Below are 144179 nucleotides of genomic sequence, written 5' to 3'. Positions count from 1 at the left end.
ATCACGACTAACACCAAGGAAATAGAAACAATTATTAGAAATTATTATCAACAACTATATGCCAATATACTGAACAATCTGAATGAAATGGAGGCCTTCCTGGAAACCTATAATCTGCCAAGACTGAAACAGGAAGAAATAGACAACCTGAATAGGCCAATAACCAGTAACGAGATTGAAGCAGTGATCACAAACCTCCCAAAAAACAAGAGTCCGGGTCCTGTTGGATTCCCTGTGGAATTCTACCAAACATTAAAAGAAGAAATAATACCTATTCTACTGAAGCTGTTTCAAAAAATAGAAACAGAAGGAAAACTTCCAAACTCATTCTATGAGGCCAGCATTACCTTAATCCCCAAACCAGGCAAAGACCCCGTCAAAAAAGAGAATTTCAGACCGATATTCCTGATGAATATGGATTCCAAAATCCTCAACAAAATCCTAGCTAATAGGATCCAACAATACATTAAAAGTATCATCCACCATGACCAAGTGGGATTTATCCCTGGGATGCAAGGGTGGTTCAACCTTTGCAAATCAATCAATGTGATAACACATTAATAAGAGGAGGGAGAAGAACCATATGGTCCTCTCAATTGATGCAGAAAAGGCATTTGACAACATACAACATCCTTTCCTGTTTAAAACTCTTCAGAGTATAGGAATAGAGGGAACATTCCTCAAGTTTATAAAATCCATCTATGAAAAACCCACAGCGAATATCATCCTCAATGGGGAAAAGCTGAGAGCCTTTCCCTTAAGATCAGGAACACTTCAAGGATGCCCACTCTCGCCACTATTGTTCAACATAGTACTAGAAGTCCTAACAACAGCAGTCAGACAACAAAAAGAAACAAAAGGTATTCAAATTGGCAAAGAAGAAGTCAAACTCTCTGTTTTCGCAGATGACATGATACTTTATGTGGAAAACCCAAAATACTCCACCCCCAAATTACTAGAACTCATGCAGCAATTCAGTAATGTGGCAGGATACAAAAATCAATGCACAGAAATCAGTTGCTTTCTTATACATTAACAACGCAACTGTAGAAGGAGAAATTAGAGGAACAATTCCATTTACAATAGCACCAAAAACCATAAGATACCTCGGAATAAACCTAACCAAAGAGGTAAAGGATCTATACTCTAGGAACTACAGAACACTCATGAAAGAAATTGAAGAAGACACAAAAAGATGGAAAAACATTCCATGCTCATGGATTGGAAGAATAAACATTGTTAAAATGTCTATGCTACCCAGAGCCATCTATACCTTCATTGCCATCCCGATCAAAATTCCAATGACATTTTTCAAAGTGCTGGAACAAACAATCCTAAAATTTGTATGGAATCAGGAAAGTCCCTGAATCGCCAAGGAAATGTTGAAAGAGAAAAACAAAGCTGGGGGCATCACGTTGCCCGATTTCAAGCTGTATTACAAAGCTCTGATCACCAAGACAGCATGGTACTGGCACACAAACAGATATATAAACCAATGGAACAGAAGAGAGAACCCAGATATGGACCCTCAACTCTGTGGTCAAATAATCTTCAACAAAGCAGTAAAAAATATGCAATGGAAAAAAGACAGTCTCTTCAATAAATGGTGCTGGGAAAATTGGACAGCCACATGCAGAAGAATGAAACTCGACCATTCTCTAACACCATACACAAAGATAAACTCAAAGTGGATGAAAGACCTCAATGTGAGACAGGAATCCATCAAAATCCTAGAGGAGAACATAGGCAGTAAACTCTGACATCGGCCACAGCAACTTCTTTCAAGATACAGCTCCAAAAGCTAGTGAAACAAAAGCAAAAATGAACTTTTGGGGCTTCATCAAGATAAAAGCTTCTGCACAGCAAAGGAAAGACTCAACAAAACAAAGAGGCAACCCACAGAATGGGAGAAGATATTTGCAAATGACACTACAGATAAAGGGCTGGTATCCAAGATCTATAAAGAACTTCTCAAACTCAACACCCAAAAAGCAAATAATCCAAGTCAAAAAGTGGGCAGAAGATATGAAAAGACACTTCTCTGAAGAAGACATACAAATGGCTAACAGACACATGAAAAAATGTTCATCACCATTAGCCATCAGGGAAATTCAAATTAAAACCACATTGAGATACCACCTTACACTAGTTAGAATGGCAAAAATGGACAGGGAAAGAAACAACAAATGTTGGAGAGATTGTGGAGAAAGGAGAACCCTCTTACACTGTTGGTGGGAATGCAAGTTGGTACAGCCACTTTGGAAAACAGTGTGGAGGTGCCTCAAAAATTTAAAAATAGAGCTACCCTATGACCCAGCAATTGCACTCCTGGGTATTTACCCCAAAGACACAGATGTAGTGAAAAGAAGCACCATATGCACCCCAATGTTCATAACAGCAATGTCTGCAATAAGCCAAACTGTGAAAAGAGCCGAAATGCCCTTCAACAGATGAATGGATAAAGAAGATGTGGTCCATATATACAATGGAATATTACTGAACCATCAGAAAGGATGAATACCCAACTTTTACATCAATGTGGATGGGACTGGAGGAGGTTATGCTAAGTAAAATAAGTCAAGCAGAGAAAGTCAATTATCATATGGTTTCACTTATGAAACAGACTATGAACTCTGAGAAACAAATAGGGTTTTAGAAGGGAGGGGGGATTGGTTAGCCTGGTGTTCGGTATTAAGGAGGGCACGTACTGCATGGAGCACTGGGTGTTATACAAAAACAATGGATCGTGGATCACCACATTGAAAACTAATGATATATTGTATGGTAACTAACATAACATAATAAAATTAAAAATAAAAATCATTCACCAAAGTCAAGTGAGATTTATTCCTGGGTTTCAAGGGTGGCTCAATATTCACAAATCAATCAATGTGGTACATCACATCAGTAAGATAAAGGATAAAACCATATGATCATTTCAATAGCATTTGACAAAGTACAACATCCATTCATGATAAAAATCCTCAACAAAGGAGGTTTAGAGGGAACATAAACATACGTTAACATAATAAAGGCCATCTATGAAAAACCAACAGGTAACATCATCCTCAATGGGGAAAAACTGAGAGCTTTTCCCCTAAGATCAGGAACAAGACAAGGATGCCCACTCTCACCACTTTTATTCAACATAGTACTGGAAGTTCTAGCCACAGCAATCAGACAACAAAAAGAAATAAAAGACGTTCAAATTGGTAAGGAAGAAGTAAAACTTTCCCTCTTTGCAGATGACCTGATGCTATATATAGAAAACCTGAAAGACTCCACAAAAAAACCTTCCAGAATAGATAAACTAATTCATTAAAGTCACAGGATACAAAATCACTATACGGAAATCTGTTGCATTTCTATACATCACTAATCATGAAGTAGCAGAAGAAGAAATTAAGGAATCAATCCATTCACAATTGCACCCAAAATAATAATATACATAGGAATAAGCCTAACCAAAGAAGCGAAAGATCTGTACTCTGAAAACTATAAAAATCTTGATGAAAGAAATTGAAGATAAAACAAAGAAATGGAAAGATACTTCATGCTCATGGAATTGAAGAACAAATATTATCAAAATGTCTATACTACCCAAAGCAATCTACACATTCAGTGCAATCCCTATCAAAATGCTGACAGCATTTTTCACAGAACTAAAATAAACAATCCTAAAATTGGTATGGAACCACAAAAGACCCTGAATAGCCACAGTAATCTTGAAAAAGAAAAACAAAGCTAGAGGCATCACAGTTCTTGACTTCAAGTTGTATTACAAAGCTGTAGTAATGCAATATGGTACTGGCACAAAAATAGACACACAGATCAATAGAACAGAATAGAAAATACAGAAATAAACCCATAATTATATGGTCAATTAATCTTCGACAAAGCAGGAAAGAATATCCAATGGGAAAAAGACAGTAGTCTCTTCAACAAATGGCGTTGGGAAAACTGGACAACAGCATGCAAAAGAATGATATTGGACCACTTTCTTAAACCATAAACAAAAATAAATACAAAAATGGATTAAAGACCTAAGTGTGAGGCAGGAAACCATAGACATTCTAGAAGAGAACAGAGGCAATAATTCATTTGACATCAGCCATAGCAACTTCTTTCTAGATATGTTTCCTGAGGCAAGGGAAACAAAAGCAAAAATAAACTATTGGGACTACATCAAAATAAAAGTCTTCTGCCCATCGAAGGAAACAATCAACAAAACTAAAAGGCAGCCTGCAGAATGGGGGAGGATATTTGTAAATGACATATAAAGAGTTAGTATCCAAAATATATAAAGGACTGATACAACTCAACACCCAAAAGCCAAATAATCCATTGATAAAATGGCAGAAGACATGGACAGACATTTCTCCAAAGAAGAAATACAGATGGCCAACAGATACATGAAAAGATGCTCATCATCACTGATCATCAGGGAAATACAAATCAAAACTACAATGAGATATCACCTCACACCTGTCAGAATGGTTAAAATCAACAACACAAGAAACAACAGGTGTTGGTGAAGATGTGGAGAAAAAGGAACCCTCTTGCACTATTGGTGGGAATGCAAACTGGTACAGCCACTCTGGAAAACATTATGGAGGTCCCTCAAAAAGTTAAAAATAGAACTACCCTGTAATCCAGTAATCACACTACTGCGTATTTTCACAAAAAATACAAAAACACTAATTCAAAAAATACACGTATCCCTATGTTTATAGCACCATTATTTACAATAGATAAGGTATAGAAGCAGCCCAAATATCCATTGATTGATAATGGATAAAGAAGATTTGGGGTAATATATATAAATATTATTGGAATATTATTGAGCCATAAAAAAGAATGAAATCTTGTCATTTGCAAGGATATGGATGGAGCTAGAGAGTATAATGCTGAATGAAATAAGTGAGTCAGAGAAAGACAAATACCACCTGATCTCACTCATGTGGAATTTAAGAACCAAAACAAACAAGCAAAGGGGAAAAAATAAGAGAGTAGGGAGAGAGAGAAAGCAAGAAACTGTCTCTTAATTATAGAAAACAACCTGAGGTGAGGGTAGTGGGGAATGGGTTAAGTAGATGATGAAGATGAATGAGTGTACTTGTCTTGATGGGCACTGGGTGATGTATGGAAGTGTTGAATTATTTTACCGTACACCTGAAACTAATATAACACTGTATGTTAAGTGACTGGAATTAAAATAAAAACTTAAAAAAAAGGAACACATAAAAATAAATATAATTTTATGATTATTTTCACTTAGCTCATCTACATTTGTTATAAATAATATTCCATAAAACTATTGATTTTATTTTCATTGTTTTTATTTATTGCTTGAATATTAATACTATTAACTTTGTGATATTTGCTGTGTCTGGTCAACTTGCTGAACATTAAATACATCTTATGGTCTTTGTAATTTAACCATTTCTTTTTTATTATTTAATTTCATCACCAAGGTAGAATATATTTGTTTCTTTATAATGATTGAATGCTATAATTCTATTTCCTTATTTCCAGAATAATGTCATGTAATATCGAGATAATATGAATTATAATACTTGGTGATTATGTGAATGCTTCTAATGTTTCACTATTTAGTTGTAATGTGTGATGGACACTTCTTTTCTCAGTTTATCAGTGCTCTGTGCAGGAGTTTATTCAATAACTTTTGAGAATGCTCTAAATTAATTTTGTGGTTTATTGAACTTTATGGAAATTGCAGTGGTGTATGTATTTGATTTTTTTAATATGCTAGCTGCTGCATGAAACAAAGCCCAACATTTCAGTTGGTTTATGCAATAGAGGTTTATATTTTACTCTTGCAGTAGTCCAATATGTTTTTCTTGTTCAGCAAGCAGTTTTTATCCACATGTGAATCAGGGATCCAGTATCCTTGAAACATATGCTTTTACCACTCACTAGGACCTCCTTTAACTGCAAGTGTGCTATATTGTTGCAGGTCACTTCAACTCCTATGCTTTTATATAAAGTTTTTTTTTCTTTTTGACAGAGAGAGACTGTGAGAGAGGGAACACAAACAGGGGGAGTCAGAGAGGGAGAAAAAGGCCCCCCTGCTGAGCAGGAAGCCCGATGCAGGATTCGATCCCAGGACCCTGGGATCATGACCTGAGTGGAAGGCAGATGCTTAACGACTGAGCCACCCAAGCGCCCTCAACTCCGTGCTTTTCAAGAGAACTATCACATAGTCCTACCCACATTCAAAGAAGTTGGGAATGAGGTAGAACTGGAAAATGCAGTCCCTGGATCGTCAATATCTTTTCAGCAGCAACTCTTTTTTGAGAAGTTGGAACATTAAATTACTTCTACAAGAGTGACTACCTGTAGTTGCTGAGACTACTTAGTTAAGCATCAAACTCATTCCTACCTTAATCCCTTTTTCAAACAGAACACAACACAGTGGTCCTCAAATACAATATTTACAACCACGGTTTCTCTGTTCTTTCTGTATTGATAATATTTTGTGAGGTTTTTAGTGCCAGAGCAAGGACAAAACTATTAAAGATACAGGGGCGCCTGGGTGGCTCAGTCGTTAAGTGTCTGCCTGCAGCTCAGGTTATGATCCCAGGGTCCTGGGATTGAGCCCCGCATTGGGCTCCCAGCTCCGCGGGAAGCCTGCTTCTCCCTCTCCCACTCCCCCTGCTTGTGTTCCCTCTCTTGCTGTGTCTCTCTCTGTCAAATAAATAAATAAAATCTTAAAAAAACTATTAAAATATAATAAATAGTTTTACCTAATATTAAATGCCGTTGATCTTGATAAAATATAACATACTTGGTTATTGATTAACATAATGCACTTATGTTATTTATTTTATATAAAGTACTAGTCCACCATCTGTGTTTATAAATTTTCATTAGGCTAAAATTCTAAAGTATTAAGATTTTTTATATAAAAAAATCACTAAGTGAAATAAGTGAGTCAGAGTCAGCTATTTCTTATAAACCAAAGTTTTGAATAAGTAAAATCACTTTGTATCATTTCAGTGGCTTTCTCTTGTAATAGACTAGGAAGATAACCCGTGTATATTTGCATATAGATGAACTAAATAATTTCAGACACCTCTATGAGTCTATTGTGAAGACAGAAGTAAAAATGAAGCAGTTAGACTGGCAGATTTATCTTTGAGGATTTAAGACCCACCACTCTAATATTTAAACAAAATAATGGTCTTCAAACTTGTGACACAATCACTTTACAGGGCTGTCAACAACAGGTGATCTGAAAAATATAGACATCGTTGAGATTTATAAATATAAAGTTTACTGGGGTGCTTGGGTGGCTCAGTTGTTAAGCATCTGCCTTCAGCTCGGGGTCCTGGGATTGAGCCCCCCATCAGGCTCTCTGCTCAGCGGGAAGCCTGCTTCTCCCTCTCCCACTCCCCCTGCTTGTGTTCCCTCTCTTGCTGTGTCTCTCTCTGACAAATAAATAAATAAAATCTTTTTTTAAAGGATTTTATTTATTTATTTGAGAGTGAGAGAGAACGAGAGAGAGAGAGAGAAAGCACAAGCAGGGGGGAGCGGCATGCAGAGGGAGAAGCAATCTCCTCGCTGAGCAAGGAGCCGGATGCGGGACTTGATCCCAGGACTCTGGGATCATGACCTGAGCTGAAGGCAGACGCTTAACCGACTGAGCCACCCAGGTGCCCTAAATTTTTTTTTTTTTTTAAAGAATGTAATGGGGACCTAGATGATTTGCTTCTCAAGAAAGAGCAAGGAAAATTATATATTTAAGTGACCACTCTGCACTAGAGGAAACTGAAACAAATACTTCAATGTCTTTCTTGGCTTAAAGTAATTGTAAGGATTTAGGAATTTTATAGAGTCTAATATCAATATTGAAAGACAGCAGAGGATAGAGAAATGAGGAAAGGTTATAGTAGTCAATGAAGTCATCATAAAGGATAGAATAGAAAAGTGGGTAAAATTTGCAAAGAAATGGGGAATTCTATGGATTTCACTTCTACAAAGATATAGATAAAGGAATAATCATGGTGTGTTGCCAGATTACTTTCTGTCTGAATTACTATTGTAAGGAAGGTAGAGGTCTGGAGGCAGTGGAAGATAACAGATCTGTAGAAGAGTGTCAGATTTTAAAAAGGCTTTTTTTTTGTATTTGAATTTTTATTCTGAAAATAACTAATATGTATTTTAATTGCATAAAATTGTGAAAAATATAAGTAACACAAGTAGTAATATAAAATCATTCATAGTCCCATCAGAAATAAATGTTCACATTAATTAATAGGTATCACTTCCTCATAGCACTTTATCTAATTATAAAATTGGAATCACACATTGTATGTGTGTGTGCATATGAATTACATAGTAACAACATTCATATATAACTAAGTATTTTTGAAATGACTAGCTTGGGGGGGAAATCGGAGGGGGAGATGAACCATGAGAGACTATGGACTCTGAGAAACAAACTGAGGGTTCTAGAGGGGAGAGGGTGGGGGGATGGGTTAGCCTGGTGATGGGTATTAAAGAGGGCACGTTCTGCATGGAGCACTGGGTGTTATGCACAAACAATGAATCATGGAACACTACATCAACAACTAATGATGCACTGTATGGTGATTAACATAACAAAATAAAATTTAAAAAAGTACAAATCAGTTGCCTGATAGCATCATATATTACAATACATATATTACACCAACATTGGTCAAGTTACCCAGAAATAAAAACTTGATGAATCACATTTTTTTACCTTTTCTTCATCTCCCTCTCTGTCTCTCTCATTCCTTCTCTCTCTCCTTCAATTTTTCCTCCCTACCACCCTCCCCCTTCTTTCCTTACTTTTCCATACAAATTAGTAGTTATTAGTTTTTTTAGTATGACCCTTCCAAAATTTAACTTGAAGATAAACTTAGAAGCCCAAGTGACATAAAAGGAAAGTCACCTGGCAGTGCACCCCACTCCACCACTCCTTCCTTTCTTTCCTTCTTTTATACCCTCCTTTCCTTCTTTCTCTCCTTCCTTCCTTTCCTCCTTCTTTTATATCCTCCCTCTTTCCTTACCCCCTCCCTTCCTTCCACAACTCCTCCCTTCCCTTCTTTCCTCCCTTTGTTCCTTCCTTCAAGCTATTACATATAATGTTAAAAGGATTATTCTCTAATTTATTTATTTGTCATTTATTTGAACAGTCTGTAAAAAATAATTATGCAAAACAACTTTCACTGCAGAGGAACTTAAGAAACGTAGAATGGCGGAGGCATATGGGATGAATTGAAGGAAGCAAGGGTTCAGAGTTAGGGACATAAACTGAGGTCTGAGTAAACCACAACTAGAGATAAATTTTGTCTTTGTTCTCCTCCTTTTTCCCTATGTAAACTTTCTCTCGCATTTTTTTCCCTCCTCATTTGATTTCAGGCTTTTAATTTTGTTGTTTTTGAGGCTAGGCAGATTTATTGAGACAGAAGAAGTTCCATTTAAAAAGTCAGTAAATGGCTTTTAGTATTTTTTTAAGATGAAACTAGGTACATCTACATAAAGAAAAGTACTATGATAAACTGCAATAAAAAAAAAAGGACTGGAGTTCTAAATGTGGTAGGGCAATTTCTGTGGATCACAGTATTCTTTACTTCCCAATATGCAGTCAAAATATAGAACTGAATCAGCTTCTGTTGTTGCTTGCTTTTTTAAAAAAAAAGATAGCATCTTCTATTACAATGAAACTTAGAACACTTCTTAGAACACTTAAAATGAATCATAAAGCCCTCCAACAGGAAATGAGTATGAAAAGATATCTTAAAATTATGAGAATAATTGCACTTTCACTAAATATTCACAAATACAGGTATGAAACATCTATTACCTAGACTCTGTGTCTCTAGTTCTGGCTATTAACTCTATTGAAACCTGTTTTAAGAGTAGAATACAAAATAATATTTGTAGAAGTGTTTTTTTCTGATGCCCATACACTTGTGATTTTTGTCAAGCTTAACAAAGCATCACGAGCTTGCAGGAATCTATATATAGAAGTTCCACAGCCCCCCCAAAAAAGAAATTCCACACCCAGATATATTGTATTTGTTGGATCAGTTATCTGTATCACTTTAATGTTATACCAATAATTAATTCTAAAATTTGAATAATTTTATGCAATTCTTTTAACCGAGATTATTGTTGGAAAATGCTTTATACAGCCATCCTCAATTCTTTGTCTTGCTCAACTTAATTTTCTATTTCTTTAGCTTCTATATCAAAGTATCAATTCAGGGAACCAAAATGAATATTCCATTTTGATCAAAAGACGTATGAATAGACAGGAGACTGGACAAATTATTAGTGTCCCTTCTTGTCTAAGGAATTGACATTTGGAAATATGAATAAGTAATCTTTATCTTAGTTTACATGTTGGATAGTGTTCTATACTGTCATTTTCCTGAGGCCTTGACACATTTATTTCCATTTGTAACTTTTGCTTTCACACACTTTCATTGTTTACCATTTTCCTCCTACATATTACAGGTAATACTAAGCTGTCTAGACACAAAAGATGCTCTTTCTTAGAACTTCCTCTTTCATCACTCCAGTATTTGATTCTCATACAATTTGCATTTATTTGAAAATCTATAGTGTAGAAAAACTTTATCTGAAAGCAGTTTTGTTAGCTTATGACAAGTTTTCAAGTCCAGCCTTATACTTTGTCCATTTATTTTTTTTAGTAGGGTGAAATCAGGACTTGGAGCAAATACATTTAAAATGTATTAGTACAATGAATTCATTTTTCAATTAGAAGAGCTCCTTGTTTTTTTTTCTTTTTAAATAAAAATTGTATATATATAAGGTATACAAAATGTTGATTATATATAATATATATATATAATATATATTATATATATTATTACCATGGTCAAGAAAATTAACATTTCACCTCCTCACATAGTTACCGGTTTTCTTGTGTGATGAGTGTACTTGAAATCTACCCCTGGGGCATATTTCCAGTGTTCAACACAATATTATTAAGTATAGTCATCAGACCTGTACACTAGATCTCTAGACTTATTTATCCTTCATAACTAGTAATTTGTACACTTTGACCAATATTCCCTACTACTTTTACATTCTCAGCTCCTAGTAACCGTTTCTATGAATTTGACTTTTTTTTTTTTTTACATTCCACATATATTTGAGATTATACAGCATTTGTTTTTCTCCATCTGGCTTTTTTCATTTATTTCACAGCATATGTCCTAGATGTTGTTGCAAATGGTAGGAGTTTCTTCTTTCTCATGTCTAAATAATATTTCATTGATATATGCATATCTTTAGGCAAGAAAAAGAAGAAGGCAAGGAAATAGGAAAGGAAGAAGTAAAATTCTCTCTGCTTGAAGAGATATGATATTACATATAGGAAAACCTAATGACTCCATCAAAAAACTGTTAGGACTAATAAATTCAGTAAAGTTGTAGTATATAAAATCAACATATGAAAATCGGTTGCATTTCTATACACTAAAAGCAAAATCTGAAAAAGAAAAAAGAAAACAATCCCATGTATAATAGCATCAAAAATAAGTAAAACACTTAGAAATAAATTTCACAAAGGGTGTAAAATATCTGTGCGTTGAAAACACTAAAACACTGAAGAAAGAAGTTGAAGAAGATAAAATAAATGGAAATATATCCCATGTTCATGGATTGAAAGACTTAATATTGTTAAAATGCCCATACTATCCAAAGCAATCTACAGAGTCAATGTAATCCTGACCAAAATTCCATTGGCATTTTTCACAGAAATAGAGAAGAAAATCTGAAAATTCATATGGAACTACAAAAGATCTCAAATAGCCAAGGCAATATGGAGAAACACACACACACACACACGCACACACACAGTTGGAGGTATCACACTATCTGATTTCAAAATATACTAGAAAGCTATAGAAATCAAAACAAGTAGCGTACAAGCAGACATACAGACCAATAGAATAGAATAGAGAGCCCAGAAATAAATCCATACATTTATGGTCAATTGATCTTTGACAAAGATATCAAGAACACACAATGGGGAAAGGACAGTCTCCTGAATAAATGATGTTGGCTAAAGCTGCTTTTTTCCTTTTCATTATATTTGTTTTATGTCAAAAATGTAAATCTTCCAAGGATATGATGCTATTTTAGCTGATTCTTCCATACAGTCCAATTTGTGTCACTAAATACTAAGAAGTATGATTCAGATATTTAGAGTAGCAAATCAGAGTTCACATTTCTGGTTTCCACTTCTAAATGTGTGACTTGGAAAGAAAGATTCACTTCATGTTTTATCAATATTTCCTATTATAATAGGGGCCCCTGCATGGCTCAGTCATTAAGCGTCTACCTTCAGCTCAGGTCATGATCCCAGGGTCCTGGAATGGAGCCCCACATCAGGCTCCCTGCTCGGTGGGAAGCCTGCTTCTCCCTCTCTCACTCCCCCTGCTGTGTTCCCTCTCTTGCTGTCTCTCTCTCTCTCTCTCTCTCTGTCAAAATAAATGAATAAAATATTTAAAAAGATATTTCCTATAACAGATTTTGAGAATAATGAACTTTTAAAGAGGGATATCATTACAATTATTACATTATATTTCAGACTCTGGTGGAAAAGTACCACCTATGAGTAATCAGATAGCCACTATTACCAAGAACGATACTTAAAAGTTGAACTTTTTTGCTAATATTCAGAGTCCCACTTTATTCCTTCAATTTGCACTATTTTCTACTAAACAAAAATTGTAAAACTACTTTTCTCAGTGCTTCCGGTTTACATAGTATATAATCTTGTTTCTTTATCAATTCAGTTAAACAAAAAGTATTGGGATCCTAATGTGTGCAATGCAGTGTTGGGTGTTTGGGACACAAAGATGAATAAGAAGGTGAAAAAAGAAATAAATAACAATATTCAGCCATAAACTCTCCTACTTCTACAGTTCCTGTCCCTGTCTCTTAACTTGACTCTGCACCCTCCCCTCTAAAACAATTTTTTTCTCTGCAACCAAATTTTTGTCACATCCTTTACTGGTTCAGATTACTTTCAGGATAAATTTCAAGTTTGTAGGCATGACTGTGTCGGGCTCTAGAGGGACACACCGCCTGTTTCTGTCTCCATCTTCATCTCATATTTGACACTTCACAATTTCCATGCAAAAATACCAAGGCTTATAATTTCCCGTTCACCCTGTTCTGTTTATGACTCTTTGCTCATGTTCTCTCTCCCTGAGAAACTCACTTTCTACCTCTTGTAGTATTTTTATTCTCCTGTTAGGTCAGGAGACTTCTATTCCAGGTATCCTTTGTTAATTCCCAGATTGAGATAGTACTTTTTTGCCTGTGGTCTCAAAGCACTCATGCATATATCCATCTTAGCATTAGTAACTGCATAGCAATTGTTTGCTGGTGTTTCTGCCTACCATTCTATACTTAAGCATCTTGAGGGCTGGAATCATTCCTTCCCCATTTCTTTTCTTTTCTTTTTTACTCCTGTCCTGTAGCTCAGTGGTTGGCAAACTGTTTCTAAAGGGACAGACAGTATGCAGCGTTTTAGGCTTGGTGGGCCACAAGATCTCTATCACAACCACTCAGACCTGCTGTTATAGATTCAAAGCCGTCATAAGCAATAAGCAAATGAATGAACATGGTTATATTCCAATAAAACTTTACTTACTGAAACAGGTTTCCTGGCCTTGAGGTGCTGACCTTTGCTATAGCATGGTGCTAATAATATAGTGCCAAATAAATGTTGAGTGATTTATTCCTGTGCTTAAATTCTAAATGGGTAGAATGCCTGGTATTCTGGTTCCCCCTGGAAGAGCCCTGTACTATAATATTCTGTTCCACTAGTGACTGTTGTCTTATTTAGAATCCCAGAGAAGTATGTGGTGCGCTTTTACTTGTTAATGGGTTTTCCTAATAATCTGTTGCCTGAGTGACCGTTTTCTCCTCCACATACCCTGTCTCTTTTTTGTTGACCCTCTGCCTATATGCTATGAAATCCCATTCCCTCTCTATTGCCAACATCCTACATTGCCAGTCACTTAGGAATGCTTGCATAACTTCTCTGAGCTCAGGATTATGAAACAGCTGAATCAGACACGGGCGTTTTCTCACCCAAAGTCATGTGCGTTAGGGGGAATTACAATCAGGGGTAAGGAATGGAAAAACATATTCCATTGACTCCAACAAGCAAGGAGTCTTTTTCCTCTAAAACGTCAATAATGTCACAGTCTAGGATTTATGACAGCTTGATGCTTTTAAAGACTGAACCCCGTCCTATATTGTTTGCATTCTCCTAAGCTAAGAGAATGTTATCCTTTTTGTCCTCATGCTCACAAGATAGCTGCAAAATATCTAGGCATCATACTCCCTTCCCAGATAGGAGGGAGGAGACAGAACACCAGCTTCTTTCCACTTACGTCATGGTCTATACTGCATGACCATTCCTAACTGAAATGCAAATTGGGAAATGCTGGTAGCACCATTCCAACTTCTATAACGGAAGACATCGGGACATGGCGTTAAACGGGTGTTGAGTGAAATTTCCTAAAATATGTGCCACATCACGATGGATTTTTTATTACATTTGCAAATAGATCTTAAATCCCCATCTTTGACCAAATAATTTTAAGAATTTTCTTAAGCATCATGAAATTTAATATTTAATGGTGAATTAGGGCTATTTTGTCATCATGTAATTTCAATATTAGGATTATTTTGTGTGCATGTTACCATTTTTTTAACCTAGTTCTTTCCCTCAGCATCTTCACCATAAGACCTCTTAACAAAGCAACAATTTTCTCTTATTTTGTCTAAATATTAGTATATTTTGTTATAAAATTATACATGGAGAAAGTATAAAATATGTTCTAATATTTTATATTTGAAGAGCTATTTGTATTTTCAAAGTACTTTAAAATCACTTATCCATTAATCTTCTTTGAGTATTATATTGACCCACTTTTTCTTTCATTATGAATAAAAGGCATTTAGTAGAGAACTACAGTAATTGAATTTTATAGTTATGGAGATGAAATATTTCGCATTCATTTTTCCATAGTGAGATCTCTGTGCCTTCATATCTAAAAATGCATACCTGAAGAAAATAATTTGGTTGTAATTCCACATTTCATAGACATATTGCATTAGACTCATCACTAAAGAATTGTCTCTTTTGTGGTAATAATTATTATTAATTATCAATATTTCAAAATAATGGGAATGAGTAATGAAATATATGTTATCACATAACTCTTTATTGAAAAATAACATGCTAGGAAGAAAGTAGAAGCTCAAGAACAAAGGGGAATTTTTTTCTCTTTTAGAGCTAGAATGCCATCTTTTCTGTGACTACAGATGTTTTAAGATTTCTGCCTTAGTGTTTTTATTTTTTGCTCTTCAGGGATGTATATTTACATAATTTAATGTTTAGAAAGGGTTTATTGAAGAATGAGATATAAATGCTAAGTAATATTACTTTACTTTCAAAAAAATTATTAAGGATACTTGAGATTTGCTATAAAAATCTCAGTCACAAATTATAATAAATCACTTAGCTAGTAAAAATGAAATTATATATTCAAGAGAGATTGTAAGTTTTCACATTGTTTCTGATAGCAACAAAGAGAGCATTACTTATTATAGTTTGCTTAAACTCCTAACCTTACAAATAGTATATGATTATATGTGATATATTCAGAGTTCCCCTTCCTTCAGAGGTAAGAGGTTAAAAAAAAAATCCCTCTTTTCGAATCTCTTCTCCTTTTTTCTTTCCAGTTTATCTTTTATTATAGAGTTAACCTGTGACATCCCAAAATTGAACTCTTGCCTAAATGAAAAGTAACCACTACAAATGAGGTCTCAGATTGTTCTTTTAGGTTATTACAATCAACTTTGATAGTGATAAGAGAATAAATATTGAAGAAAGACTTACTGTACTTAAAATCAGCCTCCACTGTTTTTATCTCTTTTCTTATCTTAATATAGTTTTATACTTACAGAAAATTGCACAAATAGCACAGAGTATTTCTGTATTTATTTCACCAGATTTCCCTTATGTTAGCATGTGGAAAAACCATGATACAATTATTCAAACTAAGAAATTAACATTCATATAATTCTATTATCTAAATTAAAGATGTAATTGGGATTTCTCCAGATATATTATTAATGTCTTTTTGTTGTTGTTCCAGAAGCCACTCAATGAACCCGCATTACACTTAATTGCTATTCTTAGACTTCCCATCTGTGGCAGTTTCTCAGTCTTTCATTCTCTTTAATAGCCTGACACGAGTATTGACCAGTTCTTTTTTTAGAATATCCCTTAGTTTGGGGGCGCCTGGGTGGCTCAGTTGGTTAAGCGACTGCCTTCGGCTCGGGTCATGATCCTGGAGTCCCGGGATCGAGTCCCACATTGGGCTCCCTGCTCAGCAGGGAGTCTGCTTCTCCCTCTGACCCTCTTCCCTCTCGTGCTCTCTATCTCTCATTCTCTCTCTCTCTCAAATAAATAAATAAAATCTTTTAAAAAAAAGACTATCCCTTAGTTTGAATTTGTCTAATATTTTCCCTTTTTATTGAGATAAAACTGACATATAATACTGTATAAGTTTAAGGTGTACAACCTGTTGATTTGATACAGTTATATATTACAGTGTGATTACCGCCATAGCATTAGCTAACACCTCTATCATGTCACATCACTTATAATTTCTCTTTTAATATCTAGTCTCTTAACAACTTTGGGGTATATAATACAGTACTGTTGAATGTAATAAAAATTCTGTGCATTGGAACTTCAGAACTTAATCATCTTTGAATAGAAAAAGACAAATATTGCAAGATAATCACTTATATGTAGAATCTAAACAAGCCGAACTTGTAGAAACAGAGAATAGAATGGTGGTTGTGGGGCTGGATGTGAGGGAATTGTAGAATTGTCTAATGTTTTCTTATGCTCACATTATACATTCTTTACCAAGACTGCCATAGAAGTGATGTGCTTTTCTCGTTGCATCATTTCTGGGGATGTACGATGTTAATATATCTTACTACTGGTAATGTTAACCTTCCTAACTTGGTTAAGGTTGTATCCGCCAGAAACTCTACTATAAAATTATTATTTCCCCCTTTTATCTCTAATAAATGTATTGGGAGAGATACTTTGAGATGATGCAAATATTCTCTTTTACTTTTACTCAGTACTTTTAGTATCCATCAGCGGGTCTTCCCTGCAGTAATTTTTATCAAGGAAGAACTGTTTTTCTTCTCCCCATTTCTTTATTCATTCAGGAACTTATTTACATCAGTGTGGACTCATGGATTTATATTTTATTCTAGAGGTTAAATTCCAGTATTGTTTTTTTGTTGGTTAGTTTTCCAGCTTTGGCTATAATTTATAGGCCCTGTTATCAAACAGAGCTTGGAAATAGATGTATGTATACTAACTTTTGTATACACACATATCTATTTATTTTTTAATCCATCTGGGTATATATTCTAAAACCATAAGTTCACATTGATACCTCCATTAAATGCAACATTATAGCATTCATTCAAGCCTTCCTCCTTTGAAACCTGACTCTCATGATATAAGATGTACTTACTTGTTCAATTGTAATATATAATTAACAGTTTCAGAATTTATCCTTATTCCAATGAGAAACAAATGTACACATCCTTAAATCGCTCTTAATAGAACATTTTATCTGGTATGTGCAGTTAATTTACTTTTGGTATTATGACTTCAAAACAATCAGAAAGCACTCATTAAATGTGTAGGGAAATAAAAGTGTTTTTTCTGTTGTTTTGCTGTTTTCAAATAATGCACTCTACTTTCAGAGCTAAAGTTTCATGTAAAGCTAATTGTATTCTTATGTGTTACACATCTTGATGTAAGTGCCATCTCTCCCCTATAGATTTTCCAGCAGAGAGAGGAAATGGGCCTCAAATATCTCATTGCATGACTCCTCTCCACATGCTGACTTAGCTACCAAGCTAGAGCAGATAGGCCCCTGAAGAATTTAAGTGAACTGCCACACTCATTCCATGGGAAAGTCTGGACAAATGAGCATACCTTTAGACTCTCAAGGACAATGGAGTATAGATGTACAAATTACTCCCATTATTATAATTGCACTACTAAGCCATATTGAATGACTGCAGTGAATTAGCATTACATTATAAAGGCTATCTTAGAAAGCATGTGAATAATCTATTACATTTTTATAGAATAAATGAAAATGAAAGAAATGGGTGATATTAAATTAAAAATGCAGTAGATGCATATATTTAAGAATTATATACTAATATCTAGATAGATGCTGACATGTTTTATTGATTTTTTGTTCATTTTGTATGAAAGATCAATTTTATGTCAATTCCTAAAAAAGAATAGTTGTTGGGACTTTTCTAGGCAAGACATAAATTAGTGAACATTTCCCACTTGGACAGTGTCTTTATAGCACATTTATCTTACTTGCTGATAAGACACTAGCTTTAAAATCTAGTTCTCAGGGATGCCTGGCTGGCTCAGTCAGTAGAGCATGCGACTCTTGATGGCAGGGTCATGAGTTTAAGCCCTACACTGAGTGTGGAGCCTACTTAAAAAAATAAATAAATAAAATCTAGTTTTCAGCCATATTTCTATTTGGTTGAAATTGCAGTTTTCTCACAGACAAGGGTATATAACAAGAAAATGAATGTACTGGGAGAAAGGCATAGATTCTCAAATATGTAAGATGAGATGGCAGAAATTAGTGACCAATTATAAAAATATTTGTTGTTTAGTCTCATAATATTTTGCTCCATTATTTTTGTACTCCAATATGTTTTAAGCACCATTGCCAATTCTCTTAAAACTGATAAAATAACAGAGGATAATTCACTTATCATTCAACTCTGACACACAAATAGTTCCTGAGAGTCTCAAAAATGGGAAAGAAAATATTATGAAATTCACTTTATTAATTTAGTTTCAGTCATGTGTGGAGAAACACAGAAATCATTACTTTTCTAAATCAGAAAAAATGATAACATAAGTTGTAATATTAACAGTATATTTGGTGATTAAAATCCTTGAAAAATAAGAGCAATTTTCCAGGTATTAAGGTATGTATATTTTGTTATTTAAAATTGTATTGATTTTTGTATAATTGTTAATTTAAATCATCCTAAATAGTCTTATCTAAATATTTTGGATTCAAAATAGGATATTAAAAACATAATCTCTACATTATTCCTCCTAATTTGTTTAAAAGTGTTTATTAAGTACCTACTCTGTGGCAGTTACTTTCTTTGGGAAGAGGTGGGGGTAAAGGAGGGAGTTTTCCCATCCCAGAATGTGGAATCCAGACACATGCCTCTAAGGTGGCTCTAAGCAACACCAGTCTATCAAGAAGGTTGCACAGCCAGAGGGAGTGTTTGCTGGCTGCAGTGAAGTGGGTAGTAAATACTTGAGTTTAGCAAAGGCCATCATATATGAGGCTACCCGCTTAAGCAGACAATGTCGGAGGGGGTGATAGACAAACACTAGAAGACCCCACTCATGCCATAAAGTACACTGGGGTCCTTTGGAGGTAAAGTTTTTGCAACAGAGGAAAGGTAAGCTCAGAAATGGCCAAAAACCAAGAAGAGGATTATAGGCAGATTTGGGGGAAGGATGGAGAGGGAGAAGCAGTACATATGAGAATGAAGACAAACACAGAATCTGAGGAAAGAAAAATTCTTCAAGTAGACAGTATCTAATTTATAGAGTTTCAGTTTGTATTGTTATTTCATGAAAAGTAATAAAAACAATTGCTAATACTTGTATAGCGCCTGCCCCGTATGACAGTGTTCTAAGCTGCAACTCACACTCACGGCAATTATATAGAAAATTAATAATTGTATCCCTATTTTATGACAGGGGTAGTTACACAAAAGGATTGAGTAACTTGTAAAATTCACATGATTAGCAAGTGGTTGAACTGGGATTCGAACCCTCATAGTCTGGCTCTAGTTTTTTTCTCTTTCCCACCGTGATGTAACACTTCTCAAATATTTAATAAAATGTTATCTTTTCCTCCTCGTAAGGAGAGATGGCCTAAACTTAATGATGTTCCCTCTATCAAAAGTGCTAAGGTAGTTAGTTTAAATCTAGCTGTGCTGATGTTATGAGGGATTTTTAATAGCTACAATCTTTGTTAGGAAAAATTTCCCAAAATCTATTTTCATGAGGTAAGTATGGATATATATTTATGACAGTGTTTTTTTTTTTTTTTCCTATTCTTTCCTTCTTTCCCTCCTTCTTTTATTCTTTCTTTCTTCTTTGGATAAGCTTTGCTTTTGGTTTTAACTATCCTTGTGATATTCTTCAAATAATATTAACAAGGAAAAATAAAAATGAGTCAGTGGTATAGTCATTCATTAAATTTATTTCTACTGGATGCCTCCAAAAAGGCTTTTATGTGTGTGGCAGATTTAAAATTCTGAATAGTTTACCAATAAACTCTCAAGGCCAGAGAAGGAGAGATCTGAAACTACTTCAGTTTGCTTGAAAGATGAAATTTAGTTTATTGAGTTCTGAATTGAGCCCATATTGATGCACAGTATTTGCCATAATTGCTACCTTTATTCTGATCTATTTAAAGGTCGGCCTAAATTTATTTCTCTTCTAAGTTATCCTCTTTTTGCTGTTCTTCTTGTGTGTGTGTATATATGTGTCCATGTTAACATTTAAAATTGATGGATTAAATCTCTTCTAAAGATTAGTGTACAAAACGTGACTATTCAAATACTAAGTCAGTTTGGAATGTATGATATTTGAGTCATTGAATTTCTGATTTTTAATTAAGAGACCAAGAATGTATTTTCTGCTTAGTTCATTCATTTTTATTTGCAGCCAAGCTCATGCCTAAGTCTTTGTCAATATCATTTACTAATAGTCTAGGTGATTCAAGTAAAAAGAATTATAATACAATTTTATATAAGAATTCACTCTTAAAATGAAACTTCTTCTCTCTGCTTGGTGTAGGCTAAATATTACCAAAATCCTTCCTACCAGATTGATTCTTCCCTGTATAGATGCAACAAAGACATGAGGAAAAAGACCTTCTTACAGGGCTGAGACATTTTGATCCACTTCAGCTGTGCTCACCTCACCTCATGGTTTAGAAAATCAATGACATATCAGCTTAGTAGTCAGTGATCCATGAGGTAATTGCACCTTCTAATATCTTCAGCATAAAGCTTCTGAAATGGGCAGAGCCAATGGCCAGAGGATAAAAACACATTGTTTTTTTTTTTTTCAATTCTGTGATCAAATTGAGAAATAATCATCCCAGCCTGTATTTCTGAAAGAAAAATAATATTGCCTCAGAGGTGTAAAGCTAGTATTAAACATACTTTTTATCATACTAAGATTATTATTCTTCTAAACAACTGGCTTTACTGTGCTGCAGATTGTATTTACCTGCAAAATTGTGTGTAGGCTTCCAAGCTAATTCATTAAAAAAGCACTATGGATTTCAGGGTGGAGAACTGGACACTTCATTTTGTGGTTAAATATGGTGGGAAATTATACGCATTGCTTTTGGTGTGCTGCTTAGAGACATCTTAACTAACTAGATAAGAATTCGTTAGGAAAGAGATGTGGGCTTAAGTAAATACTAAACAAATTGAGTATTAGCACACAGGGAGAAAGTAAGATTGATGATCTGACAAAACATTAATTAAAAGAAGGAGCATTGCCAAGATTTTCTTGTATAATTCAATTCCACATAATTCAAAGGCAAAATTAATTTACTGTTTCTTATTTGACAACAAAGAAAGACTTTTATATTGATTATTTTTTTAAATGTATACACACATGATATGGTAAAGCTCTGTAATCAGAAACATAGTTGTTTAACCTCAGAGGTTTGCATTTAAATTCCAGAATTCTACAGACACAACAGCATTTCATTGAAATGAAATGAGTTTCCACTTACTTCTGCAGGTTTCTAGGCATACATAAACATCAAATACCAATATCGGTATTAATTAAGGGAAATAACCCTAAAACATTTGGCAATTTTTACTTTGAGCAGTTGCCAATTTGCACAGCCCAACATATGCTGAATATTTTACATATAAGTGATTTATTACAAAATTTACCAATGATGACTAACACTATTTTTTAAAGTTTACTTGCCCAACAATCAGCAGTTTTAAAGATTCAATGTCATTATGTATTATAATGCTGAGTGTACTTACTAATTTAATCCTGAGAAGCTTCTTTAAACTTATTTCATGTCACTGTTATTTCAAAAATATGATTTCCTAATAATTTTCCTTTCTATTGAAGACTTCATGCAATTCTTGTTTGAAAATATTTTAGTCTTTTGTTTAATGAGATAGAGGGATATATTTTTGCTCCAAATGCATAATTAAATGTCTAGCATTGAAGTGATGCTGAAGTGAATACTCATCAGAATTCTAAACATATAGAAATAGAGGCCTGTTTGCAATTGAAGTCTTAATTTTCAGCAGTAAATGATTCTGAGATACTGGTTATATTAGTTCTGTATCGTTGATGTTACTTAGATGTAACATCTTGGCAAACCTTTGAACTTAAAATTTTCTACCCTGGGGATACTATTCCCAGAAAGACAATGTTTGAATAGAAAAAGGACTTGGAGAACCTAATATATTTAGCTCCACCAGAAATCAGAATGGAGACATAAACTAGGGTGCTATTACTTTATTAGGAAGTGTAATACCAGGGAGGCAGAAATAAGAGAAAAAGACCGAAGAAAGAAAGAAGGAGTCAAAATCAAGTCAGATGCTTAAGGAGTCAACCACTCGGAACCAAGTGCAAATGGTTGTGTGCTCTCAGGAGATTCTTCTGAAAGTCTGCAGAATTCTGGTTCCAAGGAAGTCCATCATAAGGCAGAGGAGGATGGAAGAGAAAGCATTCATCCACCAACTTTCCTGATCTAAACAGGGGAACATTTGCCCCCCCCACCACAGGGTGTTAACTCCATAGCACTTTTTATTTTTATTCTTTTCTCCACAGGCACAGACTCTAACCAGGCGCTGAGAAGTCACAAAGCTTCGGTGGCAAGAAGAAAGCTTTGGGACAAGAGTCAATGGAGAGATGCACCCTGGCGCCCAGACCAGGAAGGGTTCTGTGGGGCCTGCCTGAAGGTAGGAGAACCCATGCAGAGTTCGTCCGCTTACTAAAGGATTACTAAAGGAGAAAAAGTGACCAAAACTGGAGACAGGTGAGGCCAAGAGAAACTGAAGTGCCATATAAAAAGCATTTGAAACAAAACCAGACTTTTTATTCACACTTGAATTAAAATTTACAATTTAGGGTTGTTTTGTTAACCTGGGCATCTATACAAAAGTGTAGCACTAGCCATACATGTAACAATATCTGAGTGCAAATATTTATTTAACTAGAGAAGATAATGGTCTACCTTGCAGAATAGTTGTATACTTGACTAATAAGATATTTCTGAACTATTTGACATTTTAAGATTAAAGTGACATTAGATTTCATAATAAGCATAATGTTATAGACCATTCAAAATCAAAAATTTTGAATGGAGAAAATCTCTCACCTCTGCTTTTATAAAAGCAGTGGAGGAGTGGAGGGGGTGGGAGGGATGGGGTGGCTGGGTGATGGACACTGGGGGGGTATGTGCTATGGTGAGCACTGTGAATTGTGTAAGACTGATGAATCACAGACCTGTACCCCGAAACAAATAATATATTATATGTCAATAAAAAAAACTATTCCATAGATTTCACCATTTTGAATAAAAAAGTATTTTTTCCCTAGAATATAAAGAAAACTAATTTACTAGAAGACTACCATGTAATTCTCATATAATTCTCTTACTTGTGTTTCATTTGCCCTCTACATATTTTAAGTTCCATTTTCCACAAAGAAGAGGAAGGAAGCCCACTTAGGATCCCAAAATATGACCCCTCCACTCCAGCAACCCTCAGTTTGTTTCCTGAGATTAAGAGTCTCTTATGGTTTGTCACCCTCTCTGGTTTTGTCTTGTTTTATTGTTCCATCCCTTCCCCTATGATCCTGTCTTGTTTCTCAAATTCCTCATATCGGTGAGATCATATATAATTGTCTTTCTCTGATTGACTTATTTTGCATCTAGTATTTTAAATCAAATTTTTCTAGCCAGAGTCGCATTTTCCAAGATCTTAATGAGGGCCAGTTTTATTTGTCTTAAAAAGATATTTGTGACCCAAGGATTTCTGCTAAATATTAATTTCAAAACTCAAGAGGTAAGGATAGAACACACTATTGAAGCAAAACACGAACTTGGTAAGCTAATTTTGGGGCAAAGAAATTCTATAAATTTGAAAAGGAATTTAAACTTGCTAAATATCAATATTAGTAAATAATTTATATTATTTAAAAGTCTTCACATTGATTGGGGAAAAAAAAGATGACAAATTCAGGTCAAATCTCTATAAGACAGAACAAATAAATGGCTTCCTGGATGCTTATTGACCTTACTAGTTCATTTATATTTCTGTAGAATCTTAAAGGGAAGTTAAACCATACTACACTCATATGTATTTGAGTACCCTACTTGTGTAAGCAAACTACAAAAATAAGTTTATTTGACTCTAAAAAACACTAAATCTAGTAATTTGTCTACATTAAATTTCAAATATTATTTTAGATTTCTTAATTCCCAGACATCAACTTGCTATGTAAGAATCTTTTTTTTTAAAGATTTATTTATTTATTTGAGAGAGAGAGAGGGGGCAGGGGGAGGGGCAGAGAGAGAGAGAGTGTCTCCAGCAGAGGGCCCACTGAGCATGGAGCCTGACACAAGGGCCCAATGTGGTGGTTGTGGGGAGGGAATGGCAAGGGGGTGGCTACTGGGGCCCATAACCAACCAAGCCACCCAGGCGCCCCTGCTATGTAAGAATCTTTCAAACTTCAAGTCATTTAATAACCTTAATACAACAAAATGTAGCAATTCTTCAAAACTGATAAAATTGTATTTTTAAATTGCTTTTGATTTCATATAATTTCCCCTCAATTGAAAGATGTTTTGATGCACTTTCCAAACATGCCTTGAAGTACCTTATTGACTAAATATTTTATGAAATAGACTAATGCTGTATGAAGATAACTAATGACAAAATGGCAATCTGTACATTTTATAGAACTAGAGACCCCAAAATAAACTCTTCAAAGAAAACAATGATTAAAGAAAATGTATTATTTATTGGATTCTCCTCTCCAATTTGGTTAAAGTTTTATTTTAAACTGAAGATTTCAAATTGTCTTTTTTGAAAAAGAACAATAAAATTCAAGCAGATGTATGCTGCTGTATTAACAAGTCCACAAATGCTTAGTTTTCAACATGCTAAAGGAATAAACAAGAATCATCAATAAAGCCCAAGTGAAGACACTTGGCTTAATCTGGCAGTATGGCTAGTAGATACTTTGATTGGGGTATTATCTGATAGCTGAGAAAACCATCTTTTCTGAACACAACTCTATTGTACTGATGGTAATAATACAAATTCTGATGACACATTGTCTAAATTTGAGAATGCTATTTAAAGGCTACAGGCTCGGGCCCCTGGGTGGCTCAGATGGCTAAGCGTATGCCTTCGGCTCAGGTCATGATCCTGGAGTCCTGGAATCAAGTCCCGCATCGGGCTCCCTGCTCCCTGGGAGCCTGCTTCTCCCTCTGCCTTTCTCTCTCTCTGCCTCTCTCTCTGTCGCTCGTGAATAAATAAAAAAAAAATAAAGGCTACAGGCTTATGTGTTTTCATAAAACAAGTATAAACAAATGAAATGTATTTCTGGATCTTTTGAAGTCTAAAATTGAAAGCATTCAAAATATGTTAAGCAATCTGAATTATAACTCCTTTTGTAAAGCTTATAGTGCTTAAGGGAAAAAAATGTACCTGGATTCACAGCTAACATGAGATTTGCAATACAAAGTAAGTTAACATGGAAGCCAATGACATAAGCCCTAGGGTAATGGTACTTGCTGGAACAAAAGAATACTATATAATAATTCCAGAGAAGGACTCTGCAACTACACAGGAAGTACATTTCCTTGAAAATGATAACTTAAGTTATCGTGTCACTTCCCACAAGTATTTTTCATCAGATTGGGCACATTTCACATGTCATAACAGTATATGAAAAACAAAGATGTTCATCATTTAAATAATTTACTACTCTTCAATTTGAATAAAAAGAGCCTGAGAATTTTCTACTAGGTCTATGATTTCTCACACCTAAAATATAACCATTGGGCATTTGTTTTTAATTACCAACTCTACCACAAGCACATTTCTCATTAGCAAGAAATGAATCCTATCAAATCAGTATTAGAGTAATGACATTTAATCCTTTGCTAGAAATCTGGCTTTTTGAATTTGTTTTCAAAACATGATGCCCTCCTTAAATATGTGCTTAAGTTTATATTTCCACTAGTGTTATGATAAACCATTTTTACTGGATATATTGCTAAGGAGTTTGCTTGGTTAATTAAAGATTTTAGTGAGTACTGAAGGGTACAATTCTAGACTAAACAAATGATGCAAACAAATATAAAACTGTATAAACACCTTATATTGTATCTCTGCCACTTCCTCAACAACAGATGAAAAAGTAATAATTATTTCATCCTTTTTTCTCAGTAATTGCTCAATGAACTTGTTTACCTGTTTCAGGAGTAATACATCAATATATTACCTTCTTTTTTACTTATTTATCTTAAAACTCTATGTTTGTACCTCTTAATTCCTTGTACCAATTTCACCCATCTCCCAACCAATATACTATCAATTTTAATAATTTTTATTTGTATCTTAGCATATATTCTGGATATAAAGATCATTTTTATTTCTGCCTCTGACCAAATTCATTCTTTCAGCAACATTCTGCATAAAAGTGGTAGAATATGATATATTATATATACAACATTCATTAGCTCATTTAAATAAAACATTTAATAATATTTTGTGTAGTTTTTATTCTGCTGAAGGATTTATATTAAGGCTTAATATATAAACATAAACTTAAACATTAAGTTTAACTCACATAAACTTAAACATTAATAAGCCATATTATCATTGAAAAATGTGTTAACAGTACTTTGATAAATATATTTGTAAGCAAAACTGATTAGTTGCTTGTTGTGTAGGTGGTCAATAGCACAATGAGCCTAACTAAAAGTGCCAATCAAGACTTTATTTACTTACTGTGACAGCGCAAGCAAGAGGCAAAAGAGAAAACTTCAGCTTCCCAGCGATCAGGGGACATTCAGTGTAGATGGGGGAAAAATGAGGTCCATTTTTCAAGGCCTGCCCCAAAAGAGGTCTCTGCAAAATCTCAGCCAATTAGGCCCAAAGGAAGTGCCTGGGATAGAAATTCAAATGAATAGTGCTAGCCTAGGATTGCTAAGTCCTTGGCTGCAGCTCCATCTGGAAAACCACATACAATGACTGTACACCAAGGCCAGTGAGGTAAGGGCAGCTTCCCTTCAGGAGGCCTGCCTTGTATTGCTTATAGCTCAGCCTGAAAGATTGCATATAAGACTTTGGCTTAGAAATGGGCTTACTAAAGTTTTTTTGAATGACAAAGCATAATCCAGTTTATCCATAATATGAACAATTAAAAGTTAAAGTAACAAAGTTTTATGTTAACATTAAACTGTATTTTTTTTGACGGCTTGGCAATTTATAATCCATATAAAATTTCTGGTTTAGAAGGAACATTATTTATTATTATTATTATTAATTATTATTACTACCATTCGTATAGTTCAGAAAAATTTCACCTTATAAGTAGCAAATTTGTGAGGAAAATCCAGAAGCCCACTTCCCAGGTTTCTCTGCAGTTATCACATAAGCAAATGACGTATACTCCTCCAACTTGGGATTCACATTTTACTGACATGATAAAGAAAACTCCACTTTTGTCTTCTCTCATTATGGACAACTACATAAAGGAGAAAACTCTCCTTGTAAAAAAAGTAAAATATTGGTTAAAAAATAATAAAAACATAAATTTAAAATGAATTGTTGACTGGCAAGAAATTAAGAAAACCTCAAAAGCCAAAAGTCAATTCATAGTTGAAAAGAGATAGGCCTGTATTGCTATATTCTTCCCTCTTAGGACCGCTTTTGCTGCATCCCCAATGTTCTAGACTGTTGTGTTTTCATTTTCATTTACTGCCATGTATTTTTTTTTATTTCTTCTTTGATTTTCCAGTTGACTCATTTATTGTTTAGTAGCATGTTGTTTAACCTCAATGTATTTTCAGTCTTTCCAATTTTTTTCTTGTGGTTGACTTCTAGTTTCATAGCACTGTGTTGAGAAAAGGTGCAATCGTATGATTTCAGTCTTTTCATATTTGTTGAGGCCTGTTTTGTGACCTAATATGTGGTCTGTTCTAGAGAATGTCCCATGTGCACTTGAAAAGAATGTGTATTCTGCTGTTTTAGAATGGCATGTTCTGAATATATCTGTTGAGCCTGGCTGGTCCAATTACTGGGTTGTAGCATCAAGGGAACTCTCTTACACTGTTGGTGGGAATGCAAACTGGTGTAACCATTCTAGAAAACAGTATGGAGTTTCCTCAAAAAGTTAAAAATAGAACTACCCTACGACCCAGCAATTGTACTACTGGGTATTTACCCAAAGTATACAAAAATACTGATTTGAAGGGGCATATGCACCATGATGTTTATAGCAGCCTTATCAACAATAGCCAAATTATGGAAAGAGCCCAAATGTCCATCAACTGATGAATGGATAAAGAAGAAATGGGATGTATATATATACACATGTATATGAATATTACTCAGCAAAAAAAAGAATGAAATCTTGCCATTTGCAACAATGTAGATGGAGCTACAGAGTATTATGCTAAGTGAAATAAGTCACTCAGGGTGCTTAGGTGGCTCAGTTGGTTGAGCCTCTGACTCTTGGTTTTGTCTCAGGTCATGATCTCACCGGTCTTGAGATTGAGCCCTGCGCTGGGAGTCTGCTTGAAGATTCTATCCCTCTGCTCCTCCCCTCATTCACACGCATGCACTTACTCTCTCAAATAAATAAATAAATCTTTTTAAAAAAATAGGAAGAAGTCAGTCAAAGAAAGATAAATACCATATGATTTCACTCATGTGGAGTGTAAGAAACAAAACAAACAAGCAAAGGGAAAGAAAAAAGAGAGGCCAACCAAGAAACAAACTCTTAACTATAGAGAACAAACTGGTGGTTAGCAGAGGAAAGGAGGGTGGGGGGGGAGGTTTTAATAGAGGATGGGGATTAAGGAGTGCACTTGTGAGGAGCACTGAGTGTTGTGTGGAAGTGTTGCATCACTAAATTGTACAGCTGAAACTAATATTACACTGTATGTTAACTAACTGGAATTTAAATAAAAATTTAAAAAAAGAAAGAAAAGTTAAGAAAGAGTGAGAGGAAGAGAGGGAAGGAGGGAGGAAGGAACAAAGAAAGGAAGGAACAAAGAACGAAAGAAAAGAAAGATTCAAACCAGTTTTAGCTCTTTGGGTAATGACTGAAGTGAAATAAATTCTAGTTTCTCTCTCTCTATCACTCTCTCTCTTTCCTTCTCTCTTCTTCATTTTAGTAATTATTTAGGCATATGTTAAGTGTTCACAATTTTAGAATTTGTGTGATACTTTGGTTGTACCCTTGTATCATTTTCAAATGTCTTTCCTTTTAATAATGCTTCTAGACTTAAAGTCTACTTTGTCTGATTTTAGTATTCTACACCAGCTCTTCTTTGTTTACTGTTGGCCTAATAAACAATATTATTTAAAATTGTATTAGCAAATATCAAATATCTTGGAATAAGTAAAAATGGTAAGACCTCTACATAAAAACTAAGAAAGCATTGCTCAGGGAAATTAAAGAAGACCTTAAATAAATGGTGGAATCTATCATGTTCATGAAGTGTCAGATTCCCTATTATGAAGATGACAATTCTCCTCACATTAATATGTTATATATAGTATGTAATTTCAACATAATCTTTCTTTTTCTTTTTCAGTAACTGTTTATCAGATTATAAACTTCACATAGCCATGAAAAGACTACAACTTATCAAGAGAACCTGCTGGAGGACTTACACCACCATATAGTAAGACATATAAAACTATAATAAATTCTAATGTGGCATTTATTTAATTTACTTAATCAAAAGGAACTATATTAATATTCCATGAGTAAGGGCATGTAAATAGATTGGCACAAAACATTAAAGGCACTGAATGACTACTCTTTTAAAAAAAGTTTGTGCATAATATTCATGGCAAATGAGAAAATATTTAGTTTAGTGATATGATTTAACTGTTTCAAATATTGGTCTTGGGACAGTTTTATAAAACTACACGTGTTTTGTTTCATCAGGCATTCTACTTAGAAAATAAAATAATTGTAAATCAAATTCTGCAAAACAAGTTAGTAACGTAATGAATATATAGTGAACAAATAATATACCATAAATAAGGAATATCTATCAAGGAGTGAATTGATTCCTCAGCAAATAAACTGTTAATATAATTCATCAGTTAAGTTGATTAGTGGAAAATACCATGAAGCATCAGTATATGTTCTTGAAAGCACTGGTAAAATTCTATAGCCAATAACGTAAAAAACAAAGAAAGAAAGAAAACTGCAACAATATTAAAATATAAATACAATTTCTCAACCTAGTAAAAAGTACTTCTTCAAAACCTAGAGTTCACAAGGACCCATGGAATGAGGTGTAAATAATCTGTGTCTCACAGTATTAATTGCATATTCCTTTCTCCAAAGAAGGTGTTCTACATGTGCTGGACTAGAAGAATCAATGAGAGATATGAGCCTAGCACATCAGATTCTCTGCTAATGTTGCCCTTAATATTGCCCAGTTATGTTATTTATTTTTTTACTCATTTATTCTCACTAGTTCAGTGAATATTTATTAAAAACCTACTTTTTGCAATATATTTCATTAAATACGGGTGCAGCTAAAAGACAAAGCAGATATAGCACTTGCTTTCTCATACCTTTTAAAATTATATTACCAGGGTGCCTGGGTGGTTCAGTAGTTTAAGTGTCTGCCTTTGGCTCAGGTCATGATCCTGGAGTCCCTGGATCAAGCCCCATGTGGGGCTCCCTGCTCAGTGGGGAGTCTGCTTCTACCTCTCCCTCTGTGCCCCCCCACACCAGCTCTTGTTCTCTCTCTCTCTCGCTCACTATCTCTCTCAAATAAGTAAATAAAACCTTTAAAAATAAATAAAATAAAATTATATTACCTATATATTTGTATTTCATAACCACCTATTTATATCTATGTTATCCATATTCATATGCATTTTTATCAGAATTATCTGATAATTTTGATACTAGTGCATGTGTGTGTGTGTGTGTGTGTGTGTGTGTGTGTGTGTGTGTGTGTATAAGTAGATGGGGGCAATGGAAATAATTTAACTGAATTGACATACAAATCTAAAATTAAAATGTCCCATTCAAAGCCATAAATATAGGTGTTTATTTTTAAAAATTTTTCTGAATAATTATCCTCATATGTTTATAACTAATGAAATTCATTAAGTGAATATATGAAAACATGTTGTAAAACACAGTATGTCAAACTTATTTTGATAAATTTCATTTGAAACAAACACTTGTCTCTAAAATTGAATAAAATAATTCAGTATTTTCTCATCAAGACAATAAAGATAATATGTATGTTAAATTTAATGGTACTCTTATAATGTACAAAGTACAAAATATCTTAGGATGTATATTTATAATTATTGTTTTATTAAGCTGTCCCTTTGGGTGAATATTTTAACTTAATTTTGACCAAATTAAATGCCAGAGACAATATATTTCATATGTTACTACCTACTAAAATCATAATGCTGATTTATTGCTGTGATCTTCTATTTAAAGCATGAACAAGAACTATTAAACTCTCATTCCAGAAGGGAAATTTTTATTACTAACAGATGCATTCTCACTGCGGAGTCTCACGCTGCTGTGAAATAGGAGTCTTACTTCAAGCTGCATTTGTTCATTACGTGTGTGGGGCCAAGAGGTGGTTCCGCTCCGGGCCCAGGCTGGACCCCGGCTCCTGTTGTTGCCAGCTCCCTAGTGATTCTGCTCCCCTCGTCCTCAGGGATCTGCCCATTGTTACATTTCTTCCTGTGTAAGCACTGTTTTACCAGTATAGATGAGCACCCTCTCCTCCTTCCTACTTTGCTCTAATAAAATACCCATTTTTCACAAACAGGAGGACACTCATTTTTCCCACATCATTTTTCAAGTACCAAATCATGGCATTTCAAATTTTAAGTAAACAAAAAGTCCAATTTTTCATAGTGACAGCAACTGTATTGATGTATGAACCTGAAACACTAAATGACTTATTCCTGATGCTATTTGAAGAAGCCCCTCGTATTTCTAAAACATGTCAAAATGATTTGTTTTGGCATTGCATTATAGCCCTTGTTTATGTAAGTTCTTAATAGGCTATGTTTCATTATCTGGGGTATAGGTCCTTGTTATAAATTAGATTCCATCTACTAAAGTATCCTCATTTTAAGTTCAAAGGACAGATAATGCCATGTACTCCGTACTTTAAATCTTGTAAGCTTGCAGGCTGCCCAGTTGACCTACTGAAACCTTGGAAGCCGTAGAAACAATGACAAACATGAAACTTCTATTTTTTTTAACCGTTAGAGTGAGCTGCAATACAGGTGTCTAGACGATCTCCAAAATGGACAGAACCTGCTTTCTTGTCTGGATATCCCGAGAGAGAAAAAGAAGTGTCACAGCAATTGCCTTTTCATTTTGTTCCAGTCAAAGAACCATAGGGATGTGTTTTAAGAAGAAAGTACTTGTAGCCATCAACATAATGCTAGGCCCATCCCTGCACTGCCCTGTGTGAGTGGACAGTGATAAATGAAAAGGGCTGTAAAAAGCCAAGTGTTCACTTCACATCTGAGGTTTCTACCTTTCCAGAGTGATTTGCTAGGACCCCATGGCTTACAGGGTGCCAAAAAGTACTCTATTGTTTTTTCCCATGACTCTAGTGGAGTATAATGATAAAGTTCAGTGGTTAAAAGGTTAAGATCTAGAATTAGAATGCGAAATTGTGAAATCCATATTTACTCTGTTTAATCTTTGTGGGACTTGGGGGAGGGGCGACTTGAGCACTAATTTAATGTTTGTGTTGATGTAATTGACATACAATAACTGCACATATTTAAAGCATATACAATTTCTCATGCTTTGACATATTTAAACACGAGCGAATTCCATCACCAGCAATATAGTGAACATATTCATCACTCCCGAAGGTTTCTTTATGCTGCTTTGTAATTCCTCCACCAGCCCTTCTCTGCTGCTCTCCTATTGTTGTAGGCAACCACTGACCTGCTTTTTATTAATATAGATTGGTTTTTATTTTTTGAAATTTTATATAAATGGAATTATACAAGAAACAAAACATACACAAAAGATACAAATGTATGTATTTGGGGGGGGCTCTGACTTCTTTTACTAAACATAATTATTTCAAGAATTATTCTTGTTGTTTTATGTATTGTTTGTTCCTTTTATTGCTGAATAGGCTCCCATTCTGTGGTTAAGCCACAATTTGTTTATCTGTTCCCCTATTGATGAACATTTGGGTTGTTTCAAGTTATTAGCTCTATTACTAGTAGAGCTAGTATGAACATTCCAGTACAAACCTTCCCAACACCATACTTTTTTTTTTTTAAATGTTGGTTACATATCTAGGGTTAGAGTGGCTGGGTTATATGGTAGGTATATACTTAACTTTTTTAGAAGCTGCTAAATTGTTTTCCAAAGTGAATATAATATTTTATGTTACCATCGGAAAAGTCTGAGAGTTCCAGTTTCTCCACATCTTGCCAGCACTTGTATTGTGAGCTATTTAACTGTAGTCATTCTAACATGTGTAATGGAATGCCATTATGTTATTGTGCATTTCCCCAGGATTTTAGTGAAGTGTCTGTCCTAGATTTTGTCCATTTTTATTAGGTTGTCGCTGCTCGTATTAGATTTTAACATTATATATTCTAGATGTAAATCCATTATCAGATATATGCTTAGCAAATATTTTTCTCCCAGTTTATGTCTTGGCTTTTCATTCATTCAATAGTGTGTTTCAAAGAATTTTAATACTTGGATACATTACAATTTAGCATTTTTTTTAAAGATTTTATTTATTTATTTGACAGAGAGAGACACAGCGAGAGAGGGAACACAAGCAGGGAGAGTAGAAGAGGGAGAAGCAGGCTTCCCTCAAAGCAGGGAGCCCGATGTGGGGCTCGATCCCAGGACCCTGGGGTCATGACCTGAGCTGAAGGCAGACGCTTAACGACTGAGCCACCCAAGGGCCCCTACAATTTAGCATTTTTTATGGATCCCAGTTTTAGAGTCATTTCTTAGTGTCTTTCAAAGAGAATCTTAAAAATTTTGATAAATTACAATTCATTTTTTTTATGGATCCTGGTTTTAGAATCATATGTAAGAAGGGTTTGTCTAACCCAAACTTCTAGAATAGTATACATTTAGGTTTAATTTAAGTAAATGTTTGTAAATGTCATCAGGATTGATTTAAGTTAGCTATTTACATATGGATATTCACTTGTTTCAGTGCAATTTGTTGAAATATTATGCATTCTCCACTGAATTGGTTGGCGAACTTGGTTGAAAATCATAATCAGACAATTGTCAATACATGTCATGTATGTATGGGTCATACATGTCATGTATAAATGGGTCTACATTTAGAGACATTGATATAATTTGACTCTATGAAATACAATACTTTAGAATAAATTGTATAGTAAGTGAAGCTTATAATGTAGCTTCATACTAAGTTTTAAAGTTAGTTATTATTTATCCTCCCAATTTGTTCTTATTTCTTAAAGTTGTTTTGACTTTTTAAGGGCTTTTGCATTTCGATGTGAATTTCCTTTAAAAAAGAAACTGCTGGGATTGTGATTGGGATTGTATAGAATTAATAGATCAATTTTAATATCTGAAAGATACTGATCTTCAGACTCATAAACTGAATATATCTTTCCATTTATTTAGGTCTCCCAATTCCTCAGCAATGTTTTACAGTTTTCTGTGAATAGGTTTTATATATCCTTTGTCAGATCAATCCCTAAGTATTTTGACTTTTGTTGGTATCAAATCGTATTGATTTTTTAAAAAAATTGTATCTGACTTTTCTTGCTAGTATGTAGAAATAAAATTTTGTTTTCAGAAATCTTGCTAAACTCACTTATTCATTCTGGGCTTTTTTGTAGGACTCCATCAGATTTTCTACATAGATGATCATTTCATCTGTGCATAAAGATAATTTCACGTTTTCCTTTTCAATACACATGGCTTTTATTTATTTTTCTTGCTTTAAAAAAGTTTTGCACTTTCTTGAATTCCCAGGATAATGCTAAATAGAAGTGATGAGAGTGGGCATTCATGTCTTACTCTTGATTTTAGAAAGAAAGTATTCAGTTTTCCATAAGTAAGTACAAAATTAGCTGTACTTTCTTCATAGATGTCTTTATCAGATTAACAAAGTTTCCTTCTATTCCTGGTTTGCTGATAGTTTTATCAGGAATGATTATTGGATTTTATGAAACTCTTTCTGCAGGTATATTAGGGGATTTGTTATTTTTTTAATATTTTAGTCTGTTAATATGTTGAATTACATTAATTTATTGTTTTGTGTTAAACCAACTTTAAAATCCTGGGATAAACTCCACAAGCTTATAGCTTCACCCCTGTTATATATTATTGGACTTTAGGTACTAACATTTGTTTAGGATTTTCATCTAAGTTCATGAAGGATATTGGTTTGTAACATTTTTTCTTCTGCAATGTGTTTGCATGATTTTAATATCAGGATAATGTTGGCTCCATAGAATTCTTTAATTTTCTCAAAGAGCTTGGGCAGAAATAGTATTAATTTTTTCCTTAAATATTTGTTAGAAGTTACCAGTAAATCCATTTGAGCCTGGGGTTCTTTTTGTAGGATGGTTTCTAACTACAAATTTAATTGCTTTAAATTATATAGGTTATCTATGTATTAGTGAGTGAGCTTTGGTAATTTATTTCAAGGAGAATTTGACCATTTCATCTAAGCTGTCCAATTTACTAGCATAAAGTTGTTCGTAATTTTATCTTATTATTTTTTATTATCCGTATCTGTATAGTGATTTCAACACTCTCCTTCCTGGTTTTGTGACTATGTGTTTTCTCTCACTTTTCCCTAATGAGTCTGATTAGAGCAAGGATTAGCAAATGTTTTTCTATATAAAATCAGATAGTAAATATATTAGGCTGTGGCCCACATCAGGGCTCTGTTACGTTTCTCTTTTCTTTCCTCTTTTTTATTCTAAAAAATGCCTAACATAAAATCTGCCCTTTTAAAAAACCTTTAAGTGTGCAATACAGTATTATTAACATATGCACATTTTTGTAAGCAGATATCCAGTACTTTTTAATCTTTTCTGACTAAAACTCTATAGCCATTGAATAGCAGCTGTCTGTTTCCCCTCCCCCAGCCCCTGGAAACTACCATTTTATTTCTGCTTCTATAAGTTTGACTAAGTTAGGTACTTCATATAAGTGGAATTATGCAGTGTTAGTCCTTCTGTGATGGTTTATGTATTTCACTTAGCATAATATTCTCATGACTCATCCATGTTGTAGCATACAGCAGAAACTAATTAACAAGAAAGCAAAAACTCAAAAAATAGGCAAAGAACTTGAATAGACATTTCTGCAAAGAAGACATACAAATACTCAACAGGTGTAAGAATAGAAGCTTAACATTACTAATTATCAGGGAAATCATGATAATTATTAGTAAATCAAAATCATGATACCACTTTTCTCCTGTTAAGATGGCCATTATCAAAAAGATAGAAAATAACAGATGCTGTCTGGAGTATGGAGAAATTGAAACATTTGTGCACTGTTGGTAGGAATATAAAACTGGTAGGAATATAAAATACAACCATTTGGAAAACAGTTTGGAGGTTCTTCAAAAAAATTAAATTAAACTACCATGTAATCTAGCAATTCCTCATCTGAGTATCATTCAAAAGAATTAAAAACAGGATCTTGAAAGAGTTAGTAGCAGTCCCATGTTCATTGCGCATTGTCCACAATAGCCAAGAGGTAGAAACAACCAAAATGTCCATCAGTGGATAAATGGATAAATTGTGGTACATACATACAATGGGATATTATTCAACCTTAAAAAAGAAATAAATCCTTGGTTTTAGTTATTAACAACCATTAATGTTTTCTTTTTTTCATAGCCCAAAGACCATTCAAAAGTAGACTGAGGGCCAAATTTGGCCCCTAGCCATTATTTGCCAATTCGTGAGCTCAAGTTTTATTAATTTATTGATTTTCTCAAAGCATCACCTTTTATTTCATTGATTTTTCTTTATTTTTCTGCCTTTTCCAGTCCATTGATATTGACTCTGATCTTTCATATTCTCCTTTTTCACTTACTTTCAATTTAATTTTTTGTTACTTTTCTAGTTTCTTAATGTAGCAGCTGAATTTATTTCTAATAAGGGTACTTATTGACATATTATTCTTCCTAAGTGCTACTCTAGTGGCACCCCACATATTTGATAGACTGTGGAATATGGTCTACCTTCATAAATGTTCCATGCACACTTGAAAGAATATGTATTCTGCTGTTGTGTGGAAAGTTTTAAAGTGTCAGTTAGATCAAGTTGGTTGATAGTATTGCTCAAACCATCTATATCCCTGTTGACTTTCTGGCTACTTATTCTGTCAATTGGTGAGATGAGGTTTTGCATTGTTTAGGTACAATTACAGATTTGTCTATTACTTCTTGCAACTCTATCAGTTTTTGTTTCATGTGTTTTGAAACCCTGTTATTATGTGCATAATTATTTAAAATTGTACATTCTATTGATGAATTGATCCCTTTGTCATTAGAGCATGACCCTCTTTATCCCTTATAATGTTCTTTATTCTAAAATTTACTTTGTATAGTATCTATTTTGTATTTGTGTTTATGTATTAATATACTCTTTCCAGCTTTCCTTTGCTTTGTGTTGTATATCATTTCCATCCTTTTCCTTTGAACTTACTTGTGTTTTTCATTTTAAAGTTGATTTCTTATAAGCAGCATATAGCTGAGTCTTGCTTTTTAATCTAATCTGACACACTCTGCATTTTTTTAAAAGATTTTATTTATTTATTTGACAGAGAGAGACACAGCAAGAGAGGGAACACAAGCAGGGGGAGTGGGAGAGGGAGAAGCAGGCTTCCCGCTGAGCAGGGAGCCCGATGTGGGACTCGATCCCAGCACCCTGGGATCATGAGTGAGCCGAAGGCAGACGCTTAATGACTGAGCCACCCAGGCGCCCCCACACTCTGCATTTTAATTGCAATGTTTTGACCATTCATTTTTATTGTGTGATTAATCCGGGTGGTCTCAAATCTACCATCTTGTTATTGGTTTTTTATTTATCCCCTCTGTATTATGTTTTGTTCCCCTCTGCCTTCTTTTATATTGAGCATTTTTTTTATGCCTTACTGATTACAACTATTTGTTTTGTTATTTTAGTGGTTCCTTTAGAGATTATTTTATCCATCCTAAAGATCACTGTTTACCTTCAAGTGATATATACCACTTCATGTAAAGTATAGAAATCTTAAAATATACTCTCATTTCTCCACTAGCTGTCCTTCAAGTATTACTAATATATTTTACCCATATGTTGTAAACTCTCACAATACAATGCTATTTTTGTTTAAATAGTTACCTGTTTAAAAGATTTATATGATTTTTAAAAAGTCATATGTTTACAATTTGTTATTTATTCTTCACGGCTTTGTCTATACTCAAGTTTCCACCTTGTATTATTTTCCTTCTACCGGAGGGGCTCCCTTTAAGTTTTCTAATAGAGCAAATCTACTTGTAATCAATACTTTCAGGCATGTCTAGTACTCCCAAGGTTATTTTCTTTGAAGAAATTTTAAATCGTATTGTGTTTTAAACTTCAGTATTCATATGATTCTCATTAATATCCACTAATACAATTTATTTTTCTGTGATGCTCTTGGATCCTGTGATCCTGCTTAACTCGCTTATTAATTCTTGGAATATATAAACATAAATTTATATGTACATATAAATTCTGGGGATTTTCTGTATACAAACCTGCAAATTATATCATCTTTCTTTTTTCCCCATTTGGATGCCTTTTATTTCTTCTTGCCTTATTGTTTAGGTTAGAAATTCCAATAAACTTGTTGAAAAAGAATGGTAAGAAAGGAGATCTTTGCCTTGTTTCTAACTTTAAGAAAAAACACTCAGCATTTCATCATTAAGTACAATATTAACTATAGAGATTTTCTGGAGATATTCTTTATTAGATTGAAGAGGTATGCTATTCCTAGTGTGCTGAAATTCTTTTTTGTCATAAGTGGCTTTAGATTTTGTAAAATGCTTTTTATGTGTTAATTTATCACATTATTGGGTCATTTGATCAGTTTCTTTTGTAGCCTCTTGCTATTGTGGATTGCATTGATATTTTAGATTGCTAGATGTTGAACAAGTCTTCCATACCTTAATTCTACTTATCCTTGTTGTAAAATTAATTATTTTTATACATTTTTGGAATATTTTGTTAAGGATTTTTGTATCTAAGTTTATGAGAGATATTAGTCTGGAGGGTTTTTTGCCTTTTGGGTTTTTTTCCTTCTACTATCTTTGGCTGTCTTAATATTGGCTCTCTTTAATATTGATATAGAATTCTAGGTTGATAGTTTTTTTGTTTTGATTTGTTGTTGTTTGTTTTCAGTATTTGAGGATGTTGCTCAACAGTCTTTTTGTTTTCATTATTTCTGATGAAAAATCTGCTGTCATCTTTATGTTTGTTACTGCAACTTTTTCCTCCCTATGGATACTTTTAAGGTTATGTGCTTATTTCTGACTTTGAGCAATTTTTGAATATGGTATGCTTTGGTTTAGTGTTTTCATGTTTCTAGGGTTGGGTTCATTGACCTTCTTGAATCTGTATGTTTATTTTTGTCAGCAAATTTAGCAAATTTCTCAGCTGTTATTCTTCCAATATATTTCTTTCTCACCACTCTCTCTTCTCCTTTGGGAACTCCAATTACATGCATGTTAGACTGTTCACTGATGCTCTCTTCATTTTTAAAAAATTCTTTTTCCCTTCTGTGTTCCATATTTGATATCCTTATCCATATCCTACTATGTGTTCAAGTATCTTTCTTCTGTCATGTCTAATCTGCTGTTTATTTATATTCAGTATATGTTTCATCTCAGACATTGTACTTTCTATTTCTAAAAGTTCAGTGTGGATCTTTTTATATCTGCCTTAATCTCTACTTAACTGTGTAAACATGTTTAAATCAGTTATAGTAACTTTTTATGTCTATATTTTCTCATTTTATATTTGTGCTAGTTCTGGATTCGCTACAGTTGATTGATTTCAGCTTTGTAATGGGTCATTTTTTTCCTGCTTTTTCACATGCCTGGTAATATTTTATTGACTATGAGGCATTATGAATTTTAACCTTGCTGGGCCTTGGATATCTTTGTATTCCTGTAAAAATTTTTGAATTTTCTTAAGGGGCATAGTTAAGTTACTTAGAAACAGTGATATCCTTGGATCTTGATTTTAAGATTTGTTTAGTGGAGTCAAAGCAGCAGTTATTCTCTCTACTTAAGGAAACTGCTTTTAAGTAATATTCTTTGAATTATGAGTTTTCTACTCTGACTAGAAAACAACATCAGGTATAATTCCATCTAATCCATTCGATGGTCTTTCTCCAGCCTTAGTTTCTTCACACATATGCACTAATCAGGACACCTTTTGGACACCTTTTGCAGATCTTTGGAGTTATCTCTATGTGCAGCTCTCTTCTCCTGGTTCTGTCCTTCAAACACTAGTTGTCTTGGTCTCCCTGGACTCAGCTTTGTCTCTCTCGTTCTCTTTCTGGAATTCTGGGCTCTGCCTGGGTCCCCTTACCTGCATCACATTTGATGTAGTTTATCAAAGCCATAATCTCATGCAATTTTAGTGGCTACATCCTTTGTTTTCCATCTTCCAGAGATCGCTATCTTTTCCTGATGTCCACTGTCTTGAAAACCATCATTTCATACATTTTGTCTGTTTTCTGGTTGTTTCAGGGGGAAGACAAACCAAATCCCTATTATTCCATTTCTTGAAGCAGAAGTCCTTCTTCACTTCTTAAAACCTATGTGACCTTGTGCAACTCATAATCTCTCTTTCCAGAAAATGATAGTTTCTGTTTCACAGATATCATGAAACAATGCAAACAAGAATATTATATATTAAATCTATATTACATAGGGCATAGAATAAAATATAGGCTCAATACTTGATTTTATTATTTAATTATATCAGGAATTTGTAAAAAGTATTACTATTTCCTTTTATATAATATTAATAAAGTCTAAAAGTCAGAATTAAGAATTTTTTAGAATAATTAAAATAACTTAAACATCTTATGTTCTCATAAAGTTAGTATTTTTAAAAAGAAACTATGCTAAAAGTCTAGTAAATTTAATAAAACAACTGGAGGGCAATAAATATATAAGCTTAAAATGTTTGTAATTTTTGAGCAAGAAATTCTAATTTCAGGATACTTTCCTAAAGAAGTCATCAGAAATGAATCAAGATATATACTTGTGAAAGTATCAAGTGTTAATTGTAGTATAGTGTTTCTACATGTCACTAGTGTCTGATGTAGGAGTCTCTGTAAATAAATTATGACTCATACACTTTAGCCATTAAAAATCATATTCAATAACATGGAATTTCTGTTTTTTTATGCAGAAAGTGAAAAACAAGTTACAAATTTTAATATGGTAAAATTTGTCATTGTATGCCTGAATTTTTTACAAGTTGCATACTAAAATATTGTGATTATATCTGAATGGTCAAATTATGGTTTGTTTTCCCTTCATTTTGTATTCTCTATTTTGCAATATTTCACTAATTCATATATATTTTTCTGTAATGAGGAACTGAAAGTTAATTTTATGTAAGTGTAAAAATAGGACAACAGCAGTGTTCTTAATGAAAGTATTTTGACATCATACTGTATTTGATGATAAATCTCTACCCAGGGATATCCCTGACAAATTTTTTACTCTGATAAAATTATATTTTACAAATATAAAAAGTTGCCCTTAAAGAGAAGCAACTAGGTAAAATGCACAACTAGTTTTCCACTCTTCACATAAAAATGCTTTAAAATTTGGGGCACCTGGGTGGCACAGTCATTAAGTGCCTGCCTTCGGCTCAGGTCATGGTCCTAGGGTCCTGGGATCGAGCCCCGTATCGGGCTCCCTGCTTCTCCCTCCCCCACTCCCTCTGCTTATGTTCCCTCTCTCGCTGTGTCTCTGTCAAATAAATAAATAAAATCTTAAAAAAAATGCTTTATAATTTGAGTTACCGAAAACTGAGCAGATTCTTCAGATATGAAACAAATAATTTATTGATGTTTTATGAGAAATACTAAGGCTACTTGTTACATGACTGAGTGACAGCAACACACTCTAGAGTTGAAAGGCATAACATCACGTCATAGTCCTGGCTCTTACCTCCTAAATGACCCAAGCAAGGTCTTTAGCTTTACTCAGCCACTGCTTTCTCATTTGTACATATAAAATCTCTACTAATATAACAAACATATGATTTAGAGAATATTCTCAATACATCATAGATATTATTATTAAAGGGTTCAAATTGTCTTTGTCATATGCTTGAGTCAATATTTTTTAGACCATTTGTATTAGAATTGTCAGAGAAAAACAACCAATTTTATGTATATATGTATGTGTATATACATATATATGCATATATGTGAATATATATGTTTATTACACATTATATATATACAACTGGCTGTTACATAGAGAGAGAAGAAAAGAGAGAGAGAGAGGAGATTTGTGGTAAAGAATTTGGTTCACTTGATTGTGAGGACTAGCCAGTAAAATCTGAAATCTGTATGGCAGGCTGGAAATCCAGGATTTTTTTTTTTTTTTTTTTGGTAGTCTTGAGACAAAATTTCCTCCTTTCCGGGAAACTTCAGTTTTTACTCTTAAGACTGAACTAATTGGATTCATCTGATTGGATGAGGCACACCCACATTAGAAAGGCTGATCTCTTTTACTTTGACAGTTGATTGTAATTGTTAACCACATCTAGAAAATATCTTCACAACAACACTTAGATTGGTGTTTGAGTAAATAACTGGTGCTATGGTCAAGCCGAACTGATACATAAGAAACATCCCACCATTCCTTATAAAGCCATAGTCATTTCTGGAGGTTCTTTTGGAGAGGAAGAGGGCTGGAAGGGCAGTTACTATAATCTCTTTAAAAAATGAGCCCTTATTTTAAGTTCAAAACTCTTTTTAAATTTTCTCTTTTTTTTAAAGACTTTTTTTATTTATTCATTTATTTGAGAGAGAGAGAGAGCACATGACGAGGGGAGGGTCAGAGGGAGAAGCAGATTCCCCGCTAAGCAGGGAGCCCAATGCGGGACTCGATCCTGGGACTCCAGGATCATGACCCAAGCCGAAGGCAGTCGCTTAACCAACTGAGCCACCCAGGCACCCTAAATTTTCTCTTTAAAAAAGAGTTTTAGATTTAAGAAGTAATTAGAAATATAGAGTGTACATTTTCTAAAATGAGTTGGTTAAATACAATAATAAGTTTAAGTGAGAAAGTATTTCTAGAGAAGGAGACAGACAGAGCTTAGGGTCCAGGAAGACTAAGATAACTGGTATTTGAAGGAAAAAGAACCAAAGAGAAGAGAGCTGCACATAGAAAAACATGCAAAGTATAATAAACTATATTTAGTAATATTAATATTAGCTGACTTCTTGAATTCTTACCATATGGTGGGCTATATGATAGTATTTATGGAACTAAGATTTAGAGAACTAATGTAACTTGTGCAAAAATGCTACAGCTTCTGTGATCTTTCTAGGTTCCACCCATGCTTGTCCCACTGTGGTAGATAGTATTTTCCAAAAAATAGTAATAGCCATAATAATAGCTCTAGTCCCACATGCTTTTCATGAATATTGCCATTATCCCATAAAGGGGCAGATTTTCTTTCCTCTCCCTTTGAATCCAGATGGGCTTGTTCTCTGCTTATAACTAACAACTCTGCTGAAATGAGGCTGTGTGACTTCATAGGCAGAGTCATAAAAGGCAATGGAGCATCTTTTGCCTCACTCACTGGAATATTCATTCTTATGTCTTCAGCTGCCATATAAGCAATAAGACTGCCCTGATGCTGTTATGCTATGAATAAGTCCAAACTATCACTTCTGAGATACACATTGAGAAATCTTAGGGTAATATGAAGGTAGAGTAAGATTTCCAGCCAGCACCCCTAAGGTTTAAGTCACTATCTGACCGCACATAGCTGAGATATCTGGAGCCAGAACCACCCAAATGAGTCCTATCAAGAACTATGAAGAGTCCGAGATTTTACCCTACTTTCAAGCTAACAGGTTAGCCTCTGCTACAATTTCAAAGATGCTGGAAGAAAACAACATTTCTAAGAAAAAGACCAAGGACTTTATTACCCATGGCATAGTAAGCAGTAGAAGATGAACTTCACGTTGGCATCAGTTCATCTTATTTACCCAATGTGTAAATGAATGATAACGGAGGTGTCCAGACAGATGTTGCACACACCATAGTTTTGAGTCACAGGTGAGTAATCCAAACTTAGGTACTACCCTCCACCCCCCACCCCACTAGTCTTTTGAAGGGACTGCTAACAAACCTGCCCAACCTGCCCGGGGGGGGGGGGGCATTATCTTTATTGCCCTGATTAGGAAACACATGTGCCCTCTGTTTCAAAGGGAGACACTCTATCTATATTCCCAGGCTCATTGCTATACAAACACCCTTGGAAAAATGATATGAAACAAAGATGTCAATGCTTCTTGTTCAGAAGATGGGCAGAAATGCAAGAGACAAGGCGAACTGTCTCCAAACAAACTCTTCCAAATTTCTGACCCACAGATATGGTGAGAAATAAAATGAAATAAAATGTTGTTTTAAGCCCATAAATTTTGGATGGATTTGTAGGCTATAGTAAAAAAGGAAATACTATGTTTACATGTGGGGATCTTAGCAACTATAATTAATTAGCAACTATAATTAATATGGATAGCTTTATCAAAACAGTAGATATCAACTAACACCAAGGACCTGAAAGAATATAACATAAGTAGAGTTAACTTTTGAGGGTAAGATGGAACTAAAGAGATTTAAAAATTATTCAGAACCCAGAGCATATCCAAGGTAGAATATTACATTAGGATATCACAAGTAATATCCAAGTATAATGGACATGGGAAAAAGAGAAATCAAGTCAAATATGTTTCAGAAATCCAAAGCAAATTAATCAAATTGCACTCAACTATGGCTGCTATAGCGAATTATCACAGATTTGATGGTTTAAAAAAACATGAATTTATTCTATGATAGCTCTGGAAACCGGATGTCTAAAATCAGTATCACTAGGCTGAAATCAAGGGTTAACAAGACCAGGCTCCCTCCGAGGCTCTAGGGGAGAACCTATTTCTTGATTCTTCCAGCATCGGGTGACTGCTAACATTCTTTGGTTTGTGGCCTTATCGTTAAAATCTCTGCCTCACAGTTAAACAACCTTATCCTTTTGTTTTATATACCCCTCTCTCATAAGGATGCATGTGATGGCATTTACATCCATCTGGATAATCTCCCCATCTCAAGATTTTTACCTTAATCTTGTCTGCCTAGACCATTTTTCAATATAAAGCAATATTTACATATTCCAGGGATTAAGAACTGGTATCTTTGGGAGTCATTATTCTGCCCACTAAATGCAGCTATAGTCATTAATTATTACAATGAAAATGATGCAAAACAAACAATCAAAATCTCAACTACTGTATTTCAGCTAATTCCATCTGGATTCAGCTAGTTTAGAATGGTACTGGATATACGGCCTTCAGGTTTGCTCCCTTTGTCTACATAACAAATGGTGAGAACCCCCTGTCAGACTTCTTTCCCATACAGTCACAAAACACAACTGCTTGTGTTTATACCCAGGAAGGATACTTTTCTAGAAAAACTGAACTGTGCTATAGAAAAGACATATAGAATTAGCACTTTGGTGTCTCCACGGAAAAACCCAGCTCTTCAACCAATTATTGTGCATTAAGCCCACTGCTCACCAGTCCATATACACTATCTACACAGAGCTTCTAATATTTTAGAACTCTATTTTTAAAAATGAATAGGCACATTGGTGTAACAAATGTAGCACTCTGGTACAGTATGTTGGTAGTGGGCGGAGCTGTGCATGTGTGGGGATAGGTAGTATATGGAAACACTCTACTTTCTGTTCAATTTTGTTGTGAATCTAAGACTGCTCTAAAAATAAAGTTTATTAATTGAAAAAAGAATAGGTCTCCAAGAATCTCTAGTCATTTGAATAAAGATTTAATGCAAAAAAAATTAGGAAAGAAAGGAGATCAAATGCAATAAAGACAACCTAAAAACTATAATTATCCTTATAAAGATAAAACAAGACCCTGTGTCCATGGAAGTATAAATATTATTTTTAATAAGGAACAACTAGAAAGAGATAAGCTCATGGAAATTTAAAATAATGTAGTTAAGTTTGATAAAAATAAAAGTTTAGAAGATAAAGTAAAATAAAATTTTTACAAGGTAGAAGGAAGATAAATATAAAGACAGGGTCAATTTACAAAATTCAATATTTAACATAGTATTTCCAGAATGAGGGAATAGGCAAAAAATCTAGCAAAAGAATCTGGCAAAGAGGACATATTCCAATAAAGGACTTTTTTTTTTTTTTTAAGACCTATGAAGTGCCTCACAAAACAAATAGGAAAAAAAAAAGTCCTGATGGACTTAATTGAGTGCAATCCCAGGAATGGAGAAGTTAGAAAATATGTCTTGAGGATCATTGAAAGAGAGGGAAGAATAGTCTTAGATAATATGTCTAAATCTTTCTGAAGGGCTGGATGTTTCGTCCTGTTAAAGATATTTTCCCCTTGAACTTAGATGTGAACATATTCTTGGACAAAAACAACTTCTAACATCTAGGCTTCAAATGGCAAGGCAGCAGCTAACCATACTCTAATATAAAGTCTTCTCTGAGGAATGAAACCCCTTGATCCTTTAAGATAAAGGCCGTGGAAATCTTCCTGACAAGCTTGTGAAGGAGGGAACAAATTCTGTCTGAGAGGAGGACTTCTGTGTGATGCAAATCAGCATAGAGCGATATGGAGCAAACCACAAAGATGGTGTCACTGATACTAATAAATGGAACTCCATCATTCCTGAAGTACCTCAGTATCTCAAGCAACTAAGTATTCTTCCTTAGTGTCTTTCAAAACCTTCCCTTCCCACTGAATGAACACTAAGGAAAAGTGTATGTCACACTTGCCATAAAATATCACAGTCATAAAATATCATAAATGTCAATTTAATGATAAAAATTGCATACATACTATGTTGACCTGATAGATAACCAGAAAGCTCTCCTCTAGATTCTTACTTGTAGAGACATAAGAATAGCTATATTTTTTACAGACAAGATATAAATGGGTTTTTCCTTTTCCCTTGTGGATCTTTGTACACCTACTAACTGAAGGAGTCAAATAGGCAATAGAAATGGCACATTACAACCAAATCACACCATTTGTTATAAGAGTTCCAAATGTAGAGTATGTTCTCTGAAAAGGAGGTATATTAAAGCTGACAAACTGATGGTTACCAGAATAGAGGTTGGTGGGGGGATGGGTGAAATAGGTGATGGGACTTAAGGAGTACATTTGTTGTGATGAGCACTGGGTTCTTATGGAAGTGTTGCATCACTATATTGTACATCTGAAACTAATACTACACTGTATGTTAACTAACTGGAATTTAAATAAAAACTTAAAAAAATGAAAAATACTGTATATATGGTGATTACAGTTCATACTATTATATACTTGAAAGTTGAGAAAGTGTATGTTAAATATCACCAGAGGAAAGAAATAGTAATTATGTAAAGTGATGGAGGTGTTAGCTAACACTGTGGTAGCAATCATTTTGTGATAGATAAGTGTATCAAGTCCACATGTTATACATCTTAATCTTACACAATGTCATTTGTCAATTATATCTCAATAAAATTTAAAAAAATAATAAAACAATAAAGCCAACAACCTTAGTGTGAAAGATAAGCACAGTGGAGTGTTTATTCAATATTTTATTTATTCATTTACAATATTAATCTTCTTTGAGGTACCAGTCACTCTGCCAGGAACTGTGTTCTATGCTTTGTTCCACTTTCAAAAAATCAAAAAAGACCAAAATGTCTACAAATACTGCTGTGCTTTTTTTTGAACCCAAATGACAAAGTTTAGTGATCATTTGTTTTTTGAGAAAATGAAGGGCAAGTAGTTTTGAGTTTCAATAGACCTCTAATATCCACCAAAAGAAAAGTAACATACGATGAGTGAAGTCTTTAAATGAAGCCTTCAGATCATTTATATTGCATTTTTAGTGTGACTTTGAAAGTGAGGTGCCTTTTAAAAGGATTTTTTTTTTTTTATTCTTGCAAAGAAGAGAGGTAGTAGAAGACAATAACAGAGTGAGACTTACTGGATTTGGAAACTATAATAATATTACTTTTACTAGTTTACTTTTTTAGAATGAAAGACTCAAAAAGAAAATTAGTGTATTGGACTCTAACTTAGTTAATGCAAATGCACGGCCAAATTTCTTCTTCGAAATCTAACACAGTTTCTATTGAAGATACCATAAAACTTAGCAGGCAATACATACATTTAGATTCTAAGGTTATAATTTTCTTTCAAAGAAACTATAAACAGATTTTTTTTTCCTTTACAGAATTTAAAAAGGCAAATGAGTCAATGAGAGATTAAAGTAAGAAAACCATTTAATTAACTGGGGGAAATATACCTTAATTTTTCAAAAATTAGACTCTGGAATTCCATGTCAGTGTCAAATCAAGAACCCATAAATGACACTCTATATCACAATTTGAAGAGCATTTGCTTTTTTATAATCATTGTATGTATTCTCTTGAAAGAAGGAGAAAGAGAGTAATGGAACAAACTTCTTAATAATTTGATTTCCATTTGAGCCATTGGATTCACTATTTTCTCAGCATCTCTCCCTCTCTGTAGTGTATGTAAAAGAGCTGTCCTCAGTACACTGAAACAATAAGGGGTATTTGCACAATAATGTAAATAATATAAATGAACACAGAAGAAAAGATTTTGTGTAGTTACAGGTTGAGTTCTGATTTTATAATATTGTAAAGTTATGTACACACTTTAAACTATACATATTTTCTCTTTTTCTTGGGAAAAGAATTTTTTTTCTAAAAGATTTTGGGTTTTTTTTTTACTTAAGAATTGATTACAAAACTGTAAGAAAAACATATGTTCTATTTATATACATTTTCTTAGTTTCTTTTTTTTAAAAGATTTTATTTAAATAAATAAAAGAGAGAGACACAGCGAGAGAGGGAACACAAGCAGGGGGAGTGTGAGAGGGAGAAGCAGGCTTCCCACTGAGCAGAGAGCCTGATGTGGGACTCGATTCCAGGACCCTGGGATCATGACCTGAGCTGAAGGCAGACGCTTAACCGACTGAGCCATCCAAGCATCCCACATTTTCTTAGATTCTTAGTATTCTCTATAAAGTTAGGGATAACACCTTAAAAATTATTAGTAAGAATTATAGTTTCACTTTAAAAATATCTCTAACAAAATATGTAACACTTCAAATATACTTTTACTTCCACTAACATATTTGTGGAAAAGTAAAATAATTTCAAATGGAGATGATATATTACCAAACATAGACTTTTATTAATCTTACTTACCTAATAATCTAAACTGAATACTAGCAATTTGTATTGTTATATCAAAATGGCTATTAGTCTATTAATTTATTTATTCAATAATCATTAAAAACAAATTATGCTTACTAGCCCAGACACTAGGTAAAATATGGTCTCATATTTTGAAAAATTTATCAACTAGTAGGAAAGACAAAACTATATTTGGAGTTGACAATTACTATGGTAATTATAGTCATGTACTTATAAGAAAGAGGGGACATATGAGAATAAACACTAATAACTGTCTGAGTTTCTTTTTTTGCTGTCACCTAATATCAAAGGGATTACTTCTAATCAATTTGACTAAATGCTAATTTTTTCATCTAAACTGGATTTTTAGCAAGAAGAGCAGGAGAAGAATATAAATGAGGTCATCTATTATTAAAATCAGTTCTAGAAACTATTTCTCCAGAAACCAGAAACTCATTGCAATTGGATAATTTTGTATATTTTTTCAATGGCATTTTAAGGTCCAATCAAAATTATGTTCCTGTTTGATTTTCTAATGATTGACTTAGATTGAAATGAATAACAATATAATTTTTAAACTATAGATTATTTAACAACACTAAAATTGCAAAAATGTTTCTCCCTCTTTTCCCTCCACTTACTCTTCGCATTATCTTCATTTTTTTTCTTCTTCTCATTCTCCTTCCTCTTCTACTTCTTCTTTCCCTCTGAAGTGGCAAAGTATACATAAAAGGGACAAAGTGATGAGAAATTAGAGAGTTATTTTACAAGGAAAAGGTAGATGACCTAAAATTGCTATTACAGAGATCATCTTTTCCATGAATACTAAATAGTTGTTTTTCTGTGCTGGCTAGGGTTGAAAATTTCTTTTTTATTGCTATTTCACAAAATCACAGAAGTACGTATTTTTAAAGCTAGATTATCAGAAGTAACATAAGTCTTTCATTTTACAGATGAGAAAAGAAAGCCTCCCAAAATGTAAGTGACTTTCTCAATGTCAAAGTGAATCCCAGTGCTTCAGAAGTTACTTGTAGAAATCAAGATCTTTATTAAAAAGGATGTAGGAGACAAGGAAGCAAGTCCATGAATGCTTGGCAGATGATAAGTCCAGAATAGACCATTAGCATACCCAAATTCTGCTAACTGAACATTTATTTAAATAAGTTTTTGTGTATCTATATAGCAATGCATAAAAAAAATCGAATATTAAATAATTGAAATCACATTTTAAACCATTTGGAATTGTAGAAGCAAAATATTCACATGATCTGGTAAAATTTCTCTTTGAATGGCAAATGGTTCTTTTTCACTAATCTCATAGATTATAAATATGGATTGGGAAGAAAACATTTACTGAACTGGATCAACTTTATGTTTTAGACAATTTAAAAATCTAATCCCAAAGCTAATCATGTTCCTTTATACCTTCTTTTTTAGAGAAACGTTTATGGTGGCCGCTTTCCTGTTCAAAACAAAAACAAAAAGCTAAACTAAAAGCATTTACCTACTTCTATTTTCAGCAGTAGTTTTTGTTTTTGTTTTTGTTTTTACTTTCCAAGTAGGTCACCTCTGTTTCACCCAGTTTCTTTGCAACGCTCTTTCTCATAAAGTAGATTCTTACTATATTTCAATTTGCATGTTTTTCTAAGATTGAAAATAAGTAAGTGGTCAGGGCAGGAGCATAATAGAAATTTGCTAGAAAGGAGGGTCAGTGTGACTTACTAAGAGCACTTTTTCCATTCCCAAATCCTACTGATGCCATAGAGACCCTAAAAGCAAGTAATATCTTTTTACAGTTGCTAATCCAGCCTTTAGAAATAGGTTGAAAAATGCATATGACATGTCACCTTAGGCTCTAGTGGAACTTGAAGAAGCACACAGGCAGGATTCCCACAGAGATGAGCATCTCATGGCAGGTTGGCTAACATGACCTCAACACAGCTGATACCTCCCTTGTTTAACCCACACTGGTGTCATCATAACTTCAGCTTTGCAGTGCTAAAAAGATGGTGCATGATTAAAATAATGACAAATTCATCCCTTTCTTAAAGAGCTTCTCTCCCTCTTCTTCTGGTTTGATTGTTTGCAGATCCATTATACTGCTTCCCATTTTGAAGAATGAAAGTTTTAATGGCTTCTGTAGAGTAAGAACTATCAGAATGCAGGCAGAAGAGGAACGCACTTCATTCTTTTCTTTCAACTGTAAGAACATATTTGTATACGTAAGGGTGGATTTCAGGATCCAGTTTTGGATCCTGAAAATCATAAAACTTGGCAAACCTCTTTCAGAAAAAGAGACAAAAATTAAAAGTGTAATTGCAGAGGAAACAATATTTATATAGAATGGGAAAAAGGAAGCCTCGGAAGGGGCTCATGAAAGGAAGATTTGACAAAGTTTAATTTCATGAGCTTCCTGGTAAACCCACTTCTGTTTGGCAGATTATTTTGTCCTTTGGCAAAGTGCCACAAATAGTTAAGTATATTTTATCATATTGTTTTTTATTCTGGAACCCCTTAATTTAATGAAAGTATTCTTTTTTTTTTTAAGATTTCATTTATTTATTTGAGAGAGAGAGCAGGAGCGGAGGGAGAGGGAGAAGCAGACTCCCTGCGGAGCAGGGGCTCGATCCCAGGGTCCTGGGATCATGACCTGAGACGAAGGCATATGCTAAACCAACTGAGCCACCGAGGTGCTCCTGGAAGTATTCTTTTTTATCTTTAAGTTATCAGTGTTCTCAAATTTATTCATTTTATAATGGCCCCATGAGATACCAGAGAGCCTGGATCACTTTATTAAAACTCTCACACGCTTTTCACTCTAGAAAACATTTGAAATAGTAATTAATTTGAATAAAAAATGAAAAAACGCTAATGTACTTGTTTTATTAGACTTTTGTCAGGAAAGTATATACAGTTGTGCTAATAATATTCCAATGCATATACTTCCTTTTCATTTTTAGAATAAGTAGAAACTTAAAAATTATTTTCCTCCTTAGATATGTAGGCTTGTCTCACAGTCCTTAGCTGAACAAAATAAAGAATGCCTGCTTTTGTTTAAAAAGAAATCTAGAATACTTGACAGTTCCATGTTGCTCAAACCTGAAAGTATGATCAAGAACTTTCCTCCAGGTGCTGAAATATAGAATTCACCAAAAATCGAATTCAAAATTATTGATTATGTTGAGATTTTTTTTTGAAAGCAATCTCCACCTCCAAAGTGGGGCGCAAACTCACGACCCTGACTGAGATTAAGAATCACATGCTCTACTGACTGAGCCAGCCATGAGCCCCTGTTGAGATTTTGGTTGTGCAAAAATGAATCATACAATCAGGTCACTATGTAACAAGAATTGTCTCTACCACTACAACCCCAAAAGTTCCCTATTAAAAGGCAAAGGGATTAACCACTGTTAAAAAACTAAATCCCATGTTTTAAGGATAGATTCTTTTTTAAGCTACAGCCTTTCTCTTCACTGACTAGTCTCACCTCCCCAAAAGTAAATTATAAAATATTTCACACCATTTTAAAAGATATCAATATAATGAATATATCATCATACATATATTTTAGGCATTAAAATTTAGTTCCCAGATAGCTTTTAGATATTTGTATGGCAGGATTTTTTTTTCCTTCAAATGTAGTCAAATAATCACCTGCATCATAATTGCTAGATTGCTTGTTAAACTGCTGGTGCCAAGATCTGCTTCCTACCCAGGGACCTAGAATCTTTGAGAGTCAGTTCCATGTATCTACATTTTTTAAAAATAGGATGTCAGGGAATTCTTTTGCATACTGAAATTTATGAACCATCATAAGAACTATAATCTTGTTGCATTTTATTAGTAAACACTTAAAAATAATTATTTAGTGGTTTCTTACATTTGACTACAAATATTCAAAAGTGAAAGTAACTTTAGTTAAAAAACAAAACAAAACCAAACTTTACCAAACCTCCCTCTTCATATTTTTATATAGGTCTATTTGGCAGATAATTTTGTCCCTTGGCAAAAAGCCTTGAATAGTGAGTACATTTTATCATATTGTTTTAGTTCTTAACCCTTATTTAATGGAAACATTTAAAAAAAAAATCTTAAAGGTATTAATGTCCTCAAACTTATTTTATAATGCCCTATGAGATTCCAGAAAGCCTGAATTCTCTAAGATTCTTTATCACTTAGGAATTTTGATATGGAACTGAACAATTACATTATCTTACTTCATTTTTTCAGGAGTTGACAGATACTTACTTAACATAAATAATTCAAAAATTAGGAATACCTCATAACTCCTATCACAAAAGTATGATTAAGTTAATAATATTACCATAGGCAAGTTAGTGTCATGATTTCTAGACAAAGCAGAGGTAAGATGTGATTTTTGACACAGTCTGCCAAGTTTTGGAAACCTAAATTTACTATGAAATTTATGGGAAAAGTTGTTTTGATTAGTTTATATGAACCATTGGTTCATTTACCCAATGATAAGCCACAAAGTTATGTGTTAGAGTGCTATTTCAAAACTCTCTAGGCATGTTCAAAGCTACCATTAAATAATCATACATCATTAATATGTGATTCATAGAATTCAAGCAGAAATATATTTCCTTACCCATCCACATATTATTAATCCAGCCTTCTTCCCTGTTCCCAGTTTTTTCCTTGGCACTTTTAGAGTAAAATTAGATCAAAGATAAAAGTTCCTAAAGGTTATTCAATCACACATATACATAGATCTATAACATGGAGAGATCAGTGACCTCCAGATGGGTCTGTGGTTCACATCCAAAGAGTGAGAAGCGGCAATGTATGCTTTCTGACAGTTTTAGCCCAGTGTATTCTGTCCTATTCCAGACCCTGAACACCCTTCCTTGGCCAGAGTGACTGCTTCTAGAAAGTAATTTTGGATTGAATTAGAGCTTTCTGAGACAGACAAAATATACTTTACAGTAGGCAAATTGAATTTCTCTGGTTCAGTGACTTGCTGTGCCATAGCGCCTCTCAAGAAGACTTTCACATTATTGAGAGCTGGTAGATTTCCTTGTAAAATAGCCACAGGCTGCATGCACATACTACACAGCTGATTCTTTGTCTGCCATTTCTCTCAGAAATATTTCTATCTTTCTTTCACACACATACAAAACTATTTAAATGAATCATGCAAAGAAACGACATAAACTATTCTCTCTGTCTTTGAGAAGAGTATGTTTCAAGTGGTTACTAATTCATAAAGAGGTCTCGAAGGAAAGGCTTAATCCAGTACCTGGTATTGTGGAAATTCAAAATATCTTTAATGGAATGAAATGGGAGGATCATTCACTTATCTCGCATACAACTATGAATGGAGGATTGGAAATATTTGCAATGATTAGATTGGGGACACTATGTGGTACCAGCTGTTGGAGATACTATATTTATCCTAACAGTTTACAAAGAAATGAGTGTCTTCTTCTAATTTTCCCTTTGGGACCATCCCTAAAAATGATAGCCTGACTTAACTTACAAAAAAGATGTTATGTTACTTTCTAAATATTTTTGTTCAAATGAAGCCAGAAATTTCTATTGAGTTTTCAACATTTACAGGTATAAATAGAGGGTTCTTTGGTGGGGTGAGTATCAGAGGAATTGGCAGCACTCATGAGAAATAACTTCATACATTCAAAGTTTCAAAGTTGACTCAAGGATACTTTTATGATTAAAATATTATATATAATAATCTATATAAATATGAGTAATATTTATTAAAATAAATTTTCATAGACAGGCAAACTTTTTTTTATTCATTCTTAATTTTTTTTCCTTGATACTGCTTTATTTCTAAAACACCTCATCTTGCTGATTTTGGAGTCACATTACCCCAGAAGAAGTATGCCTACATACTTTTCTACATGGCATGAAGTGCCACAGTCTAATTTATATTGCTTTCTCCTACACACAATGTCATTTTATACATCTCAGGTAAAATTTCATGCTAGGAAAAAAAATGTCAGGGTCATTAGGCAATGAGGAACATTCATTCTGACGCAGGGGAGAGGATTGCATTTAACCAGAAAATGCAGAGTTCTCTGTGGTATTTCTTTGCTCAGAGGTCCCTTGGGCTTAGAGCCCTATGAACAGATGTGATCTCATGCCTGGTCTAAAGAGAACAGAGCCATGGGCGGAAACACCTCCCTCCATCAGTGAGGGAGCTTCTGCCAAAAGCATATTTCTCACCAGGAGGACCCTAAACTCATTGCCAAATTAGAATCTGCCTGGTGAGAAGTCACTGGGCATAAAATCTCCAGTGATTTGGTGCTTGTTCAGTGAGCAAACCAGAAAGCATATGTGAAGAATTCACGAAAGGGCCTGTGTGCATGTGCCGAAGCCACTGGGGGAGTCGGGCGGGGGGATCATGTTGGCTTCTCTTCTGAAAGCACTTTCTCAGCATATGGTATATTGTTAGAAACCTCTGGCAAAACTAGGATATCTAGAACATATGGGTTGGGAAGGTTGATATGTGCTTTTTCCTTATTGTGTTTGTCTCAGTACTTATGTTTGATTTTGTTTGGTTTCTACTTTTGTTTGGTTTCTACAAAACCATCTGGTTTCTACTTTTCTTTTTTTCTTTTAAAAGTATAAATAAGACATTAAGAAGAAATTTGAAAACAGACCATAATAATGCTTAATAGGTCTAGCAAGATTAAAAAGTGTTCTACGTATTAAAGGATTAAATAAAATAAGATTTATTATAGATACCTTTTAACCCTCACTTTAAAGAAGAAGTAACACAACATTCAGGACTTTGTCCTAAATTCGAAAGCGCTTTAGCGTACCTGCAAATTAAAAGCAATGTAAAGAATTTAACACAGATTTATGTATTGATGGGTTATATCACATAATGCCATGAACACATGTAAGCTACCTAGCTTGTCAGCATCTTAGATGCTATGTCAGAAAGAAGAGCTTGAACATTTTATTTTGTTTTGTTTTGTTTTGTTTTGTTTCAGCAGCTTTGAGGTCCCATGCACTGGCTAATTTCACAGCAAAAATTACGTTTTTACTGCTTTACATATTAATCAGGTATTTGGAACATCCCTGCTGAGAAATACCATCATAGCAACCACACCATTTTAATGGAGAAATGCAAAGACACCCTGGAGAATCAATTACAACGAAGGCCTGTGAAAAACTGTTTTGTTTTTCATTATTTTATGGGGTTAGGAGGACAACTGATGAGGTATAAGACCTGAAACATTTCCAGTACTTCACAGGGAAAACAGTAAAATTCAGTTGGATGAGAAGAGTTACTAGGTTGCAAATGTTGGTCTCTGTGACTGAACACTTGGAGACAGCTTGTGTATCATATGAAGCACCTCAGGTAATGGTAGGGATGCGTTGACTAAATTAGTTCAGTTCCACAAGTTTTCTTCAGAAAAAGATTGGTAAATACAATGCTGGGTGACATCAAGTTCAGAATTATGCCCAAGTAAGTTTTTATCAGAGCTAGTCTGAAGAAAGCCAGCAAATTATCAGAATGGGTCTGAAGAAAGTAATTTTAAAATTAGCTGCTAGATGTTACTAACCAGAAATCTGCAGTCTGTAGTTGAGAATCTTATTTTAATATTTTTTTAGTTGGGATGTATTTATCAGTACCTAACAAGACAGTGCAACCCTAACGATATCAATGAAACCTATTCCTGGAAATGTTTCCCATAAATGCAACTCACTTCAAGTAATAAAAGAAAAGAATGAGATACGAAGTGTTTTCTGAAGCAATTTTGCAAGACTAAATGCAAGAGAGCTTTTAATCATGTCTCAACTTACATTTTCAGCCCTGTCTCCCAGAAATTCTTCTTCTGTCACCTACTCTTTAATAGCATATAAATGATTTCTGCTCCTGATCCCCACTTTAAACTTTCTGCTCAAAGCAAAGCAGACTTCCTTTCCCTTATTTTCACTTGCCCAGAGCATGTTCAGCTTTCATGGCTGGTCCTCCTTTTTCCTTAAAGCATTGCCTAATCCTCCCAGCTGGAAGTAATTGGCAAAGGGCAGTTTGTGCTGTAACAGCAATTTGTAAAGCTCTCAAAATACTTAGCAGGTTCTGTTTTGTATTATAGATAGGTCTGTACCTCTCTTCAATTCAACTAGACTCTAAGCTCCTTGAGGATAAAGATCACATTGCATTCATTGCTCCTAATATGAAACACAGTATCTTAAACTTAGTAGGTGTTTAGTATAAGATTGTGTTAATTAGCTAGGTTAATGATCCACTGAAAACTGCATCAAAAAGCATTGTTCCACTTCAATTTACATATTTAAGAACACTTTCTTCAGAGAATTCACAGAATTTAGAGATGTTTTAATTTGTGGCTAAATCATATGTGAAAACTGACTAAAATGGCAGAACTTTTTCCTCAAAATATCTGTCTTGTCAGGTGAATGAAAGTGTGTATAAAAAGTATCAAATAGAGCAATTCCCTTTGGGCAGAATGCATTGTTCACTGATACAGAAACATTATTATTGTATAAAGTGAATCACAAAAATTAACATTTAATTTTTATCATACTCCTTCAAAATAAAGTGAAAACTAAAATGATGTGGGTAGAAAAAAACCACTAATCCAAACTCTGACTGAATTACAAATCTGGGACTCATAAATAATTTCTTAGCATAGTTGAGAGCCACATTTCGATGGTAGCTGTAATTATAGATGATAGGTGTATCATCTATAATTTATAAATAATATCATCATTTACATAACAGTGATGAAGTTTATTACTTTAAGACTTAGAAGAGGTGATATGATGCCTTTTGATTTTTGAAAGCTATATTATAACTATTACATCTTTTTATAAATTGATTTATAGATTACTTTGTAATATATCATTAATTCTGTGTGGGATGTTACAGTATAAATTCTTCATCATTTATTACAAATTCCTAGATATTTGACATTTAATATATGCAGGAATATACCTCTGGAAATCCTGAAGCCCAAGTTCTCAGGGGCTAGAACACCAGGAAGATTTACCCTAAGTGACTGACCTTTATTCTATCCTCCCATAAGCTTAGGAATGTGTTGGTTTTGACACCTCTTAGTTGGGGCAATAGGCTGGCACAAACATATCCAGAGACTTCGGAATATTCTGATGAATATGAACAAATTCCCGCTACTCCTCTGGGCCCCCCACACCACCTATGCTTTTTGAAAGAATCTGAAAAGTGTCAGCTGCAGCAGGACATCTCCGTGACAGCTTGAAAGATAAGGAGGCTTTCTTCCCTCCATGGAGGATAGTGTCATTGAGTCTCTTGCTTTGTATGATTATCTTCATGCATTTACATTTATGTACATATACATATATAGTTATATATGGTTATATATATATCTTTATATATATGTGACTATATATTTATATATAAAGTATATAGTAAAATTTTACATGTTCTCTAGTATATATAGCACTATTGTTCTTTTTTTTAGCACTGTGGTTCTTTTGATTTATTTTTACACATTCTCATAATTATTTAATTGGAATAAATTCTTAGATTTGGAGTAGGGATGTGAATAGAGGGTGGGTGAAGGGGTATGTTTGCACTGGTTTTTATTCTATAGATCTTATTGTTTGAATTTATGATTTTATTGAGTATGCCTTCTGTAATATTTTAAACATAGTTTGAACAAAATTATTTTTCTCTGTATTTTTGGATTTCTGTTTTCCTCTTTCTTACTCTTGTGATTTTGTGTCTTCCCTCTTGTTTATGTCAAATACATTTAAAATTTTTTTTCAATATATAAACGATATATTTTTGTGGGATTTCAATATATAAACGATATATTTTTGAGCTATAGCTCATTGGTCGACTTGTTGGCATACTCTTGGAGATATATCAGAAACTAATTGCTATTCTGGTTTTACAGAGAGGGACCTCAGGAATGTTCTTGGATCAGTCTATATTTTCACCAAGATTCTGAAGCTGATGGATCAGAACATTGTTCCTCTTTGAATTTAGTGTTCACAAGTCTCTACCCTTTGGGAATCTTGGTGAGTCTTTGGTAAGCCATTCTATTAAGTACCTTTGTCCATAGTCATTTGTAAAAACTGTTTTTAATTTTGTTTAATGTAGCAATTCCTAAATTCACCCTCATTATTCCCTACATTTTATCATTTTGGATTTATTTTACTATTATTTTTCTAGATTTTTGTCAAATCGATTACTTTATCTTTTTAACATAGCTTATTCAAAGAAAGTACCTTAGTTATAAAATTTCCTGGCAGTTATAAATTTCCCCCTTTTCATTAATTTTATATTTAATATTCTTATTTTAATCATTTCCTAAATATTCTTTTAGCTACCATTTGATTTTTTTCCTTGATCCAGGCAAATTAGATGAGTTGTTCTCAAAGATTTCCCTTAGTTTGTTTATCCCTTTGTATTATTATCTATTGTAATTCATTGTGATCAGATAATACCATGTGTAATATTCCTTTATTAAAAAGCTTTACTATTTTTTTAGTTTTTTATAAATGTATACTCCATTGCCCATTTTCCCCACTCTTTCTTTTTAATATATTTAAGTATCATTGAGCTTAGTACACTATCCACTTTTGTAACACTTCCCAGACATTTAAAATAATGCATTCTCTCTTTTCTCCATATGGAATGAAGCATCTCTAATTCTCACATATTGTTATTATTAACTCTAGTCTGTGAATGGGTAACTGAGGCTCACATAGTTTGAACTTTTTGAAGTCAACACTGGTTATGTTTGAGATAATTGGGACTGGATCCTCCGCCTGACTCCAAAGCTCTGCTAGCATGGCAAATTTATAGGGTTTTTTTTGGGAGGACCCAGGAGTAGACAGTACACAAAGCAGTTAAAGTGGGTGGAAGAGGGAGGAATAGATCATTCAATAGAGCATCAGGATGCATGAAAGAAACTAAAGTATTCTAAAACATTGGTAATATATCCATGTGAATGTCAACAGAGAAAGGAGTGAGCTCTTCCAAAGCTGTGAAATTATGAGAGGAAGAAGACAGACTAGAGCCCTGGTTTTTCATATATATTCTCCTTCCTCTGTGTTTAGGAAAATGGTGACATATGGAAAGAATAAATTGCAATCCAGAAAAACAAAAAGGCATTGAACACAGGGAGGAAAAACGCTGTGGCATTCAAATTATCTTGTAAAATACCTAAGTATCTTCATTTTAGAGGCAAAGATGGATAGTCACAAGTAACAGGAATGAAAATGGATTTAATCACACAGGAGGCCTTATTACAAATATATATATATTTAATAAAATTATTTTGATAAGGATTTTTTTACTTTGTATTTGTTTCTTTTATTTTTATCTTATGCTTTTTGTCAGAAAATTGTTTTTGTGGGGTGCCTGGGTAGCTCACTTGGTTAAGTGTCTAACTCTTGGTTTTAGCTCAGGTCATGACCTTAGGGTCTTGGGATTGAGTCCCACCTTGGCTCCATATTCAGTGCTCAGTGTGGAGTCAGCTTGAGATTCTTTCCCCCTTCCTCTCCCTCCTCCTCTGCTCCTCAACCTGCTTGTACTCACACTCTCTCTCTTAAATAAATAAATAAATAAATAAATAAATAAATAAATAAATAAATAAATAAAATATTTTTAAAAAGAGTTCTTTGAGTATTTTTACCACAGGGATTTTTTTTTTAGATCACATGGATTCATAAAGTTGAGGAGGAATGTTGAATGCTTAATGTGACCTTAAAATATTTCATTTCAGTTGCAAACATAGGGGCATGGTTTAAGAAAAATTAAATGGTACAAAATGATACATAGAGAGCAATAATAACAGGATGATTTTTTGCACCCTCACAAAATCCAGCTGCCTATAGATCAACCTGTGTTTAGAATTTTGTATCTTTAAATAGCAAGAAGCCTAACTGTTGTGGTGGATCGTTTTCTCATGCTTGTGGAAGGTGGACGAAATAGCCTCACCAAAACAAAGCAAAATAAAATAAAGCCACACGCCAAATGTAAGGGAGAAATGTGGTTGGAGGGCAACACGAATAATTGTGTAGAAGGTAAGAGAGTGGAGAACACAGTTTAATTCACAGAGGACTTCTCTCTACAGAGCTGCCAGGATTCCACACAGTTGTGCTAACTCATTTCCTGGCTACTACCCAACTTGGTGGTTTGCCGATCATGGAGAATTTTGAAACCCCACAGAGCCTACACCAACCAGAACTACCTCACCTGTTATGGGTGAGTATTACCCTGTGCATCTATTGTTAGTAACTTTGAAAGTGCTTTATGTATATATTGCTAGGAAACTGTATCATGATTTTCCTCTAACATGGCTATGTTGTAGAGTAGAGCCTGACCAGTTAGAGTAAGCAGTTCTAAGCACAACATGAGTCCTCATACCAGACATTTATTTATTTAGCAATCACTTAGAGTGCTTGCTACTTTATTGCAGCTGTACAGTTTCTCTGGGATAACCATTGCAAATGAGATCTAGAGTCTTCCTGATCCCCTTAATTCTCTGACTTTAGAACAAACTTCCTTAATAATAATCAACTACAGTGATATATTTTTGAGTTGATGTCAATATATATAGTGTCCTGAATATATTAACCGAAATATATTTCTGTATTTTGGTTATGCCCGAATAAAGGAAGAGATGCTTCTTGGCTTAGAAATGAATTCATGGCATAGCTTTGTTCAAATTCTACTGTAACGGGGTATTAGCTCCTAGATTGCTGCTTTCCTGATGTTACCAGAGCTGGAGTCTATAGATGTATATATTGAAGAATCCCTAGAGCCATAAGTATTCTTCTGTTATGATAATGTTACCATTAGTCTTGATTGCTTTTGACAATGGTTACTGAATTGCCCAAAGCAAGAAGTTTAGTTTGTTCACATTTTCCCCCTTAATTTGAGAGAGTGTTTTTATTTCACTTTTATTTGAAATGAGTTCCTGTGCTGTTATGGCATTTTATGTGGCTTGTCATTGTAGTAATCAATTTTATATTTTCTTCACGCCAGTTCAACATTCTGCTCTTGACGAGCACTTTGTCATATTTACTAGGGTTCTTGTCATACATAGGAAAACGCTTCCTCTATTTGTCTCCTAAATTTTCTTTTTCCCTTGTTAGTAATTTTGCTATCTCTATATCAATGTTCTGGCTGGTTGCAATTACAAGTTTTCCCAGCTGGGAGCTTGTAGCATTTTCTCAGTCTCTGCAACATGCTGATCTATTCTGATATGAGTTCCAATTGTTTCACCTTCGTGTTCTGCATTTTTACCATGCCTTTGTTGAAAAGGAACTGTCGAAATTTGAAGCTGTAGACGTTTTCTTTTTTGTGTATTTCACCTAAGACAAACTTTGTGTTGTTCAAATATCTTCCCAGTGAGATGAGTACTTTTAGGCTGAATTCTTGGAATTGCTGCTTAGAGATTCTTATTCATGTTTAATCTATAAAAATGTCAAAGGCAAACAATGATTAAATTCAAATCCTGAATGAGAAACTAATTGTCCCTGCCCATGGCAACAAACGTTAAAAAGATTTTTACTCTGTATTCAGTAATTGTGAAGATCTTTGTGGATGTGTGCACATGTATGTCGGTAAGTGTTCTCCATTGAGACTAGAGTCTTAATTTTTGCCACAGATTGCCACATTTTTTGTCTGTTTTTTTTTCCCAAATAAATAAGTAAAATAAAATAATCTGTTGACAATGAAGGTGTTACTGTAGCAGAATGACTCTAGTTGTAAATCAGAATCACCTGGATAGCTGATTAAAGCACAGAGATTTTGTAGGTCTAGAGTTCAAGAATTTACATTTCTAATAAATTTCCAGGTAATGCTAACATTGCTAGTCCGAGCATCAACTTGCTCTAAGCAATGAGGCATTTGACTTTAATGGGTCCTAAATTTCTAAATCAATACTTCTCATATTTTTTAGAATGTTGTTTGAATGCTCCTTTAGATGTGATGGCAACCAAGGGAAGGACAACACCAGCCATAAATTACTCATAAATTCAAAATTCACTACTCCAAAATTTTAAATTATATACATACAAACACACACACATATATTTCTCTTCTATAAAAAGTTTATGTATTTGGATGATTTGACTTAAAGATTTATTTCTGATATAACATAGATTGAAATGACAAAAGATTTTTCTACGGTGCTCCAAACATTATTTCAAAAACCATACAAAGGAAGCAAAAGCACAGCAATAGAAGGAAACTTTAAACTAATAGCCTAATTTGAAATGACACTAAGGCAAGTTTGATTTTTCTACTCAAAGTTACTTTTATTTTTCAAATTACCAAAATTTGTCTGATAATCCAGTTATAAATACTTTTCAGATCTGATTAGGGAGTCAGACAGAAAAGGGTTAAAAAAATAGGTTTTCTCTATGAATGTATTTTGGAGGCTAAAGAGAGAAATAAAGGCAAATTTGTAGAATAATAAGAGATCCACAATTATCATTATATGTAAGAAATTTAAACTAGTTAAGCCAGCCATTAAAATGTTAAAACAAGGGACAACTGGGTGGCTCAGTCAGTTAAGCATCAGACTCTTGATTTTGGCTCAGATCATGATCTCAGGGTCCTGGGATTGAGCCCAGCATGGGGCTCCATGCTGGGCATAGAGCCTGCTTTAAGATTCTCTCCCTCTCCCTCTGCCCCCTCCCTCGCCAAACTTGCCCACTTGCATGCATGTGCATTCTCTCTAAAAAAAAAAAAAAAGTTAAAATGAAATATAAAAACTATTTTAAAAACATAGTTACAACCACTGCATTCATAATATTTTAAATAACCTGTATTTTCATGTTAATATAAGAAGCAAAATCTTGGAGTTGTTGGAAAACAACCTGAAAAGTCTTGAAACAATGTTTGAATAACAGAAGATCATCAATTTTGTTTTCTCGTTTGGGCTGTTTCATACATTTCAAAAGTCAGGCATACAAAAATTTGTTGTAATTAGTTCTACTATAATTTAAATTGCTTTCAATCCGTATCTTATATTTTTATTTTATCTTAACAGATAAAATTGACATACAATAAACTAGATATATTTAAAATGCACAGTTTGATGAGTTTTGATATATGTATAAGCCTATGAAATTGGTAAAACAATCATTATAATTAACATACTCATCTTTCCTCAAGATATATCCTGCCCCTTAGTAATCCTGTTTTCTCACCTTCCCTAACACTCCTCCCTGTCCCCAGGAAACCACAGATTGCTTTCTGAAACTGTATGTTAGATGGCATATCCTACAATTTTATATCAATAGAACCATCCAGGACGTATACTTTTGAATCTACTTTAAATTCAGCTTAATTATTTGGAGCCTTCAACCACATTGTAGCATTTATTCACAAGCTCTTTTAGAGCACCTTCCAATTCATTCTCACATCCTTTCCACATTGTAGAGCATAGAGAGAAAAAAGAAAGTTGTGTTTGCTACAAGGCCATTTTTCATCAGTATCTACAAAAATAATATAACAGAAGCTAAATTATAATATCTGTTTTTTCTCACCTCACATCCTTTATGGAAAACAAGTCCCCGCTTCCACTTCAAAACTGCTGGAAAACTTCCACTTCAAAACTCCCATCTGGAACCAGTTCCCTAATGGGACTTGGAGAAGGGAATAGAGTAAGAGAGATTGCCCGAAATCTTAAGACAAGCCCTACATATATCAAAAACGAGATAAAGTGCACCCACAATACAATACACTTAGAGGAAAACTATTCAAAACATACATAAAGCCCACATCTACCCTAGCCTTCCCTGACTCTCTTTCTCTCCCCAAATCCTTTTTCCTTAGTGTCCCAAGTTTGGTCTCCAGACACTGCACCTTAACTCCCCTACACTGTGTTTTCTTAGATGTTTGGTAAGGGAGAACTCTGATAAGCGGTGTTAAAACTGTGGCAGAGTTAAATGGGAGTACCAGAAAATTTCTGGATGAATTTCAGAGAGGGAGTAGAAACCCCTGAGATGACTCTGTACAAAATCCTGAATCAAGCTTGTTTGTGGCTCAAATTACTTAAGAAGAGAAAAACAAGTAGCCTAATATCTAGCTCAACATGTAGCTTCGGAGTTCTCCCTATTGCAAATTAACACCCAATATCCCTATTTTTAAAATTAAAGTTTATTTTTCAAAGAAGTTAAGTGTTTCCATAGAATTTAGCTCTTGTATAAAAGTGCGAAAATGCACAAAGTAAATGTTCCAGTAAATGTTTGAAGTATTTTATGAATATAGCTTTGTCTTTAGAAAACCACGTTACATGTGTTACCAGTTAATCCCAATGAGAAAATGATCAAATTTACAGGTTAAGTGATTTGTGGACAATTACATAGCAAATCAGGGAGGGAAACAGAATGATGACTCTTGTCATTGAGGTATATGCACTTTCAATCCCACTCTGTCTAGTGAGCAATGATAGCAAGCACTGAGAACCACCATTCTTTATTCTAGGTCTCTATCTATCTATTGATTGATCTATCATTTCTTTCTAAGTGATAGGTTACCCATTCATTCCATTAGAAATGTTGGAAAGTTTTTGAAGTTTAAAGATTGATCCTCTCTTTATAGTACTTTAAGTATTATAAAGTATAGTACTTTATTCCTGAAAGACTCTAGGACAAGCTTGTATAAGTAAAAAAGGGTAACATTTTTTCTGGCTTCCTACTGAAACAGTTTGTGAAAGCCTGGATATAGAGACACTGAATCACCTCCACCCTTCATGGTGGAGCAGGGAAGCTTCACATTATACCAAAAGACAGTACACTGCACATGTGGGTTTATGTAGTAGCCCTTCCACAATCTCTGTGCCTCCATTCAGAGCCACAATGTCAGGGTTTTTGTTTTTTGTTTTCTGGGTTTTTTTTTTCCATACTGTATTCAGCAGTCATTACATGCTCTGACGTGTTTAATCCAAATGACTCACCACTTCTCACAATCGAAGAATAACAGAACAATATGAAACATCATAAAATCTAGCATCATCTCTTCCTATTTCATTAAATATTCTCCTTGTAACAGGTTGGCCAAAACATCCCTTCAGTATGATTAGATAAGTGAAGAAATTATATTAGATTCAGTTCCCTGAAAGACCATCTACAGTAAATACAGCAGTGGGTTTCAATTTAAATTAAAATTGATTGTATGCTTATTGGTTCTTCTAAGCTTTGGAACTGGAAAATTAAAAATTCACACATAGCAATTTTGATTTGCTTCTGAGAAAAAGTTCTTGATTTAGACGCCCAGCAGGCTACCAAAAGGTAAATATAAAAGTGGGAAAAATATAAAAGTATTCTGTTTGGGAGGTTATTACAATTGTATGGAAAAAATTGAAAGCAATCGCTACCTCTGGGCTTCTTAAACAATCATATCATAAATTTCTAGGTGTTGTTATTGTTGAATACACAACAGTAAGGTTAGCGTATCTCCTTTTTTTCTTGAGATTGCCTTAGTTTACATATGTTATCCCAGTGTAATTTTCCCAGTTTCCAAATTATCCAGGCAGATGCTCATTTATATTGTCATCTTATATATTAGAAACTGCAGTCTTAGCTGAAGTCCAGTAACAAACAGCCTCAGATACTTAGAGCTGGACTATTGCCCTTTATTCAAAGGTGTTTTTCCAGTGGTGAACTGGGAGTAAATACCATCAAATTTAAATCATACAGAATCACATTTGAATTTTCTAAAGATTGGTTTCCAGATGGTATTTAGGACCTTGGAGTTAGGTAATTATAGTTGAATAATTAAAGTTTTGATCTAGTCATAAATTTAAGTGGATAACAAATGAAATGAAATTTGTCTTTAGCATCAAATCCATCCAGTCACATTTTCCCACCACCTGACCATCTCTGTTTAAAACTATATTTTTGAGGATCTATTCATATATGTTTGTGATGGACACACAAAATGGACAGGAAGATAAGAGCTCTCCCTTAGAGTAATCTGCAATTAATTGCAGCAAAAAAGTAGAAGCAAAATTGAAGCAAAAAAGTAGAATTAAGAATACCAAAATAAAAAAATTGTGTATCATACCCAGTCCATCCATGGAAATCCAGAAGAACTTTATCAAAGTATTTTATAATTCTGAAAAGCAATGATACAAGCTGATACCAACTGGGTACTTATTACATACCAGGCACTATGCTAAGTCTCACCCAAAAAATGTAGTCGGTACCTTTATTATTTTCACATTACAGCTGATGAAACTGAGGGACTAATAGTTTCATTGTTTACTAGAGATAATGTTTTTAGAAATCAGTGGAGCATGGACTTGAATCACATAGTCTGACTTTAGAAACTGCACTTGAGCCACTACTAGGTACTAAAAAGAATAACTGTGTCATGCCTTCCACAGGATAATGAAAACCTAGGTACGTGAAAATTGAGAGTTACATAACTTTTATAATACCAATTATACAGTCCATAAATCATAATTTACCTAAATGATTTCCATAATTTGATCTGATATTAACAGATTCATTGGTGTATATTTAAAAAATTTATCTTTTCCCCTAAAAAATCACAAGGTTAATCCACAGTCTGACCTGAAAATACCTCACATCATGCTTCATGATTCCTCAGAAATTATAGGTAATGATTCATAGTCATATTTAAAAGTACTAGAAAATAATACCAGTGAGTTCTGATTATGTCAGTGCTATTCCCAATACTTAACATATATTATATCATTCAGTCTCACTAGAACCTCATGAAGTACATACTATAGTTCTCCTAACTTTTATAGATAAAGTACTTGTGATTTCTGGGATTCTTGGAGAATTTTTGGTTCTCTGTTATTATTGCAACTAACATGAATATCAAAAGAAACACATGATTTAGGTAGTATTACAGCTGATTGTTTTTAATTTCTTCCAGCAACACAGCATATAAAATATATGGACGTGTGGAGAAGTATAATATCGTCTCTTAAAATCTCAACTACCTAGAATGTCAATCCTTTATTTCAAATTAATTTATGGTGTAACAACTATTATCATTCTCAGAAATAACCAAGACATAATGTGAGTTGAATCACCTCACTCTAATTTATTTTATTTAATAGTATTTTAACATTACTCTTAAGCACCAGTCCACTCTACTCTCTCATTTTTGTTGTTTATCTTCTTGATTTTAATATAAATTTAAAAGCCTAATTTGTTTTCTTTCAACACTTATTTTGCCCCACAGAACTCACCACATTCTAGGCTTTATTTTTCTGCTCAGCCTTATTAACTGGTATCACTCTTATATTCTCAGCTATTAAAAATAATGATATTAATAAGAGGAATGTCTTCCTCAGTATCTACTCTAAGCTTGGCGCTCACAAGAAATGAGATGGAAGAATCAGGTTGCTAGGGCTGATAGTAGGAAAGAGTTCAAAATTCCTCAGTTTGGGGCATCCCACTATATATTTCCCCTACAGGAACCAAACAAGACTTTTTCAGTCTAGCTTATCTTTTGATTCACTTAATCTTCACAACAATCTTGTACACTAACTATTAGAATCTCAACTGATTGTATGGGGAAATGGATCCATTGAGGATTAAGTAACTCACATAAAAGACCATGTACTTATGTGCATAGAGGTCCGGGATTCAAACCCAGCTTTGCTGATTTCAGAACCTGTCCTCCACTAATATCCTCACAGAACCCATCACTGCCCTGCTGGGCTTCTCTTTGCTGCTCTTCTCTGCCTTTCTTCTGTAAGACCCCATGATGTTTCTTTTTTCTCTCTCTCTCTCATATTCTGGACAAGAGAAACAGAATAAGCCCCACCAGAGAGGACAAAAGACTGAGAATCCAGGCCTCATGTCCATACCTTCTTCTCCCCCAAATCTATACATTTCTTCCAATTAAAAGCACTTTTCTGAAGGCCATAAATGGCTTAAATTTAATATCAGAAAGTTCTATTGTAGACGGTGAAGGGCCTATAAGACTTCATTTAATAGATGGAAAAAATGAGACAGAGCAGAGAAAGGATGTGCCTCAGAATCATACATCTAGTAATGATAGAATTGAGCAGAGGACCTAGGTCTTCTGAGTCTTGTATCCACACTATTGTTTCCCAGATTATGGGGATATTGGATGAGTTACAGTTCTCAAGATGATTTTAGCTGTTACATGGCAACAGCATTAGATAGCAGTAAATCACATACTGAGAAAGTTATTCCCATTTCAATTCCTTACAAGCCTTCAATGAGAAATTCTTGGTTTAATGCTAGTGTGTCTTTTAACCTCATTTAAACATGCCTCAAACCTTGCTTTCCTGTATTGAAAAATATAGTGAATGATGCAACAAACACCTGTGTCTTTCTGCCCTCTTTGAAAAACAAAATATTACCATCGTTGAAGAATATGAACCTATCTTAGATTTTTCGGGCTGCTATAACAAAATATCACACACTAGGTGGCTTATAAACAGCAAACATTTATTTGTCACAGTTCTGGAGCTGGGAAGACAAAGGTTAAGATGTCAGAAGGTTCACTGTCTGAATTCCTGGTTCATAAGACAGAAGTCTTTTCAGTTTCTTCACATGGTGGGAGGCGTGAGGGAGCTCTCTGGGATCTCTGTCATAAGAGCACTAATTCCATTCATGAGGGCTCCACCCTCATGACCTCTCATAAGACTCACCTCCTGGTATTATCACATTGGGGATTAGGTTTCAGTATTAATGGGGGGAGGCACAAAAATTTAGTCTGTGGGAGAGCCCCTCCATGACTTTTTCCTCCTCCCTTTCAACTGGCATTCACTAACCAGAATTTGGTGATTTCTATTTAAATGATTTTTTCATAATTTTAAGGACAAGTATATTCATATATATGTATATATGACAGATGCATATGTACAGTCAGTAAAATTAGAAGTAGTATATGTAGTTTTATCTCTCCTTTAAAGATAAGGCCATGTTTTCATTTTTAATATATACTCAAATGATATCACACTATTTTTTTAAAACTTAATTTTTAGCTTAATTATTGTTTTTTGAGATTTATCATGTTGATGCCTATGGCTTTCATTTATTTTTATTGCTGTGCATTATTTTACTTGTTCATTCTTCTATTAATATGCATTTCATTTTCTTCAGTTTTTTTCTTCTTTTTTGATATTACAAGCAAAGCTACTTTGGATATTCATGTTCATGTTGAATTATCTATACAAGTTCACAAGTTACTGTTATTTTGTGGAAATAGAACAGTAATTACCAGGAAAGTCTTGTGTCAATATATTTACCAGATTGTGTTCATTTTTTTCTCCAGAGTTATGATCCCAGTTTCATAGTCATTCTATGCTGAATGAGTATTGTTAATCCTTATTATGGTCATACTTTTTGAATTTTTGCAGACTAAAGTACAAAGTAATTGTGTCTTTAGTTTGAATTTCCCTGTATTAGTGAATTTAAGCATCTTTAATATGCTTATTTTTCATGTGTATTTATGTTAATAACATTTTCGTATATTTTTTTAAAGATTTATTTTATTTATTTGACAGAGAGAGACACAGTGAGAGAGGGAACACAAGCAGGGGGAGTGGGAGAGGTAGAAGCAGGCTTCCCGCGGAGCAGGGAGCCTGATCCGGGGCTGGATCCCAGGACCCTGGGATCATGACCTGAACCGAAGGCAGATGCTTAACGACTGAGCCACCCAGGCACCCCACATTTTCATACGTTTTACTTGCATTCACCAGTATTTTACTTTAGATAATTATGTATTTATGACTTATAGATATTCTTTTTATGTTCTAGATACCAATTCCTTGTTGGTCTTATATGTTTCAGTTGTATTATTCCAGCATTGGGCTAATTTTCTTGACTTTATTTACGGTATTTTTAGATAAAATAAAACTATTTTAGTGTAGCCTAGTTTATACATATTTTTTAGAGTTCAAGGGTTTTACTTCTTAGTTAAGAAATCTTTCCTTTTTAAATATTTGAAATATATTCTGCTACATTTTATTCTAAAATGGATATAATCTCTTATTAAACATACAGAGTATTACGTAAGCAATCATATCATGTGAAAATAATTATCATTATAATTTTACTCAAAAATAATTTATGCTTTCCCATATAAGGAGCTTGGAATTGACCACTCCATCCTAATAAGAAGTAAAAAGCTGAAGAGACTAAAAAATCAACAAGATTGGGGAGGACGCAGGGCAAACTTCTGCCCCTAAGATTGGAGAGACAGATAGGCAAATACAGGGAGTCAAAGGTTATTGAAGCAGATTAACCTGGGAAACAGTGTAGGGGTAGGAAAACCTGAACTGTAATTGACAAATTATTGGAGACTTAGTGTGGACAAGTCTGAGAGTTAAATAACTCACAGAGACCAAGTCATGGTGGGCCTCCTTAATATTGTGAGATGTACATCCAGAGCTCAATCAGGTCCTCACAGTAAATACCCAAGAAAAATCCTCACATACATCCAGCAGGGGGAAAGAAAAAGAAATAGGCCAGAGAGCACTGTTCTTCCTAACAAGGCCTGCCTTTGGGGAAACTAGTAAACCCAGAACCTAACCTGCCGGGGTATTAATAGAGACTAACTGACCTGGGCAAAGGGGAATACCAAACTCTAGCCTACTCTATTATCTTGTTCCACCTAAGGGGGGGGGCGGGGGGAGGCGGGGAAGAAAACAAGCAAAGAGAAATACTTGTGTCTACTAAGAAGTTGCTACAACCTAGGTCAAAGAGTTTGCTGCCTGTGTTCTCCTCTAGGATTTTGATAATTTCCTGTCTCATGTGTAGGCCTTTTATCCATTTTGAGTTTATTTTTGTGTATAGTGTAAGAAAGTGATCCAGTTTCATTCCTCTGCATGTGGCTGTCCAATTTTCCAAACACCATTTCTTAAGGAGACTGTCTTTTCTCCATTGGATATTCTTTACTGCTTTGTCGAAGATTTGTTGACCATATAGTTGTGGGTTCATTTCTGGGTTTTCTGTTCTGTTCCATTGATACATGTGTCTTTTTTGTGCCAGTACCATACTGTCTTGATAGCTTTATCATATAGCTTGAAGTCTGAAATTGTGATGCCTCCAGGTTTGCTTTTCTTTTTCAGGATTCCTTTGGTTATTTGAGATCTTTTGTGATTCCATACAAATTTGAGGATTGTTTGTTCTAGCTCTGTGAAAAATGATGGTGGTATTTTGACAGGGAGTACATGAAATGGGTAGATTACTTTGGATGGTGTAGACATTTTAATGATACTTGTTATTCCAATCCATGAGCTTGAATGTTTTTCCATTTATTTCTGTCATTATCAATTTCTTTCTTAAGTGTTCTACAGTTTTCAGAGTACAGATCTTTTACATCTTTTGTTAGGTTTATGCCTAGGTATCTTCTGGTTTTTGGTGCAATTGTATATGGGATTAATTCCTTGATTTCTCTTTCTGCTGCTTCATTATTAGTGTATAGAAATGCAACAGATTTCTGTACTTTGATTTTATATTCTGTGACTTTGCTGAATTCATGTATCAGTTCTAGCATTTTTTGGTGGAGTCTTTCGGGTTTTCTACATAGAGTTATCATGTCATCTGCAAATAGTGAAAGTTTGATTTCTTCCTTGTCGATTTGGATGCCTTTTGTTTCTTTTTTATTGTCTGATTGCTGAGGCTAGGACTTCCAGTACTATGTTAAATAACAGTGGTGAGAGTGGATATCATTGTCTTGTTCCTGACCGTAGAGAATAAGCTCTCAGTTTTTCCCCAGTGAGGATGGTATTAGCTGTGGGTCTTTGCATAAGACCTTTATGATGTTGAGGCATGTTCCCTCCATCCCTACTTTGCTGACACATCTCTGGGGGCAAGGGAAACAAAAGCAAAAATGAACTATTAGGTATTCAATAAGATAAAAACTTCTGCACAGCAAAGGAAATAATCAACAAAACTAAAAGGCAACCTATGGAATGGGAGAAGATATTTGCAAATGATGTATCTGATAAAGGAGTAGTATCCAAAATCTATAAGGAACTTATCAAACTCAACACCCCAAAAATAAATAATCCAGTTAAGAAATGGGTAGAAGACATGAATAGGCATTTTTCCAAAGAAGACATCTGGATGGCTACAGACACATGAAAAGATGTTCGATATTACTCACCATCAGGGAAAAACAAATCAAAACCATGATGGGATACTAACTCACACCTGTCAGAATGGCTAAATTTAACAACACAGGAAACAACAGATGTTGGTATGGATTCAGAGAAAGGAGAAACTTTTTACACTGCAAACTGGTACAGGCACTCTGGAAAACAGTGTGGAGGTTCCTCAGAGGGTTAAAGATAGAACCACCCTACAACCCAGCAATTATACAACTAGGTATTTACCCAAAGGATACAAAAATACTAATTTAAAGGGGTATGTGCACCCTGATGTTTATAGCAGCATTATCAGTAATAACCAAATTATGGAAAGAGCCCAAATATCCATTGACTGATGAATGGATAAAAAAATGTGTGTGTGTGTGTGTGTGTAAAATGGAATATTACTCAGCAATCAAAAAGAATGAAATCTTGCCATTTGCAATGATATGAATGGAACAAGAGTGTATTATGCTAGGCAAAATAAGTCATTGAGAGAAAGACAAATAATATATGACTTCACTCATACGTGGAATTTAAGGAACAAAACAGATGAACATAGGGGAAGGAAAAAAAGGAACAGAAGCAAACTATAAGAGACTCTTAACTATAGAGAACAAACAGGGTTGATGGAGGGAAGGTGGGTGTGGGATGGGCTAAATGGGTGATGGGTATTAAGGAGGGCACTTATTGTGATGAGCACTGGGTGTTATATGTAGATGATGAGTCACTAAATTCTACTGAAACCAATATTACATTATATGTTAACTAACTAGAATTTAAATAAAAACTTGAAACAAACAAAAAACAACAAAAACAAACAAGCCAAAACACTTGTAAAGTTCATACTCAAGCACCATAGACTCATTAAAAGACTGAGATACAAGGCAGGAGGAAAGAATTTGGATTATTTTGTTACTGTAAGGTACTCACATACCTATGAAGTGTATAATGTTATTTGAAAGTGGACTTGGATTAGCTGTAAATGTATATTGCAAACTGAAGACAAACCACTAAAAAAGTAAAAAGGTATAAATGATTTGCTTAAAAAGGAAAGTAAAATGGAATCATATAAAATGCTCAATGAAAATAGTAAAAGGCAGAAAACAAGTGGAATACAAAAATAGAAAAAGGACAAGGTCAATAAATAGAAAACACTAATAGATATGGTAGATATTAATCCAACTCTGGCATGAATCCCTTTAAATGTCAATGGTCTAAATACATCACGGGGCACCTGGGTGGCTCAGTTGTTAAGCGTCTGCCTTCAGCTCAGTTCATGATCCCAGGGTCCTGGGATCGAGCTCCGCATCAGGCTCCCTGCTCCGTGAGAAGCCTGCTTCTCCCTCTCCCACTCCTCCTGCTAGTGTTCCCTCTCTTGCTGTGTCTCTCTCTGTCAAATAAATAAATAAAATCTTCAAAAAAATACATCAGTTATCAGACAGATATCAGAGTGCAGATATCAGAGTGGATAAAAACATGACCCAGATATATTTTGTCGACAGGAAAACCACTTTAAATATGAAGACAAATATAGATTAAAAGTGACTGGATGGTGAAATATATATTATACTAACATTAATCAAAAGAAAGCAGGAGTAGCTATATTAATTTCAGACAGGGCAGATTTCAAAGCAAGTTATTGGGTATAAAGGAGGGCATTATATAATAAGGGAGTCAATTCCAAGAAGACATAACAATCCTTAACGTGTATGCACCTAACAAGAGTGTCAAACTGTATCTAGCAAAAACTAGTAGAATTGCCGAGAGAGAGAGGGAGAGAGAGATCAGTCCACTATCATAATTGGAGACTTCTATATCCCTCTATCAGAAATGGATAGATAACAGCAGGCAGAAAATTTGTAAGGACATAGTTGAACTTAACAATATTAATCAATTGGATACAATTGACATCTGGAGACTATTTCATTCAACCACAGCAGAATACACAGTCTTATCAAACTCACATGGAACAATCACCAAGACAGATTACGTTCAGGGCCATAAAATACATCTTAACAAATTTAAAAGAATAAAAATAATACAGTATCTTCTCTCACACCACAATGTAATGAAACTACTGGAAATCAATAACAGAAAGTTAATTTGAAAATTACAAACTACATTGAGATTAACAACATGCTTCAAATTTACACATGGGTCAAAGAAGAAATCTCAAGATAATATTAGAAAGTATTTTGAACTAAGCGAACATGAGAACACAACTTATAAAAATTTGTGAAATGTAGCAAAAACAGCACTTAGAAGGAAATTATAGCATTGAGTGCGTATATTAGAAAAGAAGAAAACTCTGAAAGAAATAATCAAAGTTTCTACCTTAGGCAACTGAAAAGAGCAAATTAAATCTAAAATAGCAAAAGAAGATATGTAATAAGAATTAAAACATAAGTTGATGAACCTGAAAACAGGAAGTCAGTAGAGAAAAATCAGTGAAACCAAAAGTTGATTCTTTGAAAATGTCAATAAAATCAATAAATCTATAGCCAGCCTAACTAAGAAAAAAGAGAGAGGACACAAAATATCAGAAATGAAAGAGGAGATATCACTACAGATCTATAGATATTAAAAGGACAAAAAGGAACACTATAAGCAATTCTATGCCCACAAATTGATAACCTAGATGAAATGGACAAATTATTTGAAAGACATGATCTGCCAAATCTCACACAAAAAGAAACAGACAATCTGACTAGGCTTACATCTACTGAAGAAATTGAATCAATACAATATCTTTCAGAGAATAGAAGCACAGAGAATATTTCCTAACTCATTCTATAGATCAGCATTACCCTAATATCAAAACTAGACAAAGTCATTACAAGAAAACTATGGATTAGTATATCTCATGAATATGGATGCTATCAAAGATGTCAAGCAACAAGAACTCACATTCATTGCTGGTGGGAATTCAAAATCATACAGCCATTTTGAAAATAGTTTGGTACTTTCTTATAAAATTAAACATTCTTTTACCATAGGGTCCAGCAACTCTACCTTTAGGATTTGAAAACTTGTACATGAAAAAACATGCACATAGATGTTTGTAGTGGCTTTATTCATAATTGTCAAAACTTGAAAACAACAAAGTAGGTGATTGATAAATATATTATGGTATATACAGATAATAGAATATTATTCTAAAAAGAAATGAGCCATCAAGCCATGAAAAGACATGGAGACCTACTGTGTAGTTCTAAATATATGACATTCTTGAAAAGGCCAAACTATGGAAACAGTAAAATGATTAGTGATTGCAAGGGATTGGCAGGGAGAATGGATAAATAGGCAAAGCATAAGAATTTCAGGTCAGTAAAAAAGGTCTTCATGATATTATAATGATGGATATGTCATTTGGTTGGTCACTCTGATTAATCCAACTTGCAGAAGCTGACCACATCCATTCAATTTGTCTAATTCAACATGCAATTAAGGATACTACAGACTAGACCCCTAGAATCATTGAAGGCATTGAACTCAATCATGTCCACTAGGGACCCGGATTTAAAGGCATACTTTAAAAAGCCAGATGGCTTTCTTTTAAAGTTTCTGTAAAGGTCTTTCTACATGGCCCACTGCTTAAATCAGGCAGAGAAAGATTTGTTAGTGATTTTAGACTATATCTTGGCTTGCAAGGAGGAACTCTGGGCTAATTTTACCATTGACAACTCTGGCCAGTAAGTTGCACCTGATCTGAATGCCTTCCAGGGATCAGATGGTGTCATCGATCATTTCATCTAAATTCTGGAACAAATTTTTACCAGCTTTTCTAATTGGATGACTCCAGTTATAAGGATAACTGACCACTGATAACATAGAAATAGTGTGTCAGTTATCCCTACAGGAAACTCCCTCAAGGAACTGAGGGTAGCCTCATTATGGAGGGATCACCAAGTGGTGTGAGAGATACATAATTTGGAATTTCTTTAAACCAATAAATAAAGGTTCCCTTTAAGTTAGAGCTTTAATTTGGGTGGGAATTTGTGGGACAATATTTCCCCAAAGGGAATAGCCCAAATTCTTTTGGGTAAAGTTGAGATGCCACTTAGACCGTCCCTTTTTGAATATAGCATTTCTATTTGACAAGTAGTGCTTATCAGATCCTTCCCACTATATTAGTCACCATATCCAAGTCAGCCTACCTCAAAATGGAAAAATCAGACTGGAGAGTTATTAGACTTCGATAGTATAAAAAATCAGTTTTGATAAAGCCTCATAGAAAACAAATAACTGTTTTTCTAAATGCATTTATGTGCTTGCCAAGGAGAGGTTGAATTTAAAACATCAAGGTGTGCTTCCCTTTGCCTGAGGTTCTGATAAACAAAATCATCAGCCACAGAGACTTGTAGGTTAAATTGTTAGATTATTTGCCTGGAAGGTAGAGAGCATGCCTCAGCTTGCTAAGTATTTTTCCAACACAAACTATTGGTTTGGGTCCCACTCACAGTATGCTGATTTGTGTGCTAGTTAATGTAAACAATCAACTATAATAAATAATGAGGCACATTCAATCTTCAAAGGACTCAACAAGGTCCTGTATCTTTTTTTGGTGATGGTAGCCAAGGGGATAAGAATCAAGATTTTTCTTCACTATGAAAGGGATTGAGCACTGGAAATCTCCCTATATAGTCCAAGTAACTTTTCTTGCCAAGCAGGCACCTGAATACATTTTTTAACTATTGGCATATATATGACAACACTGTGCTCAGGTCTATTGAGTCTAAGACTTCTGATGAATAGGACACCCTCTATACAATGAGAGCTTTTTTATCTCATAGAGTAAAGGCACTCACATTAAATCATGATCTGACTGCTCATTGGAAGAAATGAGGAGTTTATATATACCTTGAAAACTATTGCAAACATTATTAGAAGACTTAGCACGTGAATGGGAATTGGTCTTGGCCCTCAGATGACAGTAGGATATAAAAGAGGTTGTTAGCAATGCTAAGGCAGCATGCCAGTGTCATCACTGTGGGCAATGGATTCAGTTGCAGTGACAATTTCTGGAACAGTCAGGGCTATGAGAGCAACAACTAAATTCAGTTGACAATAATCCACTATAAGTCTCAAGATCCCATGAGCCTTTTTTACTGGCATACATGGCTGTTGTATTGAAATATTTCATCTCTTTTTACTCCTGCTGCCTTCAGGTCCTAATCAAAGCTGTGTTTTCCTTTTCTCCCTTTGGAATTCTACATTGCTTCTGTTGGACCAACAGAGTGGAGACAGGGAAATGGTTTGAAAGTGATTTACACCTCCCACTGGTACTCCTTTACATGTAGTTATTCCCAATCAGGATAAACCCCTCTGAACTTTATGAGCATTCATATTACAAGCATGTAAAACATTAATCACAATTAGACAGGCAACAGAAGTCACAACAGTACATCAAATCATTCTCAAGGGCCCTACCCACAAGATAACTTCAGTTTCCTTTCCTTGCTGAATCTTGGTCTGTACCCATCAATTAAATTTGAGTTTCCCCTGCCAAACAAAGGCAGATACAGTAGTGACTCTGGTGTCTGTATTCAACAGAACACTACAGTTTGGGCCCATCCTTTCCCCAAAGTTCTTTAGTATATTCAGATAAGTGTGTATTTTGGGCCCCTCCTTTCCCCAAAGTTCTTTAGTATATTCAGATAAGTGTGGCCTTTTGGTTCCCCTTAGAGATCAGGAGATTCAGCTGTACCATTGGTGATTATTCTCCTTAGAACAGCTGAGATCAAGGTAGACTGGAAAGGAGGGATCAAGGGGCATGTCAGGAGAAAGTGACTCAACACTAGTAAGCATGGCTTTACATTTACTTTTGATTTGGGGTGCATGGTAATGGAGAAACACCTGATGTTTCTTTTGTTTATTTTAGCCTTTCTGACATATATGAAGTGATATCTCATTGGGAATTTACCTATATATCTTTCAATCAGTTCCTGTTCTCCAGTAAATTATATTCATCAGTATCATAAACCCAATTTAGGGCAGTGAGATCTGTTTTCTTCCAGTCTTAAGAGCTTAGAACTGCATTTTAAGGTTATGAAGAGTAAGTCTGAAGTATTTATCATCTATATACCTGTGGTTTAACATGTTGACCTTACAAACATATCTTGTTTTTGCATTATTCTTGGTTTTAATCTTTATTTTTATTCAAGCATTATAATTGTGTCATAGTAACTCACTTCCTTCAAACTTCAAATTCTTTAATTAACTATAGTTTATAAATAAACATATAGAGAAATAGGTGGTAATTTGCAGATTCCTAAATAAATTTCAGAATTTTTCTACAATGCTGAATCTTCAATAATAGCTAGACTTCAGTTCTTTGCTTTTTCCACAGACACCTATGCATGTGGACCACACAGGCACACTCAAGCCCCAATTTCGTATTCTGGCAGGAATATGTAGATGCTTCAGCAAAACCCTTTTGCCACTTCTAGATAGACAATATTTTCATCTGCAAGTGGATAAATTTAATTCTTTTGTTTTTGTGAATAGCAACTTACTGTTATAAATTTTTTCCCATCAAATTGCACCTAAAATAATGCAGATTTATTTCCCTAATGGGCTTTATTTTATTTTCAATTACTGAATGCATTTATGCTTATTGTAAACAGCATCAAAATTCTTTTTGTTGAAACACCATCAGGACCAGAATTTTCCTTAAGTGTCTTGATTGGTTTAGTTTAACCTTCGTATGATGTTTCTTTCTACTTTTTTTTTCCAAATTACTTCAGATCTTGATTATCATCCCTATGGCTTTTCATACAGATCTTCTAACCTTCTCTGATTTACAAGTGGAAATCTTGAAGTTTTGAATACAAATACTGTATTTTAAACTGACACTTTCTTCAAAGCAGTATCTGGTGAAGAGTTTATTTGGCAAGACACAGAAACACAATGCGTTTAAGGCCTGGCTCAAAATCATATTATAAGGTGGTTGGGGATCTGAGAGTAGAATTTAGGAGTATTTTTTCTTTTTTCTTTTTCTTTTTTTCATTTTCGCTTAATCCACAAAAGAAAATAATTGTTTCGATTAAGATGAGAGGAGAAACAATTCTAGATGACCTCCAAAGTCCTGTCCTCTAAAACTTCTCGACTTCACACAGCTTATCTACATAACTCTTTCTTTTTATGTATATGTGTTTGTGTGTTTATTAATTTTATCTCATACTCTCAAAGCACAAAAAGAAAAAGAATAAAATAAGCCTCAATATCTATTCAATTTTAAATACAATTCAAGGAGTTGGGAAATGTAAAAAAAAAATGAAGCATAATAAAAAAGAAAATGAAGTGGTGGATTCAAAAACTAAAAACTATGAAATATTTTTGGGGGCACCTGGGTGGCTCAGTCCGTTAAGCATCCGACATTTGATTTTGCCTCAAGTCATGATCTCGGGGTCCTTAGATCAAGCCCTGCGTCTGGCTCCTTCTCTCTCTCCCTCTCCCTCTGCTCCTCCCCGCCCCACTTGCACTCTCTCTAAAAAAACAAACAAAACAAAGCAAAAATCAATAAAAATGCTTTAATGTAAAACAGGGGACACAAATCCAGTAATTTTTATAAACTAATAAATGACACATATTTATATGCCCAACCACAGGAAGAATGAGTATATATAAAAAAGAAACAGGGAAGAAGTATCAGAACACTGCTGTGTCTGGAAAGCTTTCAGTTATTTCTCCAAATGCTTGGTGTAAATAAACATAGCAAAAGATAAAGTATATTTGTGTGTGTCTAACATTGTAAGCATAGTAACATACTGAAGTATATGAATACACTGTCATGTTTCCCCAGTACTCTCTGTTTTACCATATTGGTTCAGTGTGATCATGCATCCCTAAAACTGAAAGATCAGTTCTTAGGCTTTACATTCCTTGAGTAGAGCAAAAATTGAGTGTCATCTACCGAATTATTCATTCACTTACCTCTTTAAAATAACATTTCATCTAAACTATACTCTTACTGCCTCTGGTACAGTAACCAGGCGGGCTGACTAGAACCCATAACCTATTTGGACACAGTGATCTCTCTGAAAGTGTAACCACATAGGACATATTGCCCCCGTCAGATCATTAGAACCTTTCTATTTGTGGGGACAGGTCAGATGTACCAATTTCTTTATACAGAGTCCAGCATAATCTCACCAACCATTCTACATATACTGAGAATCCCATACTCACCATTGAGTATCCATCCACCAACCAACCACTGTTACCCCAAGCGCCACAGCCCTCCTGTGTGATGAGCTCTAATGGACCACTCTGCAAGGAGGAGGTGAAATGAGGCCAGGTCAATAGCTCAAAGACACGGTCTCCACTCCACATATAGATCCATAGTAATTTTCTTCAAATTCCAGTTAGACAAGTATTTATTTGACAACTATAGCCCAGCAGCAAGGGTCACTTAAAAATCATGTAAATTAGTTTGTAAATACTGATACTGGTAAATTACATGTAAATTAATTTTAAATACTGATACTAGAGGATTATAGGGAAGCAATTGTATGAGAATATGTATGTTTCTGACTATTCAAGCTTTGTGAAAGCATTATTGGAATTTCTATAAAATGTTAACCTTAGAAACCTGCCACTTCTTTTTCATTAATGCAGTTTATTAGCATTTATAAGATTTGCCTATTTTTTACTCTGAGAAAGTAACAAACTTTTGACAAAATCTTTATTCATTTCCAAAATATAAGTCATATATATCTCAAGTTGCTTTTTTAAGGTTGAACTTTTGTTAAGTGTTATCTGAGGAGAAAGTATCAGTTGCAAATAAAATAATTATAATATAGCTTATAAGTAAAATAGTAATAACATTCTGATTATGTATAATGCTCTTAAATACATAAAAAAGAAGAAGAAAGGAAAGTGGGAAAAGAATTTGGAAAGACAGTATTCAGAAAAGAAAATCCATATAGCCAATACACACATGCAAAGATGCTCAAAATTAAGCAAAATTTTGTATTTTCTAAATCTTATTAGACTACTGATATAAGAAGAGAGATAAATTAAATCCTTACTTGTATAGATAGTATCAGGGTTTAGCTATTATAATAAAACTGAAGTAATTAAATTTTTACATTCCTGAAGATAGAATGAATATATAACCTCTTTATCTTGCTTGTGAAATAAGATTTGTTCAGAGACTAAAATATGGTAATGGCAATGTAAAATTTAACATTTTAATATTGTTATTTATACTGTTTCATTTACTGTTTGGAGAAGTAGCTGAGTATGATGATGAAACTCATGCAAACACTCCCTTTGAGTTTAATAATATAATTAGTTTTTAACTATGTCAACTAAATAAAGGAATATTTATTATTCTCTAGAAGTTAGAGCACTGTAAATTGAAAGAATAAAGAGATGGCTTTATGACTTATTAAGTCTTAAAAATTAAGAAAATAAACCATGATATTCAGTTTATGAGAATTAGAGGAGATCCTCTCCTTGACATGAGAATTTGATATTGTGTAACCACCTAAGGAAAAATTCTGACTTCTTATGTATTTTAATTTTAATAATTAAAGTTAGTCATACATTTGACTAAAAAATTCCTCTCCGAGAGCCTTGCCTATAGTAGTAAGAAGATTAGTAGAGAAAACTTTGTGGGGACAAAAAACACACACAAAAAAACCCAACACAACCCTGAATATATATAAATAATTGAATAAAGTATCAATTCTATATAATATTTTTGTTATTAAAAAGATCACTTTCATCTACATATAAAGGTCTAGTGGGATGTCAGCCAAAGAATAAATATGGGTATGTGAATTATTTTAGTAAAGTTGTTATATAAACATAATTATATCCAAAGTATTTATTTTGTGCAAATATAGAGAAAATTGTTGAGAGATGGAGCCAGACTGGTGACGTCAAGTACACAGAGATGAGATTGTAGAGGGTGAGAAAAAGATTATATAAAATTATGCTACATATATTTTAAAATATAATAGCAATATATGATATATAAAATAACTTTATATATTACAAATAATGGTAACATTAATATTTATATTAAATATAAATGATATATTTAATATGATATAACATGTTATATTTACATATAACTTTACATAGCATAATACTTTGTAACATATAATGTAATAACAACTTACCTGTAATAGGAATTTGCAGAAAATAACATGCTTATTATATAAGTAAATATGATATATGCATGCATAAATATATATCCAGAAAAGTTAGAAATATGGAAACAAAAGTAATATCAACTGTTACTTCTTTATGATAGAATTTTACTCTATTCTTTCAAACTTAAGGTGTTCTTTGGATTTTTAAAATACAAATACTTGCCCTTCCTATTGAAAATAGTTATTTCTAAGTTCCTTAAAAACACAAAAATACAAATTTAAATTTCTCTAATTCTTTTTTATCATAAGATTAAATTTATAATTTTCATTAGATTTCCTGGCTTGCAGTGACACAAACTCAATGCTAAATTTATCTTTTAACTAAGATATCTACAGTACGTTGAGATGATAACTTCTTCCTTCAACACAATAAATTGTAGAGTCTTTTATCTCCTTTTAACTATCTTTTGTCTTGGAAACAAGTCTGGAGTATAGTGTAAATAAAGAGTTCCACTTTCTACAGTAATCTTAACAGATCACCCTTTCCCTAAGAAATGACCTACGGAATTATTTTCATTTATAAATTGAAAGCACAGGTGCCTGGATAGCTCAGTCAGTTAAGCATCTGCCTTTGGCTCAAGTCATAATCCCGGGAGCCTGGGATTGAGCTCTGTCTCAGGCTCCCTGCTCAGCAGAGAGTCTGCCTCTCCTTCTGCCCGCAGCCCCCACTCCTGTGCTTGCACTAGCTCTCTTTCTCGAATAAATAAAATCTTTAAAAATAAATAAATAAATTGAAAGCACATAATTATACAACCATAATACCATCAGACTCTATAAATAAGAAAAAAATCAATAAAAACATAAAGGGGATTTATATTATGTTTAATTCAAATTAATATTTTATTAAGAATTTATAAAGATTAGGATATATCTATGGAAACTCCAAACTCAAAAAATATATACCAAAATATTGATTATTTCAAAATAAGGCCATATATAGAAATCTTTCTTCATGTTATATTTATCCTGAAGTATGTGTTCATCCTATTTTCAAAAATGAGCTTAATCTCTTTAGATTCCAATATATTTAGTAGTGAATAGTCAACATTCCATTAAACAGGTGACACAGTGGCACTCATAAAAATCTCATATAGAAATTTCACCTTGATGAAATAATGTAAATTTGAGATATGTTTATTTTAACAAAATAGGCAGAGCTTTTTCCTCTGCCCTCCAAATCCTAAATATGAGATCAGCTTTCATGCCTGAAAGTGGTTTAAAATGAAATTCTTAGCCTTCCTTGTCTTTTTTTCTTTCCTCCCCCCCCCTTTTTTTTTCTAGCAGCTTGCACATTTCCTTTTTGAGAATAGTCCAATTACATTGCATGAGAATATTTTATGTTCCCAGCAGAGATGGGGGATAAAACTAAGACATACATTTTTTTAGTCACTTCAGAAAGCTCATAAAACATTTGGAAGAGAATATTTATATTCACAATATTATTGTGAGCCAGTAAAGAGGCAATTAAAGAATTATTTGGAATACTAATAAATACTAATGGGAAAAAGAAGAAGATAGGTATATAGGGAGGACTTGAATTCATCTAATTTTAACATGAAATATTGAACTTTTACAGTATGGATTTGTTTTTCCACATGAAACCCTGACAGTTACAGTTTGAATTCTTAGAATTGAATATACATCTTTTACTTTAAATACATATGTTGAGAAAATTAAATGCATACATTGAGCAAATTAACAGTTTAATATACCCACATATAGATATAATACAATATAATTTTTACATTCACAAAATTTTTTAAAATAGGCACTAAAATCTGGTAATGAGGTGAACATTAAAAGTTCATGAGTATCTTCATGTTTCTGTCTTAACAGTGTATCTCTCTGTGGTTATATATTACCTCACAGTTGTACCAAAAGTCAAAAGCCAATATTTAAAGCCCTTTGTGACTCTGTGGTTCCCATTCCATGAATGATCCCAACAATAGCAAAGCTTCACTATTAAATCATCAGTGTCCAGCAAAGTATGAATTCTCTCACAAACCACTTGAGACACAAGTACACTCTAAATTATTACCCCCTTCCCGCAGGCTATTGTTTGGAGGCTTGGTTGGAGACCCTGGGTGGTAGAAGTGGTAGGCACCATCCCGTCTCTCACTAAAAATGCCTAAAAGATCTAGATCAGCAGCACTGTTCTATAGAAATTATAAATCTAAAGTGTAAGGTCTATGTGATTTTAAGTTTTCTAATAGCTATAATGATTTTTTAACAAAGGCAAAATTGAGCCACCCAGGTGCCCCAAGAATTTTATATTCTTTTAATTTTTACTATGTCTTCAAAACATGGTGTCTTTTATACTCACAGCACCTCTCCGTTAGACCAGCTGCATTTCAAGGGCTCAAGAGACATCTGTGCTTAGTCCCTACCATATTGAAAGTACAAACCAAGATCTTTCCTTTCTCTACCTCCTGGCAGCCAAGCCCCTTCAGTAGGACTGTGCTGCTTGGGACTTTGAATCTTGAGTGAGTAAACACAGAGAAAAGTAGCTATTAAGTTGAATTAAAGCATGAGCTGTGGTGATTCCTGTAATATACTGGCTTTCTGGCTAGACTTTCCCACATAAAAGATGATTTTGTGGCTACTTTTTGTTCCTTTGAAGCTGCCTTATTTAATTAAAGCCTATTTTTCAAATCTTGGTTTTTCTCCTTTTCATTGCTTCTCTGAGCCTAGTATCCTTCCAAACAATACAGTAATTACATTTTAGGAGAAAGACAAAGTCTGATAATGTTTCTTGAAGCTGATGCATTCCTAATCAATACATAATAAATATTATGGATAAAAGTGAAAAAAAACCTAACCATAGCTGATACTTAAACTTTATGTATTAATATTAGAGATAAAGCATAATTGGGGATAGCAACTATTCTTCTTTCATAATAAAACCTTATGCTGTGAAGTATAGTACGTGCTCTGAATTAGTGGCCAGGTAACTAATTGCAGTTCTGGAACTACATTCATTCTTCCACTTATTCAGTATCTCTTTTATTTATTCATTCTTTTAGCAAATATTTATGGAAATAGATGATGTTCAAGACACACTGAGTTATAAAGAAGAATAATGACACAGTATATCTAATTCAAGGATTTATTTTCTTAGAGCATTTGTGTCATATACACATATGTAAATTAGCACACCAATATGACATGATTAGTATAAAGAAGATTGTTGTGATTTGCGGGAATGAAGTGGTGATGATTTGTGGAAGAGGTACCAAATATACTATGATTTAAGGGATAAAAAGAATTTTAATTCCCTAAAATATGAATAATACCGAGGATTAAGGAAAAAAATGCATAAAGGCTGAAAATCACAAAATATGATTTTAGAGCCAAGAGTGATCAGTTTAGCTGGAACATTATAGTGCCACAGTGGGACAGTGATGTTGCCTGAGAGTAGCCAACTGAGATTTTCTGAATTTTACTGACCCACCATCACTTTATCACCTGGCTTCCCTTTTGTAAGTGGGGCATTTTGCAAGATACATAGTGTGAGATCTGCAAGCAGAACAATACTAATTGGCCATGTGGGGATTAGACCCTTAGCCTTGACCCCATTAGCACCAGACTCTAAGCAGCTAAGTTGCCTAATTGAAACCGGTTCAAAGTTAAGACCTCTGTCATAACCTTCTCATCCCTTTATTAAAAAACTAATACAAAGAAATGTTCTAATGTTCTACTCTGCACAAAACATCTTATGGAACAGTTTATCTTTATATGCTCTTGTTAGCAATTTAAAGGTAGATGCCTAAAAGAAAATATGGTTACATGCATATGTGTACATTTGATTCATGAATCAAACCATTTGCATTCAAAATTTTAGCAATTTATTTTTTATTAGAATATGAGGATATAAATGTTATGTGTTATGTGCCTTTTGGAGTTTAGGAATGTGTTTAACTAGTGCAATTACTGCCCAATTAGCTCAGTTAAAATGATAAATTTTTGTTAACTCATGTTAAATAGCTGAGATATTCAAGAAGAAATACATTTCAGCCATTATAAAAAATTTAGGAGATCTGGTACTATTCATAGAACTTCAGAAATATAAGTAGTCATTTATCCATCTTTGTGGTCTGTTTCTCTGGAGAAATAGTAAATTTAACTATACCTTAAGAGTTTATCTTAACTTTTCCATACCACCATAGCATTCATCAAACAATTGCTATGCTAAAATATATATTCTAAAAACACACACAAGGTCCTGATTGTTATTAAATCAAGCAAGGATAGTCCTTTAAGAGAAGTAAAACTGTTTGCATAGACAGTTTATATTATGGACACTTTAAAATACTATATGAACCATAAAATAAGGAGATTAGATGCTGAATTTTTCATAAATTGGGTATTTAATGAAAATCAAGGAGAAAGACGTAGTACCACATGTGTACACTAAATGTAGTGAAGGGAACCAGTTAGATTTTCATCCTTCTGGGACGATTTCCCAAACAGCTGCAGCAACAGAATACAAAAGTGTATTTATTTTACTTCCATAAAAGGATAAAGTAAAAAATTTAGAATCTGGACATTGTTAGTAAATTAGAGTAACTTTTATTAATGAATGTACATACCTACTTTGTTTAAAATTCATCAAAATATGCAGTAATTTTTATTAATGCAAATAAAGCTTACCTTAGTTTTAAGAAATATAGGAGGCCTTCCTGCAGTGTTTTATTCAAACTGAGCAAAATGAGTCAAAGTGACATTTATAGATTTTATTTTTTTAATTTTATCTATTTGACAGAGAGAGAGAGAGAGAGACAGCGAGAGTGGGAACACAAGCAGGGGGAGTGGGAGAACAGGCTGAGCAGGGAGCCCGACACGGGGCTCGATCCCAGGACCCTGGGATTATGACCTGAGCCAAAGGCAGACACTTAACGACTGAGCCACTCAGGCACCCCAAGGTGTAGAAATTTTAAATTTAGATTTTTCTTTAGAAACTTTTCACTAAGTCAGATACAGTGTAGGGTTGAAATTATTTAAATGTAATATATTATCACAAACTGGATTTTAATAAATTTACTATATTTCTCTTCTCAATTTGTTCGAAGTCTCAGGTGTTTATTAGAGGACAAAGTCCAAATGACTCCTTTCTTATCGTAGTTCTTTCGCTACTTAAGATGGGGACTGAAAAAATTCCATGAGAAGTTTCTGCAGGCTATCCCTGAAGATGGTTGGGTCTTGCTCTGACCTCTCCTTTCCTAATGACTAGTGATGTTGAGCGTTGTTTTTGTGCTTATTTGCCATTCTTATACTTGTATCTTTTTTGGTGACATATTTATTCAAATCTCTTGCTCAATTAGTGTGTCTTATCTGGTTGTTGTTGTTGTTGTTGTTGTTTTAAAGATTTTATTTATTTATTTGACAGAGAGAGACACAGCGAGAGAGGGAACACAAGCAGGGGGAGTGGGAGAGGGAGAAGCAGGCTTCCCACGGAGCAGGGAGCCCGATGCGGGGCTGGATCCCAGGACCCTGGGATCATGACCTGAGCTGAAGGCAGACGCTTAACGACTAAGCCACACACGCCCCCCTGTTGTTGTTGTTATTATTATTGAGTCATAAGAGTTCTTTAAATATCCTAGATATATGTTCTATATCATACATAGATGTTGCAGATATTTCAGTGCCTTGCTTTATATTTTCTTAATAGAAGATTTAAAAAAAATTTATTCTAATGAAGTAAAGCTTATTTTATTCTTACTGTGACTTATTTATGAAATCTATTTCTAATTAAAGATCACAAAGAAGTTCTCATATGTATTTTTAAAATTCTGTCCATCTATACACAAGTTCTATACATTCTCTACACAATGCTTACATTCAGGTTTATGATGCACTTCAAGTTAATTTTTTATTTCAGTTAGAAGTGTTGAAGCTCACATTTTCGTTTATTTGTATATGTATATCCAATTGTTCTAGCATAATTTGTTGAAAAAGACTATATTTTACCCATTGAATTACCTAGGGATTTTTCTGAACACTCAATTAATCATGTATATGTTGGTCTCATTTCTAGACATCCTTATCTATTCCAATGATCTCACACAATAACACACTTTCTAAATTTTTGTAGCTTTATAGTAAGTTTTGAAATCATATAGTATGAATCATCTATCTTTGTTCCTTTTCAAAGTTGTTTTCGCTCTCTGAGAGTCTTTGTTTTATCATAAAAATTTTGGAAGCAGTTCATCAGTTTTATAGAAAAGAACCTCCTGGGATTTCTGTTGAAATTGCATTGTGTCTGATCCATGAGCATAATATTTCTCTTCATTTATCTGAGTCCTCTGTAATTTTGCTAAACAGTATTTTATAGTCTTTGATGTAGAGGTTATATTCATATTTAATTAAATTCATCCCTAAATACTTCGCATTAAAAAAAATTTTATCTCGACCATCTTTAAAATTCCCCTTACTTCTATTATTATTCTGAGTTGATGTATTTGTATAATACCTCTCTCATTTTTACCTTTTTTTAATAAGGTGTGCCAGAAGTTTGAGTATTTTCCTTAGGAATTAGGCCTCCATTTTATTTATCAAACCAATTTTTTTGTCTATTGTTATCAGTAATTTCTATTTTTTTGCTCCTTTTGCTCATCTTAAATTTGCTATCTGGGACTTTATATCCTTTTTCTAAAAGTTTAGTCTAAAAAAAGCTTAGTCTAGAAAGCATTTTTCATTTATAGATGTTTTATTTTAGAATGGTCTTGAACAAAAATTTAGAAAACAAACAATTTATGAAGAATCTCATGACCCCAAATATGTAACTGTTATCTTTAAGCATTTTCTTTCTCTGTATATGTTTAATTTTTTTAAGTTTTTATCTTTTGTAATTCAAATGAGAAAAAAGTGTACCAATGGTACTTATGCAGGCAGAACATGAGTACAATAATTCACAGCTTTTTGATGAAATTGGCATATTTTTTCTTGTTTGAATTCAAATATAATGAACATACAGTGTTATATTAGTTTCAGGTGCACAGTATAGTGATTCAGCAATTCTACACATTACTCAGTGCTCATCACAATAAAGGTGCTCTTAATCCCCTTCATCTGTTTCATCCATCCCCTCACCAACCTTCCCTCTGGCAACCACCAGTTTGCTCTCTATATTTAAGGGTCTTTTTCTTTTGTTTGTCTCTTTTTTGTTTGCTTGTTTTGTTTCTGAAATACCACATATGAGTGAAATCATGTGGTATTTGTCTTTCTCTGACTAACTTATTTTGCTTAACATTGTACCCTCTAGATGCATCCATGTTGTTGCAAATGGCAGGATTTCATTCTTTTTTAAATAGCTGAGTAATATTTCTTTATACACATATATGTCTTCTTATCCATTTATCTTTGGATAGACACTTGGGTTGCCTTCATATCTTGCCTATTGTAAATAATGCTGCAGTAAACATAGGGATGCATATATCTTTAGGAAAAAGTGTTTATTTTATTTTTTTATTATGTTATGTTAGTCACAATAAAATCATGTTCTATGATTCACTGTTTTCGTATAACACCCAATGCTCCATGCAATATGTGCCCTCCTTAATACCCATCACCAGGCTAACCCATCCCCCCACCCCCCTCCCCTCTAGAACCCTCAGTTTGTTTCTCGGAATCCATAGTCTCTCATGGTTCATCTCCCCCTCCAATTTACCCCCCTTCATTTTTCCCTTCCTTCTCCTAATGTCCTCCATGCTATTCCTTATGATCCACAAATAAATGAAACCATATGATAATTTACTTTCTCTGCTTGACTTATTTCACTTAGCATAATCTCCTTCAGTCCCATCCATGTTGTTGCAAAAGTTGGGTATTCATCCTTTCTGATGGCTGAGTAATATTCCATTGTATATATGGACCACATCTTCTTTATCCGTTCATCTGTTGAAAGGCATCTCAACTCTTTCCACAGTTTGGCTATTGTGGACATTGCTGCTATGAACATTGGGGTGGATATGGCCATTCTTTTCACTGGACATACAGATGGCTAACAGACACATGAAAAATGCTCATCATCAGTAGCCATCAGGGAAATTCAAATCAAAACCACATTGAGATACCACCTTACACCAGTTAGAATGGCAAAAATTGACAAGGCAAGAAACAACAAATGTTGGAGAGGTTGTGGAGAAAGGGGAAGCCTCTTATACTGTTGGTGAGAATGCAAGTTGGTACAGCCACTTTGGAAAACAGTGTGGATGTTCCTAAAAAATTAAAAATAGAGCTACCCTATTACCCAGCAGTTGCACTACTGGGTATGAAAAATTGTTTAATATAATTGGTGTATTTTAAAAGTAGTTTCACTTATTTTAGAGAGAGTATAAATTATTGCTCCTGGATATTTTTTCCCTTTTATTATTTTGAAATTTTCTGGATAATTTGTATTTTTGGATAATTTGTAATATATTTCTTTTGCTCTCTAGTCTCTTATCATCCAGAAACTTGAGAAGGGTATCACATTGCATTATGTCAATTACAAAGTCAGTTAATGAAGCAGTCATAGGGAAGTGGTTAAGGGTAGGGGTTTTGACCCAGACTCTTTGGATTCCAATTTTTGGCTTTGCCACTTACCATTTATGTGACCTTAAGCAAATTACCTAGCATAGCTATGACTTAGTTCTTCCAAAGATAAAATGTGAATAATAGTACTTACCTCATAGGATTAAGAGATCAAATGGTTAATATACATAAGGTGCTAGAAAAGTAAAAAAAGTTGTTGTACACAGTAGCTATTTTCATTATTTATGCAGTCTGCTTTTTTTGTCTTAATCATAATATGAAGAGCGTAGTCCAGCATAAAAACAAATATATATATAATAATGGAACAGATTAGAGAGCACAGAATAAACCTACACGTATATGGTCAATTAATTTATGACAAAGGAGCTAAGAATATATAATGGGTAAAGGGCAGTCTCCTTAATAAATGGTCTTGGAAAAACTGGACAGCCAGTTTTCATCCAAAAGAATGAAACTGGACCACTATCTTACATCATACAAAAAAATTAACTCAAAATGGATAAAAGACTTGAACATAAGACCTGAACCATAAAACTCCTAGAAGAAAAGATAGGTGGTAAGTTTCTTGACTAGGTTCTGGCAATGGTGTTTTAATCTGACAGCAAAACCTAAAGCAACAAATGCAAAAAACAACAGGTACGACCAAATCAACCTAAAAAGCTCTGTACAGCAAAAGAAATCAACAAAATGAAAAGGCAACCTACTGAATGGGAGAAAATATTCACAACTCATATATCTGATTAGAGGCTAACATCCAAAATATATAAAGAACTAATGTACAATTAATAACCAAAAAAAAAAGCCAATTTAAAAAATGGGTGGAAGACCTGAACAGACATTTTTCTCAAAAAGACGTACAAATGTCCAACAGGAACATGAAAAGATGCTCAACATCGTTAATCATCAAGGAAATGCAAATCAAAACCACAATGAGATATCACCCCACAGTTGTTCGAATGACTGTTATCAAAAAGACAAGAAATAGCAGGTGTTGGTGAGGGTGCAGAAAAAAGGGAACTCTTTTGTACTATTGGTGGGAATGTAAGGTGTAGCCACTATAGAAAACAGTATGGAGTTTCCTCAAAAAACTCAAAGAACTACCACATGATCCAGCAATTTTATTTCTGAGTATTTATCCAAATGCTTATAAACCTGACTTATAAATAAGACATTTTTGACATTTGTTCAGGTCACAGGGAATTTAAAAATATAAATATATTTTAATTGATAAAAATATTTCAAAGTCTGAAAATTGATAGGAAATGGAAAATGATAGGGTCGTGTGTTTGTGTGTGTGTGTGTGTGTGTGTGTGTGTGGGTAGGGCCTAGATAGGCTAATAGTATAGGTAGAGATTGCCTAAAAATCATCTTATCCTGCCACCATCTTGATCTTGGACGTCTAGAGGCTGGAACTGTGAGACAATAAATTTCTATTGCTTAAGTCACCCATTTATGGCATCTCTAACAAATTTAGAAGCTGATTAAAGTCACATACTTATATTTGTGAATGGTCAACTATATGTGGTTTAAACTAATTCCAGATATTTGTCTAAATAGTAAAAAAATTAAATTTACTATTCATAATACTATTTAAAAATAGTGTTTATTAAACTAAAATATTATTTTTATTTCAATGTACAAAATGCTGAACACAAGTCAAATTTATATCATTTATGACAACCACACTGCCATGGATCAATACAAAACATCAATCAGTGGTCTTTATACATTTTGTAATTGCTATTATTTGTACATTGACATGCTGAAGTAATTAGATAAACAGAAAACAATTTATGAAAGATTGTTGTGGACTTAAATGAGAATAATTTGAAACTTTTGAGGTAGAATTCTGGGTACAGTTCTGGAGTATGCCAAGAGATATAGTTTTTTAGGGAAAAATGTGAAAATAATTTCTTTTTCAAACATTTGGAAACTAGCTGTTTGGAGGCAGGCAAAGGTAAAGTAAATGGGTCCTTTCATGCAATTTGTATGGACTGCTTACAACTTAAACTTCACGTTTAGGATCAGGTATGTTTGGTCATGCGAGTGCTGATCAGATGAAAAATGATACACTCAACTTGTATTATCATAAAATATTATCAGAAAATACTGAATTTAAAGGGAGGACATCATACTTAAATATGATTATGAAGTTATAGCATATATTAATAAATAATTAGAAGATGGAAAATTTAGCACCTATATTTGATGGAGAATCAATAAAATGTAATGGTATATTAAAGGTAAGTAAAGAAAAATAACAATGTATCTGGTTATGTCAAAAATGGTATATTAAAGGTAAGTAAAGAAAAATAACAATGTATCTGGATATGTCAAAAATGTCAGATGTATAGATTGTAATTATGCAAGGAGTAATATTTAACATAAAGTTTAGTTATAATTTACCTACTATGATAAAAACAATTTTAAAAATTTTATATTTTGTTGATTTGCATAACAAAATTTTCTTTAAGTTTGGAGCCAAATGAAATCCAAACATCTATCTTATGATAATAATTTGATTTTATTACAATTCTAACCCAAACCACAAAAATTCAGTTTTTCACACCTAACCACAAAACAACTTTGAAAAACTCCCAGGTTCTATTGTAACCTGAAGTAGATTTATTCAAAAGATACATGAACTTTGGCTCAACTTATTCCAATTTGAGAATGGGTTTTATATTGTACATTGCAAATCAAGCAAGAATTCTTTGTTTGAAACTCTTCGTTAAAATTCTTTTCATGAAAGTCTGGTATAGGCTTAAAAATTGGAAGAAAGAGTCAAATGTAACAGACATGACCTGTCATTTTCATCTCCTGTATAAGTGACTCAAATGTACTTCTCTTAGGTCAGAGCTCAGGTATCATCATTCACCATATAGTTATAGAGTCTGTACCTTAAAAAATGCAGGAAATGACTCATTAGACTTCTAGCATGAACATAAAAATAAGCTGGATTGGCAAAAAAGTTGAATGTGGAAATTTATATGAGTTTTAAAAATCAGTATATTGTTAAAAATGTAATTATTGGATAGATTTAATGCACAACAATTGAAGCAAAGTAAAATTAGAGAGGCTCAAAAGATTGTCCTTCAGGACTTACAGTAACTGAAAGCAAATGTCAATTCTGAATGTAAAATAAACATTTACCCCTCTACATTTCTTTTTTTTTTTAAGATTTTATTTATTTGTTTGACAGAGATAGAGAGAGAGAGCACAAGTAGGCAGAGGGGCAGGCAGAGGGAGAGGGAGAGGGAGAAGCAAGCTGTTCGCTGAGCAGGGAGCCCGATGCGGGACTCTATCCCAGGATCATGACCTGAACCGAAGGTAGCCACTTAACCAACTGAGCCACGCAGGCGCCCTACATTTATTTTGTTATAGTGGTAATCTTTTAACTATTCCCACAGTAAAGAGCATATACTTCCTACAAGTGATTGTATGGTAGGCTTCTCCCTCATCTTCATTATCATGAAGTGGTCTTTGCTATGGTCCAGTTTTCAAAAATAACAATAGGAGTTAGTGAAAGCAAAAATCTAAACATCACTGTCACCATGATATTTCTCTTAATTAGTGAGATTAAATTAGTGAATTAAATTCACCATTGTGTATCCATTTCATTTCAAAGTTATTCTGAATTTTATTTTTTAATTTTTTTATTTGCCTGTGCATTTGTTTAATTTTTTAGTCTTTGAAGACCATAACAATTCTCTACTATTTGATAAGTAATACTATTACACATACTATTTGATAAGAAATTAATTTTATTTTTATTATGCATTTTTCTTTGAAATTTGAAATACAAAATCTTATTTCTACTATATTAAGTGATATTTAGAATTTCCTTTGGGAATTGTACAGTATGCAAAAGCAATTTATTGCAAAATCTTCCTTTTATGCAAATATACATTCATAGAGTCACAAGTGTTCTGCTTAAAATTAGCATATAATAATTGTATAATGTTTTATGATTCACAGTTCTCCTATAGTTTAATGGTGAAATGATAACAGTAAAAAGAAACCTTTCATGGGGAAATCAATCATCCTTAATCCAATGTTTTTGTATCTTCTAGCTTATAGTCTAATATGCTTATAAAAAACATCTCACTAGATTTACCTCCATTATTGTAATAACAATACAAATCCATATATGTATGGATTATTATTAGCAGACCATTAATCATATAAGCCACTTTATTTAATTCTTATAACAAATATCTCTCTTGTACCTGTTATTTCTGTTTTCAAAAGAGAACTTAAAGTTGTCACGGTCCTTTCTATGTGCTCCTTTTTATGTCATTTTTTCATTCATTCATTTGTTCAATAAAAATTATTAGAGTATTTACATTGTGCTAAGTGTTGGGCATGTTAAGTCTGAATCATGCAGATGCTTTTCCTGAGATGAAGAGATTAATGTGTTTGATAAAGTGAAGAAGGCCCAGGTGTGATAGTACATTAAGTAGTTCTTCAAAAATTTTCTAACTAGTTTTTTTCATTCTCAGTTACTCACAAGTATTATGAAAATTAATATATATAAAATGATTAGATGAGATCATATAGAAGTTTTATACTTGTATTTAACTTGCATGATACTAAGGAAACATCTGTGGGAAAGTGAGTGTGAAGATCCGGGGTTCTGCAGTCAAACTGTCTGGGCTGGAATCCCAGTCACTTCTTCAGTGATTTTAGATTCTGAGTCTCATTTTTGCTATGTTTCCAGAGTGAATATTAGCTTTATTACAAGGCTACAAATTCCTTGACTGTGCCTGGCTTTTAATATGCACTGAGAAAACATGTACTTTCTCCCCAAAACAAGACATTCTTCTGTATTCCCTGTGTATGTTAAACATGGCCTTTTCTATTCAGTTACTCAAGCTAAAATCCCGAATTCTTGTCAGCCTTCTCTCAGGCCTCCATCAAGTAGTCAGTCATCCAGTCTGGCCAATCCTCCTTTATATTTTACTTAAACTGTTACTTTATTTTCGTGTGGCTGTTGACTTAGTATATAGACCATTGCCACTTTTCCTTAGACAATTTATTTGAGCTAACCAATCAATAAGCATTTATTTAATATCAATTAAAAAACAATGAAGAAATTCAAACTACCGTTTCTTCTCTCTTGGGCCTTAATATAAAGTTGGAGAATCTGGATATAAATATGTAAAGTAATAAATAGTACTATTTTAAAAATCAACTTCAAAGTATTATTGTAGTAGATTCCACAAGACATATATAATTAATTGATAAATAAGCAATATAATAATAATTAACATGGGAGTCATGAAAATCAGAAGATAAGTGTTGCTAATGGTTTTTAGGAAGGCTTACAAGTTCCTGGGGATTTGGTTATATTTTGATCAGCCATGAAAGGTGAGCATATTATTACTAATATAGAACTAAATGAATTAGGGTAATACTGTTCAATATATTTAAACTTCATTTCTTTTTTAGATAGAGTTTCTTTCCTCAGCCTTAGACAGTGAGTAATTAATGTCTTTGGCTTCATTATATTTTGTGCCCTGTGAGGCAGTTTTTGGGAGACACCTGTAGCTTCAGCAGCCAGCATGGTGAATGACTTTGCAAGACTAGCTTAGTCCACTGTATTGAAAAATGGACTATACCATAAATTGCTTGAAATCCGGTATCTGTTTGTCCTCTATGTAAACATATGTTTCAGATAAATGAAATTAACAAGATTTGAAATACATATTTTGTTCACCATTTATATTAATGAAATAAAATTTGAAACTGAAAAATATATGCTGGATGCTGGAGAAGAGAGTAGTAGAGATTCCCTTGATCTCTAATTAGTTCCATTAATGAGTGAAACCTGGGGACCAGTTCAAAAGTATTAGCTCATGATCGGAGGGGGAGATGAACCATGAGAGACAATGGACTCTGAAAAACAAACTGAGGGTTCTAGAGGGGAGGGGGTGGGGGGATGGGTTAGCCTGGTGATGGGTATTAAAGAGGACACGTTCTGCATGGAGCACTGGGTGTTATGCACAAACATTGAATCATGGAACACTACATCAAAAACTAATGATGTAATGTATGGTGATTAACATAACATAATAAAAAATAGAAGAGAAAAAAATAAAAGGCACCTTTCATCTTCCCCCCCCCAAAAAAAGTATTAGCTCATGGAGGCCTTTTCTATCATTTCCTAGGCATTGTAATCATTGCCGTGTATGCATTAGCACTATACCTTAACATATCCCTAGTGTTCAGCCCTCACACTAAATAGAAGTTTTGCTTTTTTTTTTTTAAGATTTTTGTTCATTTATTTGACAGAGAAAGAGAGAAAGCGCAAGCAGGGGGAGCGGGGAAGGGAGAAGCAGACTCCCCACTGATCAGGGAACCCTATGCGGGGCTCGATCCCAGGACCGGGGGGATCATGACCTGAGCAGAAGGCAGACACTTAACCAACTGAGCCACCCAGGCGCCCCTAAATAGAAGTATTTTTTAATATGCCTATATTCTCAATTAATAAAGCAAGCATATAAAGGCAATGGCATGTTTGTTTTGGTTTTAATTTAGTACCAGGTAGCATGCTTTAGTAGTCACTCAGTAAGAGAGTTTGATTGCATAACTTTACATTGTTCATCATTCAATTAGTTGTTTTATCTAAAAGGCAATTTAGTAAGAAATTATCTTTTTTTAAATTTAAACTGGACTTTTATTTTTAACTGACTGAATAGATGTGTGTGTATTTGCTAGATATAGCTCTGTTTTGAATAATAGCTGTACTAAGCTGGCTTCAACTGATAGCTGTTTTCCATGTCCTATAGGCATTTTGATTGATTTTTACAATTCATGGGTTCTTTAAACTTGCCTGAACACAATTCTTTCTCTACACACATCAAAGAACATACACTGTATTTCATTATCTCAATTGATCGTTTTAACTTCTAATCTTCATGGAAGGATTCCAATCACTTCCCTGACTCCTTAAGTCTTTTACTTTTGTTGGTTCAAACCCCCTTGCTCATTTTAGTTATGAAACCAAAATACTTCAAATGCTAAATCTGAAGATGGGGGAACTTATATATGTTTTTTTTTTCTTTCTATCTTGCCTCTAGGCTTCTCTGATTCTTCTGCCTGAATAATGTCTTTGACAATCCAGAAATTGTATACTCCCAATTCCTACAGGCAATTTACAATAAACATAGCAAACATGTAATGTCCATAATATTGTGAAATATTTGTTGATTTAGGCCATTTCAGGAAGCTGGTTTCAGACCTTCCCATGCCTCATATACTGTCATATGCACGGAGAAAGTGCAAATAATTTTGCTGCTTCAAAAGGAGAAAATATGGCATTGTGTGGTAAAGATTCTTTTTAAACTTGGTTTGAAATAATTGCAGACTTATAGAAGAGTTACAGAAACAATAAAAATCATTCCCATTAACCCTTCACCTAGATTCCCCAAATGTAAACATTTTACCAAGTGATATTTGTTATACCATTCTCTTTTTCTTTCTATATATTTTTCTCTGAACCATTTGAAAATAAGTTACTGAAATGATACAAAATGATACCATTTACCCCTAAATAATTTAGTATGTGTTTCCCCAAAACAGAAACTTCTTATTAATAACCTTAGTACATTTATCAAAATGAGGATATTAACATTTCTACCATATTACTATCTAAACATTTATAGATTTGTTCAACAATGTTTCACTTGTACAAATGTTCTTTATACCAAAACAAAGAGTAGTTTTGTTTTGTTTTGTTTTCTGGCCCAGTATTACACGGTACATTGAGTTATCCCATTTCTTTGTTTGTTTGTTTTTAAACATTTTATTATGAAAAATTTCAAACATATACAGAGGAGTGCGGATCATAATACTCCTCTCTTTACCCATGACCCAGCTTACACAATTAGCAACCTTCTGTCGTTCTGATTTATAATACCATCACCTGGTTTTCATCAATTGCATAAAAATAATAATTTCATCAATTACATTAGAACAATCATTGTAATAGTGACTCAGATCTGATCAAAGGAAGTTAAAAAGGTTTTTTTAAATTTATGTATGAATTTTCTTGCTAAGAAATTTGACGGGTTATCCCATCTCTTATTTCCTTTAAACTAGAAGTGTTCCATAGCTGTCTTTTTCTTCAATTCGATATTTTTAAGAAATAAAGGCCAATTATTTTGTAGAATGTCTCTCAAATTAATCTTGCCTAATGTTATCTCATGATTACCATCAACTATGTAGTTCTGCAGGAATATAACATAAGTGATATGGGGTTCTCAATGTACCACATCAGGAGGTAAATAATGTCTACTGGTCCTGTTGCTGGAGATGTTAACTTGCATTACTTGGTTAAGATAATGTCTAATAGATGTATCTAATACAGAGTTACAGTTTTTCCTGTGTTTTAGTAACTATCTCGTGGAGAGATATAGTGAGATTTCCATTTCTCATTAAACTTCCACCCACTAGTTTTAGCCTCTTTTGATGATCTTTGCCTATAACTATTACTATGGTGGTCGCCAAATAGTGATTTTCTGATGCAATCATTCATTTTACATTTAATAGTTATAGTTATATAGCTATAGGTATAGCTTTCTCTTTTTGCCATATTTATATACTTCAATCTGCATGGACTCATTGGTTCTCATTTTAGTCTAAGGGTTAAAATTACTTATTATCATTATTTATCTTAATTATCAATGTGTAGTGTAAGACCCTATCAAAGTGGCCATGCGTCCTTTTTTCCCCATTTTTTTCCATTTTTTACCATTTCCTTACTATCACAAAAATACATTCCAGTCTTGCACTTCCCTTGCCAAAGCCAGAAGAAACCATTTATGAAAGGAGCCTTAGTTTCTTTTAGTAAAGAAAGATATTTAAAACTGAGATCTGAATGCTAGGTATGCCTACTTTTTTTTACACATCAGTGCTTCTGTTACCTCTAGTAAATGCATGCACACATTAATAAAGATATATACACTTATACATCTGTATTCGTTCATTCATCCATCATTCTGTTTAAAATAGATTTTATATAAAATTGACAAATTTTTGAAACATACAACAAATGGAAGCTGTAAAAGAGGTTGAAAAGCTAGATAGTCCTAAATCTATTAAAGGAAATAAATTTACAGATATCCTTTGATTTACAATGGAGTTATGCCTTGATAAACCCATCCTCAACTGAAAATATTTTAAGTCTGGAATACATTCAATACATCTTACCTACCTAACAACAGAGCTGAGCCTAGGCTACCTGAAACATACTCAGAACACTTACATTAGCCTATAGTTGGGCAAAATCATCCAACACAAAGCCTATTTTATAATAAAGTGTTAACTATCTCATGTAATTTATTGAGTAGTGCACTGAACACAGAACGTGAAAAACAGTGGCTCTACAGACACAGAATGGTTGTAAGTGTATCAGTGGTTTGCTCTCATGCTGGCTGACCGGGAGCTACAGCTGGGGGCTGCCCAGCATTGACTGACAGTGTCGCACCACCTATCAGTAGCCCGTGATCAAAATTGAAAATTCCAAGTGTGGTTTCTACTGAATGCATATTGCTTTCACACCATCATAAAGTCAAAGATTTTTAAGTGTAACCGTCTTCAGCCAGGAACTCTCTGTATCACTAAAAACAAACAAAAAACTTTTTATAGAGAACTCTAAACACAGTCGCATTCCTAGTGAAAGCTTCTTAACATGTAATAAAGGTAACACCCGACTTAAACTCTTTCAAATATAAAAGAATGGAGTATTTTCCAATTTGCTTTTTTGAGGCTAGAATAACGTTGATTCCATATTTATAAAGAAGCTCACAAAAAGTAAAAGTCACTCTTCAACACTTTTATGTTTATAGGCACAAAAATAATTTTTAAATCAAGTTTATATATTAAAAATTCTCAAACAGCACAAAATTACATGGAAATCTCTGCTCATGGCTATTTTTTGGTAGATTCTAATTGGCTTTTTTATGCAAGATGCTTGTTTTAACTATACAGCTCTGTCGCTTCAATATGGTTCATCTTTCTGATTTTATATCTTAAATAATTAATATATGTATTTGCAAGATCTGTTTTTTCTTTTCTTTTTTTTTTTTTTTTAAGTATTTATTTGACAGAGAGAGAGAGACACAGCGAGAGAGGCAACACAAGCAGGGGGAGCGGGAGAGGGAGAAGCAGGCTTCCCGCTGAGCAAGAAGCCCGATGCGGGGCTCGATCCCCGGACTCTGGGATCATGACCTGGGCCGAAGGCAGACGCTCAACGACTGAGCCACCCAGGCGCCCCAAGATCTGTTTTTTCAATATGCAGTGTATCAGTTAACCTTTTTGTTAAATCTGTTGACTCTCCCTCTAAGTACCTTTTGCTGATTGTTAATGCTGTATTACATTTCCTCTGTTGAAGTCCAGTGTGCTCTGGACTGTGAAGATGTTGCTAGGTGACAGTTTTGAATTGGTTGGTATCTTTCTGGTTTTAGAAACATTTTGTTTCTGGAACTTGAGGATTTCTCCTTCTGTGTCTTGAGACCTGTTTTCTTCTCCTTCTTTGTCTTCTCCTTCTTCTTCTTTCCCCCTCCTCCTCTTACTCTGCCTGTCTCTCTTTGGCTGACTATATATCTGTATCATCTACACCATCATCTTTATCTATATCACAGTATATATACGTTGGTGGGGTGGAAAAAGAACCCATCTTTTTCAGCATAGCACACTATTTTGCATTTCCACTTTTTTTGATTCCAGTATAGTTAACATACAGTGTTAAATTAGTTTCAGGTGTACAATATAGGGATTCAACAGCTGTACATTACGCAGTGCTCATCATGATAAGTGTACATTTAATCCCCTCACCTATTTTACCCATCCTGCCCACCTCCCCTCTGGTAACCACCTGTATGTTCTCTATATTTAAGAGTGTTTTTTTGTTTGTCTCTTGTTTTGTTGTTTGTTTCTTAAATTCCACATATGATTGTAATCATATGGTATTTGTCTTTCTGACTTATTTCACTTAGCACTATACCCTCCAGCTCCCTCCATGTTGTTGCAAATGACAAGATTTCATTGTTTTCTATAGCTGAATTATATATTCAGTGGTATTATATATACCACTTCTTTATCCATTCACCTATTGATGGACACTTGGGCTGCTTCCATATTTTGGCTATTGTAAATAATGCAATTAACATAGGGGTGCATATATCTTTTCAAATTAGTGTTTTTGTATTCTTTGGGTAAATACCCAGTAGTGCAATTAATTACTAGATCACATGATAATTCTATTTTTAATTTTTTGAAGAACCTCCATACTGTTTTCCACAGTGGCTGCACCAGTTTGCATTCCCATTAGCAATGCACCAGGGTTCCTCTTTTCCACATCCTTGCCGATATTTATTTCTTGTATTTTTGATTTTAGCCATTCTGATAGGTGTGAGGTAATATCTCATTGTGGTTTGATTTCCTGTGTCTGTTGGCCATCTGTATGTCTTCTTTGGATCAATGTTCATGTCTTCTGTCCATTTTCTAAATTAAATGCATTTTCACTTTTTAAATTCGAGTTAGTATTTTAGAACATGTATACGTCTAAATACTATTCTAAGTGCATTGTCCCCATTGATTAATTAATGCTAACAAAAGTCCTCTGTATGAGATGCTTACAAATATTACCTCATATTTTTTAAAAAATTTCCTCTTTTGGGGCGCCTGGGTGGCTCAGTTGGTTAAGCGACTGCCTTCGGCTCAGGTCATGATCCTGGAGTCCTGGGATCGAGTCCCGCATCGGGCTCCCTGCTCAGCAGGGAGTCTGCTTCTCCCTCTGACCCTCTGACCCTCTTCCCTCTCATGCTCTGTCTCATTCTTTCTCAAAATGAAATAAAAAAAAAAAAAATTTCCTCTTTTGCTCAATAAGAAACCTGAGGCAAAAGGGGTTTTGTCCCATGTCATATTGTCTATAAGAAACAGGGACAGGATTTTGGATTTACATAGATTATAGAGCTGACACCATGACTACCAACCCTTTTTTCTAATCTTCCTATATCTTCATTTCCTTCAATTAGACTAACTGATTCTTATAGATAGATTTTTTTATATGAAATTTGTTTTTTTCCTCCCAAAGAATGAAAATTTGAAAATTTTACTCCGTATCTTTTCAGATTCTAGCAAGTAGTTGGTGATAGATTTTGAATATTTTTCATGTTTATATAAAAGTAGTGTGATTATCACCATGTTGGTGCTGCAATGTGAAGATTTTTTCAAAATAATTCTATTTGTTATTTGCCTTAATTTGCACATGATCAAACAATTATTTCATCTTCCTTGTTACAATGATACCAATTTCCTCCTTCACTTAACAGCTCTGACCACTGTCTCTGATACCAGTAAGACTGCCTTATGTTGTTATTTCTTTTTTATTATTATTATGTTATGTTAATCACCATACATTACATCATTAGTTTTTGATGTAGTGTTCCATGATTCATTGTTTGCGTATAACACGCAGTGCTCCATACAGTATGTGCCCTCTTTAATATCCATCACCAAGCTAACCCATCCGCCCACCCCCCTCCTAGAACCCTCAGTTTGTTTTTCAGAGTCCATCGTCTCTCATGGTTCATCTCCCCCTCTAATTTTCCCCCCTTCATTCTTCCCCTCTTATCTTTTCTTTTTCTTTAACATATAATGTATTATTTAAAATGTTTGAAATAAGAAAAAAATTACATGATTAGCACTTTCTCATATATTTTATCCTTAAATATTTTCAGAATTCACCCTTAACAAATAAGTTCAAGACATATATTGAGTTACTCATATGCAGTCACACATCCCTTAGTTGCTGCGAATAACTTTACCAATAGGGACAAATCACTAAAACCTTTTGAATATATCCAAAGAGGAAAGCCATGCTTAAAAACAGCAACAAATAAAAACAAAATTATCCAGCATTTTAAAAGTTTATTAATCAATTATTTTTCATACATTCATTCATTTGCTAATTTATTCAAGATGCATATATATTCAGATATATATAATTTATTCAAGATATAGATATAGATGATATATTGGAGAGACTTTTTTGATTACCTACCATGTACTACCTACTACATAATATTAGGAAATATTTTAAGCACTAAGGATATAAGACTGATCAAGAACCATAGAATCCGGGCATTCATGTGGCAAAATTTCTGGTGATAAAAAGAAAATAAACAAATAAATGAATAAGATATTTATAAATTATTGTTAGGAGAAAAATCTCCATGGATTTCTCACCTTTTATACAGGTTTGGTTTCTGAGCAGAACAAATGTTGGAAGAGCGAACAGCCTTGAAATCCAGAGAGAATAGTTCCCCTCTGGACAGATTTAGTTGTATATTTGCCTGGACATGTCTATGTTAGTAAAGATAAAGCCCCTTCTGCCCACTTTCCACAAATATTTGCTTATATTCCAAGAAGCAAGCCTAGAGAGTTGTCTTTTCCATCCGGGAGATTTTCCTATATTCAAGAAAAATGAGAAATCTCTCTTCAGAGAGGAGGGTGGGTAGATTGGCCAGCAGCCCCATAAAATTCAAGTCTCCTCCTCTTCTGTGGCACAACCCACTGCTCATGTAGGTAAACACCTGTCCTTCTTCAAGTTGCTCTCTGAGAACTGGGGTATGGGAAACTGACATACTAAACTGCTCTGGCTACTGCTTTTGATCTTTTCCCGTGATCTATTTTTGACTCAGCAATCTCAATCTTTTGTTGATATATCTCTATCTTTATACATTCTATATAAATATATTTATATGTATCCTTCTGTGTGTGTATGTGTGCACATGTATTTGTACACCTGTAGCGCCCTGGCTAGCTAACTAGGTAGTTAGCAAGTAGGGTCAAAATCTCAGATCCTTCACAATTTCTGATTTAATAATCATATGAACTAGACAGGAATTACACACAGTAAGAAAAAGGAAATATATGAATATATGGGTGGAGATGGACATGTTTAAGGGAAGGCTCTCAGCCAATGAAACAGACATGAAGATAAGCCATCATCAATGCAAAGAAAAGAAAAAAAATGAGATGAGATAACATGAAGTATTCAAGGAAGAGAAAAAAATATTAGCATGGAGGAAGCTTGTAAACAGTTAGAGACTGTGTTGTGGAAGACAACAGAAGGTAGTTTTTCATATGCTGTTGTGGCGATGTGTCTACTGTATTTGACAATGTGATAGTCATTGGCAAAATTCATATGATTCATTTTAGTGAATGCACCAGGATGGTAGTTGATCAGAGTGGGTTAATTGGTAAGTAGAAGGTAAGAACACAAAAATCCTGAGTGCATTAAATGCGTTGGAGTCCGCCCCCCCCCAGCCCCATGTAAAGATGCAAAAAGAGAAACTGAGAGATAGATAGGTTCAAGTGAATTTCTTCACATACTACTTTTTTCTTTTTTCCAAGTTAGGGTCATTAATGTGAAAGGACTATCATTGGGTATTAGTCTTATGATGATCAAAAAACCCACTGGCTGTTAAAGGAGATGTAGTTCTGTATGATGGAAAGAACACTGAACAATGTGGCTAGGGTTCCATAATATAGTTCTGGGTCTTGTACTCATTAGGGGTGTTACCTTGGACAAATAATGGCCTACCTAATCCTCAATTTCTTCATATTTAAAATCCAGAAAATATTTTTTAATCTACATAGAGGCTTGTAAGATTAAAATGTGTTTAAATATGAGAACACATTTTCAAAATCAGTGGAAGCTATATAAAAATGTAAGGGTTTATTTCACCCGTTTATACTAAAACAAAAATAAAACTACTTGATATCATTAATAATATATAAAAGGAAGCCATAATATGCAATACAATGTGCTTATCTAAGTGTATTAAAATAGAATTCGTTATTTTATTTTAATATAGAAGAATGTAAAACTCCTGTAAGAATAGGGGCAATGTTATCAGGTCATAGCCAATCCTCATTATATTTTCATGTAGGTGGAAGTCCTAGAAATTAGTCAGAATGCTCATTTAGCAACTGTAATCTGTTTTACACATAAAACATAAGAGATTTAAAGAAGTTAAAATAGTTGAGAAAGTGTAATGAGTTGTATTATACTTTTATACTAGAATAGAAAGTGTTCTAATATCTTGATATTCAAGTTAACAATTTTATAGGTTAAAAGTATGCTTTATGAAAAAAACTGTTATATTTTGACTAACTTTTAAAATAGTTTACTGGCTCTTTAAAGTGAATAAATTACAAGACATTCTAGAAAAAAATGATACCAAATACTTTTGGTAAAGTTGGCTCTAACAAAATAAATGGCAACAGAAATCCATGGGCTTGGAAATGTTTGGATATTTAACTGTATTTTTTCAGTTATCGTTTAGTATTTTCTAGATCCAGGCATCCCCCTGTCTCTCATTTTATTAACTACTTGCTCTTCGAATTTTACTGTGGAAATATTTGTTTATCATCATATTAAATTATCTCATATGTCAATAAGAAGCTCCCCCCTCACCCCCAAAAAGAAAGCATTTTTCTCTCTCCCCAATTTCAGATTTTTGACCATTCTCCTTTAATCTTAAACACAGAGCATTGTTTTGGAATGAATGGGAAGAGAGAGGTTTTACATTTTTGTTTTATATCAATGCAGAAGAAGAGGACAAATGCTGTTCCTTTACCATTTTTTTCAAATGTCACCATTCTTTCCTTACTAATTTATAAAAATGTTATGATTTTACAATTTTCAAATATCTGAGGTTAATCCATGCATTTTGGTTACCTCTGGGGACAATAGGTCAGCCTGCTTCTGACATCATTTCTGTCTCTCTCTTGGTATCAATCTGCCACCCTCACTTTACTCTTTTTAAGAGTTTTAGGATCCTTCAAAGTAGTGATAATAACTACAAAATTTTCCCTTCAAATGAAAAGGAAAACGATAAAAGATTTAGGGCCTCTCATGTAAATCATGCAATTGTCTATTTTTTTATGGACTTTGAATCACTAATTGAATTGTTATATTTCTAATTGTGCATGTGACAGACTTCTATTTTACTGCTGTATACAAAACTTATGTAGCCCAAATTAAATCTTAGCTTTTTACTCTGTCAGAATTTTTAAAATCTAATACATCTGTGTTCACTGGTTTGAGTATAATATCTTGGTCTCCATGGCCTGCTAGTCATCAAATTGTTCTTTTTCATTTCTGTCATACTCCTTCTGAGATACTTACTAGATGTCACATATTTGATTAAACACAATTTTGGAGAAATAGAAGATCTATTTGATGGAACTAAGAGACTGCTGTTAAATGTTTCCTCTCAAATCACTACTCTAACTAATTCATTTGGTACTCAAAGTTTTATATATGAAATAACAACAGAATTTTTGCTAAGGGTCAAGTTTATGATGAGAAAAGAAAAAAAAAAAACTTTCCCCAGGGTGAGACACATCCATTGTGTGTCTATACATTGCATCTAACATAAATATGGCAAGTTCACATTTTTTTAATCTGCCTTTATTTTTATTTCTGGTATAAAGGGAAGTATGTTTTTACTTAAATATTAAAGTCATGAATGTATCTGGCCCGTGATCCATTCATTTAGCTACCAGAGTACAACCTCAGGGGAAAGAAAAGAGGGCAAGTGACCTGGCCTAATCTTCTTGTCAACTGGGCCTCTGGGTACATAGACTAATGATATTTTCTAGGAGGAAGAGACCTTATCTATAGAACTCCTTAGCAAGATGTCCCCGGCTAAAGGATTACTTATAGTAAATAAAATTGCCGACACTGGATTTATGAGGCATGGCTCCCTGGAGAATGTCATGTAAGCCATATAACTCTGTGGGTATAAAATAGAGATGTTATATAATTTAAAGGCCTCCTGTTGTGTTAGGTAAAGCCACAAAACCTTCTTTCAAAACCTCATCTATTATTCTGGGCAAAAGAGTGTGTGACTGATACTGAAAAGAAGGATCTTGTAAGGTTGCCAGATTTAACAAATATAAATACAGATGCCCAGTTAAATTTGAATTGGAGAAAAACAATGAAATGTGTCTGTGTGTTAAGTATGTCCCACGTAATGTTTGGGATTTCCTTACAGTAAAAAAATGTGTTGTGTCTCTACAATTGAAATTTAACTGGGCAACCCATATTTTATCTGGAAACCCTAATCTGGAGAAGAAACAGTTGGGATATCCCAGGCATGTGGCATTTATCGTCTTCTGTATCCTTGCCTCTGAAATACTCATATTATCAAGATCATTGGTAAGCTTGATACAGGATAATATCTCGGATTCATAAGTCTTATTTGACAATTTGATCCTATATGTGAGCTCAGTAGAATATATATACATATATACATAAATCAGTTTTACTTAATGCATCACACTATTTTAAATTTGTTAAAGTAATTGTTCATGAATCACTAATTCTTTATTAGTGATTAGGGGCCAGATTCGTGCTTATATACATGCTATGCAGATGCATAAATCTCATATCCATACCCACCCATATTTTCACTAATGTAAAAAGTTATGTCCCATATAGCAGAAAATTTCTCATACTTAGAAATTAGACAAAAGTATGATTGGCTGTCATTCCATTGCCATACAGGAGAATTATTTAATAGGCATACCCAAGGGCTATTTAATTCTCTGTAGTAAAGTACCTTTGTTTGACTTCCTATTTACACTTCAGTAGAACCTAGAACCTATGAAATTTTATGTTAACTGGTAGATGATTTCTTACAGAAATTAAAATAATTCCTGCCTTATTGAAAAGATAATACTAAATTCTATGTCATTATTGCCCTTTAGGAGAGGAAGTAGTTTTATATTTGACCTAGACATCTTATAATATCAGTGTTTCTTTCAAAGCCCGTATATACTCACCCTCTCAAGTTCTTTGAAACAATTTTGTCTTGCCTTTTATTAATGTGCTAAATAGCACTTTGGCCCATATTTGTTCTATGTTTATATGTAAATCACATCTTTAAACTTTTTTGAAAATAGTATTTTGATATGCCTAATATTGAAGAGATGGTTTATTGGGGAGCCTGATGACTAAATAGATGGATTATGTCTTCTGGCATTACTAATTTGTATACCTCTTCTATTAGACAAGGTGTTGAGAGCAGTGACTATATTTAGTCATGTTACATTTAGGAAGTGACTGAGTCAAATCCATCCAGTTAAAACTATCGTTCAGTATGTTGCAGATGGTAGATGATTAATAAATTGAGCTCTAAATGAAACATTTGTTGATTAAATGACATATTCCTCAATACACTGTATACAGCTAAAATAGGATTGTAAATAAAGCCAATAAATTCTAATAGCATCCCCAAAGAAGCTCTGTGGTGTGATACATTTAATCAGTACCTTAATAAGAAAGAATGAATGATGACCTTTTCTCTCAAATGACCACTGTCCTACATACCATCCATTTGACCTTCCAGATCCACTCCTTATACTTTTTTCTACTTTTTGTTCCTTAAGGCTGACCCGTATGGCACTCTTTAAGTTCTCTTGCCCTCTGGGTTTAGTTTGCTCTTATCAAATGCTGACAAGAACTAAGAAAGAAACTCTTAGCACTGCTGATGGCAATGGGCTGTTTCCTTATTCTTACAGCTTTTAGAGTCTAAGTTCAGCAAAACATTGGCATTATATAAGATGACTACAAAAGATCTTGACTCCTTCGATGTCATCTAATTAATTGATTGATTTATACTCTATTTCCCCTCCCCCAGAATTATCAGATTACTTAGGAAACATTTAAAAATCACAAAATGACATGATATAGAAAAGTAGTGTGAAAGAAAAGATTAAATTAGAGTGAGAGGAAAGTGATGTGGGGTGGGGCTAAGCTTAAGTGTGTATCATGATGACCTTTCCCTTTACAATTTTGAGGAATCACAAATTTGTCCAAAAAAAATTAAGAAAAGGCAAATTTTACCCATTGCAGTTCATGGTGTCTAAATGGAAAGAATATTGCTTGGAGAAATTCAACTGCTCATAGGACAAGAAATAGATATATTCTCTCTAAGATCTTCATTAAAATCTTTGTAATTGTTAAGTAACACATTTAACAAATCATTTCATGTAGTTACAGACTTAATATGACTTTTGTTATTGTTTTGTTTTAGGTAGGTGCTTTGCTTTGTTTATAACAGTAGTATCAATATAAGATGGATAATTTACATACAATTGTAATTCACATACAAGTACTGAAATTCTGAGGGAAAGATTGAGTGTGAAAGACGAAGGTATAGCCGAATGCAACGTCAGCACCTAGGGGACTATTTTAGAATAAGTGAAATTCATTCATCTGGATTGTAGGTAACTCTTGAACTCTACTAAGCATGAGATTTTACTCTGTCAAATGCCTCATTTGCCAATATTGCCCATTGCCAGTTGAGAAGAGACAGATACGGATGTGCTACAGTCACAATGGGAGAAGAGTGAAGGTATTTTTGAGGAGGTTCAGTGGCTAATGATGACTTGTGCTGAAGAGAACTCCTTCTCCGTCTGCCCTAAACTGAAGTGCTGGCAAAGCCATGTTTCCTCTTAGAAAATTATTTTAAAACAACTTTACCATACTGTCAAATGGACAGTAAGGGCAGAAAAGCTTGACCCATCGAACCAATAAGTAGTAAGTTTGTAATTTAAACCTAGCTCTATTGAACAACTCAGTCTCTGCTTTTTCTGATGTACCATTAATAACATTTAGTGTTAGCTATTAGATTAATATTACTCTGAACATTATTACTGCTATGGTACGCTTGTAAATACAGATGTTTCAAATAATGATGCGACAACCTCAGTAAATATTGCCACTTCTCAGTGAGTTGCTCCAAAATGAAGTGGCTCTTTAAAATTAGATGTTTTAGCGTTCCCTACTAAGTGTCCAACTGCTCATTAAGAATGAAAATGTGTTTCACATATGCTGGTCTTTGACCTTTCTATTTGTAGAGCATTTTGCACTTATGGTTTCATTACCTTCTCCAAAGCCCTGACAATATTTGGCAAGCTTTAGAAAATAGTAACTTGATCAGCTTGACTTAGGGCCACCCAGCAAGTCAAGAGCAGTCAAATAAGCGCAAGACCCCAGGCATTTTGACTCTCTTTTTTCCTACCTTGTACAAAAATATTTACATATCAAAAATGTACTTTTTCCTCAGAAGTGCATTTTACATCTATATTGATAAAGTATTATTAAGAAATTACTTAAAGAACATTTAAGGAAGTAAAGCAAGTTGATAATGCTCTAAGTTATATTGCTAAATTTTTTAGCTCTTAGTACCAGTAAGGTGGAACTTTCTGAGTCATGGTTACCAACTGTCTGAAACTCATGATTGATAAGCAGCTGCCAGAAATCCTCAGTTATAAGAGGAAATATTTTACAACTTTTCGGCTAAAAGTAATCTTTAGTACACGTCTTCTTAAATGAATATTTGCTTTTTCTGAAAATTACCCAAAAAGCTAAGAGGCTTATTAAATTAACTCCATAATTCATATGAGATTATTTGCATAACCATTGCAATGAAGCTTTCCTCCCTCATGCTAAATCCATTTGAAAGATAATTGTAGAATAAAATCATAGAGCTTTACAAGCAAAAAGGCCCATAGAGATAATTGCTGTCTTTGCTATGTATGTAAAGAAGTTGAGGTCAAAAAGATTAAGTGACTTGTTCAAGGTCACACAACTAACTGGTAAGTAGCATTTAGAGATCCTGATACTCCATAATATTGTGTTTATGATCTATTTAATAGCTTTCTGTGAAAAGCAGTAAATAGCTTAATCACTTGATCACAAGGGTACATTGATTCGACAAGTCAAATATGACACAGCTTAAAAGGTGCATTTTAGAAAAGATGTTTACCTTATCCTTATTTACACAGCAAGGAACTTTGAGGAGTTAATTTCAAAACTGTAAGCTGGATGAATCAACTTTGATGAAATACAAATATAGAAAATCAAAACAACCTCTAAGTATTTTAAGTAGATAAATTTAATAATATAACTTAGAAACATGCCCCATTGTGTTTGCAGCTCAATGAGATGGAAGTTGATTCAAAATTCTTCATGTCAAGTCAGCTCACAAAAAGATCAAGAAAGTGGAAAATAAATCCAATAAAAAAGAAACTCACTGTGATCACTATACATAAAGTCAAACTTTCTTTCTTTTTTAAGATTTTATGTATTTATTTGACAGAGAGAGACACAGTGAGAGAGGGAACACAAGCAAGGGGAGTGGGAGGGAGAAGCAGGCTTCCCAAGGAGCAGGGAGCCCGATGCAGGGCCCGATCCCAGGACCCGAGGATCATGATCTGAGCCGAAGGCAGACGCTTAACGACTGAGCCACCCAGGTGCCTCAAAATCAAACTTTCTTTTTGTTCAACTCTTTTTTTTTAGGGAGGTGACAAGGGAATAAAGTAGAAGATAGTAGGCCAAAGGTAAAAGGTAAAAATCCAAACCTGGATTGTTTAACTTAACAATAATGTCAAAATAGAAACTATAAATTTGGAAACCAAATTTAGGTATGTGTACAGTCTCATTAATTAGCATAAGAAAATGTTTTTAATAGCAGAGGTTTGCGTTATTAGGATCTTAAAGAAAAAAACTTTAATCATTGTGAATTACATGGCTGTACTATGAAGAAAGACTTTAGAATCATAATGCAAACATTAAATGTATTTTTCCACATTTAGAATTAATCCATGTATATTCTTTTGTTCATTAATAGATTAAGTTTTTACAACAAATTTAATTATGATTAAAGAACAGAATATAAGGTGTATCAGTTGTGACAGTGTAAAAGTTATCTGATGGAGATTAGGAGGTGGTAAGGAGAGAATGTTAAGGGAACAGAAGATGTACAAATATTCTCATTTTACAAAGACAAGCTGTCTATTCTTGACAGAAAAGGAAATGAAAGTTTAGATTATTATTCCAAGTTAGAAATTTTATGTAACTAATTAGAATAATAAAAATATATAAATGAAAAGGATAGTTCAAGTGTATAATTAAGACAAATTCTCTTTTGCTACAGTATGCATATAATAGGTAATGTATAAACTTTATACATTGAGAAAGAAAAGCCTGTAGTATATTATTTAGAGATATAAAATTAGTCACCATAAAAAGAAAAGCTACTTTAAAATATCTGTTAATAAGAATGCCCCAGGGAATGGGTAAAATACTTTCTTTTTATATTCTTTCATTTTGTTAATCACATTTATATATTAGCAATTTTAGATTTGATTATAAGTTCTTTATTAAAATAGTAATTATATAATCACTAGTTCTGACTTAAAGTCATCAGTAGGATTGTCTCTAATCTGTTACCAAATTTCACTAAAACTGAAAGTATAAAATATATGACCATTTCAAACTACATTCAACTAATATATATCTGCAAAAATAACCTGGGCTTTGGCATAACCTTAACTGAAGAAGTGATAGTCTTTAGTAATATTTTCAATTAAATCAAATAATTCACAGAGTACCATGGTTATTAGGAGCAAACCAACTTAAGTGCAAACTTGGTGGACTGTTGACTATATTGAATTAACTCCCATTCTGCATTCTTTTGGAAAGTCTTTCAGAATTGAAAAATAATTTAAATGACATATTCAGGGGCTAATTAAAGACTACACTTCTAAATATATAAAGTCTGGGAAAATAGTTTTATGTACTCTCATACTTAAAATCTTTTAAATTTTTATTATTCACTCTTTGGGAGTGTTTAGTACTGGGAATGATGTTTTTTTAAACTAGTGAGAACAAATGGGAACCATATATTCTAGGCATTTAACATTAACCACACATTGTTTTAGTGTTGTTAATACAGTATAATAACATGTCATTGTGCTGTAGTCAGCATTATTGTGCAATATAAGCACATTTAATATATTTTTGAAAGGAAGGTATATTTTAGTTTTGATTAACAATTTTAATAATAATATAAATGGTGGAAGACGTTTTAAGCAAGATTTTAAAATCTGAAACAATATTGCATCATAAAAATGTCTCACATTATTAAAGAATTTAAACAGTATATATGGATTATTTTGTTCTGTAGGGAATACAATGTTCATACACATATTTACACATGATGTGCAAATTATTGCTTGAGCATCACAGATATTTCAGAAATATTTCCTAAGCTGTGTTGGTTGTGAGGAATCTTTAATTTAGTTTCACCAATGCCAGTAAGTAGTTATGAAACATTTGGTGAGTCATTAACTTCTCTGAGCTACGGGTTCACACCAAGTTCAAACAGTGAAATTCTAAACAATGAATGACTTTACATTTTTAAGTTTTTAAATTATCTCTTAGAAATCTTAAGCTATCCTCCAACTTAAAAGTACAAACAACTTAAATACAGAAGTAAAACAAATGATTATGTCATATTAGTTCTATTTTAGTGAATGATGACAGTAGGTTAAAGAATAATCTAGCAAATTAGAAAACCTACTGTGAGCAGAAAAATAGTGTAAATGAGTTGAGCAGGGAGAGTGTGAAACAGTAAGGATATAGTGGGCTTTCTTGAACTACAGGGAGCATGCTTCTTCAAAAACAGGCTGCGGCTGCACAGATTCAATTGCCTGTTGCCATGTGAAAAGGGGTGGGTCTTGTGTTGTAGGTTTGCAGTTTCTCTGCAGAATCCATACATCTAAATTTTATATAAAATATCTAGTTTCAAAATGTGGGCAAGTAATTTAAACTATGTGAGCAAAGAAAATAAATCTGCTGACCAAATATGCCCCATTGGAGAACAATAATTTTTTTTGGCATATTTTACCATTTCATAGTTAACTACAAGAAAGATTTTTTTTCATCCAGTAATACATAATGGGTAACTCAATAGAAATTTTTTAGCCCTTTGATTTTAATTAGTGTTTTATTGATTTCTTGGAAAATTTCATTTTAATATTAAGATTAAAAGAAGATATTCTTTTTTTTAAAGATTTTATTTATTTATTTGAGAGAGAGAATGTGTGTGAGAGAGAGAGCACAAGCAGTGGGAGGGGTAGAGGGAAAAACAGACTCCCCATGAGCAGGGACCCTGGGATCATGACTTGAGCTGAAGGCAGATGTTTAGCTGACTGAGCCACCCAGGCACCGCTATAAGAAGGTATTCTTTAAAACTTATTTAATGACTTGTCTTGCCTATATTGAGATAATACTTCATTAAGCCATTACAAGACACTTGCATTTATAATTGCACTTTATCCTAAAGACTTTCTCATTCATCAGCTTTTAGCATGATCAGAAACCATATCATCTTTGGACCCTAAGGGAATAGAAAATTAATTATAAAGTTAAGGAAGTAAACATGTTTTAAAAATGAGTCTATGGGACAAATGAAGTGTGATGATATGATGTAGTAGAGTATGGTACCTTTCTTCTAGCTCAATTTTAATGGCATTTGAAGTAGGAAAAATGAATACATGCCACAATTTCTAATGTTGAGGAGTAGTGTAAAGTTATTAACTTTCCAAAAGCTCAGTGACTGTAAACACACACACACACACACACTCATGCTAAATCTAAACATTAAACTCACTTTGTAACAAATAAATTTTGTTATAACCCACCAAGGTCTTGGCCTCTGATGTTAGATACCCATGGGTCGTGTGTGTGTGTTGGGGTGAGCTGTGTGTGAGACAGACTGTATACCTAGTGTCTAGAATATTGACTCACATCTGATAGGTTGTCAATAAATATTTGTTTAATCATTGAGTCATGTTTATGGGTTTTTCCTGGCACATTTTTGACAAATGTGTTCCTGTCTCCTCTGCATGCATACATGTAGAACAGCAGTATTAGAGAAATTGTTGGTATTCTCAGTAGAAAAAAATGCTCCCAAAACCATAAACACTGTGGTAGGGCAGTAACAGACAAGACAATCTCATAGGCACAGAGGATCTGCACAGAAGGATCTGAAGGTGAAAGGAGTACACTATTTATATAAAAAGAGAGAGGTGAACCAAACAGGTCATGTGAATTATCTACACCAGAGAAATAAAACAGCTTTTCTATCAGTGAGCTTACTGTGTCTTCTATGTTTGTTTTGAACTAAAAGATTGAAAGACTGCTGTGTTATTCAGGTTCAAACCCTTCAGTGACCTCTCAACTTTTACAAGATGCTTTAACAACTTTAGACTTTTTAGTTATTGGTTCAAAGACAAAATGTTATGGGTGTGCACAGGGTTTGTCCCCTCAGTTGCAAATAAATTGAAGCAAAACTAAATTCAATTTAATTTTCCTCTGGCACAGTGGGTGATCATTGAGATTGGCCATTTGCAGTTCAAAGAAACTGAACTATGTTGTGCTTTTGGGATAAAACTTTTTCTAGCCATATGTATTCCAGATGATGTACTTGTTCCATGTTTAAATCATATTTCTTCTTACTCCCATTAGGATAGCATTATAACTAGAATATGACTTTGATATTTATGAATGAAAATGTTTGTTTTCAATGCAATTTTTCAAAAAGATTACAATACATTTTAACTCTTACAAAGCTCGTGGTGTCCACATTTCCATAGCTATTTCATGTAGTTATTAAAATCACTCAATCTTTATTATCTATATTTTATAATAGTAAAATAACAAAAATTTATCAGTTTTATCCTAAAGGAACTCTGAAAAAGTAAAGAAAAATATTTTAGCTAATAAAACAAGTGTAATGTTTAATCCACAAACAAAAATACAGACTTCCCTATATAGAGTTCACAGTGTAAAATGTATCTCTCATGCTTCCTCATTGCATTCTATTATTGTTCTATACAGTAGATAATTGCCATGTTATCACAAAACAGGCATAACAGTCATCAGAAAACAAGTTTGAATACTAATTCAGAAAGTCCTGAAATTCCATTCTGTTATTTGAAATGTAAACACCTGACTTGTAGACCCTTTGATCTGGCAGACCTTGTCTACCATTTTAGATCAACTCAACATTTATATATATGGATTTACTATATATCTACGATATACTTTATATACTTTTTTAGCTGCTAGGAAGAAAAATTAATTTGAATAAATTCCTAGTCTCCAGAGGCTATAGTCTAATGAGGAATCAGAATTTCACACAGTGTAATCTTTAAGCACTTGCATCAGTATTATCAAAGAACTTTAGTAAAAATAAAGATTCTTTGGCCTAACCACAGAGCTAGTGAATGAGAATATTTGAGAGTAGAGCCAATCTACTAACTGAGCAAACAGCCAATTTGAAAACCACTGGTCTAGTCTAATCCCTTAATTTTAAGATGTTTAAGGTAAAGAAATTTAGTTTCAAATAGTTTAGCTTGGCCAGCCCATAAGTTAGTTAATGACCAAGTTAGTTAGCTGTTAAAATCCACACAACACTGTTTTTCTCTCTGCTCCAAATGTGCACTACCACCCCCATGCACACATAAGCAAACACATGCCTCCAGGAGTAACAGCCAAGGCATTGCAGCTCTGCACTAGCAGTAGGAATTTCACCTTACTGATATTTCTAGTTCAGATTCTATGCCTCTGTTGCACACAGCATGTTCCTCTCAACGAATTACTGGAAAAAGCTGGTGGATCAGCACATTGGAATATTTGATGCAGAGGAGCATTTCATGATTTTATAACTTTTCAAGTATTTCAAGGGTTAATTGATGATTATACATAAACGAAGAGAAATCTGAATCTGTATTTCATGCCTTTGAGAAGCATGCCTTCATATAAAAGAGATTATTTATATCTAAAATAGAAAGCAGAATCTTATAGATTGGAGAAATTTTCATTGTCTTATAGGTATTTTACTCCCAGAATTCCAAAGTACCAAAGAAAAAGGAAAAAAAAAGTGAATAGAATTCTATCTCCACTGAGCATGTAGGAACCTGCAGTAGAATGTCTCTCTTATCTTAATAATGAGAAAAATGAAATAACCTACAAAATTATAAATTTTCCGGTCAAAGAGCTGAAATTGCAAAGTAACAAGGAAACTGATACCCAAAGAGTGACAAGCGTCTCTAAGATAGATGGTGTGTATGGATTGTTTCACCTTTAGCACAGCATGAGAGGAAGAGGTGGCTGTTCTAAAAGCTAATCACAAGAAATGAACTGAAATTGTAATGAATGACTGTAGGCCAGATTGTGAATAGCACACGAGTTTAGAACAGTATTTCTCAACTAAGGACTATTGACATTGTGCACTGGATAATTCTATGTTGTGGAGGACTGTCCTGAACACTGTACTATGTTTATAAGTTTCCTTGGCCTCTACCTGTTAGAAGCCAATAATTACCCCCATCTTCTGACAATCAAAAATGTCTCCAGATGTTGCCTAAATGCACCTAGACTAAGGGAAAAAATTGTTCTATGTTGAGAATCATTGATTTAGAATAACTGAAAACCCAGGACACAAGGGGACTATATACACAGTTATAACTTTTTTTCCCCCAAGGACCTCCAATGAGAAAGATTGGAGGGCATGGAAGGAAACGAGAGAAAGCCACCCTCAAAGTCTACAGGAAGTAATCAACTGGCATTGGTGACAGACAAGAGACACTGTCCAGTCTTGCCAGACTTACCTCTCAGATTAAGGAAAAGCTTTAAGCCACTGTGGGATGAATAACAATCCCTCTTCCCCAGCCAAAACAGCTATGGAAAGGAAAAACAAAAGGAGGTAGGAAACGCTTTTATCCTACCTTCAGGACACAAGCAAAGATCCGATGCTTCTGGAGGAAGAGTAGAAGACTCATCTCTAGTGGTGGAATAGGAAGACTTCTCAAACTGAGCATACTACATGAAAGCCAAACAGAGGACTTCTACAGCTAGGTGCAGGACAAGAAATCCTTTCCTGCCTAAGATCCCCCAGAGAGTAAATGTAGAGTTTAGATGCTATATTATAGACATAGGAGCAGAAATGCTGAAATGGCACCAACCCTGAGGCCCACTTGTGGAGTTTATAACATATATAGAAGAAAAATGTATACAATAGCACAGGGGATGGGGTAAAACAAATAAGAATTTATTGTCAGAAGGTTCTTATAGAAATTATGAAGTGAAGTACTATTATTTGAAAGTAAACTGTGGTAAATTAAATGTGTAAGTTACAAACTCTAGAAATATTTACTAAAATATTTGTAAAAGAGTTATAATTAATAAAACCAGGATGGAGAGAAAAAAAAAGTGGAGTCAAAAATGCATTAAATATAAATGGTCTAAATATCTACATTAAAATGCAGACCTTGTCACACTGAATAAATAAGACAATGCTGCCATCTACATTTCCTTTTTAAATGTAAAGATATATTTAGGTTAAAAATAAACTAGATCACTTTACTACTCTATAAAATAGATTATTTTACAAATTAAAATACGAAGTAACTAAGAAATTTACCAGTGAGGATGAGGTATTTTATAATTCTGAGTTCAGTATATCATAAAATATAATGATTCTAAATATGTAGGTGCTATGGATTGAATGTTTATGTACCCAAATTCATATGCTGAATCCCCAGTGTGATGGTATTTGGAGGTAGAGCCTTTGGGAGGTCATTTGGGAGGTAAGGCCTTTGGGAGGCCTCATGAATAGATTAATGTCCTTATAAAAGAGATCCCACTGAGCTCCCTTGTTTCTTCTGCCCTGTAAAGACACAGGGATAAGACAGCCCTCTAGGAACTAGAAAGCAGGCCCTTACCAGACACTAAATCTGGTAGCACCCTGATCTTGGACTTCCCAGCCTCCAGAGTTAGGAGAAATAAATTGTTGTTTAAGCTGCCTAGTCTATGGTATTTTTATTATAGCAGTCTGATCAGACGAAGAATATGCAAATAACAATATGACTTCAATTATATGAATAAAATACTGATATAACTGAAAGGAGGCATACTCGGAGACTTCCACACTCCTCTCTCAGTAACGGATAGGACTGATACACAATCAGTAAGGATATACAATACCTGAATAACATTATCAACCAAATTGACCAATTGAGTTATAAAACAGTTCACCCAGGGGTGCCTGGGTGGCTCAGTGAGTTGAGCGTCTGACTCTTGGTTTCAGCTCAGGTCATGATCTCATGGGTCATGGGATTGAACCCCATGTTGGGCTCCACACTCAGCGGGGAGTCTGCATGAGATTCTCTCCCTCTGCCCCTCCCCCAACTCATGTGCTCACTCTCTCTCTCAAATAAATAAATAAATCTTTAAAAAAATCATTTGACCAAATAAAACCAGAATATACATAATATGCTAGCACATGTAGACAATTCACTAACATTGACCATATTATGGACCATAAAATAAATATCAAAAAATTTTAAATAATTCAATTTATACCAAATGTCTTCTCTGACCAGAGCAGAATCTAACTAAAAATCAATAAAATAAATATATCTAGAACAACTCTCAAATATTTTTTGTAGACATACTAATGGCCCCCAAAGATGTCCTAAAACTATGAATATGTTACTTTACATGGTAAAAAGAATTTGGGGATGTAATTAAATTAAGGACCAAATTAAGGATCTTGAGATAGCAAGATTATTCTTGATTATGTGGGTTGTCCTAATGTAATTTCAGGGGTCCTTATAAGACAGAGGCAAGAAGGTTAAAGAAAAAGAAATATGATCATGAAAGCAGTGGTTGATGTAATGCACTTTGAAGATGGAGGAGGGGGCCAAGGAATGAGGTGGCCTCTAGAAGCCAGCTGAGGCAAGGAAACAAATTCTCACTTGGAGCCTCCAGAATGAATGTAATGCTGCAGACACTTTAATTTTAGCCCCATGAAATTCATATTAAGCTTCTGACCTCCATAACTGTAATATGAAAATTTCATATTATTTTAAGCCACTAAGTTCGTGGTAATTTGTTAATAGCAATAAGAAACTAATACAAGGGGCACCTGGGTGGCTCAGTTGGTTAAGCGACTGCCTTTGGCTCAGGTCATGATCCCAGGGTCATGGGATCGAGCCCCACATCGGGCTCCCTGCTCAGCGGGGAGCCTGCTTCTCCCTCTCACACTCCCCCTGCTTGTGTTCCCTCTCTCGCTGTCACTCTCCCTCTCTCTCTGTCAATTAAATAAATAAATAATATCTTTAAAAAAAAGAAACTAATACAATTTGGCAACCAAACAATATACTTCTTACTAACCCTTGGTTCAAAAAATAAATTGCATGGGGAATTTGATACTTGAAATTAAGTGAAAATGAAAACACAGCTTTGAAAATTTCTGAAACTCAACAAGAAGCAATGTAAATAGGACAATTTATAGCATTAATGTTGATATTAAAAAAGGAAGTTACCTTAAATCAATAATCTAAGCCCTCCCCCCTTAAGAAACTAGAAAAAGAACAGATTAAAACTAAAGCAAACAGAAGGTAGAAAACAATAAACGTAAAAGAAGAAATCAAAGAAATTGAAAACAAAAAAAATAGAGAAAAATCAATGAACCAATTTTGCTTTTGAAAAAAAATCAGTGAAATTAATAAATATATAAGCCACACCTCCAGCCTATAAATAAATGGCCTAGATATTTATCAGTTATACATATACATACATACATGTATATATGAAAAAACACAAATTACATAAATATGAGAAAACACAAATTACAAATGTCAAAATGAAGGAGGAGGTGGCACCTGGGTGGGACAGTTAGTTGAGCACCTGGTTTCTACTCAGGTTGTGATCTCATTCTCATGGGATCAGGCTCCGTGTGGGGCTCCGTGTACTCAGCACAGAGTCTGCTTCAGATTCTCTCCTCCTCTGCCTCTCCCACTCGTGCTCTCTCTCTTTCCAAGGTAACTAAATAAACATTGGGGTACAGGTGCCCCGTCATTTCACTACATCTGTATCTTTGGGGTAAATTCCTAGTAGTGCAGTTGCTGGGTCGTAGAATAGCTCTATTTTTAACTTCTTGACACTACACCTGAAACTAATGAAATAATTGAATTTGAATAATTAAAAAAAGGAAAAATCTTTTAAAAAATAAAAAGAATGAAGGAGGGGACTTCACTACAGATTCTACAGATATTAACAGGAACTATATTATGAATAATGTGACCTCAGTAAATTCACCAAATCAGTGAAAGGGACCATCTATGAAATATTTAAAATAACAGAAGAATTCATTAAAGAAGAATTAACAAACCTATATATATATATATTAAATAAATCAAATTTATTATTAAATAACTTCCCACAAAGATAATTGCAGATCCGATTATTTAACTTGTGAATTCTACAGAATATTTGAGAAAGAAATAATTTTAATTGTAGACAATCTCTACCAGAACACTTCCCAGTTCATTTTGAGGCCACCAATAGCTTAAAGCCAGTCAGAAATTACAAAAATGAAAATTATAGACCAGTATTCCTCATAAATGTGAACACACAAATCCTTTATCAATATTAGTAAGTAAAATTCAGAAGTGTATAAAAAAGGTAATAAATCTTGACGATATGGGATTATTCTAGGAATGTGAAATTGGTTCAACATTTAAAAACCAATCAATATAAGTCCCCCTATCAACAGACTAAAATATAAATGATTACCTTGATAGATTTAGACAAATGTTTGACAAATTTCAATATACACACATTATACAAACTCTCAGCATCTAGGAGTAGAAGGAAGCTTTTTCAATATAATAGAGGTATTCTATGGGAAACATACTTCCTTTGTATTTAATGGTGAGAGACTGATAGTTCTCCCCTAAAATATCAAGGCAATGATGTTCACTTTCACAACTTCTATTTAATGTTGTACTGAAAGTCCTAGCCAGTAAAATAAGGAAAACAAATAAAAATCATAAAGGTTGAAAATAAGAAATAACACTGTGAGTGTGTGTGTAGGTTGGCGGGGGGGGAGGGATTAACATAAGCAACTACATAGAAAACCGTAAATAATCTGGGAGGAAAAAAAAAACCAACTCGCTTAATACTAATAAGTGAGTTTTTGCAGGTTTCAAGACAGAAGATCAATAAAAACTTAAAAGCATATCTAGACATTAGAAAAAATAATTTAGAAGTGGAAAAATATCATTGATAATAGCATTAATAAAATATACTCAGCTATAAATTTGAGGAAAGTATGTAAAAGAATTGTGTGCTTAAAACTACAAAATAGTGATGAAGTTAATTAAGGTAGACCCAAATAGAGGAGTATCCACTGAGTTGATGGGAAATTCAATATTATTAAGTTAGCAATTTTCCCAAGTAATATATAGGTTCAGTGCCATTGCAGTTAAAATATCAGCAGGGTTTTTGTAGAAATTAATAAGCCAATTTGAAATTTTATATGGAAATGTAGAGGACCTACATTAACCAAACAGCTTTAAAACAAATGTATTATGAAGTACAGTAATCAAGTTAGTACAGAATTGGCAAAGAGATATAGATCAATAAAACAGAATATAGTGTCCAGGAATAGATCCATACAAAAATATTCAATTGATTTTACAAAGAAAAAGGTGCTAGGGTAATTCGTTGGGGAAAAAAGTAATCTTTTTAACAAATGGTACTGGATTAATTAGTCATATAAAAAATGAACCTTGACTCATATTTTGCAGTATATATAAAATTCAACATTAGATGGATAACAGACCTAATTGTAAAATGTAATAAAACTATAAAGTTTCTTTAAGAAAACATGGGAGAAAATCTTTGTGACATTGGATTAGGAAATAATTTCTTCCATATTAGATAAAAAATATGAAAAAACCTAACTAATTGAACTCTGTCAAAATTAAATACTTATGCTCTTCTAAAAACACCATTAAGAAAATGAAAAGGCTGGTCACAGACTGGGAGAAAATAATTGCCAAACACGTTTTTGTTAAGAAGTTGGATCCAGGATATATACAGAAAATTTATAACTTAATTAAAAATTAATCCAATTAAAATTAAGTAATAGACATGAATAGATATCAAAGAAGAGATAATTGTCAAGTAAGAATGTAAAAGGCTGTTCATATCATCAGTTTTTTGGGAAATGCAAATTAAAGCCACTATGAGATATTGGGACATACTAGGATGGCTAATATGCAAAAAACAGAAAGTTTAAAAAGCTGACAAGGAATCAGATCAACCAGAAATATTGTACATTGCTGGTAGGAATCAAAATGTGCCACCATTCTGGGAAAGAGCATGGCACTGCTTATCGAGTTGTACCTATAATAAGATCCTGTGAAATCCTCTTCTAATTTATCCAAGAAAAGGGAAAACATATGTTCACATAAAGGCTTGTAAGTGACAGAAATATATGGACAGAAATCAGGTCAGTGATTGCCTGGCCTTTGGCAATGATGGGGGGTGCGAGTTGACATCAAACTGACATAAGGAACATTTGGAATGATGAAAATGTTGCATATCTCAATCAAGGTGGTTACACCACTGTGTAAATTGATGAAAACAAATTGTAGTACATACCAATAGTGAGTTTTGTTATATATAAATTAAACCTCAGAGGTGCCTGGGTGGCTCAGTTGGTTAAGTGTCCGACTCTTGGTTTTGGCTCAGGTCATGATCTCAGGGTCCTGGGATCAAGCCCCCACCTCAGGCTCCGTGACCAGTGGGGGGTCTGCTTGAGGATTATCTCCCTCTGCCCCTCCTGTCTTTCTCTCCCCCTTTCTCTCTCAAATAAATAAATCTTTAAAAAAATAAATGATACCTCACTAAACCTTGGAAATAATATATAGAGTCTCTTTAGATATGCAGAAATCATAGAACAATCCTAAGGAAAGTTTGCAAGTATTAGGGAGAGAGTCTACAACAGAAATTGGACTCTTTGTACCAGCAATCTGCTTCTTATATAATTAGCTTAATTAAGGGATCCTCTCATTTTTGTCTTGAACATAAATGTTACATTTGCTTAAATTGGGATAATTAATTTCTATGTAAAGAAGTAGAATATAATTTTATCTTCCTAAATTCAAGCATACACAGCTCAAAGAAACACATTTTCATTTTCTTATTTACATTGGTTAAACTACAAAACTAACATATTTGTTAAAAATTAATTAAACAGGGGCATCTGGGTGGCTCAGTCGGTTAAGTGTCTGCCTTTGGCTCAGGTCATGGTCTCAGGGTCCTGGGATTGAGACCCGCATCAGGCTCCCTGCTCAGCAGTGAGTCTCCTTCTCCCTCTCTCTCTGCCCCTAACCCTGCTTGTGCTCTCTCTCCCTCAAATATAAACAAACAAACAAACAAACAAACAAAATAATGGAAATTAAAATTAAAATACTCCCCAGTATCCCTTCAAAATAATCCCTCTCCCACCACTCCTTCAGAGTATTCATTGTAGAGATAGGTAAACAGTAATTTTGGACATCTAACTCCAAGTCTGATCTCTACAGATATTAAGTTGCATGTGTTAGGTGTATCCTGTACAGTCAACTATATCAAATTTAACATGTTCAGATGAAGTTGGTAAACTTGTTAAATATACTTATAACTGACAAACTTAGATGCATAAAGGTTGTGTGGCAGAAGTGAGAGTCCATCTCTCTGACCCCTCAGAGTTCATATGGACATTCAGGCTTTCCAAGTGCTAAAAGTCTCTTCCATGCTCATCTGCAATTCTTACATCCCTCAAATCAAGTAGATTATTGTCCCTGATATTTGAGCTTAATTTATTGCATGTAACCCACAAACCTGACACTACTTTTGTGTTAAAATAATAGCCTTCAGAGTTAACCACTATTAATGTTTTAGAATTCAAGATATCTAGGGGAAAAAAACTATTAAGGAATCTGAAATATTTGAATAGAACTGAGCTGAAGCTGAATTTTAATCTAGTATGTCTGGAAAAAAATAATTGCTGATCTGCATATTGAAATATTAATGAAAAACAAGTATTTTAGGTCTTTTAATATTAAAAAAGTAATTTTTGTATATGTATAGAGATTTTGTTCATGCTAATGACAATTGTAATTAATTATCAAACTTTCATTTATTTTAAGTGGTTTGTTATTGACTACAATAACTTGCCAAAACAGTTATTAAAGATAACTAAGTAATAGATTTTTTACTCTGAAATATGAGCTGTTTTTAATAGTTGTTTCATTCATTACACATATGGAAACTTCATATATCCAAATATTTATGGACTTCTAAATTAGATATTTTATAATGCCTTTATCAAGAGAAATCCTTTTTGTTTGTGAGATTTAGCATCAACAGTTTTGCTTTAATTATAGATTGGTTTTCTCCTCACTATCAGTAACATTTCAGCAATGCCGTAAAAGTGGTATTTCATCTTATGTCAGGTAAATTAACACATTCACTGCCAAATACGTATATGGAGATACCCTATATTTCACTCAGCTTTCTGAAACCATGGCCTGAGTCTCCCATTATGCCAGCAAAAGCCCTCTAGGTCGCATGCTATTCTGTAGCTTTACCTTAATTTCACAGTGTTCTTGGCTCTGGAAATGTTCAGATACTCTTTGCTTACCTGAATCTATCACTAAGCCCAATCTGTTCCTAACACCCCACACAGCCATTTTCACTCTATTGTTCCCACATTATTTGTCATGAGAGATTATTTTAAAATTGCCAATTCTGAGTATTCCACACAAAGAGAGGGTACAAGTCTTTTCTGCTAGAGTATTAAATTTATTTGGAGATCCTATAGTCTCGAATTTAGAACAGAGGACAGAGAAAGAGGCAGGTCCAAGCCACTGGCATCTACCATTCTTGTAGCATTCCTTTCAAATCTCCTTTTTTGAGAGCAGTGGTAATGGTAGAGAATTGTGGGGTAGCTGCTTATGCCTGATCTTGTCTTCTTCTGCATATTTCATTTTATTTTATTTTACTTGAACTATATCTTTTGGGGGGAAAGTTTATTTTTTAAACATGAAGTTGTGAATTATACATTTTGGTCCAATAGTTACTAGGACCACTCCCCTCCCTGGGGTAATGGCAGACTCATATCTCATAAGCCAAAATAAGGAAGTAACATGAAGTTAATATGGAAGTTGGGACGGAAATTAACAGAATTGGCATCTGTTAATAATTCACATATTATCCTAACATGTACTATTCTTTTTTTATACATATTTGTGGAATTCATTATTGAGACAGTTTTTATGAGCTTCCCACTTTGTGTTTTAGATCAAACATACTTTTTAGTGTGCCCTTACTCATTACACATAATACTTTTACTAAGCCATGAAGCTAAAATTATAACATGTCATTTGTTATGAGAAGGGTTCTTAAATATATAATGAGACTATAAATACATATTGAAATAACATTTTTATTATATTTTAGAAAAGGCTTAATCTAGTACTCTACAGTGTGAAGGATTTAAATCAGCTATATAAAAGTGGTAAAATGGTATTGAACACTATCTGTTCCATAAATTGGTCATGATTTTTTTTTTAAAGATTTTACTTATTTATTTGACAGAGAGAGACACAGCAAGAGAGGGAACACAAGCAGGGGGAGTGGGAGATGGAGAAGCAGGCTTCCCACTGAGCAGGGAGCCCGATGCGGGGCTCGATCCCAGGACCCTGAGATAATGACCTGAGCCGAAGGCAGACGCTTAACGACTGAGCCACCCAGGCGTCATTAGAGAAGAAGGTGAAACAGGCAAATCTCAGAAAAATAATACTTTCTTTGGTTAAATAATAATTAAATCACTAGGAATGAAATTAGCTAGCAGCATGGAAACTTCCCAGAAAAAGCTTGCCTAGAATGGATTTAGAATTATTCAAGTTGCCTCCCTGGATGCTATTATTGAAGTAGTCAAATTAAAATGAACCAGTTCCCCCCCCAAAAAAAAAAACAATTACTTTGTCAGATATGCTATTAAATAACACTTAAATTATGTAACATGATTTTGTGATGACAAATGCAGCAGGCTCCAAGCTATTGAAGCTGTCGGTAGAACTTATGATTTCTAGATCAATAAGATTTCTTAGGTAAAGCAAACTGAATCACTATTAACTACCCTACAGCTTAGAAAAGGAAGAAACATCTTTGTCTGGTCTCAGAATGATACCATAAATGGCAAACAAATAAAACTGTAAAGCTATAAAATCACCACATTTTTCCCTAAGAAATCAGGTCAGGTGAGTAGGATCAGGTTAGATATTTTTAAATGTTTTGATTTATTTATTCTTTTAGAAATTCCTCCTTTCATTATCTCCTTACTCTCTCATTTTACTTTCATATTGGACTTAGTAGGAAAGTAATGAGTCAGTAATTGGGAGTAAAGAAGAAAACGAGAATTAGTAGTTTGGGTAACATCTTTCCACATTATTCCAGTGCTTTATTGACATGAAACAATTTTGTCATATTTATTTGCTGTTTAGATTGCTCTGTGTTTCCGGCATATGGGAGATCTAAGAAAAATTTTGGTTATACCAACTGGATCCATCAACCTTAAAAGAGTTGGAGAGTGATTTTTTTTTTTTATCTGTTCACAGAGTGTTTTTGCACTCATGTTACCTTAATATGAACTATAATAGATCATTAAATTACTTAAATAAAGCAATGTGCAGTCATTTACTTTCAGTGGCATTATTGTTGTTACTTAAGAGAGAATTCCTTTATAAGAATGTCTACACATTTAAAGATATCTGCAAGCAAGTATATATTTGTGTGTGTGGATAATAGGTACAAATTGGTACAAACAGAAAAATCGTTGGAAAGATAATTTCTCTTTCTTTTTACAGTGTTTATTTAAAATTCACTTTGTAGTCAAGGCACATTAGAGACTGATTTGAAGAGGTTTCCTTTTGAAGGTGACAAACTAGCTTTCCACTAAAACATTAATCCTCTGGCTATTTATAAGAGACTAGAGACTGTAAGGACATTGGAGACTAGAAATATTATACTCAGAGAATAAAGAAAATCCTAGTGCTTCTTGAACTCAAGGTTTTCATATTATACAGAATCATTTGGAAAGTATATATTTGGAATTAAAATGGAAGTGTGAGGTTTCATCATTTATGATAAACAGATTACAGAGAGCTATCATTTAGTGGCTTTCTCTTAAAATGTTTTTTAAAGCTCAAGAAACTGTACATGCACACACACAAGATTAGGTACAAAGGACAGTTTTAATAGCTATGACAAAAGCAAAGATGAATCAAAAGGTTTTAGTCATATTAATTATTATTATTATTTATATCACTAAGTTAGTCCTGCAGGCAAAATAATGAGAAGAAGCAGAGTACACAATAGAGGTACTCTTCCGGGAAGGCTATTCAGAGAATTTTGTGGATAGATTAGTGTACGGAAGTAGTCAGGTAAGTTTCACAAATCTTGATTCCTCCCTAGCTATTTATGTGCCCAGAACTATGAGCGATTTCAGGAGAACACACAAAATGTAATATCAAGAAGTCAATATATTCATGAGGAAATACAAACATAGTCCCTATGAAACAGGTTTTCAGAGTTGCGGCTTTTAGACTTTTGAAAGTAGAGATCATCTAATTCAGCTGTATCATCTTTACCATGTTTACTAATGAGAATGCCGAAATCTAGAATGGTTTTTATGCAAGATCACGCAGGATGTTTATGGTAGTGCCTGCTATGTTGTGAAAGTACTGGCTTGAAAGTAAGGGAACTGAATGTTAATTTACTAAATTAACCTTGTTAAATAAAATAACTTAGCTCACCTTTTGCTTCATAGTTGTAAAATTGAGATGGTTGGACTAAAATGTAACAATTTAAAGGAACAGACAAAACATATAACAGCATGTCTAAATCTTGAAAAAAAATGTCAAAACACACATACAGTCTGATACCATTTTATGCATTTAAACACAGAACACAATATTAAATATTGTTTATGGCTAAACATGTGAATGTAAAAGATAAAAATGGACTAGATGAGTATATACCAAACTCAGACTAGTTGTTGCGTCTGAGACTAGGGTCAGAATATATGATTGGAGCATGTGGTCTAAAGAAAACTTTGCCTATATCTGGGATTTGTTTTTTCCAACTATAAAATGGGTATAATAATAGTATGTGCCCTATAAGGTTACTGTGAATATTAAATGAGCCAACATAGTAAAGTGTTTAGAACAAGTGATTGGGAATACAGTAAAATGTTATTGTTATTATCATTAATATTTTGTAATTGGGGCATCAGATTTATCTCTTGAGCTAATTATATTCCATATACATTCCACATAAATCCTGAATCTTCCTCTGTTCCTAGCAAGATAGCAAGCACCATGGGAGACAGGAACACATTTGCTTCCAAACAGTTTCAACACAACCAAAGTTCTGTATTTATTAAACTACTGAAGTATATATATTAAGATGAAAATGCCTGTATATCACTGGTGATCTTTATAACATCATTTATTATTGACTATTCCAAAATAATATAAATTTTGCATACACAGAGAATATCACATAAATATACAAGCAAGGTTTGTTAAATTGCATGTCAATTTTTTTATTATAAAATGTTTTTAGGGGCGCCTGGGTGGCTCAGTCAGTAAAGTGTCTGACTCTTGATCTCAGCTCGGGTCTTGATCTCAGGGTCCTGATTTTAAGCCCTGTGTAGGGCTCCACCCTGGACATGGAACCTACTTAAAAAAAAAAATGTTTTCATATGTAATGCAATTACAATTATCTTCATATAACACAGTTGCTTATTTAGTATGTTTGTGGCATTAATTCATTACCACAAAGTTCATTATACTTTGAAACGTATTATCTTTTAACTGTATGTTAAATAACCAGGAATTTTTCAATAAAATGTGTATTATAATGTTACCTCAAAATAATATTCTCAGCTTGTATAATTTGTAGTGAATACATGAATGACATTTATTTGAGATATTATTTTTAAATTCACTATTTCCATCCTCAAATGTCTTAACTATATTTGCTCTGTTTTATGTTTACAACAGACATATTGATTAGAAGTAAGTGAAAATATATACTCTAAGGAAACCTGTTTCAATGTTGTAATAATTTAGAATTCTAGTCTATCAGTAAATATATGGAAATATTATTTGCATTTCCTAGTTATAATTTAGACATGTGTCTAATCAAATGAAATTTTCAGGTTAATTTTTAAGATTAAATTTAAATCTAATCAAGCAGTGGTACCTTGATTCCTCAACAAATGATATTATGGACTCCAGAGCAATTATTTCAATGTGGCACACAAATTAACAGTAGTTTAAATAATATATGCACCAATTCACATAGAGCAAAAGCAATAATTTTATTTTATAGCTCCAAGGAGTTGAATTTTAATGATTGCTAAACTTTTAAAAAACTCTTAAGTCTCACAATAAAAGATTAAGTATTTTTCCTGTTACTAATATTGAACAATATTAGAAATTTTCTAGTTTAGTCAACTTTATGTCATAGAGTAGTGGTTCTGAATCTTGTAGCTTTTTGTACAAATTTAGAAAATAAAAAACAATTACTTAACATAAAAATTTCCTATAATCTTCATTGCCATGATTCATCAAATTAAGACAGCATTGTGGGGGTGCTGGCTGGCTCAATTGGTAGAGCATGTGACTCTTGATCTCACAGTTGTGAGTTTGAGCCCCATGTTGGGTGTAGAGATTACTTAAAAATAAAATCTTAAGGGGGCAACTGGGTGGCTCAGTCAGTTAAGTTGTCTGCTTTTGGCTCTGGTCATGATCCTGGGGTCCTGGGATTGAGCCCTGCATGGGGCTCCCTGCTCAGTGAGGAGCCTGCTTCTCCCTCTGCCCCTGCTGCTCCCCCTGCTTGTGCTCTCTCTCTCTCTGTCAAATAAATAAATAAAACCTTGGAAAACATAATAATAAAATAAAAATCAAATCAAATCAAATCAAATCTTAAGGGGCTCCTCGGTGGCTCAGTTGGTTAAATGACTGCCTTCAACTCAGGTCATGATCCCAGGGCCCTGGGATCAAACCCAGTGTTGGGCTCCCTGCTCAGCAAGGGAGTCTGCTTCTTGCTCTGCCCCTCCCCCCACACGTGTGCACATGCGCGCTTTCTTTCTCTCTCTCTCTCAAATAAAATCTTAAAAAAAAATAAGATAAAATCTTAAAAAAATTAAGTCAACATTGTGGTCCCCAGAGTCAGATAATCATCCTTATATCCTTAATATTATCAGTGTCTTGGTACACTGAAGACATTAAACAAAAGCCTGTTAACATAGGAATGAATGAAAAAAATGATGCTTTACATATATGTAGATTTGATCTGTATCTCTGAATTGTCCTTGCTTTAAGTGGAGAATTTAAGAAAGAGAAAATTCTTCTCTAAATTTAAAGGGAAGGCGAAAGAAATGGTGGAATTGGATGATCAGATCCATCTTTGGTACAATTCTACTCAACTTCTCCACATAAATCCTGCATTTTTCTCTGTACCTGGCAACATATGAAGGTCTGTGGATGCTAGAAAGGAAATGGCAGATAATATTCTATGTTTCATGAGCTTGCTATTTTTAAAATAAATGATTATTTTTAAAAAATTAAAATGTCTATCCATCTATTTATATAGCAATAATTTGGATATGTAGTCTCTTAAATTTGGGCACATAAAACTATCCCTTTGAAATTATTTATTTTGTATTTTATGTAAATCCTATTAGAAATGTGTATGATCTCTTTATTTTTAAAAAATTATGGGTAATATGAGCCCTATTTATTTCAAATATTCATATATGTAGGAAGTTTTAGTATTTATTTCCCTGTAGAATAAATCCTGAACTATTCAAATAATGCCAAAAATTCACAAAAAAACAACATCGTGAACTCCATGTCCTCTAAACCAGAAAATCATATTAAACAGTTTAGACCAGTTGCACAGGACTCATTTAGGCAACAAAAAAAATTTATGTATATTTTATATATGTTATAGACCAACAAAAAAACATATTTCTCTGAACTCTTACCTACTCCCAGATGCAGTGAAATATTGCTCTTATCACAAAAAGATATTTCTAAGTTTATAAGAAATTAAAGCTTATTGTGTCTTTAGAGGGAATAAAAATTGTCTAGGAAAAAAATAACTATATAATCTCAAGTACTTGAATAGGACCCTCCTTTTTGAGAAAACTCCTGTCCTTTTTGATTCCTAGACAAATGAAGATTGCTGCAGATGGTTTTTCAGAACTGCAAGGATTAAGGCTGTGAGCCAAAACTACATACATTTTGCATCTTTTTGGCAATAAAACAATAGATATGGATTTAGAGGAAAAAAAAACCCTTAACATACTTGCTATCAATTTTGAATGCCGTGTTTGCCGTAGATTCCTGGGGGTTGGTCAGTGATTCCCCAAAGAGAATGGAGACTGTATCATGTCTATAAATGGGCAGAGTATGTGGTTACTTTCATGGCTTAATCTGGGGAATATCAGAAAACTAACTTACTAAATATACAGCTGTCATCACACCTGGACTTTGTAACCTGAAATCCCTACCATTGGTCTGTCACTTTGTTTTTTGGGGTTTTTCCGCTCTCCCCCAGGGTCTATCACTTTGAAATATAATGACACAAAGCAGAATCATTGTTTCAGAAGGTCCTGTAGGAAAAGGTTATATACTGTCTGGACAAGGGACTGAAATATTCAACTTAACCTGACTTTATGTTAATATATACATATTAACATATATATAATATATATAATAACATATATAATATATATATTAACATATATATAGGAGTTAGGTAAAGAATTCTAACTTATGTTCCTTTCACAGTATTACTTTAAGATGCTGGTGTGTATGGTCAATATACAGAAATCAATTGTATTTTTATATGCTACCAACAAACAGTTGAAAATGCTATTTTAAAATGATGTTTGCAATATCATAAAAACTATATATACTAAATTTATTGCACTTGTTGATATTTCTAAGCTGAAAAATATTGCTAAGAGAAATGAAAGAAAATCTAAATAAAAGGAGAGGGGCGCCTGGTTGGCTCAGTCAGAAGAGCATGTGACTCTTGATCTCAGGTCATGAGTTCAAGCCCCATGTTGCACATAGAGCTTACTTATAAAAAAAAAAAAGTAAATGAGAAAGTGTATCATGTTTATGGACTGGAACAAAAGGGAGGAAGAGAATACAAAGAGGGATAGGACAGATTTAAGCTCAATAGTATTGATAATCACATTACATATCAATGGCCCAAACAAATCAATTAAAGGCAAAGATTATTTGATTGGATAAATAGTCAGACCTAAAGGTCAGATATCTGAGAACAGCATTACTGAGAGGTTCTGGCTCATGGTCTTTTGTGGGCTCTCAGTCAAATCGTCCTCAGTGCCTGAAAGGCTTCATGTGGGCTCCAGGATCCACTTGTTGGCAGGACGACTCAGTTCCTCACTACCTGGACCTTTTCACAATGCTGACTGAGAGTCCTTGTGATAAAGCAAATAGCTTTCCCAGAATGAGTTATTTAAAAGAGAGAGCAAGGAGGAAACTGCAGTACCTTTTATGACCTTGTTTTTGAAGTCTTACACTACTGTGTCTGCTTTATTCAATTTGTTAAAAGTGAATCCCTGCGTCTCACCTGCACTAAAGGGGAAGAGAATTAGACTTCAACTGTTGGAGGAAGGAATATCAAATAATTTATGGCCATATTTTAAAGCCACTACATCCAACTATATGCTATCTACAAGAAACTAAATAAAAAACCACATCTAGGTTAAAAAGAAAAAGAAAAATAGATACCATGCTAGCACTAATAAAAACAGCTGGAGCAGCTGTATTAAAAACAGACAAGGTAGAATTTAAGGCAAGAAATTTCAGAAATGAAGGCAGTTGTTTCATAATGATAAAGAAGTTAATTTGTCAAGAGGCCATAATAAATCTGTTAAGAGAGCTACTACATTCCTAATAAACTTGAATAAGAGAACTTCAAAATACATGAAGCAAACAATAAATAAAGCTAAAAGGAGAAATAGATAAATCCACAATTACAGAGATTTCAATACCTCCTCTCTCAAGAAATGATAGGACAATTAACAGAAAGCAATTTGAAAAAAAAAAACTATAAAGCACCCAAACCTAATTGACATTTATAGAAGACTTCACCTAATAGTAGTTCTTTTCAAGCATGCATGGAAAAAATACCTAGATACACATTATTCTGGGACAAAAACAAAACAAAACAAAACAAAACAAAAAAACAGTATGTCTCCATAGACTTAAAAGAAATAAAATGCAGGGCGCCTGGGTAGCTCAGTTGGTTAAGCATCTGACTTTTGATTTCAGCTCAGGCCAAGATCTCAGGGTCCTGGGATTGAGCCCCAGGTCAGGGTTCGGCACTGGATGTGGAGTCCACTTAAGATTCTCTCTCGCCTTCTCCCTCTGCCCCTCCCCACCCCCACGCACACACTCTCTCTCTCTAAAAAAAAAAGAAAAAGAAATCAAATGCATATGGATTGGAAAAGAAATAAAACTCTCTTTACTTGGAGATTGTATGGTCATACATATAGAAAATCCAAGGAAATCTTCTGCTACTACAACAACAAAACAAAACTAGTAATTACAAAAACTAGCATTTGAGCTAGCAAAGCCACAGGACACAATAAAACTGTACAAAAAAAATCTATTTTCATATATTAACATTGAACAACTGGAAAGTAAAATGGTAAGTAAAATATTACCATGAAAAATAGAAAATAATTAGGGATAAATTGAATGACAGGTGTGCAAGATCTACATGGTGAAAAAATCACAGAATACTGCTGAGAGATTGAAGAACTAAATAAATGGAGAGATATACTGTATTCACATAATGGGCAAAGATTGAAATCTGAGTAAATGAAGTTAATTATACCTCAAAAAAGTTGATTTTTTGTTGAGATATAATTCATATACTTTACACATTACCCTTTTGGGGTGCAAATCAGTGGATTTTACTATATTAAGCAATGTTGTGAAACTATCATGATTTTCTAATTCAAGAATATTTTCATCACCCGAAAATGAAATCACAGCCTTTTAGCAGTCACTCCATTCTCTCCTCCCTCTAACCCCTGGCATCAAATAATTAACTTTCTGTCTCTAGAGATTTGCCTCTTCTGGATATTTCATACACATGGAATCATGCCAGCTTTTGTGTTTGGCTACTTTTACTTAGCATAATATTTTCAATATTCATCTATGTTTTAGCATATGTAAGTGTTTTATTCCCTTCATGGTGAAATAATATTCTATTTTTTGTTTATTCATTCATCAGCTGATGGACATTTGAGTTGTTTCCACTCTTTGGCTATTATAAATAGCTATTATGAACGTTTGTGTATCGGTTTTGTTATGAATATATGTTGTCACTTCTTGTGTGTACATACCTAGGAATGGAATTCCTGGGGCACATGGTAACTATGTTTAACTTTTAAGGGACTGTCACAGTTTCCACAATGGCTCTACCATTCTACAGTCCCAGCAGCAATGTTAAGAGGGTGCCAATTTCTCTACATTCTCATTGAAACCTAACGTGGTCTTTTTTTTTTTTATTACTGCTCTTCTAGCAGGTGTGGAGTAGTATCTCATGGTTTTGCTTTACATTTCCCTAATGATTGATGATATCGAGCATTATTTTATGTGCTAGCTGGCCAATGGTGTATCTTCATAGGAGAAATGACTTCAAATTCTTTGGCCAATTTTTAACTAACTGACTAAAGTCTAACCCTGTACTTTTATATGCAAGTGAAAAGTTTTTGGTTACTAACTCAGTCTATTTCATTGTTATAGGTCTGTTAGTAATTTGTCAATTTCATCTAAGTTATCTCACTTTTTGCCCCTTATAATTATTCTTGGCATTTCCTTATAATTGATTTTAATTCTATAAATTCTATAGTAATGTTTCCTCTTACAGTTCTAATTTTGGTACTTTGAGTCTTGTTTTCTTGTGCTGTCCAGCTAACAGTTTGTCAATTTTTTTAACTTTTCAAAGAACACAATTTAGTTTTGTTAATTTTCTCTACTGCTTTTGGATTTTCTATCATTTATTTCTGCTCCTTATGTTTGATTTTGGTTTAGTTTGCTCATGCTTTCTTGTTTCTTTAGTTGGAAAGTTAGAATATCAATCTCTTTTTTTAATATAGGCATTTATAGACATACATTTCCCTCCAAATACTGCTGTAGCTTCATCCCATAAATTTTGGTTTGTTTTATATTTGTTTTACTTATCTCAAAGTATTTTTTAAAGACTTTTTATTATTTGAGGGAGAGAGAGGGAGAGAGAAAGAAAGGCATGGTGAGGAGAGGCAGAGGGAGAGGGAAAGAAACTATCTCAAATCTGATGTTGTGCCCCTCCAGTGAATTTTTCATTGAACTTGTACTTTTCAACGCCAGAATCTTACTTGATTCTTTTATTTATACTTTTTATCTCTTCATTCTCTGTTTGGTTACACATTATACTCATACTGCCCTTTGGTTTTTAAAACATGGTTCTTTTAACTTATATGAACATATTTAAAATAGCTGATTTAAAATCTCTTTCTAGTAAGTCTAACATCTGGGCTTCCTCAGGGACAGTTTCTATTGTGATTTTTCCCCCTTTGTTTGAGCCATACTTTATAGATTCTTTGCATGGCCTATAACTTTTTGTTTAAAACTGAACACCATAAATAAGACCATATGGCAACTCTAGATATCAGATTTTCCCACCCTTCCCCCACACCTCAACTTAAGCTGATTGTGGATGCTTGGTGTTTTGTTTTTGTTGTTTATTTAATGAGTTTTATACACTGATTCTGTACTCTGTAAAGTTTGTATTCTTTGTCATTTGTAGCTGTAGAGTCTCTCTTAAGTCAGCTTAGTGTTCAGCTAATGCCTGGACAAAGATTTCCTGAAATTGTTGGAAAACATACATCTCTCTGTATTTGCAGTTCTTTGTGCATGTTGGAGGCACATCTTTAACTTCACCTAGTCAGCTGACATCTTCGTCTCAGCCTTCATTTCCTGCATGTGAGCCTTAAGAGTAGCCAGAGGTAAGAGCATAGGGCCTTCTTGGCTCTTTCTTTTTTGAGCATATGCGTAACCCTGGGTATGTACACAACCATATTTATATGTGATCTTACAGGGTCCTGGAGATATATCAGAGCTTTTCAAAGCCTCTATGGACATCTCATTCATTTGAACCTTTTTAGTTAGCCTAATTTTTGCTTCAACTGTTATCCACCGTCTGAAGCAGCTGCAAATTTAAATAACTGCCTCTGTTTGCTTTCAGTAACACCCCAAATGAAAATACTTTTCCTATATCTCTTTCAGAATTCCTTTATTCCTTTGTGAGACATTCATGATTTTCACCTATTCCTTTTTATGATACTTCATTGCCTGAGAGAACCTTGGGAAGAGAAACCCTTTATGAGTCCGATCTGTCCTCCATGAAGCACCAGGCTTAGACCTCTTTTGACAACGTCATTCCTCTCCATATCCTCAACCTAAAACAGTTCCAGAAATAACCATGTGGCAAGAAATATTGGTTTTCCCCAAATTTTATCTCACTTCATTTCCTGCAACTCCTGTTCCATTTCTTATGCCCCAATCAAGGATGGATTTTCTTAGAAAAATTTAAATTTAAAAATAATTTATATGCTCTTTCTCAAGGGTATTTAATTCTTGTAAGATTAAATTTGGAAGGAGGCAAATCAGAGTTCCAAAGAAACTCACAAAAGGTTTTCTATTTGTTGTTGCCAAAATTGATATATAGTCTCTCTCTGACAAGAAAACATTTTCAGAATCCTCAAGTTCAAGTCAGTTCTAGTGTCCAGTACACTTACATTCTCTGGACTCAGTTCCTTGCCATCATTAAGTAATTTCAGTAATAGCACAAGTTCTGTCTTTCTTTAGAACTATAAAAATGGCTTTGGTTTGGTTTGATTGTATCTTCATCTTTCAAGTACTCTTTGGAAATAAGGCACATTAAACAACACATACAAAAAACACTGTATAATATTCCTCTTTTTAAAGCAGATATGATTCAAGTGACTACCACAGATAAAATGCCTGTCTAGGTACTAGAAACAGTAGTTTTTGAGAAATAAACTTTATGGTTTGGATTTTAAAATATACATGGAGATTTCAGAAATGGGAAAATCAAAAAGAGCTGGAGCTGTCTGGAAAAACAAATGAGTGAGGGAGGGAAGGAAGGAAAGGAAGTGAGCATTAAAGATTGAGTAGTATTTAAGAAAACAGAGGGAATTCAGAAGAGCAGACATGCCCCAGAGTCAGATCATGAAGTCAGTCAAATAAATCCTGAACTATCAAGCCTGACAGACCCAATGTTTCTTTCTAAGGTAAATGTTGAGAATGCAGAACAGCTGCTTCAGGCTGTTTATAAGGCTTTGTGGAATGGTATTCTATCATCCCTCTAAAATGGATGGGAAGTTGTGTAACATAAAGTCTTTTCTTGATCAAAAAGGAAAAAAAAATCCCTTCCTCTTCTCTTAAATTTATTCTTCTGTCCACAGCTGGCTAGATGAGTTTTTCCAGGTATTTTATAAATACTTATTTCATTCCTTCCCTCCACTTCCCTAAGTAATCTAGAAAATATTTCACTAACCAGAGTGTTTTGGAAAAAATAAGATTGTTACCAAGTCCAAAAAGAGTTTAAAAAAAGGAAAAATTGGTGCTGCTTTGGCCTGTAAGGTGATAGTAAATGTAACACAAGCAGAAACATGAAAAGATTTGCAGAGAGGCTCATTCTTACCCTTGCTTCTCCCTTTACCAGGAGAATATGCCCATTGTAATCTGTTGGAAGATAAGAGATGTGAAGCTGAGCTGACTTGCCCCAATCAATCCAGCGGAGAACATCTCCGATGAGCAGATAACCAGTCAAACCCTAGGTATGTGAATGAGCCCTGTCAAGATTAGCAGAGTCAACTGGCAGATACTTTAAAGAGCAAATTATTGCACAGAGGCAATGAGCAGTAACAGCCAAGCCATGTCTAGATCAACAAAAGCCATAAGACATGCCAGACATAAATGTTTATTGTCTCATACCTCTGAGTTGTGGGTGGTATGTCAGGCAATACTACTGGGTCAATAGACAGCTAATCACAGATGAACTGTTAACTCATCTTATGACCAAAGATACAACCTTTTTACATCCACAAAAGGTAATACTCTTTAGTAACTTCCTTGGGGTAGCTTGATTAAGCCAAAATTAGATTTTTCTGCCTGCCCAAAACTGCTGTACCCCTGAGACCTGGTTCTCTTGCCTGTCCAGCGCTTTCAAATTTCCTCTGAAATTAGCAGGTAGCCAAGAGACACTACAAAGTCCCTTGGGCATGAACTAATTACTACTGGATTGCTGAGGTTTTGTTTGTTTGCTTTTTGTGTTGTTCTGTTGTCTTTATTTTCTTTTTTTCAAAAAGAAATGAAAGGAGGAAGTAAAATTATAGTCATATACCTATCAAATTTGAGAATTGTAATAGAGAAAAAGTAGACCTCACCATTTTAAATACTGAATAAAATGTACATTTTCTTAAGCCTGGCATAATTCAGTCATTCATGATAATTGCCTAGATCTTAAAGACTCTGAACATTTTTATTATATACCTGGGAACTATCATGGAATGTGCACTATGTTCATTTACATAGAAAGTGACTCACATTTGCTTGACAGGTGAAGTCGTAGGATAATTGCCTAGAGCTTTCTACCTCTTACAGCCTTGAAATCAGATGCTATATAAGCCTGTACAGGTACAAGTTCTGCTCAGTTTTACAAGTTAGTGTGGACTAAGCCTCCACGAAGAGTCAGGCGGTAGAGAAGGGATAGAATTCCCTACCCTTAGGTAGAAGTATTCTAAGTGTTCTCTTCATCCTAATAAAACTCTATGAAGCCTTTTCTGTTTCTCCTTTCCCTCTTCGAAATCCACTCTCCATGTTTCTCTCTACAACCAGAGGCCATTCTGTCCTAACTACGTTTATATATCCAGTGCCTTTAGGTGTTCAGCTGATAGGGTAGCCCTGGTAGAAAATCATAAAGAATAGAGGGCAATGAAGATTCTTACCCACCACACCTTCCCTGCAAGATTTGGGTTGCCAAAGATCAATCACTTTTCTCTCAAGACAGAACACCTTATTCTACCTTTTTCTGATCCCAGGCTCTGGTAACACACCCCTTACCCACATCCCTTAGGGCATTGGAGTAAATTCCTGGTTACTGCACCATCCCTTGTTTCCTTTACCCCATACCTTTACCTCATGCCTTTGCAAGTTATTGTAAATAAAGCATTCTAGAATTAATAATTGTCCTTTATTGAATTTGCCTTCTATTTTCTGTTGGGAACACTAACTGGTAAACTCTTTAATCACGGTCCTCAAAATTTTCCTTTTTATTAAACAACGAACTTTTTTCAGGAGCTATAAATGTGTGGCTGAGCTCATGGGTAAATTAGAACTGCCTGGCTATTGGTAGGACAGTTTGATACCTGTGAGCAATGGTAGAGAAAACAAACTTTGTGGCACAATATAACATGGTATCGAGCTTATAATGGAGAAAATGCAAGGCTGAACTCTCTTCAGACTGTATGATCTTGTTGGTAACCTAAGCCTCAACTTCTTCAGTTTGAAATAAGCCATTTGACTACTTGTTCTGTTCATCTTCAGCAGGATTCTTGAAAAAATCAAATGAAACAGCAAGTAAAAATACATAGAGAACTATAAAATTGTAAAAAACAATTTTTGTTAAATGTTGGGAATATTCTATTTTTATGTGATTTTTGGCCCAATTAAACTAAATTGTATAAGACGTACAAACTTGTACTTGTTTGAGTCCCCTTATATGTGTATAGTTTTTTTTTCCTATTAAAAATTAGGATGAATTTTGAGGTGTATTAGTGTTACCTCACTTAAAGGAGAAATCCAATAAAGTACAAAGTTTCTTAACTAATTTCACTAAACACATCTAATTTCTGCAACATCATATTCTGCTGAATCCAGGTCATTCCCATGAGTAAATATTATAGAAGTCACCTAGATATTATTTAGGGCTGCTCACTGATTGTTTCATGGTACTAAACGTCTAGAAGACATTTTGATTCTCTCTCTCTCCCTCCCTCCCTTCCTTCCTTCTTTCCTCCCTTTCTTTCTCTGGGTTACTCATGGAAACAGCACACATCATGGAGGAGTACCTGTGTCCTATATGTTATTATCCACTACCAATGAAACTTTAATAAGCAAGTCACCACTACTGTCCCTGTTTGGGGTAGGGGCTGAGTCAGTGAATCTTACCATGTCTGAAGAAACACCACCCATCAGGGGTCACATTTACATGCTCTATTGAAAAAGAACTTTAACAGAACGCATTCTAATAGTTCAGATCCTGCTGTGAAACATATGTGAAGAGACATTAACCACCTATATGTGTTAGGAATGTAAGAAACATGGAAAAACTGTGCAATTTTTACAAACTGGCAAAATAATTGAAACTTAATGAGGAGGTTCTCTGGGCAGAAAAATGGCCTCTTGT

Source organism: Zalophus californianus, chromosome 5 (genome assembly GCF_009762305.2).
Source record: "Zalophus californianus isolate mZalCal1 chromosome 5, mZalCal1.pri.v2, whole genome shotgun sequence".
NCBI lineage: Eukaryota > Metazoa > Chordata > Mammalia > Carnivora > Otariidae > Zalophus > Zalophus californianus.
This window is presented reverse-complemented; position numbering follows the sequence as displayed.